This window comes from Mchenga conophoros, linkage group LG18, assembly GCF_057382185.1.
Source record: "Mchenga conophoros isolate Kocher_MC1m ecotype Shallow Benthic linkage group LG18, M_conophoros_male_GT1.1, whole genome shotgun sequence".
Classification (NCBI taxonomy): Eukaryota; Metazoa; Chordata; class Actinopteri; order Cichliformes; family Cichlidae; genus Mchenga; species Mchenga conophoros.
Window position 1 is genome coordinate 30,805,183 of NC_140543.1, and position 144,179 is coordinate 30,949,361.

At 41.6% G+C, this 144,179-nt stretch overlaps 4 protein-coding genes across 5 annotated transcripts in view; all 4 read right to left on the reverse strand.

Annotated features, from left to right (window-relative positions):
- The window catches only part of ankrd33bb (ankyrin repeat domain 33Bb), a 15,232-nt gene extending 3,505 nt beyond the window's left edge, over positions 1-11,727 (reverse strand). Inside the window, exons 1-2 of the mRNA XM_085255255.1 lie at positions 10,533-11,727; positions 4,461-4,590 (exon numbers count right to left, since the gene is read on the reverse strand). Of these exons, the coding sequence (XP_085111381.1) occupies positions 4,461-4,590; positions 10,533-11,027 (625 nt within the window). The 5' untranslated portion in view covers positions 11,028-11,727. The remainder of the gene's footprint in view (positions 1-4,460; positions 4,591-10,532) is intronic.
- Positions 11,728-15,222: 3,495 nt separating this feature from the next.
- Positions 15,223-35,482, reverse strand: LOC146554182 (E3 ubiquitin-protein ligase MARCHF6-like). The gene is made up of 26 exons (XM_085254086.1): positions 35,341-35,482; positions 34,196-34,295; positions 33,504-33,577; positions 33,244-33,387; positions 32,613-32,685; positions 31,406-31,586; positions 30,609-30,867; positions 29,612-29,673; positions 28,242-28,274; positions 27,863-27,914; positions 27,708-27,766; positions 27,535-27,615; positions 26,960-27,028; positions 26,742-26,816; positions 26,379-26,513; positions 26,171-26,290; positions 24,382-24,482; positions 23,618-23,755; positions 23,212-23,404; positions 23,057-23,126; positions 22,430-22,611; positions 22,187-22,321; positions 21,814-21,903; positions 21,514-21,646; positions 19,665-19,800; positions 15,223-18,828 (listed from the first exon to the last, which is right to left on the reverse strand). Exons 1-26 carry the CDS (start codon positions 35,357-35,359, stop codon positions 18,750-18,752), a joined length of 2,793 nt encoding a protein of 930 aa, XP_085110212.1. The 5' UTR covers positions 35,360-35,482; the 3' UTR covers positions 15,223-18,749.
- Positions 35,483-35,932: 450 nt separating this feature from the next.
- atpsckmt (fATP synthase c subunit lysine N-methyltransferase) lies at positions 35,933-37,683 on the reverse strand. Its single transcript, XM_085254089.1, has 4 exons — positions 37,152-37,683; positions 36,330-36,467; positions 36,186-36,236; positions 35,933-36,095 (listed from the first exon to the last, which is right to left on the reverse strand). The coding sequence occupies exons 1-4, from the start codon at positions 37,425-37,427 to the stop codon at positions 35,934-35,936; spliced, it is 627 nt and encodes a 208-aa protein (XP_085110215.1). The 5' UTR covers positions 37,428-37,683; the 3' UTR covers position 35,933.
- A 248-nt stretch (positions 37,684-37,931) lies between these two features.
- On the reverse strand, positions 37,932-82,278 carry LOC146554184 (neuropilin and tolloid-like protein 1). Of its 2 annotated transcripts, XM_085254088.1 has the most exons (10): positions 82,112-82,278; positions 81,782-81,847; positions 80,941-81,075; positions 80,590-80,838; positions 50,517-50,558; positions 48,693-48,820; positions 46,861-47,089; positions 46,327-46,440; positions 46,098-46,242; positions 37,932-39,299 (listed from the first exon to the last, which is right to left on the reverse strand). In XM_085254088.1, exons 1-10 carry the CDS (start codon positions 82,137-82,139, stop codon positions 38,774-38,776), a joined length of 1,662 nt encoding a protein of 553 aa, XP_085110214.1. In that variant the 5' UTR covers positions 82,140-82,278; the 3' UTR covers positions 37,932-38,773. The 2 variants fall into 2 exon arrangements, with proteins under 2 accessions (XP_085110214.1, XP_085110213.1); XM_085254087.1 differs by lacking the exons at positions 80,590-80,838; positions 80,941-81,075; positions 81,782-81,847; positions 82,112-82,278 and adding an exon at positions 52,811-54,315.
- Between the last annotated feature and the right edge of the window lie 61,901 nt (positions 82,279-144,179).

Sequence of the window (144,179 nt, forward strand, 5' to 3'; positions counted from 1 at the left end):
CATGACTGCTATGACAGGTGTGCCAACACAGGCAGGTGCTCCTGCAGGGCCTCACTTCTGCTAATTCCAGTCATTAAATCAGATCTTTTTGTGGTGCTGTTGAAGTTTGTGCTCCTGTTTTGGTGAGTAAAATTATATTTTATTTGTTTATTTATGTGTGTTGCTCCCATACAGTGTATGGATGCAACTTGTTAACCAGGGTTGCTAGCATTATCTGATAACATGATTTAATGTGAAAGCATTTTAATTAAAAAAACAACACTAAAGCTACTCATTCTAACATCTGAATCGTTTCTTTCAGGTTTATTTGAGACAGCACTTTGAAAAGTGTTGCCATGCAGAATCTAAAAATATGTCTATCACATTTGTGTTACACATATTTTTAAAAAATCTTAGTTATGATCTTATTATTTTTAAAACACTTACACACTTTCATCTTTAATGTCATTACTTTGCGTATCCTTTTCACTTGTTTTTTTTTTTGCAGGATGAAATCACACTAGTGCTACAAACCCCAAATAATGCCAAAACCCCTGTCAGATTGGTTAGCACTGAGTCATCAAGCAAAACTGTGTGCATTAAGATCAGGATGTAGTAATTATAAATTTTTTTTAAAATATATTTTCTTAGAAATCCAGAGCAATCGGCTGCAACATTCCTAAATGAGCAAAACCAGGCTAAGGATGTGAGATACAGTTTTAGCATTGGGCTGGACATAAATTCATTACTGCCTTGATTCCCAAACTAAGTCTAGAGTTTAGTCTAGAGTTTAGTAAAGGGTCAGGAAGCACTTTTGTGATGGTGCAGTGTGTGGTGGTGGTCGCCTGAGTCGTCTGAGGTGCTGCTGAAGATTTTTGTGTGAAAAAGGATCGATACTTTTTTAATGAAGCAGAAAATGAAGAGCAGCCTACAGCTATTCATCACTGGCTGCAGTGAGCCATTCATCATTGTTAGCAGATAAGAGGCCAGGGCGCCATGTCTGATACATGTGGCTGCATCACTATGAAATTACTTATGATGGTACGGATTAATGTGAGCAAATAACGGTGATTCTTGCAATGGGAACCACCAGACCCCATTATACAACACAAATCATAATTTGGATCTATTAAAATCGGTGTGACTCATTTCTATGCGGTAGATTTTCTTCCACCATATAGAGCTGTGCAAAAGTCTTGAGCCACCCCCCATTTCTTTCTGTTTTGCTTCTAAGGAACCAGACGTTCTTGTCACGTTTAAAGTGGTCTCAAGCAATAGTTCTGTCGTCTTTCTGATGAGTTTTTCTTTGGACTGAAAATCAGCAGCAACAGGTTTTATGGAGAGATGAAGTCAAACTTAAAAATTTGGGTTCAAATCATTGTCAGCATTGTGAACAGAGGAGTAACAGGGAGTGTCTGACGCTCTGTGATGGTGTGATGGGAGCATTTCAGCCAGTGCTGGTGAGGATCTTGTCAGATTTTGTTTCACTGCACAGTACTATCAGGAAAGTATCTGACTTTCAACAGCTTCATTTTGCAGTGTGACAATCATCCCAAACACGCTTCCAGGCCGTGGATTGGTCTCCCAATGAATAAGCTGCTGAAATCGGCAAGTTACCCTGGAAACAAACTTAAAAGAAACATTTTAAATAAAAGCGGCACGTGATGCCACTCATGCCTTCAGTACGTAATCACCTGCTTCGATTAGTATTTCAATTAAATATTTGGCTTTTGAGGGTTTACAGATCTCCATATTAAAAAAATAATAATAATTAAAATGTGTGGAAGGGAGTATTTACATAGTCCATCACTGCATGACTACACAGTGATGAACTGAAGTAAACAGACTTTGTGTGCCTTTATGTAGAGTTTAAGCCAAATATAGCTTCTTGTAATTTGCCTTTTGTTTTTGTGATAATGAATCAACACATACTGCATGGACAACCCAAGTTTATAAATTCACCTGATCTCATGCTTTTCATTTAGACACACAAGAAAGCTGCAAATGAAGATGTTGCAGTAAAAAAGGAAACTGAATTTAGTCATGTCCATTAGCTAACTGAAGCACATTTATGATACCTGATGATTTCCCTAATACACAGTGATGGCCTTTGCAAGTTGCAGTTTGCCCACTACATTTCAGATGCTTGTTGATGTCATGGAGAAATAAAAATGAGCTTTGAAACGTAACTTAATTACAGTCTTCATACCAACACGGATGCACAAAAGATTGTCCCTTTTCTTAATCAGCTCAGCCACTTTATTTGCTTCCTTCTGGAGGTGAGCGTCCTCTTCAAAATTTTTCAGAACGGACAAGAAGTTGTCCTTTGGCGCAGCTTGGCTGGTTTTTCATTCTTCTTTTGTCTTGCTGGCTTCTTTCGACTCTCACATTCTCTCCTGATCAGATCAGCCACCTTGAAGGCTTCGTGTTGGATGTGGGCACACAGGACTTCGTTTACCATGATGGTCCAGAAATGTTCTTCAAAAACTATCTGCTCTATCTGTGGCACAGATGATTTTTCATCCTCCCAGAATTTTGGGATCCAGTTACCCACTGTGTAAATTTCCGTCTTAAGATGGCCGTAGGTGGTCACGTCTTTCAATTTAAACCAAAAGGTTTCATTGGAAAGACTTTCCAACGTATTCTGGGATCTTTGGGCTTCACAGAGTTGCATGTTTTTCTGCATTTGTTGATGGAACATTTGCAAGGTTGGAAGAAAATCACAGTTACAGATCAACATTAGCAATCTGTAACATAACTGAAGTCGTGTTTGTGGAGAAAACACAGCTCTGGAGCTGTGACGTCATCACATTCTATAAGATGTATCAATGACATATAGAATGTGATTACCATGGAGGGCTTTTACACACACACACACACACACACACACACACACACACACACACACACACACACACACACACACACACAATCCCGTTCAGCTATCTTAGTGAGGACCTTCATTGACATAATGCTTTCCCTAGCCCCTTACCCTAAACCTAACCATTAAAAATGAATGCCTAACCCTAACACTTACCCTTACCCTAAACCTAACCATAACCTAATTGTAACCCTGACACCAAAACCACATTTTGAGCCTCAAAAAGGCCTTCAAATTTGTGAGGACCGGTGTGTGTGTCCTCACAAGTGACTGTTGGTTCTCACAAGTATAGTAGAATGCAGATTTCAGGTCTCACAAAGATAGCTTGACAGGAACACATGCGCGCGCACACACACGATGTGATTGCTTCATCTTGTATCAGAACATAGTTAATAAACAATATAAATAGAACCATTAATCCATCAGAAACCATCTATACCTTATAAACCTAATATTGGCGTTAATTAAAAATATTAATTACCTTTAATTAAGTTACCAGTATTTTTCGTTAAAAAGCTGATCAACTCAGTTTATTTGAGTTGGCTTAAATCAGGAAAATTGAGGAAGCTGGAATGTGACTAAGTACGTTTACACTATACTGTACTTAAGTAGTCTGTCTCTGTGTGTTAGCCCTGTGACAGACTGGCGACCTGTCCAGGGTGTACCACGCCTAACAAACAGTGCTTGACAGCTGGGATAGGCTTCAGCGCCCCCCGCGACCCTGAAAAAGGATAAGCGGAAGCAAATAGATGGAGTACTTAAGTAGCATATGAAGCCTGCTTGACTTTTACTTCCCTCTTATGTCCCTCTCTATTGTTCTATCACTATAGTTCAGTTGATTTCACTTTATTAAAGACACACACGAGCAAATAAAATGCATACATGCAAATTACATTCTGGAGTTCTTTACGCTACACATACAACTGTGCATCAGATTGTGAAATATAGCATGACAGGTAGGAACTCCAACACTAACAAACATTTGGCTTGCACTGCTCCACCTTTGCAACTTGAGATTCAGCCTAAATCCATCATTATATGCTTCAGTGAGTTTCTGCACACTGCTCTCTCTGTAGCTCTTCCACAAAGGAGCAGCGTACATTGGAGTGCAGAGAGAGTCCAGCCTTCACTGGAACACATACCAAACTTACAGCTCAACATATTAGCATGTGCATACATTAAGCGGCATTATGTATTTTATATTTTACTTCATTATCTGACTGTTTATGTTACTGTTGGAGTTTTGTATCTAAAACATACAAATCAGCCACACAGCTTTTTAAATAACATATAGAAGAAACTTGTTATCACATTTTTCTAAACATTGTATGATCTGAGTAACTTTGACTGTTCTTAGAAAAACAAGAACAATTTAAGATATACAAGATGAAATATCTGTTATTATTTCAAGAAAAAAATCATTTGCAAGCTGTCATAACAAGAAACATTCTGTAAAAGAATAACAAGAAAGAATTTAAACGATTAGACTGTTAAATTTCAAAAGTATACTCAGTTTCAAAACCTCTGTTTTTAAAACATGTGTGCAAGTATGGACTGTGGTGGGATTTGATTCAAAGGCCTGGGGGGGGGGGGTTTTTACCTGCTTGAGCTGCAGTTATAAGAGCGGTGTTCCCCTCGTTGTCCTGCCAGTTAACATCCAGATACGGGCATTGAGAAAGAGCGATGACCACATCCACATAGCCGTTATAGCACGCCACAATCAAGCCAGACTGAAACACAAAAACAAAACGCCTTGGCATCCAACGTTTTCTTTTTCTGTGATTTATTTCAGCTCCTAAAACACACACACACACACACACACAAAATCATTCTTATTTACAGTGAAGCTTGTTGTTATATTCTCTTTTTATGGCTCTATAAAAATGTTCACCTCCAGGACAAAAAGCAATGTGGTGATTAAAAAAATAAATCTTACTGGTCTGCCCGCTTACATGTGAATAACAAGGCGGTGTTCTGTTTTGTTTTTGTCACAGTGAGTGGGAACACACTGGTAAAGGTTTCGGGCTGGACAATCTGTTTTTGCTCTAAACAAAGTTGCTTTGAGCAGATTTGCATTTGTTTTAAAAGGTCATTGCTGTTAAATCGTTTAGTGTATCTGGTCAGCAAAGTGGCACACTGCAGGTTCAGTTTGTAGATGACATTAGTGTTAGTGTAGTCAATACTGTGTGTGCGTGCATTCATGCAATGAACATACATTAATTCAATTCAATTCAATTTTATTTATATAGCGCCAAATCACAACAAAAGTTGCCTCAAGGCGCTTCATAGATAAAGAGAAAAACCCAACAATCATATGACCCCCTATGAGCAAGCACTTTGGCGACAGTGGGAAGGAAAAACTGTGAGGAGGTAAAATTATTGTTATTGTTAAAATTATTAACAAGATAATCGACCTCTGTTGGAGTAGCGTTCAGATAGCTGCTCTGCTCTATGTTGGTACAGGTCATTGAAGATGATCACAGTGGGTGGATTATATTCTTAAACTTAGTTACAGCGCTTTCAGAAAGACATCTACTTTGATAAAGTCTACTCTCCACTTCTGTGTAATCAATTATTGTAAATGTAAATGCTATCAGGAAATGATCAGACAGGAGAGGGTTTTCAGGAAACACTGTCAAATGTTCAGTTTCTATGCCATATGTCAAAACAAGATCTAGAGTGTGATTAAAGTGGTGGGTGGGTTCTTTTACATTTTGAGAGAAGCCAATTGAGTCTAATAACAGATTAAATGCCATGTTGAGGCTGTCATTTTTAGCATCTACATGGATGTTAAAATCACCCACAATAATTATTTTATCTGAGCTGAGAACTAAATTAGATATAAAGTCTGAGAAATCAGACAGAAACTCTGTGTAAGGCCCAGGTGGACGATAGATGATAACAAGTAAGACTGGTTTCTGAGTTTTACAGCTGGGGTGGACAAGGCTAAGCATCAGGCTTTCAAATGAATTAAAAGTCTGTCTTGGTCTTTCGTTAATTAATAGGCTGGTGTGAAAAATTGCTGCCACACCGCCCCCTCGGCCTGTGCTTCGAGATTTCTGGTAGTTAGAATGTCTCGGGGGTGTTGATTCATTTAAGCTAACATAATCATCCTGCTGCAACCAGGTTTCTGTAAGGCAGAGTAGATCGATTTGTTGATCAATTATTAAGTCATGTACTAACAGAGGAGAGAGACCTAATATTTAATAATCTACATTTCACTGTTTTACTCTTTGGTTCAGATGTGGATACTGTATTGTTCTTTCTTTGTAATTGTTTATGTTTAAGTTGTTTGTTGCTGGTTTTTAGTTTGTTTTTTTGTCTTTTTGGGAGCTGACACAGTCTCTATGGAGATGGGTTTGGGGGGGGGGGGGGGGGGGGGGGGGGGGTTTAGCTGTACTGTTTCACCACATGTAATAGTAGTTTGTGTCCAGTCAAGACAACAAGACATTTTGTGCACACCAGTCTTCCCAAATCGTGTAGTACAACAATGAAAAAATATTATACATGTTTTTGCTTTAGAAGAAGCTTTTATTGCTCAACCAGAACTTGATTGCAAGGCAAGTAATGGCAGTTATTCAACTTTAAGACAATAGCAGTGCCATGAAGTTAAACTATTAAGATTGCAACTATTATTTTTGGTGTTGATTATTCACAAAACATGTCCTTGATTATTGGTCTCATTTAAATTTGTTTTTCTCTGATTAACAGTACAAAACCCAAAGAGGTTTAGATTTGCATGATTTTTTATTTAAAAATTTAAGGATCTAGAATCAGAATGAGTGATTTTTCCTTGTAAATATGTCTTACCTGTACAAAGAAAAACAAAATCCACTGGTCATTGCTTTCTTTATCCATTTGTAGTGTGCACACATTTTCAGTTTGCTTTTGTTAGAAAATGCCAAAGTTTATGAATTGGGCACGCTGCTGGTAAATGCACAAGAAGACTGAGATGGGTTTTGAGGTTTCTGCTGCAGTCTCTGGCCAGTCTGCTTCCAACACAACACATATTAAAGATGACATCCAGTTTGCAGTCATATGCCAATAATTGGGTCTTTTGTGCTTCACAAAGAGTGCAAACAGTTAGTGGGTTGACCCCACAGTGTTGTGATTCCAAGAAGAATTTCCCATAGAGACAGCAGATCTAAAGGGCATTGGGTAATCGTTTTTCAAACGGCTGGTAAAAAAGTTTTGGTAAAAAAGCAAGCTGTTGATAGAGATGATGTCAGCCAATTTGATAGCAACACCCATGACAACACATTCATAATCAAGGCGACCCTAAGGACTTCACATTAATCCAGAACTACTCTCCACTGTGTGTTCCAGCTCAACAGAACATACAGAATCTTCTACCCAGTGTGCAGAAATGTTCAGAAATAAGTTCACTTTCAAATTTATCTTCAGATTAACAATAAAACACAGCTTTCTTAACTTTGTTAAGAACAAAAACGTGCCAAAAGTGCCAAGAACTGTGCTTCCTTTAGTGGTCAACTGCAGCTGGATTCAAAGTGAGCTATCCCATTGACTACCATGTTATAAAATGTCCAACTTTAAAGCATTAATGTGCTGTAAATGTGCCTTTGTGTAACAGCCTGGTACACAAAGAGATTTTTTTTAACCAACTGGAAACTAGAGTTAGATTTTTGACTCAGACTTTGACTAAAGTTTGGCAGCAGTGTTGGCAGCTGAAATGGTTCCAGCTGCCAACAATGGCAACTGGAACCATTCCTGCCTGCTGGGCCTCACCTCCTTTGACTGAAGTCACAAAATTATGTGATAAATAACACAATAAACTTCAACACAATAAACTAAAACTGACAAGCACAAGTAGAAAGGACTGTTGAAACTCAATAATTTGAACAATTAGGCTTCTTCTTAATAGAACAAAATAAGCATTACTCTTTTATTTTCACAAGAAAGGCTATTGAAAGCACGTAAGACAAACCATATGGAAAATAAATGTAGCAGATGTTATACTTAAAATAAGTGTCACAAGTGCAGCTGGTCAAATCGCCTACTAGTACTGTAGTTTGTGCAGTAGTAGTTTGTGTCTGTGTAGTTAGGCAGGGTCTTTGCACTAATTAGCCAATATGTGTGTGCAGCTTGCTAAGCAAACAGGTGAAATTAGCACTCCACCTTTTCATCTGAATATGGAAAACAACAACATTGCGGTCTCTATGGTTCTTACCATTTAGCATGTGTTTGTGAATTAGTTGTTCTAAATTCACAGGTCTGTGCGAGCATTGGCCACTAAAACAACAAAGAAAATCAAAGAAACTGAAGTAATTGTGGTGTAAAGTGGAAGTGATTCACTGGAAGTGGGATGTCTAAAAATGACCAAGAGACAGTAACCGGGTTTAAAAAAAGATCCTCACCTCACCTGTAGGTGAGATATTGGCAAGAACTTAAACTAAAAGTCAGACATCTATCAAGAATGAAAAGGTATAAATTTCATGGTTATTTCATGGTATTTCATGACAAAATAGTGAACTTAGAAAATATACACAAATTGTGAAATTGCACCTCTTTAAAATGCAGCTCAATTAAACCTAGCTCCAAGAATAATTTTCACCGACAGTTCTGAGATAAGCTGCATGTTATTCTTGGATGCGCTTGTAGGACTGGCTTTAAAATTGCATGACAAAAATATCATACACATAAAAAAAAACCTGTATCACCAACGTAGCCTGGACAACATTTGCTAGTTAGATGAAGTCAGCTATCTCATCGTAGCATATTTATATGCATATTTATAATTATACGGTTCTTGGAGTGAGCGCACACACTCATGAAGTTTAGTAACTTCAGGTCACTGCAACAAGCCCAGGTACAGTTTACCGACGGATGGGTACAGGACCTTGAAATGCACCGTGTAGAAAGTAAAGACCATCGTACATATCATAAGTTTACCAGTCTCACAAATTGTCGTCATAAATACACATTCGTTAACCGTTTATTAATAGGACCTTTGAGCTCAATGGTAATTAATTAGCAGTGGAAATAATTTCTGGTAGCATCACAGAAATGTAGCAGTGACAATAATACTGTATGCTGTAATCGTACTGGGCAATTAGTGATACAAAAAACCTGTTTTATCCTGTGAATAAAAGTATATGTTTTTGTCAATGTACCATAATAACAGAAGCGAAACGCAATATTGTGTCAGGACAATTCACTATTTATGCACAATAAACACAATAAATAAAGGAGCATAGCGCGACAATTTCTGTTCAGCGCCAGACTTGCTTGTAACCTATATCACTAATTATGTTATGAAAATGACGTATTAACTACTACAAAACACTGACCTTCGTGTAAATGCTTGGAGCAGACTAACCTGTGAGCTGGAGTGTTCTGGGACGTTATATTTGATCTTTGAATGGCTGCAATCCAGTCGCCTTTGTTACTTCGGAAACATGGCTTGAACAATTTCTCTTCAACGACGTAATCCGATAACAACCGATCTCTTTACCCGTCGGCTTCCCGTGGCTGTCATGCGACCGGCTATTGCAGTTAATAATACAACGGCTTCTTGACATTTTTGTGTTTCTTTTTATCGCTGTATAACTGATTTTAATTGAAAGCCTGCGTGCGCTAGTACCGCTTGCCACGAGTTCCCAGAATCCTTTGCGGTTCTACCCGTGAATGACGTCACATTTTCAATCTCTATATAATATGCATGTTAAATTTTATATTTGGGGTAAAATATCAAGTCTTTTCAAGTAAACCGGTTCAAGCCCAATTCAAGTCCCAAGTCATTGGTGTAAAAGTCCAAGTCAAGTCACAAGTCTTAGAACATTTTTTCAAGTCAAGTCTAAAGTCATAAAATTAATGACTCGAGTCTGACTCGAGTCCAAGTCATGTGACTCGAGTCCACACCTCTGATAGTAAGCCTTTAAAAGGTTGGGCAAGGTTGGCAAGCTGCATTGTGACACGGTAACTGCACTGGCCCATCTGTCACTGAAGGCTTAACCAACTGCTCTGAACCTCCTTTAGGATCTGACCTTCAGTGTCTTACTGGGTTTTAAGAGCTAGACCATGCTCAGCTGACCTGACAGAAAAACCAGATATCAGTGATAGAGCAGGATGATGATAGCATTCTTTTACTCAAAGCAGGCATAAAGGGTGTCATAAGAAAATCACAGGTGTGTAATATTTTGTTTTGCACTTTCAAATTATTTAAATTTAAAATTGCTTGAGGTGTGTAATCTGACACAGTGAATGGTGTGCTTGCATAAATGTTTGTCAAAGTTCTATCATATCTGTATACAACTGAATTATGACCGTAACCTCAGTGCTGCACAGCTGTCATGAGTCATCGCATATCTTGTAAGCATATTCTTATATGTTGTTTTGAAGACTATGTGCTGATAGCCACCCAGGCACTTTTAATAGATGCTTTTTTTTGTTTTAAATCAAGCAGTCTACCTTAATATGGTTTTGTTATTGTTCGTAAAGTTAAGTCGAGACCAAGGTAAGACCTACTGACACATTACATGTACAGAAGCAAAGGTATTTATGAACACAACTGTACTAATGACGTTGAAAGACAGCAGCGCAGTTTTCCATTTGTACTGCTATTAATTTTTTCATAAAAAAACATTATTTATGAATAAAAAGGTGCGTGAGACTTTGTCAAAGACATTATTCTAATAAATGCACAGATACCAACTCTTCTGTTTCTGTCCGTCTCCTTCACTTCCTCTTCAGTCACTCCTTGTCTGATCATGATCTTGACAATGACGGCATTGTTGTTGCAGCAGGCCTTGAAGAAGGAGATGGGCTCTGGACTGTCAGAGCTAAACGAGTAGCGCATGTGAGAGGTGACTGAATTGTCGAGGGGATAGAAGGAGTCATCTGAGGCAATGCTCTGTGTGTCTGAGCGATCGGGCAAGGTCTCAAAGTCCAACTCTTCAAATTCCTGGTAGATATCATCCTCATCCTCCCAGTAATTTCGAGTGTAATCGATTTCAAGTTCCTCATTATCTGCCTCGCTTGATTCCTCGCTCTCATCGTCGTCTTTGCCAGCCTTGGTGACGGACATGACAGGAATATCCATATCCACTTTATTGGTTCTATACTCAGTCTTACTAATTCTGACTCCTCCAGCCACTCCATTCTCTTGAACCTTTGAACCTTTACCTTGTTCCTCCGTTATTAGCACCATTTAAATCCTCCTCCGTCGAAAACACTCTTCGAAAATCCTTGTGGGAGCCAGAAGAAGTCTAGGAATTCTCAATTACCTTGGAGTCCATTGGCTTTCTGAAATATGATGATTCCTTCTACCCCCCAGCAAACTCAATCCTGCCAGTTTCCCGACTTCCATCAGTTTTTTGCTGCGTTGGATTTCCCAAACGAACAAGGACAATCCTTTATCACTACTGATAAGTCTTTGTCGGTGCCAAAGAGGTTAGGATTCCCGAAGACTCCAAAACACAGTGTCCTCAAAGGCTTGATCATGTGCATGATCAGTTGCTCTGGGCTGTTAAAGTGATGAAAAAAAGAGTAAAACAGAATAAAGCATCCTAATCTTTCTCTGATGATATTGTCAAATTTCCATTTTCAAAAAAAGTCAGAGAAAATTATGAAATGCACGAAAGCCACTGCGCTTCTCCGTGTGACTCTTTGCAAAGGCACCACCAGCCCCGTTCATCAGATTGTATGATCATTGCACTGGAAATCCAACATGCAGCTTGAATTTTCCAAGTCTCGGTTAGAAGTTAAAGCTGAAGTTGTCTTTTTGAAAGCAGAAGAACCAGCGCGGTCGTATTGGTTCAAAACTGACACAACTGAGCAGTTAATCCCGTGTTTGCTCACGGGGGAACACTGGGTTTTCTTTGATGATCGCCAGCAGTGGGATCGGGAGAGAGATTCTGTTGAAGTACTGCGTGGTAATCCAATTAGATTTCTCTCTAGCTCTAGCCATTTGGTTACATTCACCTCCCCAGAAACGTCTTCTGCTTCAACACAATAAACTAAAACTGACAAGCACAAGTAGAAAGGACTGTTGAAACTCAATAATTTTAACAATTAGGCTTCTTCTTAATAGAACAAAATAAGCATTACTCTTTTATTTCCACAAGAATGGTAAATGGCCTGCATTTGTATAGCGCTTTTCTAGTCCATAGGACCCCAAAGCGCTTTACACTACATTCAGTCATTCACCCATCCACACACACATTCACACACTGGCGATGGCAAGCTACATTGTAGCCACAGCTGCCCTGGGGCGCACTGACAGAGGCGAGGCTGCCGGACACAGGCGCCACCGGCGCCACAAGAAAGGCTATTGAAAGCACGTAAGACAAACCATATGGAAAATAAATGTAGCAGATGTTATACTTGTGTCACAAGTGCAGCTGGTCAAGCTGACGCCATCTCCCCCACCTCTGCTCTCAACGTCTTCTGCACTTAACACTGCCAGCTTAAATTGGATTTCTCAGCCACATGATCTCATTTGTATACAGGGCACTTTGGAAGGACTGGAATCACTCAGGCCTAAGAGAGTTTACGAATGTCACCTTCAACAACAACTAAGCTACAGCCTAGTTTGATACAATACACTTTATTCACATCACCTTGTGATACCAGCATTCCCTGGATAAATACATTATCTCTGACAAAGGACAAAAGTGTATCAAAAATAGCATTACAGGAGGAAAATCTAAACGTCTAGAGGTGGTTGTTAAGTTATAGGCTTGGTTTTGTAAGTCATGTGATCCAAGCCATTTCTATTTTAAAAAATCAGATTTTGAATAAATGGATTTGATTAACTAGATTTTTCAACTTTAATATTTCAACTGACATCAAAAAACTCCCAAAGAGTCAATATGAACTCATTTTGGTGAGACTGCTACTTTCGGTTTTGCACCATAATGGCCGTATCATTTTACATGAATGCTAAATAACATGCTAAATAACTACAATACCATTTTGTGCACATATTTCTATGCAGTGTGTTGTAGTAACATTGACCTTCACTACTAACTGTGTTAGCATGGTAAAATTGCACATGATACACCTGTTTACTAAGCATACTGATTAGCATGCATTTTGGTATGGCTGTGAACTTTTTTTTAATTTTGTTAATCCAAAACTTTTCTCATCGGCAGTTGTAAGTGGCTGGAAATATCAACGAGTTAACGGCTGAAAAATTGCCATTTAGCTAGCTCTTGTACACTTATAGTAATCTCTTCCACAGCATGTCTTATATCCTGTCTTCCTTCTTTCTCCCCAACCAGTCGCAGCAGATGGCCCTGCCCCTCCCTGAGCCTGGTTCTGCCGGAGGTTTCTTCCTTTTAAAAGGGAGTTTTTCCTCCCCTGTTGCCAAAGTGCTTGCTCATAGGGGGTCATATAATTGTTGGGTTTTTCTCTGTATGTATTACGCTCTACCTTACAATATAAAGCGCTGTATAAATAAAATTGAATTGAACTGAACTGAATTGATAAATAAAGGAATAAACACAAAATTATACCACACAGTGAAACGTCTTTTGTTAAATTTTGTTTATTTGTTACCAGTTTGTAGATCAGTATACTTGGTTACAATCTGGACATCTGTATCAGACAGCATGGGATTAATTCCACGTAGTCCAATCTTTGCCAAGTAGGTTACAGTACCTCAGGCAGGTAACATTATTAGCTATTATTAGGATAAAGTTTAAGCAGCTGAAATTCTATCAGGCACAGGAACATTAATCTGTAGCTGTTAAATCCATCTGTTAACTGTTTTAATTTCCAATGAGCACAATACTTTTTTTCTCCAAGTCTGAAATTATTGTTATGCAAAGTAGAAATCTGTCAGAGAAACCTTACACTTGTTTTCTGCCTGAAGTCTGAAGGTTTTACAATAGAGCAGAAAAGGAAATGTTTTTTTTGACAGTGCTAATCTCTTCTGAACCACAGCCGCTTACTCTATGATTTAATCGGCATGAAAACGTTGAGCCCATTTTGCTTGTTAAAAAATGAAGCACAGGTTGGGAAAATCAGATTTAGCTTGACAGCAGAGATCAGGTTTCCACTGCATATGCTCCTAATCTGTATTTGGGCTACCTGTTAAGACTGTGCATTAGCACAAAGGTAATTGGATTTGGCAGAAATAACCCCATATCCTATTTTGTAGCCGTTTTTTTTCCTTAGACATCATTCCAGTTTGGAATTAGACTGTTCTGAACTGCTGACACTCACGTATGTGATTGATGTTGTTTTAATTATGAAATAAATTTATGTGAATAAATATTTAGAACACCTGCATGTTTCCACAAAGTAGCACCATGAAACGTGCAGGGGTACTCATATAACATGACTTAGCCACCCCTCTGATTGGAACAAGGGTTTCTTCAGGAATGAGTCTTCGTACCAAAATATGAATTCTAACATAACATTACCACATGGGAGGCCACAAGCCTGTATACTCCTAGTGCCCAGATAAATGGGGAGGGTTGTGTTAGGGAGGGCATCTGGCATAAAATCTTTGCCAAACCAAACATGCGGATGAAGAAGAATGAGATTTCCATACCAGATCGGTTGGGGCTCGGGTTAACGATCATCACTAGAGTGCCGGTGGAAACTGTTGGCCAAAGACAAAGGAAGAGGGGAGGTGAAGGTGTGTTTGGAGGCAACACGAGAGAAGGAAAAGCAGGAGTGAGGTGGTGATTGTGGGGCCTGGTTCTGCCAGAAGTTTTAACTGTTAAAGGTTTTTCCTTCCCATTGTCACCAAGTCTCATCTGATTGTTGGAGTTTTTCTCTGGATAGTTGTAAGGGTCTTTAAAATGCAATTTAAAGTGCCTTGTGAGTTGGCACTAAAAAAATCTAAATGAAATTAATTGTTTTTTCCAGTGCCTTTAACATCATCCAATCACTTTTGCTGAATGAGAAGCTCCTCGGGATCAGTGACAGCACTTCAGCTGTCTCCTGTTTCCCAAGGCTGAAACCATCATTGGTCAGAATTTGGATGCGTTCAAGTCTTTGAGGGGCAGGAGGTCACTGAACAAACTGCTCTCCATCATGGACAACCCATCTCTCCCACTCTACACTACTGAGGCAGCAGAGCTCACTGCCATAAAGAACCCTTCAGGAAATCACTCCTACTGTTCTCCAAGAAAGTGTACAGTAACTCTTCCATCTGCGACGGGTGAAGACACCTGTTAGGTATCAGATTCACCCCTTGACCCCTGTGATCTCTAGAACTCAAACACATCCCGGCCTGTCTGGGCCTGTTGGCAGTGCGACAAGTTTAACACCTATTGGAAAAAGAGGTTAAGTGTCTTTAAGGACTTCACATGTAGCTTGGGTCCCAGACTAAACATTTGTTTAAAGGAGACATTGGCCACAACTTGAACAAACAGCAATCTTGAGGAATCTTTTTCAAGCATTTATTATGTTTCATATGACTGAACCAACAATCAGAGCTTTAAGTATACATCTTTATGTTACAGTACATGCCACTGCCTTTTTCCACATATAAAAATAGAAATAATTTCTTCTAAAAATTCAACACTAAAATTCAAAGTGTCCAGCTCAGTTCAAAGACTAAAAAGGTCACTTTATAGCATCATATATTTATATAAGTTGAGCACTCCACACAGCAGTGGGACTACAGCTAAAGAAGCACTAAAGTTGATGTCATTCACAATCGACAGAAAAGCAGTTTGTACTCATTACACTAATAATTCAGTGTGTTAGGGAAAACCTATGATTTAAGTAAAAGCCACTGTATACAGCCAGTTAGATACGGACACATTTCAGTCTCATTGGGGCTAAAATAAATGGAGCTAGCATGACTGTGTTACAGTGGATTCTGAAATGATTGCAAAGTGTGGTACAAGGTGCAAAACATTAAAACATTTGCATAAAAAATTAGTTACCAAATCAAGTCGCTTAAAATAAAATTTGTTTTATGTTCTCATTAGTAACAAAAATGATTCAGAAAATAGCCGGAGCTCGTTTCACTCAGTGAAAATAAATCTTTTCTAAAACCCAATTGTCTGCTTTCATTCTGGATCTACACATAGGACACATCACAACTCTGTCATGTGAAAGGAGAAATGCTGGGCAGCATAGCAAACAATGTGGTCACACAAGTAAGACAGTGGGAGGACAAATCTCAGACAATGACTTTTCCACATGCACAGTGAGTATAGCTATTTGTAGAAAGTGAAATGTGACTCTGGGGAAACGATTCTTCACATTTAGGCCACATGTTACATGAGAATACCTCCTACAATCTTCAGACGTCACTGCACTTAGTCAACACGTATAGTGATCTAAGAAAATCCAAGGAGATTACATGGAACATGTTGGCTTTTTCATAAAAGTCATTTTGTGACTTGTTCCAGTTTGTGAAACTGAAAAATTGTACAATTAATTTATTAATCAGTCATTAACTACAGGTGCAGTGGGTGGCATCTGTTGCAATTTGACTTAAAGCTAACAGTTTCACTACTCTCTGACTTTACTGTGGTATCAATGTTCTCATGAAACCAGCCCATCAAAGAATGTTCAACTACTCCTTAAAATTGTAAAATTGCAAACTAGTTTCACAGATACAAAAATCAGCATCATGCAGGTGTCATTCAAACTTCTCATTTCTATTTAAGACAGTTTCTTTGCAGTACTTATGCTGGTTTACAGATACAGTCTGCTCATTTCATGCATGCCAATGCTAAGTATGCAGGACACAAGAACAACCACAGGTGAATGTTAGTGTTACATAATCGAGGACGAGCCACCTTCTTCCAGCTTCCTGCTATTCAAGGCTTATTTTCAATTAACAGTGAATTTCTTACATGAGAGTGCAGAGAATAATCCGTTTCTTCCTCTGAAAATCACCTTAAGGACCTGTGAGCAGGTGAAGACGTGAATGTGGGTCAGTTTCAGCTCATTTGTTCTCTCCTCTTCTGCCAGAGAAGCTAGCATATTTATCATGTTCCGGGGAAAAAAAACAAACAAAAAAAACAAAACAAAAAACAAAACCCAAACCCCTCTTTTACTTCACCACAAACTGCTCAACTTAATGTTAACTATGCAACAGTAACACCTGGAAATCCTAATAATATTTAGTAGCAGCTAAGCTAAAAACTACTTTGTTAACTCATTTTAAATCAGGGATGCAGAAAACTCTCAGCTCCATCAAAGCTCGTCTCAGTAACCTAAAAGATTTGGTACCCTACACCCTCAGTTGTGCTGTGAAGACTTTTCCGTAAACAAACGACACTGTCCTTAACCAATTGTCTCACTCCGCGGTACACTAACCAACAGGAGCACACTAACCAACAGGAGCACAATTGTAGGGACACTGCAGTGATGGGGCAAACCCCCCCCCAAAAAAAAAACCAAAAAAAAAAAAAAAACCCCTAAGAATCTATGGATACACCATCAGCAATTCCTGCTTTGCAGGTCCTGCAGTGACAGTCAGTTGGGCAAGCTGCGCCCGTCTCTCAGTGGAGACACGAAACACATCAGACAACGCAACGAGCCCATTTCCATCTACCCTACAAATATAGACAAAAGTTTAATGTGAAGCCAGCATTAGGGTGTTACTTGTAACTAAATTGATTTGATGCGCTACGTCTTGACCTGACTGAGCTTAGCAAGTCACAGCAATTACATGATTAATCAGAGCAAGTAAATCAGGAAGTAAATAAAGCACCGACACAAGCTGGCTCTGTGTGAGGGGTGCTTGAGTTTTCCAGTTCAGTTCATTAGTCATGTTTCTTATTTTATACAGCTGATTTTCAGGTTAGTGTGAGTAGCTGATTAGCAGCACTGCCAGCTCTGTCATCTCTAAGTCCCTCTAAGAGTGATGTACTAAAAACAAACAAACATTAAAAAAAACAAAACAAAAAAACAACAGTCAGTCCAAATTAAACTGGGAAGAACATTTTGCCTCCAGTTATGTCCCACTTTCTCTGCTGAAACCTTTTCCAATCAGACTGCAGGGTCTGTAAATGTAAAAAAGCCCAGTCCAGGGATTTAGCATAAAGAAATGCAGTCACGTCACTTGCAAAGCAGCCGGTGGCAGCCATAGTGTAAACAGTTTGCCTGTGTGTTATCCTCTGCTCATCGATGGAGGCATTTGCAGAAATTATCTCAACCACCTGCTGTGCTCCCGTGCTGTTTGGGTGTGAAAAACCTTTAAAATTTAATGGAGAGACCTGAAAACTCATTTGTTCTGTGCTGTGACTTTTCTATTCTCAGGTTTAGACCCTCTCCTTTGGAGATCAGTCTGGTTTTTAAAATGAAGCAAATTCACCTTCTACAAACTTACAGGCCCATGCCTCCAAAAACAAACAAACCACAGGAGCCCGTCCTTGGTGAGTGTGGCCATAAAGAAATGCAATTTTCATTTTTTCTAATTCTCAAAGGGTCATCTACCAGCTCACTCAAGAAATATACAAGACTAAAAATATATGAACGCACACATCTAATAAAAACCACTAAAAAAAGGAAAAAAAAATACAATCACATTGCTATGTCATTCATGTCTCTCCTCATCACTGACTACTTCATTCTGATAAAGGGAGGTGAGGAAAACTTGTTGACGCACACAGGAACAGAGAGGGATTCTTGTTGTGGTTATGTACAGGTCTAAACAAAGTGACCCAGACACTACTTTACAACATTCACTCAAAGGGAAGCACAGTCTGAGGTAAAAAAATCCGACTTCAACACAAAGCCTTTTAAAAACAAGTGAAATACAAATGAAAACTTCAGCTGCGTTGGACATGAACGTTTACCAGGATGGACAGTTGACGAGTTTCAGTCTGCGTTTGAAGCAGACAGCCGAGCAGGAAGAAAACAAAAGAGGTTTCATCACAATACGTTGATGGTGGCTACTGGTGATGGGCTAGTGTGAGTATGCTCCACCGATCCCACAGCACGGTTCAGTCTATGAGGAGGTGCTGTAGGAGGACATGCTCCTGCCCGCCTTACGTTCATAGTTCACCAGTCGCTGTCCAACCAGGTACCTGCAGGAGGGATGGAAACAGTTAGCTTATTTGTTAGCTCTGCAAACAATTTAAAGAGCAGCATGGAAGGGCACACCACTGACTAGCTAAGATCTTTCCTCGTATTCCCACTGCAGAGCTACAACTGCACTAACACGCTAGTAGGGACAACCCTGGAAGCCGTGCAGACATTTTACACTGTTTAATTTTATGTTGAAATATTTTAGGCAAAATAAAATAAAAAAATGAACCACTATAAAAATATATTTTTTTCATGGCGACTTTAAAGTAAAAGGTTTGACTTGAAGACCAACGGCCTCCATTTGTGGTTCGTGTAAGACTGTTTGCAGACAGGTGGCATGCAGAACAGCGGAAATCTGCTCACAACAAAAGCGATCACAGGGAGGTTTTATGTGCAGTCCTGTGAGACAGATTTCATCTAACGACAGCAAGCAATGTCCCACGACCACTTGCCAATGTTCATTTTTCTGTAGTAAACAGTGGTTGCTATGGTTACCAGTGGTAACCAGTCTCCAAGCCAATGTAACTGAGGCCTTAAAAGTTGTCTTCTTGGAAAATAAACTTCTGTGTCGCTCACACCTCCCTACTCTCTCCTTCAGAATTACTGATCAGCTTTACTGATCAGAGCGTGAATACGCATCAATGAATTCAAACATGACCCTGACCAAACCTTTTTCCTGTCAATATTTGACAAACATAAATGGAATCGTGTTTCCACACCAAGGTTCCGCTACTGGATTTTCTCTGAATCCTACTAGAACACAGAGCCCCCCCAAGTTTATATAATAAAATAAAAAATATATATATATAAAAAAAAAAGTATCACCACTACTCACTTGTCATTTTTGATGTGTTCGTAGAGGCGTTTGAACTGTCGTATCTGAAACGACAGGATGGCCAATAGGATGAAGACCATGAGCAGGAACGGATAGATTCTCCTCTCCACAAGTGTCTGCATCTCTGGCTGTACTCCTACATACAGAGAGAGAGAGAACAAGCAGTGAAACAGGAGCTGCTGTTTGGGTCGTCTTCAGGAATTGATGGGCTATAACAGAGAGGGTGAGGTAAGTGCCAGAGAGCAAGTCACTTAACATTTGTCAAGAGTAAACACTGAGGAAAGACTAAACCAATCAGCTGCTTAGAGAACAGCTAACAGTTTATTCCCAGGAGAGGACTGGGAATTCTTAATTGACAGGTTGTTTAAATGCATGTGTTGTCTGTGTGAACATCAGAAATCCCTGTTTAAACCACAGCTACCTTTTAATAGGCTTTGCATAAAAAGCAGATTTTAAATGCACCCTGTCTAAATTAGTGAGGCTCTGCCGGTACCCTGGCCTCTGTGCCTGAATTTTGATCAGTTTCTAATTTCATCAACAACCAACAACATTTATTTTCATTCTCAAAGTTGCAGAGTCTCAGTCTGCTCTAAATTTTCAGTATCAGCAAAAGTAATAGGCAGAGGCCTTAAAGAAAGAAGAGTTAGAAGGGCTCATTTAAGACTAGAGGATGAACTGAGGGGCTACACTAAAGCTGTCCCTCTGATGACCTTTAACTTCTGAGTACATCTTGAACTGTGAATCATCTAAAGCTACTCTAGCGGAGTCCAAGAATGAGTATAATAGGTCTACTTTATGGATCACTGCTATCTCAAATGCTATTATATCTAGGGAAAATGACAGTTCATTACTAATAATCATAAAATAATAATTATGTCTAAGTTACACAATTTGGCCATAAGTTCATTTTCTTGTATTACAGAGAATTATAAGAAATACCACATAATGTAAACATAAAAAAAGAAACCTGTTCATCTGTACTGCACAGACTGACTGTAAAGGTTTTGGCTATTCCCTTTAGAAGCCCCCACTCTGCTTCCATCTACCCAGCATCCTCATCTGTCACACCAACCCTCTGTAGTTAAGGAGGAATCCTTAACTACATCTATGACACTTATGAGTTCTTCTTGTATTCCTTCGTCTAGTACAGGTGTGGGGAAACTACAGGCCTCAAGGGCCGGTGTCCTTCAGGTTTTAGATGTGTCCTTGATCCAACACATCTGATTTAAATGGCTAAATGACCTCCTCAACATGTCTTGAAGTTCTCCAGAAACCAGGTAATGAACTAATCATTTGATTCAGGTGTGTTGACCCAGGGTGATATCTAAAACCTGCAGGACACCGGCTCTCGAGGCCTGGAGTTTGACACCCCCTGTTACAGCAGGTCTCCCTTTCACTCTTCCTGCCATCCTTCTGTCACAAATCAGTCGATGCAAGTGCTTTTCTCTTTCCTTAGTGTCCAGCTTGACATAACTCACTATAAGCCTTTTCCTGTGTCACCTCATTCTCAATGCAATGCTCCTGTTTACTTTCTTCAATTCACTGAGTTTCACACTTTATTCATCATGAACCACTTCCTTTGAACACATTTGTGTAGTAGATTCTCACCACACACACACCATCTTGCAGTCTCCCAACACAATTGATATTAAAATCTTAGAGAGGGGGTATAATTTCCCCCCCCCCCATTAGGCCATCTCCTATTCCAATTACAGAAGGAAAACTTTACCAGAAACATGAATACACCAGAAATCAGTCCTCTAAACACTAAAAAGTGATCTTTGTTGTGTACACTAAGGTACAAGAATATCCATACATCCCTGAAAGACAGACATTTCAAGCAACATACCTAACAGTGGTGTAACACCTTTAGAGACTGTGTAGGGCAAACAGAGACATAGCAGCAACACACAGATGACTGGGGCAGCCAGCCTACGCACAATGAAATGGAGGTCAATATTTCTGATGCCGTTAGCATACACCTGCAGGAAGGAAGGAGGGAGAGAGGGAGATTAGTTCCTTCATTCCAGTGTGGGAAAACAGGATTTTATCAGTTTGATGATACTGATATTTTTGCACATTTCTCATCTGCATTGTTTAAGTGTTTATTCGTTATTTTGACTGCAACTTTGAAGAATGCAAGACTGACCTGCTCAATAACGGTTTTAAGCCACCATTGAGGGCCCATCAGTGTTATAGCAGCGATGATTTTAGCATGAAGCACACCCAACGCCCAGTCCTGTCACACAAAGAGTCAGTACATAACCAGGACACAAAGACACCATCGCAAAATATCATCACGTGAATGCTTCTAATGTTGACATGCCAACATCCTCAAAACGGACACAAGGTGTTGATTTGTTGCTGTGATTAGATCAATTCATTTAACATCACAAGCAGCATTAACAAGAAAATAAAATGGTTGAGAAGAATAAAAATAATGCAGTAACTAAATCCAAGAAGTAACAATTTAGTTCACCATTTAGAAATTTATTCACATTTTCTTAGGTAAGTGTTCCTACCTGCCAGGGGTAGAAGAGAGGCGTCTGGACTAGTGGCACTCTGAGAGGAGCAACAATGACCAGCTCAAACAGCAGACCCAACAGCAGAGGAATTACCGCAGCTAACAGCAGGGCTACCACCACCGTCTTAAGGATCTGTTCCCATCAGGACATCACACCCAATCCATAAATCAGAATACAACTTGCCACAGAACAGCTGAGAAATGATATATTTGCAGTCGGTGGGACAGAAATCCACATTACCATGAGCGTCCACTCGTGGACTTTGAGCATGATGACTGTCCGTCCCTGTGGCATCCAAGACAGCAACACCGTGGCAGCTCGAATGGACAGCCAGCAGACGTATAGACCGCTGGCTGCTGTGTACAGCTCATGAACCATGGCGCTGCCCATCCAAAAGGACATCAACCAACGACCCACGAACACTGAGAGAGAAGGAGGAGAAGGTGGAGGGGGGGAAAAAGAAAAAAGAACAAACAAAAAAAAAAAAACGACTAGCTGAAAGCTAGGGCCAGGAGACATCATGTACACCAGCGGTCCCCAACCACCGGGCCTCGGACCGGTACGCGAGTCGTTTGGTACCGGGCCGCGAGAGTTGAGGCTCAGGTGTGAAATGTATAGTTTTCAGGGTTTTTAAATCTGTTTTCAGCGTTATTTTGTTATCGTTTACTCTGTTTTCCTGGGTCTTCTCACGTGTGTTATGAATAAACCTTTTTTTCGGTAACGGTACTAGTTTTATTTTGTTGTATTTATCCGCGACACCTTAAAGGCCGGTCCATGAAAATATTGTTGGGCATAAACTGGTCCGTGGCGTAAAAGAGGTTGGGGACCGCTGATGTACACGAGATAATTTGCCTGCTTGCATCTTACCTGGCAGTGTGAGGCAGATCAGACTTGCTAATAACAGTGTGACACACATGAAGACAACCAACAGAATGATCTGAACAAGAGGAAACACAAAACGGTTAACATTCAATATGAGCAGAGGCTTCAAAAGTGACAGGACTCTTGAGATGAGCACCCACCTTCATGGGGAAGTTGATGGGCCGGTGGTACGGCTGGAAACCAACGGGGCCACCCTGCTGCAGAATGGCCTGATGGGCAGCGTGAAGCCCTTCCCCGAGGCCCGGGATCCGGTTGTTGTTAACGCGACCAGGATGGTTATTTTGTTGGTTGTCATCTTCTTCATGGTCTCCCAGCAGGTAGGAGTGAAGATCACTGTGGGAGAGCCATTTGAGCAAATGCAGTCTTTTATTACAGTGTATGAGACTGAAGACAAAAACTAACACACACCGTGGTCTCTTTGTACGTCTCGTTGTTTCATTTCTCCAAATTACCACAGCCAAAGGTCATCATAAAAAGTCAAATTGGTGCTTAAATGCTTCAGATTTAAATTGGCAGTGTGTGCGAGTGTGTGCATCTCCAGCCTACAGCACATATCCAGCTGTGAATGTCCAGGCGTGGATGAGGCGCTTGAGCCACTGGCGAGTGTGGCCCTGCTCCAACAGTGCTGGCAGAACCACCTGAAGCAGCAGCAGCTCCAACGACAGCTCACTGACCGGGGCGTCACTGCAGAGGAAGAACACAAACCAAACTCGTTTCACGTCACAATGTACACATCACGACCTTTGAGCAGTTCATTTTCTACAGATTTCCCATTTCCACAGTTTAAGTGCTTTAAAGACAAAGATAATGTGTATTTTAAATTATGTCAAGCGCTAGATCCCAAATCATGTTCTTGAAAATGTAACTGGATTATACGGTTTCTTTAATATAGTTAATCAAAATAGGAACTGCAGTTATAACTAAACTCTACAGTTTTCATCACAGACGTCTAACATAACATGAAAACTAGACACTGCTCCTCAATTCAGACCGACTCATTATCGTATCCATTATGATTAGACTACAGTCATCACAGTACATTTTAAACGATGACCTGGATGACTGAGAACCTTCACAGACATTTAAAACAATGACATTTATCAGATCAAAAGAGTTATTGTAATAACATTTAGCTGTTAGAATATTTGGTATGCAGAACAGAACATTGTTGACTGACTGCAAGTAGCACCCAGGGGTCTTTTTACAGTGACTTAGGAAAAAAAACAAAAAAAACAAAAAAAAACCCAAACGTAAACTCTGCAGTTTGGGGTCATCAATAGTTTTCAGAATTTCAAATGTTTACTCTGTACCTATAAAGCATGACATTGTAGGGAAGAAAGTTTGGGAACAGCAGCTTGATGATTCTTATAGGAAGCCAAAGCATCAGGAGAACAATGGAGCCAAACACCACCTGAAAATGTGCACACACACAGATATACATATGTAAGTCAACAACAGCATTAAATCATCAAATTTCAGAATGGATGATGGATCATTTAACAAAAAAAAAGAAGAAAAAAGAAAAAAAAGAAAGAAAAAAGGGCATTCAAGTGTGTACAAATGTCTTATGAGAAAACATCTTATGACAGTTTGATTGCCGGGTCAGTTCAACCAAACATTAGGAGTGTTGAGATTAATGGATACAGTAAACAGATTTAAAAGTCAGGCATTCAACAGACTACACTTTAAACTCAAAAATAATGTCAAACTCTGAATCTCAGTTCCTGTGAGTCTCTTACTAATTTGTACAATTCCTACACAGAGAAAAATGTCAGGACTACCATGTACAACACTGCCTGACATGTTTACACGACATTAGCAGCTTACAAAATGTGCTCCGATAACTAAGTGCCTGCTACGCCACACACTTTCCTAATATTTTAACAAGTTGATGTGTGCTAACAGTAAAAGAAGAGCAGCTCTCTATAAATGAAGTCATGTTGTGTGTCATAACCAGGTGTATGTGTCTATACACGTTCATTAAAAGTGTCATTAGAATTAATATGATGCTGTAGTAAGCAATGCCCGGTCTGCGTCATCTCAGTAAAAAGATTATCCTCTTTGAGGTAAAGCCAAGAAGTATACCACAGCTTCATCGCTGCATTAGTTATGCTTTTCTGGAATAAACCTGTATGTGAAATAGTGGAATTAATCAACCTTGTATCGTTTTTTTTTTTTTTTTGGTTCTTTTTTGGGTTTTTTTTTTTTTTAATTGCTACACTTCCTAAACCCTGAAAGGTTTGAAAACTTTGAATGGCTGGTTTATTTGTGCAGATCAAGAGAATATTTATTTCCATAAATGCAACGGAAATAAATCCAAATTTAATTTGCTCAAAGCACTGAGAAAAGAAACAATCTGCTAACTTGAATGAATTAGTCTGACAGGAATTGGGCTGAAATTGATCTAAAGAGCTGAACTGAATGCATCTGTGTGTGCATCAGAGCTGTGGCAGTAAAGAAAAGTGAATATTCAAAAACAGATGGAGAGAGACAGAGTTGCTTCTGATAAGTACAATGTCAACTGACAGAATAGACATGGGTTAAAAATAACACCTCTGATGTTGGCTATTTTTCCATGTAATCTGTGTGTTCAGAGGGGTGATGTTAAAATAACATATTGTCCAACAAACAAGAGTCCACTCAACTTCACAGTATTAAGATGGCAGGGAGGCAGAAATCTCAAAAACTTTAAAAAAAAAAAAAATGTACAAAGCACTTTGTTTTCATTTCCCTACAGCAAATATTTATCTAGCCATTCCTATGCTTGTATATGCGCTCATACACATTTCTTCTTTTTTCAGAGACTAAATGTAAATCTGATTATTGTTCAATTCAATTTAAATAGCGCCAAATCACAACAGTCGCCTCAAGGCGCTTTATATTATAAAGCAGACCCTACAATAATACAGAGAAAAACCCAAGAATCATATGACCCGCTATAAGCAAGCACTTTGGCAACAGTGGGAAGGAAAAACTCCCTTTTAACAGGAAGAAACCTCCAGCAGAACCAGGCTCAGGAGGGGCGGGGCCATCTGCTGCGATTGGTTGGTGTTCAGTCACGCTTCAGGTTAAATGTAAACTGGAGAATGTTTGACTGACCACAGAGAGTATGAACCTCCGCAGGTGTCTATAGATGGGCAGGTGGATCATCTCTTGGACTGGGTTAAAGTCTGGATCGTTCAGGTTCCTCAAGAACCACAGCACACCTGGCCGGAGCACCTGCACACAGCATGAGGGAAATCTCTAATTTTTTCAGAAAACATTGTTTGAGAGTTTTCCATGTCACTGTCCGTAACAATCCACTTGCCTCTCTGAGCAAAAGGATGAAGGAGGCAAAGTAGAAGACGTAGACCATACCGACCAGCCAGTGGAGGAACATGGTGGTGCCAGGAGCAGAGTCAAAGCTCTGCTCCCTGTCCTTCAGAGTGGCATCAAACATCTCCTTCAATAGATGAAGACAAAGGTGTTTAAAATGTGACCAGCTATAAAGCAGTTTTTAGGAATTGTAGCATTCTGAGCATTTCACAATTTAACATTGTTTTTCCTTCTTGATCAAGTTGCTGCACATGCCGTCATTGTGATGCAATCAGTGTGTTTGGCTAGTCATTAAAAGCCAGCATACGACTGTATCAACAGGATGAGCTGAGCTAACTCTGCATGTTTGTCTTACCAGTGAACAAATGTCGAGCCACCAGCCGCAAATAAGTGGGAACAAGCCTATCTCCATGGCAACCAGTAGGGACACCTGCAACATAGAAAACACTTGCAATTTAGCTTCCGTTTACAAGTAATCATAATTTCACTAATTATTGTTTCAGCTGAAAGCTTTGCTATTTAGACAAACAGAAAACAAAAACCAACACAGAGTGCTGCAGCGCTCTATTTTACCTTGACAACAATGTAGCAGACACCCAGCAGGCGTCTGGACCTCTGGAACTTCACTAATGAAGCCAGGGCCTAAAAGAGGGGCAGTTAAGGACTCACAGAAAGTTTGACAACCTGCACTTCTTAATCAGCACTATGAAACAAAGCCTCATCTGAGATACAAACAGCTTCAAGCTAAAGATGATCAATAGTTTCTCTTAAGGTTTTTTTAGGACTGTGCTTAAAAGATGGCCTTAAGACCAAAAACCTCTCCTGATATTCACAGAAGTCCTACTGTAGCTAAATAATACCCCCCCCCCACCTCCCCATTTTGTGACATTTTAGGTCGCATATATCCAAAAATATACGACGTTCATCAGGATTTGTAGTTACCCTATAGTATGTAGAAGTTAGATTATATTCATGTTATAGGACAATACATTTGATGAGGATTTAAATAAGTGGATAAGTTAAGAACTTATAGCAAAAATATTTAATAAAAACTGGACAAATTGTCCTTGTAGCAAACATTACCAAGTGATAAATCAACTACACTCTTAGTGTGTAAGATTCAAATACTTGTATTAGGTCAAGGATACATGGCAGACAATAAGGACTCCAGCCAGGAGGATGTACCCCAGTATGGTGGTGATAAGGCCGTGAAAGTGTGAGGCTTTGAGCTACAACCAAACACAAGAAATTCCATTAGTGTAGGTCAAACTCATGGTACAGTACAGTGTTCTAAGTGTACACGTGTGTCCTAAGCACTTACATAGTCTTCAAAACCAAGTCCAACCACTGAGAAGTGACCAATGTGATATGGGCAAAATGCTAGAGAGATATACAGAGGGTGTATTAGAAGTGAACCCATGACTCTCTCATAATGTACTCATCATAATCACATTACTCAAACATACTGGGACTCACCAAAGACCAGAATGAAGAGTGTGTTGAGAGACACCACCCAAAACACATGTTCCTATAGAGGACACACAACAGAACTCCAGCTTTCACTTTATGAAAAGGTTTATTTTGAAATTCAGTTAAACTATTATTTCAAACTTTTAAAAGCAACTGCTACAGATCAAGTCAGCTCCATCATCCTGAACACCTTCCAACAAGATCAGGTGGCTACGCATTATTCTGTATTATTTTTAGTGATTTTAAAGGCTTTAAAGTGGTTTGAAAAACAAACAATGAATCAATCATCAATCTACACTGAATGACTAATTTTGGCAGAGAACATTTTAAACAGTGCATAAAATAGTGTCAGAAATGTAAATATGAAAGAAAGATGTAGAATTACCAAGAAAACTAGGGAACCATCCAGCCCCAGCATCTAGAACATAGTACAAAGTACTCGTTAGAGTCACCATTTAACACATTCAGGTAGGGGTGCAACGATACACAAAATTCACGGTTCGGTTCGATACTTTGGTGTCACGGTTCGATATTTTTTTCAATACAAAACAATGTTCATACCTTTTTAATTTGTCATTTATTAAATTTATAAATATATATTTTAACTCAAAAGTACAGTTTGTAAATTTAATCTTGCTGAAACAACAAAGTAATAAAAAATAAATCTATCAGATCGAGAAATCACTCATCTTTGGAAAAGAGAGTTTATTACAGAGAAATGGCTCTTTCCAAAATAAAAGCTATACTATAAGCTTCTTCTGGGCTATATTCTCAGCAGCATATTAAACATATCAGGTCCCCATAAGGAGAATCACGTGCTAACGGCTGTCTAAATGACTCGGGTAAAGTTTGTAGCATGCGTGCTTGTTGTTTTTGTCTGCTTCCACTTGCACTAGGATGATGTCAGCGTAAATGCGCAGTCATATTCATTGCATTCCCACTAGTGCTGTCAGCGTTAATCTCGTTAAAATGACACTAACGCCATACCGCGGCAAATCTCCATGGTGGGGGCTGGGTGGCGTCACCACGTTAACGAGCTAACTGCGCTAACGCACTAGTTCCCACCAATGTAATTGAGCATTGCGTGGCACATCCGACATACTCTTTTACTTTTGTCCATGACGCGCTTACCATCAGCATCATGCTTCACATGAAAACCAAAATAGTTCCAAACGCCGGATCTGAATGAGGGTGGGGGAGGTTCAATTTCGGGTAGCGTTGAGGCAGTTGCCATGTTGCAACGAGCTTAATTTATGTCTTGCTAGCTTGCGCTGCCCTCAGTGAATCTGTACTCGACAGTGCAGCTGAGGCGGAGTAGTCGAACACAGATCCACTGAGCGCTCAACACAGACAGCATCGTCAGAAGAAAAGTTGATAAAATAAATAAAATTTTTTGTATTGTTCGATACATATGCGTACCAAACCAAAAGCACTGTATCGAACGGTTCAATATTGATACGAGTATTGCAGCACCCCTAAACTCCGGCTAATTAAAAAAAATAAAATAAATTTAAAAAAAAATAAAAACCATATATATACACACATACGTGTGTGTGTGTGTGTGTATATATACATACACACACACACACACACACACACACACACACACACACACATATACATATATATATATAAAATAGTAACAATAATAATAACAATAATAATAACAATAATAATCTAAAACAGCCCTTAACAGGTGTAGTTTCAGTCACGTGGCTTTACGGAGCAGAAAAGAGAAGAAAAATAGATTACAACCCTCTCCCAGGTCAGCTCCTCTGCTGCACGGTCCCACTCCAGTGCATTCCAGTTCAAATCTTCTGCAAAGGAGAACACAGACCAGACAAACACTAAGAAACAACAACAGCAGCAGTGAACCCTCTTCCTTCCCTTATTACACAAGTACATAGTACTGAAGGGCTGGACTTTATCTTTAAAGTCATACCCAGACGCTTTTGGAAACCCCTCCAGTGTGCATCATCATGTGTAGTAAAGGTAGTCCAGACACATCATGTATTAAAAATATGATGAAGATAAAAAGGTGGCTACGAGGCACTCAGGATACTGAACAGAATTCAGCTGGAGAAGTAGTAAAAGTGCCGACTTGTCCTCAAAGAGCAAACATGCAGCTGAAAAAGGAAACAGCCAATCATGTTGTTTCTCTGACACACATGTGCAGTAGAGGTTGGCACATCAAGTCCCCATTGTAGTTAACATGTAAACAAATACATTTTTTAAAACTTTCCTAGTTTACTGTAACTCTAATGCAAATTAGCTTTGCATTTATTCAGTGCAGAGAGGCTGAATTTGCTGACACCCTCGATTTAGTGGTTACTGAAGCTGTGAGGATCTGTATCAGAAGTATAACCTGCAAAGAAAAAACAAAACAGAAACCCATTTTGAAGCTTTAGGGCAAAGACAAATATCTAAAGCTGGTTTTATTAGATCTAGCCTGCGGCTTTTATGTCCCTGTGACCACAAAAATCAATACTGAGGCTCTCTCCATTTATTTAGATAAGAGCTTACAAAAAACAACAACAATAAAACAAAAAAAATAACCCAAACCCAAAGGCCTTCCAAAGACTTTGTAAGACTTAGTACACGTCGTGCTGAAGGCTTTTCAAACATTACTGATTCAAAGCCACAAACGTCCAGAACCACTCATCTGTCAAGAAATAGTAACTGTGCCACAGCAGAACAGCAAGTGTTTAAAACAAACACATTAAAGATAACATTCCGAAAAATGCTCGCCTACCTTGTCCTCCATCATTGGCATCGGCAGCATCTTCATCCCTCCCTTCATCATCCTCTTCTTCCTCGTTATCATCCTCCCCTTCATCATCATCATCATCATCATCATCGTCCTCATCATCATCCAGTTCTGCCTCATCATGGTTGCCAGCTACATGCACGTTAGCAGGCGCCAGCCCATCTGGACCAAGCTCTGCAGGATTCTGGGCAGCTTCAGCATCTGCAGGATCCTGAGCATTGGCTGCAGCGTTACCGCCCACACCCTGTGAATATAATGAAAGACATGACAGTTCATTAATAAAACCTGCTAAAAGTTAATAAAGTAATTTTGTGCTTATGTAAGCTCAGTATTTGAAAAACAAAGTATTTTAATCAAACTCCTGTCTTGGGGTCACTATGGAGTTTATATTGTCCAGATGTGACCACTAATGTTTGGGATGCAAAATGTAATTCATCACTCCATCGTTATCACATTAAATATTCACAGGGAGCTTTGAACATCATTAACGGGCTACTGTGTTAGAATGAGACACATGTACAACCTGAAAACACAACACCTCTGGCCAAATCTGTCTGCTGCTGTCAGAGATTATAAAATGTATGATTTTAACTAGAAACTGTTTTGAGCGTTAACTAGCAAACTTTTACAGATATGAGTCTGTTGCTATGCCAACCATGTCAGAGTAATGGTAAACTGTAGCAGGAAGCTAACAGAATTTAGGAAGTCTTTATCAGCCCCACTCTTGCTCCGATTTAAAGAGGATGAAAAAATAAATTAAAACAAAAACAAACAAAACTCACCTGATTAGCTGGTGCAGGGCCGTTGGGCTGATTAGGAACCAGTGGGGGTTGATTTTGCTCTAACCACTGAGGAGCGCCTCCATGCACAATCTGCTCTCTGAGCCACACCAGGCTGATGAAGGCACATAGTGTGCATGTGACCACAAAACAGCCTTGGAGGCAGTCAGCAAGCAGGTTTTGCCTGTGAGAAGGAGACATGGCATCAATTTTCAAAAAACATTCAGATTATTTAAGTAACACTATTTCTGCCACTAATGAGATTTTGCAACCATTACAAAGAAACATTTGACAGTCACTGACGAGATATTGTGTTGTTGGGATTTTGGAGGACTGCAGAGCAGAATGTTTGCATTGGACAAAACCAGTTCCACATTTGCTGTCTGTTCATGGACATGTAGATGGACACATTTGGAGGATGAAAATTACACATAAGTTTGAAAACAAGCAAAGATGCAGCACTGTGAACAGAGAGGAAAAGAGCAGCACTGCACCACACAGCAGAGCTAATTAGCATGCACGCTACAAAGCAGAGAAAATGTCAGCGCCCACGAAGAGGTCATCACAAACCAAAATCCTATTTTGGCTTGTGCCAAAATCCTATTTTGGCTTGTGATGGCGCTTGGACCAACTGAGACTGATTTAGGGGATTTAGTGGAAAATATATTGGGGTTCAGAATCTGCACCTTAAAAATGTTGTTGACATCATTTAACGACTGAATCTTTGAATTTTAACAGACTGTCAGCAGCCTGCATTTAAAGAGCGACTTTATGAATGAGGAAAAGAAATAAAGTGTAAATCAGCTGGTTCTGGTGCAGTGGGAGGGAAGGAGTCTGAGATAAACTCAGAAGTAACAGTCTTTCTGGAACAGAAATTTATAGTTTCCCATGATCTCTGGGTTATTCAGAGTTGCTAGTGACAGTAGTTCAGCTTGATTGAGAGACAGAGGAGAAATAAAAGAAAAGGGTACGTTTTATGAACAACATTCAGGTCAAACTAATCCAAATGACGAAATGTGAAACATGCCATGCATTCTTCTGATAGGGCTGTGAGGAACATGAGAAGAACACAAAATAAATAAAAAGCGTTGGGACGCACTGATTTAAACAGCAACACTGTGCAAGCCATAAAGAAAGCAAAGTACACGACAGAACAAACGCAGCTTGACTTTGTGAGAGAGGAGGCACAAAACCAAAAGCAGACACTTACGTTGAAAGCATATCTAATGGCAGGGTAAGGAGAGAGCTCACAGAGCCGGTAAATAAACACTTGTAGATACGACCTGTTGGGAAACACAGAATGAAAGCAAAATTGACGGGGAAAAAAATAAATAAATTAAAAATCAAAACAAAACAAAAAAAAAGCCCCACACACAAAACCCCCAACATGGCGATCACTTCTCAACTAGTTTATAACTAAAACCAAACTGCTTCAAATTTGTACATTTATGGTGTTACATTTCACGCTGTGCTGAACTGAAACATCTAATTAGAGCACATGTGATTTTTTTATGCTAGTCAAACATTAGCCCCTTTGGGTCCACAGAACTATTTGTTTTCAAGCATCTTTTTTTTTTTTTTTTACTGGTTGTACGTTTAGTCAATTAACCAATTCAAATGTTTTACCTCCACTTAAAACATAAAATTTCCCCAAATCTTTGTTTCACATTTGATACTGTGGTTTCATATGCAAACACTGGGAAGTGTGTTAGGACATGTTCAGGTAATGGAAAGCTTAATAAATTTTTTAAATCCTCTTATGTTTAGAGTAAAATTATTATTTAAATATACTGACAAATAATGAAAGTAATCGTTAGTTGCAATTCCAAGATGTGGCTTACATGCTGTGAGCGGTACCACACCTAGCCAGGCAAAGGCCACCAGTGTGTAGTGGAACCAGTATCTGATGGCTGTTCCAATACTGGTGACCAGCCCTGCAAAGATGTCCTGCACAGGCAGGCGAGATGGCATGTCTGGAGAATAGACTGATGAGAAGAGCAATACAGAAATAAATTGTCAGATAATAACTGGGCATTTGAAGGCACTAACAACAAATGAATGCAGTCTTAAGACATTGAATGATTTGATAAAAACAACTTACTTGGTGTAAATGCAAACCTGTGTTTGCATAATTCACAGTATTCTTTTCTACTGTGTTTCAGCCACTGCAGTAAGCTGTGAAAACAAAATGAAACAGTGAATTTACCCATGTCTCACAGAGAATTGCACAAGAATCTTCCTCAGTAGTCTCTGAACATGTCCAGGGGTATCAAGGAACAAGATGTTAGCACACATCCTTAAGTCCTTAAGCAAGGTGGGTCCTCTGTGGATCACATTTGTTTTTCCAGCAAATCCTACATTAATTAACCTTGGTAAGATTGCGATCTGGGGAATTCTGAGACCGAGTCAACACACTGAAACCTTTTTTTTCCCCATACTTTTAAAGCATTCTTGAAAAACGGTTGCAGTATGGCAGGGCAAATTACCCCTTTTGAAAGAGGCAGCTCTAGATTTATTTATTTATTTTTAAATAGATGACCAAAGCAACATCCACATGAAAGGCAGATCTTACAGCATCACAGTGAGACTGCCCCCCTCCAAAAAAGACAAGGTCTGCAGGATAAATCCAACTGTTTGCAAATGTAATTGGAAATTCACATCTAGTAATTTCTGTGGACTGCACAACCACGTGCACTTCCATGTGACCAAAAACCAAAACCTGCAAGCCATGAAAAGCAAGCGAAAAGAGAAAACCATAAAGTTTTTACATGAACATCTTGCTCACTCGCATACCATTCCTGATGGATGAACTTGATGCTGCCGGTGCAAACACAAGGGTGGTAAAGGGGCTTGTCCTGGGTCCCCTCTGACCGACATACCCGGCAGATATCGGCTGTACAAAAGGCACACAGTGATAAGAATCTGCATAGCTAAAGACAGTCTGGCAGTGCTTTTTTTTTTTTTAAACAAGCAAAAACAAACAAACAAAAAAAAAAAACCACCCCACCAAACATATACTGAGCCACACTAATAAACACATGTGAGCCGTAATACAAAACTACTAATACCTTTCTACAAAACGCTAACAGTGTACATGTGTCAGGACTGAGTCTGTGCATTGGATTCGTATTTAAAGTGACTGTAACAGTATAGGTCAGACTAGGGCAAACTGTAAATCCTTGGATTATCAGTGTCACTGCATGACAAAAATAAAATGACTATAATTAGCCCAAGAAGTAGGAGCATGACACGAGTTAGGATACCACCCTTAGCTATATATATTTATGGTATATCCTTCAGATATATGCTAGTGGCTAAAAACAATTTCATTCTCGCTCAGGGAAAATATAATGGGCTTGTTTTCTGGAAGTCCAAATATACTATAAAATGCAGGCTTTTGGAGTATGTCGAGAGCATTCGTCATAATAACAATTTCTCTTTAGTTGAACTCGCAAAGTTGTGAATGAGCCTTGTCAAATGGTAGCCTAAATGCGCTAACCTGCCGACCTTACTAACGTACCGCTAGCTTATCATGTCATACTGTTCGGTACGCTCCCATAACGGTTTCAATGGCTCAACTTATTAAAGGTTAACTCATAATCAGATAATTTTGCGTGTGGCTTCACTGTGAATTGGACTCCCTCTACAATTTCTACGTTGTAACCACTATCCAGTGCCCATGTAATGCGTTCTAGGATTTCTGGTTCCACATAGACATGACAGCTTATAGGGTGTAAGCTAATGCCAGCTAGCTGGCTGGCTAACGCTAATTGGCTAGCGGTTTCTCTACTTCTGGAGAACCTTTGCTGAAGTTTAAGACAACGGAGTCGTGGTCGTTGCTACCAACAACAGTTGAGGGCCGGTTAGGTCACATGCAAAGTCAGCATGAATGACTTTACCATTTAGCGCTAAGGTAATCAAGTTTGGGCATTAGCTACCTTCCTCAGCGGTGTCCATCTTGGCTGGCTGCTAAAGCAGCCCTGCTCCACAGCAGTCTGGATTTAAGCAGTCCGTGCAGCAGCGATGACTGCCGGCTATCTAGATGTAAACATTTCTAGAAAGACTTTTTATTTCAGTGCCCTGTTAAGTTTGACGTCATCATGCGTTTCAAATTAAATTCAGCTTGTTTTACTTCATGGCTCATCAGCTAGCGGTACACAAAACAACAAGTGTTAATGTGATAGTTTCACCACTAGATGGCAGCTCCGCGCAACAAGCCAGTTTCCCAGTTGTGCAGCTTCCTCCTAGGACTCTGGTATAATCCCCGCAACTTGCACTGAAACTTATGGGCAACGTTATACAACAATAAACAGTAATACTCAATCATCATTTTTATTGTCATGGTCATTTCACATGGTCACACATTTCAAATGTACAGCACTGACCTTTCCTTTTTTCCTGTTTTTGTGGTTTTAAATGTTAAGAGATATATGCAACTATTTCCAGTTACAGTTAGTTTTATCAAAATTTTTACAAAAGTTTTTAAAATAATCTGAGAGTAGAATGGTGTTCTAGACTTGATTTTCTTATGTTACAGGTGTGATTTAAATGTCTTTGCATCATACACCCATACAGTGTCTATGCCCTCCCCCGCGGTACTTTCAGGAATCCACGTAGGGAAGGGGAAGCGACAGGTCACCACCTTGGCTGTGCTAGGCAGCTCGCTTGCCAATTTCAGCTCAAGCTTCTCCATCTGAAGATAAAAGCAGCAAACAAACATAATTAGCATGATGATTTGAACTCCACAAGTTTCTGCATTTTGGTGAGACACAGAGGTACTCACCATCTGAGGGACTCCAAAAATGACAACATTGGAGTATTGAGCAAAGCTGACCTAAGAAAGGAAAAAGGAAGTAACATGCTAAATGACTAACTTCATTACAGCAGATGTCTGTAAAACAAAGGTTTGTTTTCAGAAACCACTGACCTTCCACAAGTCTGAGATGTGAAATGAGGTGGAGCGGTAGACTCCCTCCCTCCAGGCCCTGTAGCGAGAGTACCACACCAACCAGGGGTTCAGCTCAAACCCTGACGCACGAAAACCATGTTTGGCTGCTGCAATCACCTGCAAGAAGCAAGGGGAAACAGTATAGCACACACACACACACGTTTGTAAATCATGTTAGATTGGTTGCTACTGAAACTAAATTTTCACCCTTTAAGGCTGTTTGCAAATACAGTTTCAATTTTTTTTTTAACCCTCTGGCCTTCATGCGTGGTAACCTTCAAGCCTAACACTGCACTAGCCCTGGATTTTTTTAAGCCTAGCCCAGCTATCATAAGACCAGGACTATTTCAAAACTGTATAAAGAACAGACGATATCAGGACAACAGTTATGACCTGACCTGAAGCTTAGGACAGGATGGCAAAAGGTGTAAGACACGATCCAAAGCACAAAAGTAAACCAACAACATAACAGTTGTTCAGCCACATGACATCCCAGATACTCATAAACTAAACAGTCTGTAGGGCGGAACTGGTCCCCTGTTCTCCTGAACAGCTACGGGACACACCTGCTGGAGCTTGTAGATGATAAAGCCTTAGCGATCACTAAGACATGATTGATCAGACATGATTTACGAGCTTTTTTTTGCTTTTTTTTTAAAAGTTTGATTATATTTTGTTAATCTATAACTGCGCCTTGCATAAAATCATGGTTTCTCTAAAGGCTTTCAATACCTTTTTATTTTTCTTGCAACTATAATTTTATAGTTCTTGAGGGGGCTCAGAGGGCAGAACAGTACTTACTATCCTTCCATCTCCGCTGCCTATGTCCACCAGGGTTCCCGACCTTGTCCTTAACGCCTTGAGGACGTTTTCCACCTGAGTCGTGGTGGCCGGGACAAACGGGAGGCAGACTTTCCTCAGGGCAGGGGCTACAAACGGAGCAGCCACTGCGTACAGAGCAACCAGCGACCCTCCCACTAAACCTGTTACGACGAGCCCAATGCGGCTCCTGCCCTTTCTGTCCCTGTTATCCTCATTAGGCTGTCCCGAGTCCAGCAGGAGCTCCTCTTGTGACATGACGCTAGTTTAACGCAACGTCTGCAATCGTTCACTCTACTCCATGAATGACAGCGGGGACTGTGTTTCAGCTAGCAAGCTCTTACTTATTCGACCTCAAGTTTTCATAAATGAAATTAAATATTGTTCGAACAAATTGCAAGTCTATGTTGTCCTTAGTTACGAAAAAAGAGATTATCATAGTTCAAAGTCCTGCTATTTATATGTTATTGTAACATGTAAGCATTGTAATACACGACCTGTGCAAGGCTATAATCGGCCCGAGTGGATAACAAAGAGGAACTACAAACCGTTCCTCCCCGCTTTCGTTCCCATTCAAGCTAGCTTTCATTATGTTTCGAGCGTGGTTAAAAATAAATAAATAAAAAATATATATAAAAAATAACAAATAATAATAAACACCAATTTCCAATTGCAAACTTAAAAGTAACTAGATAATGAATGGTTACATTTCACTGTGGTTATACTTGTATAACTATGCATGTGACAAATATAGAACCTTGAACATTGAATATATTATGTGAGATATTTTATGAAAATCACTGATAAACTTTGTGTGAAATGCCAGAATTCTGTGAATAATGTTCTGGTGGCTAAACTCTGACATTTTTTTCAAATGTATATTTAAATTCAAATTCATTTGAATGTTTTTCATTTGTGATGAACTGACTTTTACACACACACACACACACACACACACACACACACACACACACACACACACACACACACGCACACACACACACACACACACAGATTAATATGCTGTGCCATGGTCAAATTCAAGCAGAGGGTAAATATTTAATTCAGTAAATAAACATGAAATAAATCAGCCACAATATGACCTGACATACATGTAAATTGGATGATAAATAACACTTATAATTGCATTTTTCTTGCTTTGGTGTTGTAGGCATGTTCATCCATATAGGAAACACTTCAAACATCAAAACAATTAATGAATTATATTATTTTAAATATGATTTGATCTATGTGACATATTCTAGCCTAGAGTGAAAACATTAAACAAACAAGGAACCTAAAAAGGAAAAAATGGAACTGTGATCCAGCAAAATAGGCCTACTCATCCTTGGAACCATCTCTCATGAATTACATTGACATAGCAGTGTACCATTCAAGATAGCTCCTAAACTCTTTGGTTTTTGGGAATTACTATTAAAAAGACTTTTGGATTGCATTCTTGGAAATTACTTGGAATGTCTGAGAAAAAGGAACTCTACTGACCATATTAGGTAAAAACCTTTAAAAAAAAAAAATTGGCCACCTCTATTTGCAATATTAATTTTTACTGCAATTTCATTTGGGACCTTTTGTTGTTCTTTTAATTAGAAGTCATTAGACAGTGTACGATGGACCGTGTGGTCAAGCCCTGATGGGCCATGGTGGATTGGATGATGGTACATGTGGTGCTGACTGGTGGTGGGACCATCATCCATCATTAAATCCTCCTCCTCCTCTGCCCTGTACCCTCCTGCAGCGTCCTGTGAGTAGCTGTGCTTCATCACCACAATGTTCCGTCGACTCGTCGGCGTGTTGTGGTGAGAGAGTCGGGGCGACTGCTGGTTCACCATCACTGGCTGCAACTGGGGCACAAGAGCACCCCCATCAGGTACAATGGTGGCGTCCCTCACGCTTAAGTTGCTGCGGCTACCGTGGACACTGCCCTGGTGAGAGCCACAGTGGTGGTCACGGATGCATTTGCTTTCGGAGCGTCTCAGCTTGTGGAACTTGTCAAAGTCCTCGGCCAGGGCAGGATCGGTCAGTTCACCAGAGGGGGCACGGCGCAGAGTACAGAGTTCATAGTGAGGAGGCTCAAAACCAGGGTCGAGGAGGGCAGGATCAAAATCATCTCTGTGGATCCAAAGAGGTAAAGAGAGTACATGCACAGACATCCAGACCTACAGTTCCAGAGTACAGATACAATAAACGTTTAGGAATGTGCAACAGAAACTTTGAATGTAGCTACACAGACAATGATAAATGTGTATAAATTCCCATTAATGTGAATAAATTGTAAGATAAAAGTAGAAAGAACAAAATGCCAGCATGTGGTTTTTCAACATGCCTGGCTGCTCATGTGCAATTTGAAACTAAAGGTCTGAAATTCAAGCATTTTATACATATGCACATTTCTAAACTGCAGTCAAAAAGCAAAAAAATTGAAAACCAGACAAATCCTTTCACGGACATCATCAATATCATGATACTGTAATGATCGTAGCATATCTATATATGTTTATTAGAACTTAATGAAACGTATTGCATATAATCTGTCAAACGTATCTCTTATGAATGAAATCAAGTCACTTTGAGCCGCAAACTGCTGTTACAATTGCTGTTACAAGGTAGGTGCTGCAATCTGTTATTTATCCAGGTAAAATTGTCACTGACAATAAAAATTACTTTTTCAACAGAGATATGGCCAAGATTGCAGCAGAAATTGCAACAAATGTAACATTAGAGTTCTATTAAAAGATATTAAGTTTCCATAAAGGACTGAATTGTTTATAATGTAGCAGGCACGTGCAGATGGGGGGGGGGGGCTAGAGGGGCTTGAGCACCCGCCCCTTTCCTGATGGGTGCCCAAGGTGCCCTTTTGTTGAGGCTATATATATATATATATATATATATATATATATATATATATATATATATATATATATATATATATATATATATATATATATATATTAACGTGTGTGCGTGCGGAGTCCTGTCTGTGCCCCTCAACAATAATATTTAATAATATTTAACTATCAATCACAGTTTTGCTAAATAAAAGGATCTGGCTTGCATCAGTCACATGATCACATTTAACCAATGATCGCCCTTGACGGCAGAACGCGCTGGTTACGAGCCGGGAACGAGCTCACAAAGAGCACGCGCATTTTTAGCGGTCCGGAGCTGTAGGAGAAACACAAATTAACTCAGAGACACAGACTGATGCGACAAAACCAGTAAGTAGGTGTACAGCGTATACTGTAGTGTATAGCACCCAGGAGTATTAGCTTATTACGTACACGTTGGTAAGCTGTCTTGTTGCAACTGACGAACTGAAACAAACGAGCGTGCTGTGTGTGCAACAACGCAACAAACATTACCTGTCCTTTTATTAACTGCACAAGTAGTGCTGGTCATAGCTGCTGGCTACCTGTGTCAGGCTGTCATGGGTCTGTAGCTCTGTCCACCGTTTTAGGGAACATATTTAGTTTTAAAGCAAGTTACAGGGCTTTTCCTCCCTTTCTGGAGGGATTATATTTCACTAAAAAACGACCTAATATGCATGTCCACATAATTATGCATTATTATAATTATAATATATTAAAAACACACGCTGTATTCTAAGCACCAGCTGTCTGTTAGAATGTGATTTTTTCTCTCTCTCTGTTGGCAGAGGTATAAAAATGCGCAGGAAAATCTGACGTGCATGGCAAACTTCACTGACGATATTTAGGGAGGAATAAACTAGGGCTGCTCGATTATGGCAAAAATGATAATCACGATTATTTTCACTGAAATTGAGATCACGATTATTTGACGATATTTATTTAACCCTTTAAGATCTACCATAGAACCAAGTCCGCCAGAGCTTATAATATTTTTTTTACATGCTGTAGTGCCATTTGTGGGAGCATTTCAAGTTGCTATACATCAATACAACTGTTATAGCCCATATTTTAAAAATGTGTATGTATTAAGTCCATAGTAACTACATTAATTGCAAAAAAGTGCAATAAACTACAAAAAAATTGAAAATCGTTTTTGTTTTTTTTACATATATTTCTACTTGGAGAAATTTAAGAGGCTTATCCCTCAAAACTTTAAATACAAAAAAGTTGCAAAAAATAGTTTACAACAACAGGAAATTTATTTTGAGTGTCTTCATAGTTTTATTTTTGGAGATACAGCAATTTTTATATACACTGCAGGAAAAACAAAAAAACAATCCTATGATGCAAATTTGCAAAGAATGTGCATGTGCATCAAAATAAACTATTTCCAGCAGTGCAATTCGAGTTCTAAGGCCTACAAGTAAAAAACTAAATTTTCCGCGAAAATGACGTCACTTGCGATAGTTCGTGTTGATGTCTTTTTCAATGTGGGAAGTGTTAAGAACAGCTGATCAGATCGGCAAAGCGTGTTTCTGGAATATTATGTTTTTGTTCCTGCAAGCGCTTTTTATGCAATTTTTGCAAAGCTATATGTGGAAGGAAACCGTGACCTAGGACAAGCTGATGGCATAAGATGTAAGTACAACTCCTCTGGTTTCATATGGAAAAAAATTTATTGTGCTAGCTTAGCGGTTCAGGTTCTACAGGGATTTAAAAATAGTTATACAAAACGAGCATGCTGCTCTGACCGGCTTTAAAGGGTTAACAATAACAATGTATTGAATAATGACTTTAAAAAATAATATAAAATAGTGTGCAAATACTGATAACAGTGCAAATGTTTGCAATAAAAGAAATAAATGAAAAATGTAAACTTTGCAGTGTTGCTCTGTGGTGCAGCTACGACACCATAGCAAAGTTTACACACTGTGTCTACTTGATCCATGTCTGACTCCGCGAACCCATAATGTTTCCACACCACTGAAGTTTTTTTTTTTTTTTTACCTCTCTTTTCAACCAACGGCAGTCCACTCCTCTCCAAATAACTTCTGCTTAGCTTTCCGAGCTTCCCTCGGGTCCTCTTAATTGTTGTGATGCGTGTTCGAAATGCAGAGCAGTGCGCTTGATTTGCCACACGGAGCAGCGCGAGAGTAAAGCATGAGGAAGGGGCTAATAATCGGCTCAGTCATTTTTAATGATCATTGAAAGCCCAGATCGTAATCATGATTAAAATTCGATTAATTGAGCAGCCCTAGAATAAACAGACATCAAACATAAATGAACCATTTGCCTGTCTCCATAATTGAGAGCATTTTCTCTTCTTATGTCAACACTCTCTCTCTCTTTTTTTTTTTTTTTTTTTGCTTTTTCGGTCATGTTATGTTTACCTGTCAAAGGCTTGTTACAAACTATGAAACACATCTTGCAGACTTCTGGATGTTAGAAGAAAACTAATACTGCTCATGAAGGAGACTAAAGGCAGGAAGGTGTCCTTTAAAACTAAATATGTTAATAGGACCTCCCTATTTATATCATAGTTTATGATATAGCACGTGTATTTCAGTAATAGCCTGCTGAGGCCACTATACGTGCTGGCCTCATATCAAATGTGAAGGCAGACTGAGTCTATGTTTGACATTTTTTATATCTAATCTTCCTTTTCAAACATTTAAACAGCAGCGAGTCTGCAGCTGAGGGAATACAAACTCATATTGTCAGAACAGGTTTGCTCGTTTCTTGGATTCATTTGGTGATTTATTAAATGTATAACTGTTATTCTAATCTGCTGCTGAGTCTCTTACACTTTTCTTTATGCTGTATATTTTCACGTCTTTGGAATAGTTGGAAGTTAGATAGTCAGCTGGGAAACTTTGTGTTAACTCATGGAGCTGAGGATATCGTGGACATGCTGACCTCGCTGCGTGGTGTACAGAGCGAGGTCAGCATGATTAATATTCACAATAAAAATATTAGCCGAACATCATGAAGTCTGTATGTGTTTCATAGTGTCGAACAACCTTTGTACAGTTAAAGCCAGCAGTTACTACATGACGGAAACACTAATGTTATCTCTTCTATGTGTTTATACAGAGGTCACGCTGATTACTGAACAAAAACCCAAAGATCAGATGTTAAACAGATTTATTTGCTCTCTCTCCTCCTTAAACATGTTTTTAATGTTAGTTATAATTCAGAATTGGCGACTGAAACACGTAGGACACATAAGAACATCAGGAAATAAAACACAGATAAATATAACCTCAGTAAAAGAAGTCAGCGGGGGTTACTACAGCTGTGTACCGGGGCCTGCGCTTTGTCGGTGGGATTGCTTGCGAGGCGAGCGGGTCTATCCCACGCTTTGCCGTGAGACTGGGCAGACATCTCCGAAATCATCGAAACACTTTTGTAAAGAGGCTGTATCTTGACAAACCGACCAGACACATGAAGATTAAACCACTACATTCTCGGCTAAAAAAATATTAAAACGGTATTTGGTGACACACAAACAGGGTTTTTCAAAGCTCAGTTCTGTTAGCTTCCACAGACAATGGCCACCAGGCCAAAGCAATGGTTTTGACTCGATCAGCGTTAACCCCGCCCCCTGAGTTTGATGGGTGAGGCTGACAGATAAAATTATTTCATGATGAGAGCCAGGCGTCAGGACTGCCAAAATGAAATAAATAAATATATCATTAAATAATTAATTAAATGTGTCAATAATTAATTAAATGTGTCAATAATTAATTAAAATGTGAAATACATAAATAATTAATTAAATGTGTCAATAATTAATTAATTAAATGTGTCAATAATTAATTAATTACATGTGTCATAACTATTTATTTAATTAATTAATTCCAATTTTAATTAATTATTGACACATTTAATTAATTATTTAATGGTGTATTTAATTAATTCATTATGGCAGTCCTGGCGTTCCATACCAGAGGGGCCGATGGCGTGATATGGCAGCCTCGCTTCTGTCAGTCTGCCCCGGGGCAGCTGTGGCTACAACTGTAGCTGCCTCCACCAGTGTGTGAATGTGAGAGTGAATGAATAGTGGCATTGTAAAGCGCTTTGGGTGTCTTGAAAAGCGCTATATAAATGCAATCCATTATTATTATTTCATATTTATTACTTCCCCCTCCTCATTGCTTTATTATTGTAGCTCTAGTAATAAATAATTAAAAAAAAAAAAGATTCTGGATCAGCACCATGATGCCCATAGTATATACAGTATTCTGAAGAAGGTCTAAAATGTCATTGTGTGTGCGTGCATGTGTTTGTTTTATTTAGATGGATTTTTAAAAAACACATTACTCATGATATAACATTGTCCAGACATGGCTGGCAAGGACATGAGGAGGAAACAGTAGGAGCTGTGTGAGGCTACTAAAGGCAGGGCTATAACATTTTTCTGTCATCATTTTATTTTAGATTAAGTGCAAGAGTTGTTAGGTGTGGATAATTAGATTATAGTTTATTGCAATAGCAAGTTGTGCCTTGTACTCAGATAGACAGCAAGTGGAGAGTGATATATGAAATGATGGGATGGAAGGAAGAAGAGAAGCAAAGAGTGAATCACAGGCAGAGCCTAAATTATTTCTCACAGTTTTTGTTGCCTTATGATTCCAAGCGCTGTCACCAATCTTTGCATTTTGTTATTATCTCATGACACTTGTTTAATCAGCTACCATCTCTCCTATGGACTTTTTAATGTCTACAGTCTCAGATCAACACAGCCTTGCCCTCCAGCACTATCCACAGCAACCCCTCAACAGCAACATTGTACCCATCAGGTAAAGCATCGGCTACGTTTGTTTTGCCTTGTTGCCCATATTAGATTTTTGATAAATGTGTGTTGTTGTTATTCAGCCTGGTTCAATGTGCCCCTTTTTAACTTTGAGCACCCACCCCTTTAAACCTCTCTGCACAGCCCTGTAATGTAGGTACAATAACACAGAGTCATAGAGACAAAGCAGGTTATTTCTTCATTTTATAACCTCTGTGGGAATCCAGCTGACTACAGTTTATTTAAGAATATAGGCAAAGGTGTTATGTGTAGAAAACATATAGAAACATCAGAAATCACTTTCTGGCAGAACACAGGTTTGTGAATTTACACCTAGCACGTAAATTGAGTGTAATATTTGCAAATACATATGCACGTTACATGTACATTTTAACAGCAACCAGAAGGTTTAAGTATGAATAACTGGCAGTTTTTATTTCCTATCTGGCGCGACTTCATAATTCTACACCATTAACTAAGGATGCAAGATGGTCACAACACATGGAAAAGAGTGGGGGAGTCTTCTTTTGGACATTTGGATGCGACCTCTGAAGTACTGTGATTGACAAAAAAGTCGACAATTCCTCAGAGATAAAGTATTGGCTTAACTTTTCAGTCATTTCCAATCTTCATTTTTATGTTTACAATTAAAAGCCCCTGTTATTGATATTAATGTGAGGGTTAAAATGTCTGACCTGTAACAGAATTTTGAAAGTCGTGCCCTTTACTCTTTTATAACTATGTAAATGTGCAGTTTTAAACACTGCTCAAATCAAGCGATTTTGGCTACTGAGTAAAGATAGATCAAGATCTACAAATTGATCAAATCGATAGTTAAAGGTATATCTCAGTCCCAGCAAAGCACACATGAAGCAGCATCAGCATTTATTAGGAACTGCACACTTGCGATTTTGGGCTATATTCTGATGCACACAGGTGTTTTGTTTATTATTTAAAAATCTGTTCTTATAAAAACACATCACACATCTACCAAGACAAAATCTTTGTTTCACGTGTAAATACTTCTGAAATGTTCACTCTGAAAGGAAGTTTTGGATATGTGGAGGTCAAAAAGTACAGAGAAAGCTAATATTACCAAAAAATACCCGCGTACATGAACAGAGCCTTGATGTCTACAAAGTTCTATAGTTCTGAATGTTTTGGTTTATTTAACCACTAAAGTCTTTAATTCCCCTTGTTCTCTTTTTGACAATACTACTAAATAACAATTTACCGAGACTTTACCTGCGGATGATGTATTTCTTGCGAGGCTGTTTGACCTGGATGATGACAGAGATGATGAGCAGGATGACGACCAGACCACAGGTTACTCCAATGATAGTGAGGTTAGTGTTATCTAGCGTATCCAGGATGCTCGGTTTCCTCGTCTCTGGTTGAGGGGATGATACAGACAGAAATCACAGGCGTGTTTTGTGAAAACAGCATGTGGCTGGTGGTTGGAATTTCAACATACCTTTGCAGTGATTCTCATCCCATGGGTAAACACAGTTCTGGATGCCATTGCACACCAGAGTGTGATTTATGCACATGTTGCTATGGCAAAAGAAAGTGTCTCTCTCACACGGAGCTGAAACAAGACAGGCAGGAAAGATACGGCTGTAGCAATATGTTCTTCTTCAAAGTCAGACTTTAACTATACTCACTTTTGGCTCCATTTCTGCCTAAACAGGCAACATTAGCTATGGGCTTGCTAAGGAACAGCACCACTCCTTTCCCTAAAAGCCAACAGCCAACACAGATAGCGTTCTGCTAGCTGCTCCTCCCTGAGCCTCGTTCTGCCAGAGGTTTCTTCCTGTTAAACAGGAGTTTTTCCTTCCCACTGTTACCAAGTGCTTGCTCACTGGCAGATGATGTATAGATGTATATACTTCATAAACTGTTGCAATCCCCTGAACACTTGTTATCTAAATTCTACTCATTATTTAACATTTTCCAATAAATCTTGATCTTTAAAAGAAACAAATTTCAGGCAGACAGATTTACTCACGTTCATGGAAGGTTGTAAAGAGGATTTTGAATCTGCTCTTCCTGCTGCCCTCGTCTGCCCACAGTCTCACCACCCCCACAGAGGTAACCAGCATGACATCGTTGGCCACAGTGGAGCAGAACTTATTCTTTAAGTGCTCAACGGAACTGCTGCCGTCATAGATGCCAACAAAGTTACGCTTACACTCATTGGAGTTATGCATCTCATACTCAAGAAAACGCATGTAGATCTGTGAGGAGACAAAAGGATGAGAAGAAAGAGTGCTGTGAATGGACCAGAGTTTAATAACACTGGGACATCTTTATGTTTTTCTCCTTTCATTTTTTCATGACTTGAAGACCTTCTCTATTTATCACATAAAAATTCCTCGTTGAAATGGCTCAAATATCCAACAGTGACAAAAGAAATGTAGATGTGTAAATACTAACAGCAATATTATTTAACTGGCAAGATTTTGTTGACCTGCAGTCATTTATTGAGCTCTGAAAGGCTGACATCTTTGGACGTTTTGAAGATGGTTTTAAAAAATTCTACAGTGTTTGTCTGAAAACAACCAACTTCAACATCATTAAATGAGAACTGCTACAACAGTTTCACATCAGTCATTGCTGAGCAGAATACTGTAAAAATGTGATGTTCACATTATCAGAGATGGGCAGTAACGCGTAACGCGTTAAAAGTAATTAGATTACAGTAACGCGTAATGCGTTACTGTAATCTAATTACTTTTTTCAAGTAACGAGTAAAGTAAGGGATTACTATTGCAAAAACGGTAATTAGATTACCGTTACTTTCCCGTAGGAACGCTGCATTACTGCGTTACTAAAACCGTGATTTTTTTGCAAGAATGTCTCAAGACAGTGACGTAAGCGAGTGCGACGTGAGACAACAGCTGTCTGCAGATCAACAATGGATCATATATCGAGTGCGGGAGAGAGTATGAGCATGCAGCGTTTAAAGCGTGGAAGTACTGACCTTACTTTGAGTTTGATTCCATAAAAAGTGACAAAAACATTAGCGTCCGTTGTGCGTGGGAAGAAAACTTCTTTTTACTCCGAAAAAAACCCTAAACAAGCTCCGAGTGCGCAACGACGTAATGGGAAATTCAAAGAGAAACTCGCGGATTCTTCCACTGACTGCTGCGCCACACCTGCACCAGAGCACACCTCCGCCTACCCCACTCCTGCTTTACAGGTGAAAATAGAGCAACAGGACTGCTAGTCTTTGATTTTATTTACTTTCTGCTGTGTTTTTCTTGCATCTATTTGAAAGACTGAGTGTAAACACAAAAATATTTTATTTTATGTGCTGGAATGTGCAGAAAATAGGTTTAAATGTTAAACTAATTTCTTCAAGCCAGAGAATGGTGCATATAATTTAATTTTTGCTTGATGCATAAAGTTAAAAGATTAAAACTGATAAAACGAGTTTAAAAAAAAGAGACTTTTCCATTTGATTACATTTTGTATGATGGATTATGCAGAAAAAGTAGAATTGGGTTGACAGATCTATTGCTTTATTACCTATTCAGGTTGTAAATCGTGTTTTTAAAAGTAACTAAGTAATTAATTACTTTTGAAAATAAGTAATCAGTAAAGTAACGGGATTACTCTTTTGGGGAAGTAATCAGTAATTCGTTACTGATTACTTTTTTCAAGTAACTTGACCAACACTGCACATTATGTTACAGGTAGAACACCGGCCTACTGTCTCAACAAGCAGACAACCAATCAATTCCAGGTATCTGAAGTTTGTAGTAGAGTCAAATTCCATCTGTGATTAGCAGAGATTGTTTAAATAAGAAAGAAAGAAATGGCACACAGTATGCAGACCTTGGCTCTCGGTGGAGCCCTGATGTACCATCTGCAGTCCACGGCTTCAGTCTGCTGCGCCCGGCCTTCCTTAGCTATCTGCGTTGAATCTACGTAGCCTTCTGGACCATTCATCTCAAACTCACAAACTGTGGAGAGCAGCAGTTTTACGTAACAGTTAAAGCAATGCTGTTGTAACAATGAGGCCTGTTTCAGTTGTAGAGACAAGTTTTCTGTAGTACTTGACGCTTCATATGAAGATTTATGCAACCTCAAATGCTGCGTAAAATGTAAAATAAAATGGAATCCAGTGGTCTGCAAGCCTCATAAACTATAAATCAAATGCTTAAACTGAGAAAATACAATTTAAGAAAAAAGATCATTTTGAATTTTAATGCCAGCCACATGTCTCAAAAAAGTTGGGCATGCCATGTTTACTGTTGTGTAGCGTCCACTCTTCTTTTAACAACAGCCTGTTAACGTTGGAAACTGAGGAGACCAGAATGTTGCCTCATTCTTGTCTGATATAGGATTCTAGCTGTACTACAGTGCAGTGCCTTCTTTTTTGTGATTTTCATTCTATGATGTGCAAAATGTTTCCAACTGGTGTAAAGTCTGGACTATATGCAGGCCAGTTCAGTCCAGCAAAGTTATGCTGTTCTAATAGATGCAGTAGGTTTGGTATTGCCTTGGTAAAATGGTGTCTTTTTCCCTGAAAACACACTTTTCAACACTGATGATGCCTTTCTAGTAGATCTGCAAGCCCAGAGAAAATGGCAGTGTTTCTGGATCATATGGCTTCTTCTTTGCATCCTATAGCTCTAACCTGTGTTCATGGACGGCACACTGAACTGTGTTCATTGACAATGACTTCTGGAAGTGTTCCTGAGACCGGGCACTGATTTCCATGATAGATTCATGCTTCTTTTTTTTTTTTTTTTTTTCACGATTTCCAGCCTTGTCCCCTTGTGCACAGAGATTCTTCCAGATTCTCTGAATATTTCGATTCACCCAATTAGCTGTAAAAGGCTTCTTTTTACCACCACTTACTTTTCTAGACCTCGTATATTTTCAGATATGCTGTTGCCATCAATTTCAAAATGAACTAATATGTTTCATAACGTAAAAGGTTTGTGAGGTTTATGTTTTTATTGACATTTTACATAGCATCCCATCCTTTGTGGAGTTCAAAACTGGTTGTGATGTCACAAATTAAGTTTCCAAATTCAAATTTTAGACTCTATTTAAATTTTTACATCTTGTAGCATCGAGTATGAAGGGTTTTCTAGTACTGTTATTAACACAATTCTGAGGAAAATAACATGTATGTGTGGAGCTGTACCTAAGTCAAAAATTTAAATACACCTCATTACATTTTTAGTTTTTTTAAAACTCCAACATTGGTTCTCATGGCAGATTGGGAAACTGATACATTAAGTTGGAAAGGTTAAAACTAGCAGTTAAAACCTCCATTACTGTATGCACATTCCAGTTTCCAGTAATCACTAGTAACACTGCAGTAATGCTAACTTAGGATTTTGTCTCCATATAACATTATAATCATACTTGCTAACCTCTAGCTCACAAATTTATGTACTGTGAGCTCAGACTAATGTGTAACAAAGTCACCATGTACAAACGTCTCAGTTATTAAAACATGACACATGTAATGTACTGCAGTTTTCCAGCAACATGACATCTTTCCTGCAGTATGTAAATTTGATTTAACAACTCGTTTCCTACTTTGATGTTAACACATATCAATTTAATCAAGCACTACACTGACTTTCTGCTTTGTGTCTAATATTATGTTGTATCATGATCACACACAAGTTTAATACTCACATGGTAGAGCTGGCAGTTCCCCAAGCCCTTTAAACTCGGGATCTGAAAGCAGAACATCGGTCTTGTAAGAGGCAAATAAATCTTTATAACATGATGTACTCCACGTACTGTATGTGATAAACACATGCATTTAAAATTGTGTACACATAAGGTGTTTAAAGATGTTTGTGTGGCAGATGTTCTGTGGACAATATCCCCAGATGTTTTGTGTCAAGGTGCCAGAGCTGTCATTGCAGAACAAGAAGGCTCACACAACATTTGCAGGTGGTCTTATTGTCGTGGATGATTGGTGTATAATATTTAAATACATTTGCATGTGTTCAGTAAATGCAGTACAGTTGGAAGAAATGTCGAAACATGCAGACGCGTGACAAACTAACCAATACAGGCAATAGCCTGGGTGACTCTGTTTAATCAGTGGGTCCATTTTACTCACATGGTTTTTCGCCACTTGTTCCCTAAAGACGTAAGAGTCACTGCTAATGAATGCAAAGTTTTTCTCAGTGATAACCTTTCTCCTAAATTTCTATCCTTACTGGAGTGATTACTCACAGGATGAAAACACACCCATTCATAGGGCACAAGGGTTCACTGTATGGTGTGATTGATGCAGATGATAATGATGTGAATCATTAGCCATGTCTCAACTGAACATCTAGGGGAGATTTTTTGGCCAGACTATCCGTTAGACCCTCGACCATCATCGTCAAAAAACCAAATGCAAGAGTGCTGTATCTGTTTAACAGAGTTCCAGAGAATAGGAGAATCATTGGGTGCACATGCTGACAAAAAGGAGCAGGGTAGAACTAAGAAGAGATTAGCAATGATGTGACCATGGACCATGAAATGTTGTTTAATTATGCATCTTGCACTGATCACAGACAAAAATAATTAATAGCAACACAAAGTGGCTACATACCTAGTAAATTGACAACCAAAGGGAGGGAGGAATACCATTGGCTGACAATAGCCAGGATTAGGACAGAAATGTTCCCACCTGACCACTTCAAATTCAGCTGATTTCATTTCTTTCTATTTTTTTGAACAATAAACTTTGTCTAGTTAATGAAGGCTTACAAAATCGTTATAGAATAAACACCTTGATAGTCCAAAATACAACAGTTTGGTGCTTTTTCAATTCAATTCAATTTTATTTATATAGCGCCAAATCACAACAAAAGTCGCCTCAAGCGCTTCATAGATACAGAGAAAAACCCAACAATCATATGACCCCCTATGAGCAAGCACTTTGGCGACAGTGGGAAGGAAAAACTCCCTTTTAACAGGAAGAAACCTCTGGCAGAACCAGGCTCAGGGAGGGGCGGGGCCATCTGCTGCGACCGGTTGGGGTAAGAGAAGGAAGACAGGATAAAAGACATGCCGTGGAAGAGAGACAGAGGTTAATAACAGATATGATTCAATGCAGAGAGGTCTATTAACACATAGTGAGTGAGAAAGGTGACTGGAAAGGAAAAACTCAATGCATCATGGGAATCCCCCGGCAGCCTACGTCTATTGCAGCATAACTAAGGGAGGATTCAGGGTCACCTGGTCCAGCCCTAACTATATGCTTTAGCAAAAAGGAAAGTATTAAGCCTAATCTTAAAAGTAGAGATAGTGTCTGTCTCCTGAATCCAAACTGAAAGCTGGTTCCACAGAAGAGGGGCCTGAAAACTGAAGGCTCTCCCTCCCATTCTACTTTTAAACACTCTAGGAACAACAAGTAGTTCTGCAGAGCGAGAGCGAAGTGCTCTAATAGGGTGATATGGTACTACAAGGTTGTCAATGGAAAATTGTACTTAGTAGTCAGTATAATCTTTTAATGATATAAGTTTGCATATGGTAGAATACTGCATGTAATCACTTGTGTTTAGAAGTATATAGTTGGTGGCATATTGAAAGAATGTCTCATCCTAGGAGGTCTGTAACATTCCAGGGTGTTCTGGCGTTCACCCCCACATCCTAGGAGTATGGGAGAGGTCGTACCTTGTCTTATTGTTTTACGGTAGGATTAACGTAGCTACGTCAGTTTTAGTCTAAGTGCTTGTGGCGGAGGCGTGGCTCCGGGCGCAGCTGCCGGGGAGGAGTGGAGCAGAAGGCTCAACAGGGCGGCGCTGCGAGGCTGGTAAGAACAGCTGATGGTGTTTATGTACTAATGATGGTCTCCCTCCGCTGTGTTTATAGTGAGACGGGGAGGAGCGGCGAGAGATCAGGTGGGCTCGTGAGCTGTCAGGCTGTGCGACTGAGTCAGCTGTGTAAACAAACAAATAAATGTGGAATTTGGCAGTACATACCTGCGTGTGCGTGTGTTTGTGCCTGGTGTATTCCACAAGTGGTGCCGAAACCCAGGACAGTGCCGGTGGGGAAATGTCCGACCCACAGGCCGCGCCACCCGCCCAGCCCCTGCAATTCTTGGCGCAGATGATGGCGGCGATGAGCCGGGATCAGGCGGCCGACCAGCGTGCCCACCTGGCCGCGCTGCGGGAGCAGACGGACCGACAGACACAAGTTCTGGAGCGGCTGGTCGGGGCCGCTGCCACGCCGAAGCCCTCGCCACTGTCGGTGACGGTGCCCCGGATGGGGGACGGGGACGACCCACAGATTTTTCTGGAGACCTTCCGTGCCACGGCGGAGGCGTGCCAATGGCCGCGGGAGGAGTGGGCTCCGCGGCTGCTCCCCCTGCTGTCTGGGGAGGCACAAACAGCGGCCCTGAGTCTGCCTCCGGCGTCCAGGAGCAGCTTCCCGGATGTGAGCCGGGCGGTGGTGGACAGGCTGGGGCTCACCGCCGAAGACCATCGCTGGGGGTTCCGGGCCTGTCGGCTGGCTACATCGGACCGACCATTCGCCTGGGCCCGACAGCTGCGCGACGCGGCGGTGCGCTGGCTGCAGCCGGGAACATCGGAGGGCGAGACGAAGCTGGTGGACAAGGTGGTGCTGGAGCAGTTCACGGAGGGATTGCCAGCGGAGACGGCGAGATGGGTCCGGTGCCACCGGCCCGCAAGCTTGGAGGTAGCGGTGACGCTGGCGGAGGACCACCTTGCCGCTGGAGCAGGGGAGTCCGGGGATGCCGGACGGAGGCCGAACAAACAGGCCCCAGTGCCGGCCCTGAGGCGCCGTGTGCCGGCACCAGGGCAGGCAGAGCGGCTGCCGGCGCTGAGCCCCACTAACCCTTTCGCGGCGATGGTGCCGTCCAGGGGAACCGAGCCGAGTGGAGCCGCCCCCGAGCCACGGAGGGCAGCACAAACGCCGGGGCCGGAGTGTTGGAAGTGCGGGCAGCCGGGACACCTGAGGAGGGATTGTCCGCTTATGGAAGTGGGGCAGGTGTTCCGCGTTGCTGGCGCCCCAGCACCCTCCCCCGGTCCAGGAGGGACATACAGTATTCCGGTAAGGACTCGAGGGGGTATACGCCAAGCGTTGGTGGACACGGGCTGCACACAGACCCTCGTGCACCAAGGCTTGGTTCGCCCCGGGGCATTATTGGAGGCCGAGTGGGTGGAGGTGAGGTGTGTTCATGGTGATGTGCACCGGTACCCCATAGTGCCGCTGCTGCTAAAATACAAGGGCCATACACATAGGGTAACGGCGGCGGTTAGCCCGCGCCTGTCGCACCCCCTGATTCTGGGTACCAATTGGCCGGGGTTTCATCAGCTACTGGGGCAGTACGCGGGGGTGCGATCACGACCGGAAGCGGGGTGTAGCGTGTGCGCGGCATTCAGCGGTGACGCGGGGTCGTCCGACACCGACTCCGGGGGGGAGGAGCCGGTGGGTCCCTCACGGGACGTCCCGCCGGCCCCGGAAGTGTCCCCCATGGGTGATTTCCCACTGGAGCAGTCTCGTGACGGCACCCTACGCTCAGCCTTTGACCAAGTGATGGCTATTGATGGTCACGTGGTGCGCCCTGAGGCCGCGCAGACCTACCCGCGTTTCATCTTATTAAATGACCGATTATATCGAGTGAGTCGTGACACTCAGACTGAGGAAACACACACCCAGTTGTTGGTGCCGCAGGGCCGCCGGGAAACGCTTTTCCAGGCGGCCCACTATAACCCCATGGCAGGGCATATGGGCTACGAGAAAACTCTGGAGCGAATAACGGCCCGATTTTATTGGCCTGGCATCCGAGCGGATGTGCGCCGCTGGTGCGCGTCCTGCCCGGACTGCCAACTTGTTAACCAGCCGGCCATACCGAGAGCGCCTCTGCGCCCTCTCCCCCTCGTTGAGGTCCCGTTTGAGCGCATCGGCATGGACCTCATCGGGCCGTTTCACCGGAGTGCACGCGGTTACCGCTTTGTGTTAGTCCTGGTGGATTACGCAACGCGGTACCCGGAAGCAGTTCCGCTGCGCACCATCTCGGCTAAGAGTGTGGCGCAGGCACTGTTTCAGGTCATCTCCCGAGTCGGAATCCCGAAAGAGATACTGACTGACCAGGGCACGTCGTTTATGTCTCGTACACTGCGGGAACTGTATGAATTACTGGGCATTAAATCTATTCGGACCAGCGTCTACCACCCTCAGACTGACGGGCTGGTGGAGCGGCTGAATAAGACCTTAAAGTCCATGATTCGGAAGTTCATTAACGAGGATGAACGCAATTGGGATCACTGGCTAGACCCTCTGTTATTCGCAGTGCGGGAGGTGCCCCAGGCCTCCACGGGATTTTCTCCCTTTGAACTGCTGTTCGGCAGGAGGCCACGTGGGGTGCTCGACCTGATTAAAGAAAGCTGGGAGGATGGTCCGAGCCCCGCCAAAAATGAGATACAGTACGTGTTGGACCTGAGAGCAAAACTCCACACTTTGGGGAGGTTGTCACGGGAGAATTTGCTCCAGGCTCAGCAGCGTCAGCAACGCCTGTATAACAGAGGGGCTAGACTCAGGCAATTTTCACCGGGAGATAGAGTGCTTGTGTTACTCCCTTCTTCCAGCTCGAAGTTGCTCGCCAAGTGGCAAGGTCCCTTTGTGGTCACACGGCGTGTCGGGGACGTGGACTATGAGGTCGCTCAGTCGGACAGGGGAGGAGCCACGCAGATTTATCACCTCAATCTCCTTAAAGCGTGGAGAGAGGTTGAAACCGCATCTCTGGTGAGCCTGGTGAAGGAGAGAGATGAGTTGGGGCCTGAGGTGCCAAATTCTATCATTCCCGCCTCCCTCCCTTGTGATGGCCATCTCACACAGGCCCAGAGAGCGGACGTTGTCGCGTTGCAACAGCGCTTTGCGGACGTGTTCTCCCCCCTGCCCGGCCGGACGTCCCTCATCGAGCACCATTTCATGACGCAGCCCGGCGTGACGGTGCGTTCACGGCCCTACAGGCTCCCGGAGCATAAGCGAAAAATCGTGCAGAGGGAATTGGCGGAAATGCTGAGGATGGGAGTAATAGAAGAGTCGCACAGCGCCTGGTGTAGCCCCATCGTTCTGGTGGCGAAGAAGGATGGGTCTATACGGTTCTGTGTCGACTATCGCAGGGTGAACGAAGTGTCACGCTTTGATGCCTACCCCATGCCTCGGGTCGACGAGCTCCTGGACCGGTTAGGCACGGCCCGCTTTTTCACGACGCTGGACTTAACCAAGGGCTATTGGCAGATTCCCTTGTCTGCCGAGGCCAGGGAGAAAACGGCCTTCTCCACTCCGTACGGTTTGTACCAGTTCGTGACACTCCCGTTCGGCCTGTTCGGGCCCCCGGCCACTTTCCAGCGTCTCATGGACCGGGTACTGCGTCCGCACGCGGCGTATGCTGCCGCCTACTTGGATGACGTGATCATCCACAGCGACACCTGGGCGGAGCATGTGCCGTGGGTGGCCGCGGTCCTGGAGTCCCTGAGGGGGGCGGGGCTCACGGCCAATCCGAAGAAGTGCGCGGTTGGACGGAGGGAGGTGCAGTATCTGGGGTACCACCTGGGGGGCGGGCAGGTGCGTCCACAAGTGGGGAAGACGGCGGCTATCGCATCCTGCCCGCACCCCAGGACGAAAAAGGAGGTGAGACGGTTCTTGGGGTTGGCGGGTTACTATCGTCGCTTCGTGCCGGGGTTTGCGCAGCTAACCAGCCCCCTGACCGATCTCACTCGAAAGGGTGCCCCGGATCTGGTCCAGTGGACGGGGCCGTGCCAGGCGGCGTTTGTGTGAGTGAAAAACGCTCTCTGTGGGGAGCCGCTGCTTCACACTCCTAACTTTTCCCTCCCGTTTGTTCTGCAGACTGACGCCTCGGACAGAGGGCTGGGAGCCGTTTTGTCTCAGCAGGTGAGGGGAGCTGACCGCCCTGTCCTGTACATCAGCCGGAAGCTAGCGGAGCGTGAGCGCCGGTACAGCACCGTGGAGAAGGAGTGCCTGGCCATCCGGTGGGCGGTCGGCTCCCTGCGCTATTACCTCCTGGGACGCTCATTCACCCTCTATTCGGACCACGCCCCGCTGCAGTGGCTCCACCGCATGAAGGATGCCAACGCCCGGATCACCCGGTGGTATCTGGCATTGCAGCCCTTTAAGTTCAAGGTGATCCATAGGCCGGGGGCACAGATGGCGGTGGCCGATTTCCTCTCTCGCTCGCGAGGGGGGGAGTTGGCTCGGCCGGACGGCTCCCCGGCCTCGAACGGGCGGTGGGGGTGTGTGGCGGAGGCGGGGCTCCGGGCGCAGCTGCCGGGGAGGAGTGGAGCAGAAGGCTCAACAGGGCGGCGCTGCGAGGCCGGTAAGAACAGCTGATGGTGTTTATGTACTAATGATGGTCTCCCTCCGCTGTGTTTATAGTGAGACGGGGAGGAGCGGCGAGAGATCAGGTGGGCTCGTGAGCTGTCAGGCTTGTGCGACTGAGTCAGCTGTGTAAACAAACAAATAAATGTGGAATTTGGCAGTACATACCTGCGTGTGTTTGTGCCTGGTGTATTCCACAGTGCTTTTTTACATATAGATTAGGGCTGCTCAATTATGGCAAAAATTATAATCACGATTATTTTCACTGAAATTGAGATCTCGATTAAACTTAGTTACAGCGCTTTCAGAAAGACATCTACTGTGATAAAGTCTACTCTCCACCGCTGTGTAATCAATTATTGTAAATGTAAATATTATCAGGAAATGATCAGACAGGAGAGAGTTTTCAAGAACCACTGTTAAATGTTCAGTTTCTATGCCAAATGTTAAAACAAGATCTAGAGTGTGATTAAAGTGGTGGGTGGGTTCTTTTACATTTTGAGAGAAGCCAATTGAGTCTAATAACAGATTAAATGCTAGAGGCTGTCATTTTTAGCATCTACATGGATGTTAAAATCACCCACACTAATTATTTTATCTGAGCTGAGAACTAAATCAGATATAAAGTCTGAGAAATCAGACAGAAACTCTGTGTAAGGCCCAGGTGGACGATAGATGATAACAAGTAAGACTGGTTTCTGAGTTTTACAGCTGGGGTGGACAAGGCTAAGCATCAGGCTTTCAAATGAATTAAAAGTCTGTCTTGGTCTTTCGTTAATTAATAGGCTGGTGTAAAAAATTGCTGCCACACCGCCCCCTCGGCCTGTGCTTTGAGATTTCTGGTAGTTAGAATGTCTCGGGGGTGTTGATTCATTTAAACTAGCATAATCATCCTGCTGCAACCAGGTTTCTGTAAGGCAGAGTAAATCAATTTGTTGATCAATTATTAAGTCATGTACTAACAGAGACTTGGAGGAGAGAGACCTAATATTTAATAATTCACATTTCACTGTTTTACTCTTTGGTTCAGATGGGGATACTGTATTGTTCTTTCTTTGTAATTGTTTATGTTTAAGTTGCTTTTTAGTTTATCTAGATTTTTTCAGTGTTTCTGAGCTGTCATACCTTCATATAGGAAACAGTAAGATGAAATTTTCAAGGCTGAAAAACCGCCAAATCAATTTTACAATCAGTCTAAGTACTTTTAAGTCCCTTTCTATAACCCACTTTGAACATTAATCAACAAAACTGCACCAATTTAACACTCTGAGGTCTAAGTCATTATATGTGCTCAAACTGAACCAAATCCCTCAATCACAAATATCTGTAAAGGGGATCTAAAATAAAGCACTAAATGTGACACAGAACATTTTTAATTTTGTATAGTTTAACAGTAACTTTAACTTTAACGTAGCTTCATACCCTGGAGGACGGGGCTGTGGCTCCCCACACTCCCTAGCAGATCGTTACATGGAGAAACCTTTGGAATGCAAGCATGCTGATCCACACAGGTATGCACACAGGTGTACACATGGGTATTCACAGACGCGGACTACAGCTTTCTTGGCTGCTGCCTCAAAGCACATTGTACGCTGTCTATCTTGCGTGCTGCACAATATCGTTTATTATTTAGTATCTACTGATATCTACTGCTAGCTAGTTTATTGTGATGGTGCCGTTTTTTTTATTATGTTGCTCTTTGTTGTTTGCTTTCTCTTCTGTTTTTTTTCTCCATACAGGTGACCCAGGTGTTTTGTTTTTTTTTTGTTTGTTTTTCTTTCTTTCTTCTCCCCCTTCTCACCGTCTCTTCTCCCCTTTGGTTTTCTTTCTCTCCCTCTCTTTCTTTCATTCTCTCTCCCTGTCCTATCCCCCAGTCATGTCTGTCCCGTTTGTAGCAACTGAAAATAAAATAAATTCATAATTATAATAAAGGTCAATCAAATGGACCAATATGGCAAGGCCATGATGATCCACTTGGTAAAATAAATCCGCTTGGCATCTTTCTTGGCCTTAAGACAACAATTCTGATGGCTAAAGATCCAAACGGGACACAAAAACCCCCCCAAAAAAACCCCCCAGTAACTTTAACACGTAAATATCTGCAAAGCTTTTGAGTTATTTACGGTTAAATTAGTCCACAACATAGGCATGGTTATTTTGTCAGCTTCAATCTATTTTTATAGTGCAGAACTTATATGCACCATACTGTTAGGATTAAAAGCTGCTACATAGTTTGAATTCCATACTTTGGACACAAGTGGAGACGGAGACTTAGTGAGGCTGCAACGTGCTGGGCCGTCCGTTGGCTCCAGAGGGTTAACGTCTGTGAATCAGTGTGATGCCATATTAATTCTCAATCTACATTTCAATACAGGCTCATCTTGGCTATCCTCAATTCCTTCTGTGCCAAAATTATTTTCTACTAAAGTATTATTTTACGCTCAAAAATGTGTTAGTTACAAATGGGTTACTTAAATGTGTTTTAAAGCCCTAAGTGTCAGGATCCTGGATCTCCTGACCCAGAGTTTCTTGTGTCTCAGGGTTTTTGTATTATGATGTATGTTCTAAGTTCTCTTTGTTGCCCCAGTTTATTCTGTAGTCTAGTGTCTTGGTTTGGGTTTCTTGTATTCTGTTTAGTATTTAGTAGCTGCCCTCTGTGCCTCCTTTTTGTTGGTCTCTGTGTTTCTTAGTTGCTCTGTCTCCCCTAGTCAAGTCCGCGTCTGTGTTACATTTCCTGTTTCACTTTGAAGGTCTGTGCCCTATGTAAATGTATTGAGTTTTGCTTCCCTTGGGTCTCGTGTCAGATTTCTCACAGCTGTGTGTGCGTGTGTGTTGTTAGATTCTTCCCAGTTTAGGTTTTGTACAGTTTTCTGGTCAGCAATAAAAGCTGCCATTTTGAGTTCAGTTCTGTTTCCAGTGAGTTCATGTTTGGGTCCAATTCCTGCCTGCACACAGCTGGATCATGACACTGAGATTGTATTTTTTATTTCCTAGACTTAAGCCAACCCTTTGAGCCACTGATATTTAGGGGTCAGATTGATTGTTCATGGCTTGACCCACATATATTTTGTCAGGGCTTAAGGCTCTTCATTTTGTTTTGTTTTTTTGACAAATAAAGGTCAACCTCTATTCTGTAATACACGAGATATGTGCACCAATTTTGTCAAGAAAAACAGATTAAACAAAATCTCTGAGCTTCAGTCGTTGGATAAAGTAAGCGCAAAATAACACAGACTAAAAATGACAACGTTAAAGATATACTGCAAAATAAAATAAAAACACGGCTGGCCTAAACTTACGTAATCTATGTGCCAGTTCATTTCCTCTGCCCTTATTTAAACCCACCATCCCCCCTCTACAAAAAGAAACCCTGATGCTCCTCATCAAAAACAGAGAAACACATTTAGCACGAGGAAGGGAGCAGACAGATATTTTGTTCTAAACCTTTGTGCTGATGAATCTACTCGCTAGGTGGATTATAAATTCTGACGTACCAGCTTAGTTGTTGAGGTCAGATTAGACTCCAGCAAAAATAAAACAAACGGCTTATTTTCCAAGCATAAATTCTCACTTTTTCCATTATTTTTCCATAACCTTTGGTCAGGGGTTGTGATGTAGGAAGACCAGGTGATGGACACAACTCAGCCTCAAATACACAAGGACTCTCATTAATTCTCTCATGTTTCTAACCTATTTCCTCTCCAAGCTCAGCCAGATTAATCATGTTCATTCCTGTGTGTTTGGGTGTGTTTGTGCGTTTGTGATGCAACAATACCTTACCAGGGGTTTTACGCCTAATGTAAGATGGAAAAAAAGGGGAATACAAAGCCTGTTTTATGAAAATTACTTGTATATTCATCTCATTCAGCGAAAATGAGTGAAAACGTTTGCAGAAATATTTATGTGCATATATCTACAGGAATGGCAGAATTATTAGGCAAATGAGTATTTTGTCCACATCATCCTCTTCATGCATGTTGTCTTACTCCAAGCTGTATAGGCTCGAAAGCCTACTACCAATTAAGCATATTAGGTGATGTGCATCTCTGTAATGAGAAGGGGTGTGGTCTAATGACGTCAACACCCTATATCAGGTGTGCATAATTATTAGGCAACGTCCTTTCCTTTGGCAAAATGGGTCAAAAGAAGGACTTGACAGGCTCAGAAAAGTCAAAAATAGGGAGATATCTTGCAGAGGGATGCAGCAGTCTCAAACTTGCAAAGCTTCTGAAGCGTGATCATCGAACAATCAAGCGTTTCATTCAAGATAGCCAACAGGGTCGCCAGAAGTGTGTGGAAAAACCAAGGCGCCAAATAACTGCCCATGAACTGAGAAAAGTCAAGCGTGCAGCTGCCAAGATGCCACTTGCCACCAGTTTGGCCATATTTCAGAGCTGCAACATCACTGGAGTGCCCAAAAGCACAAGGTGTGCAATACTCAGAGACATGGCCAAGGTAAGAAAGGCTGAAAGACGACCACCACTGAACAAGACACACAAGCTGAAACGTCAAGACTGGGCCAAGAAATATCTCAAGACTGATTTTCCTAAGGTTTTATGGACTGATGAAATGAGAGTGAGTCTTGATGGGCCAGATGGATGGGCCCGTGGATGGATTGGTAAAGGGCAGAGAGCTCCAGTCCGACTCAGACGCCAGCAAGGTGGAGGTGGAGTACTGGTTTGGGCTGGTATCATCAAAGATGAGCTTGTGGGGCTTATTCGGGTTGAGGATGGAGTCAAGCTCAACTCCCAATCCTACTGCCAGTTTCTGGAAGACACCTTCTTCAAGCAGTGGTACAGGAAGAATTCAATTCAATTCAATTCAATTTTATTTATATAGCGCCAAATCACAACAAAAGTCGCCTCAAGGCGCTTCATAGATACAGAGAAAAACCCAACAATCATATGACCCCCTATGAGCAAGCACTTTGGCGACAGTGGGAAGGAAAAACTCCCTTTTAACAGGAAGAAACCTCCGGCAGAACCAGGCTCAGGGAGGGGCGGCCATCTGCTGCGACCGGTTGGGGTGAGAGAAGGAAGACAGGATAAAGACATGCTGTGGAAGAGAGACAGAGGTTAATAACAGATATGATTCAATGCAGAGAGGTCTATTAATACATAGTGAGTGAGAAAGGTGACTGGAAAGGAAAAACTCAATGCATCATGGGAATCCCCCGGCAGCCTACATCTATTGCAGCATAACAAAGGGAGGATTCAGGGTCACCTGGTCCAGCCCTAACTATATGCTTTAGAAAAAAGGAAAGTTTTAAGCCTAATCTTAAAAGTAGAGATAGTGTCTGTCTCCCGAATCCAAACTGGAAGCTGGTTCCACAGAAGAGGGGCCTGAAAACTGAAGGCTCTCCCTCCCATTCTACTTTTAAATACTCTAGGAACAACAAGTAGGCCTGCAGAGCGAGAGCGGAGCGCTCTAATAGGGTGATATGGTACTACAAGGTCATTAAGATAAGATGGGGCCTGATTATTTAAGACCTTGTATGTGAGGAGCAGGATTTTGAATTCAATTCTGGATTTAACAGGAAGCCAATGAAGGGAAGCCAAAACAGGAGAAATATGCTCTCTCTTTCTAGTCCCTGTCAGGACTCTTGCTGCAGCATTTTGGATTAGCTGAAGGCTTTTCAGTGAGTTTTTTGGACATCCTGATAATAATGAATTACAGTAGTCCAGCCTGGAAGTAATAAATGCATGAACTAGTTTTTCAGCGTCACTCTGAGACAGGATATTTCTAATTTTAGAGATGTTGCGCAAATGGAAGAAAGCAGTCTTACATATTTGTTTAATATGTGCGTTGAAGGACATGTCCTGGTCAAAAATGACTCCAAGGTTCCTCACCGCATTACTGGAGGCCAAGGTAATGCCATCCAGAGTAAGAATCTGATTAGATATCATATTTCTAAGATTTTCAGGGCCGAGTACAATAACCTCAGTTTTATCTGAATTAAGAAGCAGAAAGTTAGCGGCCATCCAGGTCTTTATGTCTTTAAGACATTCCTGCAGTTTAACTAATTGGTGTGTGTTATCTGGCTTCATGGACAGATAGAGCTGGGTGTCATCTGCATAGCAGTGAAAATGTATGCTATGTCTGCATCCTTCAAGAAAAACATGATTGTCATGCAGGACAATGCTCCATCACACGCGTCCAAGTACTCCACAGCGTGGCTGGCAAGAAAGGGAATAAAAGAAGAAAAACTAATGACATGGCCACCTTGTTCACCTGATCTGAACCCCATTGAGAACCTGTGGTCCATCATCAAATGTGAGATTTACAAGGAGGGAAAACAGTACACCTCTCTGAACAGTGTCTGGGAGGCTGTGGTTGCTGCTGCACGCAATGTTGATGGTGAACAGATCAAAACACTGACAGAATCCATGGATGGCAGGCTTTTGAGTGTCCTTGCAAAGAAAGGTGGCTATATTGGTCGCTGATTTGTTTTTGTTTTTTTGTTTTTGAATGTCAGAAACGTATATTTGTGAATGTGGAGATGTTATATTGGTGTCACTGGTAAAAATAAATAATTGAAATGGGTATATATTTGTTTTTTGTTAAGTTGCCTAATAATTATGCACAGTAATAGTCACCTGCACACACAGATATCCCCCTAAAATAGCTAAAACTAAAAACAAACTAAAAACTACTTCCAAAAACATTCAGCTTTGATATTAATGAGTTTTTTGGGTTCATTGAGAACATGGTTGTTGTTCAATAATAAAATTATTCCTCAAAAATACAACTTGCCTAATAATTCTGCACTCCCTGTATATGTGACTGTGTATATTTAGTTAGTTAAACTGTGGCACTGCTTTGTTACACAAACACATCACAGATCATAGACTGTATATTAAGATGGACACAGCCACTCTGACATCATCAATTAGTTTACAAAGACTATTGTGAAACATCAGCATTGTGCAGCATTTTTGGCCATCTCTGCTTTAGCTTTTGTTTCTTTCTTTCTTTGCTTGTTTTTGTACCACAACTGACCAGATTAAGTCATGAAGGTGAAGTGCTAAGTTATTAGCTAAAGCTTAGTTAGCAAAGCATCCACAGACTGAGTGCAAAAAACACAGAGCGACAGAGCTAATCAGCCATTAATAACATACAAATTAATTGCTATATAGTACAATATAAACATGGAAATGTACTGCATGGGCTTTTGCACTGTCCACTTCCTGCTGTGACAAAACAAATTTCCCACGTGTGGGACTAATAAAGGTTATCTTATCTTATCTTATCTTTAGTGAAGCTAACTAGTGTCCATCAATAATTTTATTAACCAAAAACTTGTGCATTATCAATAAATACTTGACCAAAAACCACCTTGTGGCCATAATATGCTTAAATAGAAATGACTCTAGAGTCAGTCTAGAGTGTGCACTCTTGTTAAATATTCTTTGCAAGCTTGGGTGCATAAGGATGAATTTATTCTCTCCTGCCAACCCCGACGGGTGGAATTAGATGGGAGATTAACATTTGGTATTAAGGACTCATTACATTTGATGTAAACACACAGAAAACAGCTTCTCCTGATCTGCTAATAATGCAAAACATCTTCTTAAAGGGACAATATATGTTAGGAGGCTGTTTGGAAAAAAAGTGCTTCAGTGTACAAAATATATATCCAAATCACCCTAATTAGCTGTAAAAACTGAAAGGGCATGTATATTATCTGAAAAATGCGGAATAGCTAATATTGCTAATGACATGCACATTTGGCAAACAAATTGTGGCAAACAATTTTGGAAAAAACAAAGAAAGAAGAAGAAGAAGCAGAAGAAGAGAGTCGAAAAGTGGAACATTCCTTTGTGGAATAAAAAGAATTATGTACTGAGACGCAATCAAATTAAAAAAGAAAAAGGAAAGATGGATAGATGACAAACAGACAAAGAGATGCAGATTAGGCTTTGCCCCGTCAGTGTAGGTGGCCTATAAAATCTGTAGTTAATAAAGCATCTGTCTCGGACTCCCTTAAGCTGCTGCTGCGGCTCAGCGCTGACAAGCTGTATTCCCCTGAAGACAAGCTTTCATTAACTGTCCTGTGGGAATGACTGCGGGAACAAGCCCTTCTCCGTGCGTGTGTGCACGAGTGCATACGCGTGCGTTTCCCTCCTCGTCTCTTGTTAGCTGCAGCTGGTGTGCCTGCACTGCAAATGGAAATGTGAGCACATTCCCAGCTGCATTCTGCCAGACTACTATTAAAATTGCAACACAATGCAACTTTTTTGACATCGTGCTGTCAATTAGCACGAGGGTGTGGTGTATATTTTTTCGCATCCTTTAATGCAATCTGGGGATATAAAAAAAAGCTTCTGATGAGTTGAACTTGCAATTTAAGTGCACTGAAAAATACAAGCATTGATTTATTTTAACTGCACTCTCAATGACCAGGCAAACAAAAAGGTGGGGGTCAGAAGGGGTAAAAGAGGTGGCTTACTATGCTTTGGGTAGACAACAATGCCAAAGTCACAGCAGTGAAGACTGAGAGCGTGCCAAGGAAAGGAGACACAGGCTTAGAGCTGTGGTGATATTCTGAACAGCCAGCAGCCGCGACAGATGGAGCTACAGCCAGTATGATGTAAGAACAGCAAGATGGCAGAACTCAGGACAAAGTCTGAAAGACACGTTCTCCACTATTTTGTCATGCTCTCCAAAGAGGGTGAGTTCTGTTATAGGTTATTTAGTGAGTCTCCTTATTCACCGTTCGATCAGCTGCATAGAAACTCGCTTCACTTCACTCATCAGTTTCTTATGCTTTTATAAGAAACACACAGAACTACAGGCAAAGGTCAACACTTAGTTTGGATAAAACCAGCCTATTAAAGTGGCTCCAGAGCTAAAAACAGCATGTCTTTTGTCCAGTCTCCCTCATCTCACCCCCAACCAATTGCAGCAGATGGCTCTCTGATAGTGGTGGGCGGATCGATCCAAATATCGATAGTATCGATCCCAAGTCGGTATCGGATCGATACTAGCCTGGTTAGATCGATTCTTTACTTTGAGTTCTGCTTGTTTGCTATGCTGTGCTTTTGGCAAAAACGAAACAGCCAGGTCGCTGGACTCGCCGCTCCTGTGTCAGCGGAGAGCAGGCACACTTTGCCCCCCTCTCTTATGTTTCGGTGTTGCGCTGACACGTCACGTGACTTAGACACTTTGAGGGCTATTAAGTTGTTTACATATTAATTATATTTATACCAATTGTTTTTATTGTTGAGAATTTTAATTGTAATTTTTGTATTATAGTTTACCAACAGTATTTGTTTTAATTTGTTTACTGGTTTGCGTGCACTTAAGATTAACAACAACAAAAAAAAGATCACCACCACGGCAGACCCGATGGCATTTTCATTTATTTATTCTTACAATAATCACACGGTTGCTGTAACAGTACATTCAACGGCTGCAGCTCTCCCGCTGGCAGCCGTACACATCACCACCACCAAACCTGCAGCGGCATCGCAGAACACGCCCTGCCACATACCCCCATCGCCCGCTTCACCCCACCCCGCGAGCAGGCGAGGGAATCGGCTGGACCATCGGTGCCCCATGCCCCAAGTGTCCACTCTGGCAGTCGCCCGCGCTTCCAGCGGAAGCCTGGGAGCTGGCCTGATTGCCACCCATATGGCAAGCAGCGGCAGCGCAGCAGGAGTGGAAGTGAGCCGGGGCTCAGAGGCAGCTGGGCAGACTGGGCAGATGGAGGTGCGCCAGGTGCTTGGGGGTCCTGCCTGTTTTAGAGAGGAGCGATGCTTCAAAGGATAGTTGCAGATTTCTGTCAGAATCTGCAGATTATACAGTACAAATAAAATGTTCACGTTGTCTTCCCAACAGTTTCACTAACATCTACACTGGATGGCCAGGAAGCGTTCACGATGTCTTCTCCGGCACTGATAATTGGCGTCTGTCTTGTGTCAGTGACGTAAAAGATGGATTTAATGCGACATGACCGTTCAAACAGCAGTCGCTTTCTAAAACATCAGATATGTATCGGATTCAGTACCACATACGAAAGTGACCCAGATCGGATTTGAAAATATCGGATTTGTGCCGTTCACACTGTCATACCATGATCGGATATGGGTCGCATAGGGTAAAAAAAAATCGGATTTGATGCGCTTTCGCCTGCAGTGTGAACATAGCCTAAGAGCCATCTTAGGCTATGTTCACACTGCTCCGCGCGGACAGAACGGCAGACCGACCCATCACTAGGTAGTACATCCTAGCGGGAGGGGCTACGAGCTCACATGGCTTGTAGCTGTGCCAGAGAGCAAGCTTGGGTGAGCTAGTCGGGAATATCTTCTTCTGCAGTGGCCTTAAAAAAAGACTATTGTTCGTTCTCCTGCCAGGTAAAAATCTGTTTCGTATGTATATCAGAATCAGAATCAGAATACGTTATTGATCCCTGGGGGAAATTATTTTTTGTTACAGTGCTCCATTTTAAACCAACATTAAGACAAGACAGACAATACGCTAACTAAGAATAGTACAATATATACATATATATACATACATACATACATACATAAGTCACTTATAAATAAATATTTGGAAAAGAAACATGTGTAGCTGTAGCAGCAAACAGTGTGTTAAGTGGATGCGATATTATAGTGATGGGATTTCCGGCTCTTTTTTAAAGAACTCTTTCGGCTCCGAACTGGCTCTTCAGGTTGTTTTGTTGCTTTAATTAATGTATTATTAACAATAATATAAAATTATGCACAAAAGGAATCGCTAGTGTAAAAAAAAGTGGTTTTATATATATTTTTATATATAAATATATGTGGTGGCCCCTAGAGACAAAGCACATACAAACTCCAAAAAGCACGTACAAACTCCAAAAAGCACGTACAAATTCCAAAACACATTAACAAAAAAAAAACCACACAGAGTTAACTGAACTTCCAAAACAGAGCTATCTACATCACTTAAATTAAACAATTGAAAGCATATGTGTATGGTTTGTGTATTTATACACAAGCACTCATATATATTCAAATAATAAAAAAAAAAAGTTCATTTACCTGTTACTACCACACACCAAATCAGGTCATTGGTACTTGCTGGCTTGTGTAGCGACTAGGTAACAAAATCTCAACACTGCACCTAGCATCCTGAAGCACTTCTGTTGTGTTTTGTACGTGTTTTGGAGTTTTTACGTCTTTTGGAGTTTTGTTTTTGTCCCTGGCTCTCTTTCTCTCTCTGTGCTACTGCCAGTGTAACTACCGCCCCTTCCCCGTCTTCCCAGCGCAAAGCACAAGGCTCGCGTGCGGAGTGAAGCGGGAAAAAAGTGCTAGAGAGAGGGTGAGAGAAAGGAAAAAAAAAAACAACCCATGGCTTGCGATAAGGAGCCGGCTCACGTCGTTCACGTCAAAGACCCGGCTCAAAGAGCCATTTCGTTCGCAACCGACCCATCACTAGTATATTATACTATTCCATGTGTTATCATCAGTGTTGGGAAGGTTACTTTTAAAATGTATTCCATTACAGAATACATGCCCCAAAATGTATTCTGTAACATATTCCGTTACGTTACTCAATGACAGTAACGTATTCTGAATACTTTGGATTACCTAATATATTATCATGCTTTTTACAACAACGTGAATGTACTATTGCTGTGTGATTTATTACTATTACTGAAGGTCCGCGACTCCGAACTGTAGTAAAGGGAACTCTGACTAATACGGCGGGGTCCCTGTCGGCTCGTAGCCGAAAAATAGCTTTACTTTGTTGTGTGGGTCAACTTTTCTTGCGAGAGACAAAGAGAGGCGTTGAAAGGCTGCTCCAACGGAACTTATTGTTTTCGGAGGAAAACACGAACACGGTGTACGGTCGAGTCTTAATAGCTTACTTACAACTGGGCTCGTCAGGCACTCGTCTTGGCTGAAGTGGTTATTATTATATTTACATGCTTCCAGCTCCCTTTTTTCCTCGATGACAACTCGTACCTTTCCACTCCCCTTTTTCTCCCTCCTCGCGCTCACAGACCCATAACGTGTATGGCAGTCCATTCTCCCTGCAACACGGACTACACTGCCCATGATGCTACATTCTTTAGAGCTATGCTTGTAGCATTCTGCCTGTTAGCTTAGCACAACAACAACAACAATAACGAAAAGGCGCTCTCTCACCCAGGAAACACACAGTCGCAGAGAGAGAGAGAGCGTCGCCCTATAACCATGGCAACCGTAACGCTGCCGCCTAGAACAACAGAACGTAGCTGTCAAACAAAACCCAAACAGTCCTGACCCGCGACAATATGAAACAGGAAAGTACCGCAGTGTAATCCATTTATTTCAACAAAGAAACTGTATTCTGAATACCACCTGTTTAAACGGTAACTGTAACGGAATACAGTTACTCATATTTTGTATTTTAAATGCGTAACGGCGGTACATGTATTCCGTTACTCCCCAACACTGGTTATCATCAGTGTTGGTCAAGTTATTTGAAAAAAGTAATCAGTAACTAATTACTGATTACTTCCCCAAAAGTAATCCCGTTACTTTACTGATTACTTATTTTCAAAAGTAATTAATTACTTAGTTACTTAGTTACTTTTTAAAAATGATTTACAACCAGAAGAGGTGACAAAGCAATAGATCTTTCAGCCCAATTCTACTTTTTCTGCATAATCCATCATACAAAATGTAATCAAATGGAAAAGTCTATTTTTTTAAAACTTGTTTTATCCGTTTTAATCTTTTAACTTTATGCATCAAGTAAAAATTAAATTATATGCACCATTCTCTGACTTGAAGAAATTAGTTTAACATTTAAACCTATTTTCTGCACATTCCAGCACATAAAATAGTAACTAATCACTAGTATTTACACTATATTTTTGTGTTTACACTCACTCTTTCAAATAGATGCAAGTAAAACACAGCAGAAAATAAATAAAGTCAAAGACTAGCGGTCCTGTTGCTCTATTTTCACCTGTAAAGCAGGAGTAGGGTAGGCGGAGGTTTACCCTGGTGCACTGGTGTCAAGCCAGCCTCCAATTCCAGCATTGCAGTCAAGCCAGCCTCCACTTTGTTTTACGTTCCCTGTGTATTCAAAGTATTATGGCAAAAGACGTGGAAACCTGATTTCAAAATAAAATATCCTGAAGCATGACTTCTAAACAAAAGCCAACTTCCAGTAAATTAAGAGCACATTCATAAATATCAATTAGTCTTGTTTGCACACTCTAATGTTGGATACAAATGACATACCCTAGTATTCTAGTAGTAACATGTCAATATTAAAGCCATCTCCTTTTGGATTTCAAAGTAAAAGCCCTCTAAATGTTTATTTTTTAACTACTTTTTCAATTAATTCAGAATGGAAAATTCACGTTTCCACAGACTAGTTGCAGTCTATATTGACAGTATACAACCCCATAGTGATACCATGTCAATCCGGTTGTTCAGTCTGACGTCACTAGCCGTATCTGGACCTAAACTCCGCTGCAGGTCCATATATCAAACGATCACTATGGCATTACTGAGAGTTGAAAAACTGTCTAAAGTCTTTCATCTTTAATAAAATGATCAGCGTTCTGCTCTACCAGGTGTAACAATTGAGTTTAACATCCAGGCATCCATGAAAACGGAATTTATGACATTTAATGGAGTTAGAAGTTAGCAGGGAGTTAGCTCGCTAGCTTCTATCTAAATACAATATAGCATGTCCTGACTGCGGGGTTTTGGAAACAAATTAAAACGTACAGCTCTGTTATCACTTCCAGCATAAATGAAGACAGAAAACTAAACAGCAGTGACGTTTGTAGGGTTACTGAAGTTGGGCTAGCTGGTATATAATGATGTGCTACGTGACCGCTAGCGACACAGCTATGTTAGCATAGTATAAACAAGCTAACTTTTTTTCCACTCGATAAAAGTTAACGTGAGTGTTCTCAGTGGTCAGGAACAAATGTAATCGCATGGCAGGATGCTGTAAAAGGACCAAACTTCAGCCAGGAGAACAACTGAGATAATCCATCCACAATACGAGGTTAGTCATTCATATACTGCTGCATGGGCTGGGCTGTAGTTACATCCTAAGGTTTTAAAAACTGAGCTTAAATAAATGATTAGCGGTAATAAAAGCCGAGGAAGGTCAACAGTGATCACTGACAGTTTTAGGAGCTTTTTGAGATTAAATAGAAGAAAATACATAAAATTAAACATGTTAACAAGACAAAAGCCATATTAAACGCAGACTACTTTAGACCCGGAAGTAGGATTCCTCACGTCATCACTTAACAATCGGATATCAATCATTCTTATTTTACCTTTCAAAATAATGACCCTTTCAAATTGACCATATATCGGTGTGCGTTTTCAATGGCTTCAGAAAGCTATAAAATGGAAAATTGCTGTTTCCACAGAATAATTACTATCTATATTGACAGTATTCCATCCCACAGTGATACCAGGTTAATCTCAAGTCACTATGATTTTGCCTTTCAAAATAAGAGCCCTTTCAAATGACACATACGGGAAATAATCTTTCAATGAATTCTGATTTCTCTAAAAAGACAAATTCTTGTTTCCACAGGAGAATTTCAATCTGGGTCAAGAGTATGCAAACCCACAATGATACCATATCAATATCAAGTCAGTCTGATTTTGCCTTCCAAATTAATGGCTTGTTGAAATTGCCCATTTAAGACCTCTTTTAACAATTTCAGAATGCTCTAAAAATGAAAATTGCTGTTTCCACAGGATAATTTTACTTTAGATCAACAGTATACAACCCCACAGTGACACCATATCAATATCAAGTCAGTCTGATTTTGCCTTTTTAAATTAATGGCCTGTTGAATTTACCCATTTAAGACCTAACTTTCAGTGGTTTCAGAATGCTCTAAAAAGGAAATTTTCTGTTTCCACAGGGTAATTCCACTTTAGATCAACAGTGTCCAACCCCACAGTGATACCATATCAATATCAAATCAGTCTAATATTGCTTTCCAAAATAAAAGGCTCTTCAAATTGCCCATATATGACCTACCCTTGGAGCGAATTCAAAATGCTCTAAAATGGAAAATTTTTGCTTCCACAGGATAATTCCACTTTAGATCAACAGTATACAACCCCACAGTGATACCATATCAATATCAAGTCATTCTGAGTTTGCCTTCCAAAATAAAAGCCGTTTCAAATTGCCCAGAAGCGCCGGGGGAAACGCGCTGGTATTAGGAACTGACTGAGACAGCAGGCGCATCGCGCACCACTGCCCAGTATCCTACTGGCCAATGTACAATCCATGGAGAACAAGCTCGATGACCTAAGAGCAAGGGTCACCTTCCAACGTGACATGAGGGACTGCAACATTCTGTGCTTCACGGAGACATGGCTGACCCCCACCGTGCCGGACCAGGCCGTAACTCCGTCTGATTCATTCTTTGTGCTCCGCGCGGACAGAACGGCAGAGTCGAACAAAACCAAAGTTGGAGGAGTGTGTTTCATGGTAAACAGAAAGTGGTGTGATGCCAGGAGCATTTCTACTCTCTCCAGCGGCTGCTCGCCACATCTGGAGTTCCTGAGCATTAAGTGCCGCCCTTTCTATCTGCCCCGTGAGTTCACCTCGGTCATCGCCACGGTGGTCTACATCCCACCCCAAGCGGACACAGGTATGGCTTTGTCCGAACTACATGATGTGCTGAGCTCGCTTCAAAACAAGGACCCGGGCGCAGCCCTCATTGTAGCAGGAGACTTTAACAAAGCGAACCTCAGACAAGTCATGCCAAACTTTTACCAGCATGTCTCGTGTCCAACGAGGGGGGATTGAATTTTGGATCACTGCTACACGCCATACAAGCAGGGTTACAAAGCTGTCTCACACCCGGCTTTTGGGAAGTCTGACCACAACGCCATCTTCCTCATTCCCCAGTATAAACAAAACATATGGAGGGAAGACGTGACCACGAGCGAGGTAAAACGGTGGACTGCCCAATCAGAAGCTACGCTACAGGACGCACTCAATGACGTCGACTGGGACATGTTCAGAGCATGCGCAGTCGACATCAACGAGTTTACGGAAGTAGCAGTATGCTTCGTCAATATGCTAGCGGAGGAGATTATCCCCACTGCGAGATTCCCCACATTCCCAAACCAGAAACCGTGGATGGACAGATCGATCCGCTCTGCAGTAAACGCCAGGACCGCCTCCTACAACACGGGTCTCGCCACTGGCGATATGAGCGCCTACAAAGCGGCCTCATACGGCGTACAGCGTGCGGTGCGCGGTGAGAGATGCCAAACGCCGATACCGGGAACGTGTGGAGTCCCGCTTCCACCAGGGTGACACACGGAGTATGTGGCACGGACTACGCACCATTACGGACTACAAAGCCAGGGACACTGCGCCGATCAATGCCAACTCTGCATTCACCAACGAGCTGAATCAGTTCTACGCCCATTTCGAGGTTAGCCAGGCGGCTAATGCTATTTACCACCTGACTACTGAGGACAGTGATGTCATCAGCGAGAGACCGGTGACCAGCATCGCGGAGCATGACGTCCGAGCGGCATTGAGGAGAGTGAACACAAGGAAAGTGGCGGGGCCAGACGGCATCACCGGCCATCTGCTGTGCTGACCAGCTAGCAAGTGTGTTCACTTACATCTTCAACGATTCCCTGGTGAAGTCTGTGGTCCCCACATGCTTCAAAAGATCCACCATCATCCCTGTGCCCAAGAACAGCAAACCCTCATGGTCAGCCCACATTCAGGTCCAGACCAAAAAGGCTAGGCAGCGCCTGTATCACCTACGACAACTGAGGAAGTTCAGGGTCTCTCCAAAGATCCTCAGGATTCTCTATACAGGCGCTGTGGAGAGCATCCTCACACAGAACATGACATCGTGGTTTGGGAACAGCTGTGTGAAGGACCAAAAAGCTCTCCAGAGAGTGATCCGTACAGCAGAATGCTGCTGCAGGATTGCTCTCCCCCCGCTTCAGGACACCTACACCAGGAGATGCCGGACTAGAGCAGCGTAGATACTGAAGGACCCGTCCCATCCTGGCAACAAACTGTTCCAACTTCTGCAATCTGGTAGAAGGTTCCGCATCTTCCGGGCAAAGACAGAGAGACTCAAGAGGAGCTTCTATCCCCAAGCCATCCGGGCCCTAAACACACACACCCGCCCTCTCACATCATCTATAATTGACTGAGACAGGACTCTCTTCCAGACACTAAACCAAGGAACAATGTACATTTCAAATTCCTTTAATTTTACATATGTTCATATTGTCTATCCTGTAAAATAGTCAGATGTCTATTCATATTAATGTACAGAATTCACCTGCTGGCTGCTACTACTGCACATTCACCTAATGTATATACTATATATATATATATATATATATATATATATATATATATATAAAATGTTCTTCCTCTACCCCCCCCCAATTTGTGCACATGTTGAGGAGCGTGTCAGGTTACATTTCACTGTGTGTTATACTTGTATAACTATGCATTTGACAAATAAAGAACCTTGAACCTTGAACCATATACAACCTACTCTTTTAATGATTTCAGAATGCTCCAAAAATGAAAATTGCTGTTTCCACAGGATAATTTCACTTTAGATCAGCAGTATACAACCCCACAGTGACACCATATCAATATAAAATCAGTCTGATTTTGCCTTCCAAAATAAAACACTTTTCAAATTCACCATATACAACCTACTCTTGGAGCGAATTCAAAATGCTCTAAAATGGAAAATTTCTATTTCCACAGCATAATTTCACTTTAGATCAACAGTATACAACCCCACAGTGACACCATATCAATATCAAATCAGTCTGATTTTGACGTCCAAAATAAAAGCCGTTTCAAATTGCCCATATACAACCTACTCTTTTAACGATTTCAAAATGCTCTAAAAATGAAAATTGCTGTTTCCACGGGATAATTTCACTCAAGATCAACAGTGTACACTATCACGGGGATATCAAGTCAATTTCGAGTCGCCTTGATTTTGCCTTTTAAAGTAATGGCCCGTTGAAATTGCCCATGTATGACCCACTCTTTCACTGACTTCAGAATCCCATTAAAAGCAAAGTTGCTGTTTCCACAAGATCATTTCACTCTACATTGACAGTATACAACCCCACAGTTTTATCATGTTAATATCGTAATTATAATTGTTTATTTGGTACTTTTAATAATTAAACGCGGATGCTGTTAACAGGACAATTACTGTTTCCACTAAGTAACTGGAGTTCATGCAAACCATACACAACCTCTACAGTGGTAACATCTCCATCTCAAATCAATCTCGTTTTGCATTTCAGAGTAAAAGCCTTTTGACTTTGTTTATAGGAGCTTGTCTTTCCATAACTTCAGAATGGCATTAAATGGAAAGTTCCAGCTTCCACGAATTAATACCAGTTCATGCCAACACATATCATTGCATATAATCTAACAGTGGAGTTGGTGACCATACTTTTCGGTGACTTCAGAATGCTGTTAAATAGGAAAATCCCTGTTCCCATGGACTAATTTTTCTCTAAATCAATAATATACTCCCTCAAAGACTGTGAAAATCAAGTCTTTCTTATTTTGGATTTAAAAATAATTGCCCTGGAAATGTTTTACAAGCTGTTTTGTAATGTCTTTATTTTCTGGGAAAACTGAGGATCAAGGATATTAAAGGGTAAAGGCACTGATATCCAATAACTAATACAATATCAGTGCCTGGAGCTCAAATGTCAGTAAAAAGGTATGACGGATGCGCAGGAATTAATAAAGATCATTACTGGGATTAAGGGGACAGGCAACCAGTCAGCAGCCTTAACATACAGTATATGAGGTGTATAAAATTCTCAAAAGGATTCAGTTTGCAGCTCTCCATTTCCTCTTCCACACCAGGCAATGGCCTCCAAACATCACTAAGCCTTTGATTATTTAATCATGTGTTGATCCTTTTCCTTGACTGTATTTTGTGGCTTTAAACCTGACAAACACCCCCAACTTGACTATGACTTCTGGCCTGGTTATGCTACATACAACTTGAGAAACTAGACCAGGGCAATTCAAAGGAGCTTGCAAAGAAAAGCGTCTGGACTTCTTTAAGTTGCTTGAAGGCGTTTCACCTCTCTTTGCAAGCTCCTTTGACTATGATGACCTGGATGACTGAGAACCTTCACAGACAGGGCAAGGAAGGTTACAGGTTGTGGTATCAGCCAGTGTTCTCAGGACTAGCCCAGTAAAATCCACAATCTGTTTCTGAAGCCAGACAAGATACTTGTGTTATGGAACTTATTTTGTCTGGCTCCTGTATTGATGAAGTCAACACCATCACGGTTTAAGAACTATCAGCCAAATGCCATCATGCGAGATGAAAGTGCCAGGGAGCCAAATTCTCATTTATCTGAGACTGCAATTTAAAACATCTACTGACCCACACCAGGGCCAAGTATCTGGTTAGACACCATGTTTCGAAGGCCTTTGGTAATTGTGTTATGTTTGAATTTTGAAGCCGAATATTACAGGTCACCATGGCATTATGATTTTAGTTTAGCTAATTGATTCGTGTGATCTAGCATCATAGATAAATATATAGATAAAAGATATACAGCAATAGCAATGAACTGGAACAAAATCTGTAGTGTTTCCAAACAATACTGCTTCATGGAAACATGCATAAAATGAAAATGTTGAAAAGGTCCTTAAAAAGAAGTCTAATATTAATTTCTGCAACTGAAGACTTTTACAAATACTGTAGAATCAGTTAGCTTCATCCATCCATTCTCTTCCACTTATACTATCCAGGGTCGTGGGGGGTGCTGGAGCATATCCCAGGGAGACGCAGGGTACATATAGCGAGAGGCAAGGTACACCCTTTACAGGTCAATATCGTAATTATAATTGTTTATTTGGTACTTTTAATAATTAAACGCGGATGCTGTTAACAGGACAATTACTGTTGCAGGGGTAACACACAGAGACAGACAATCATTTGCACTCACATTCACATTCACACCTATGGGCAGTTTGGATTAATCAATTAACCTATCCCCACAAACTGCATGTCTTTGGACTGAGGAAAATGAAAACCAACGCAAACACGGGGAAAACATGCAAACTTCACACAGAAAGACCCCAGCCTGGTGGAATTGAACTGCTGTGAGGCAACAGTGCTAACCAAGCACACGGTAAAGTAAAATTTTTAGCTATTACATCAGCTCTAGTGCATATGATTACAAAGTTAAAATTTGAATATAGAGAAAACAGAGCTGGTTCGACAGAAACAACACAACTTTGTCAGGTTGGGGAACAGCATTTCTGGAACATTACTGAGCAGCATGGGGGCTCTAGAGGGATTGTCCTGGCTCCACTTTTTTTATATTGTATACAGCAGACTTCAAATATATATCTTTAGTCTTGCCAAATCCAGAAATACTCAGATGACACTGCAATTATAACGTGTCTCAGGAATGGGCAGGAATCTAAAGACTGGGACCTTTTCTTGCCTTGAGCAACTGGATTCAGATAATTATCTGCAGGCTTTTCATACAAATAGCAGATGAGCTAGGAATTTTTCTCTGTGATCAGAAAAATTATTGTAATTATTGTTTTTGTACGTAAGGCATTGTCTGGCACCTCTGTTTTGGTTTTTTTATAAAAACTGTTCCCGACTCCACTGTTAGATTATATGCAGTGATATGTGTTGGCATGAACTAGTATTAATTTGTGGTTTCTCTGTGAATTTCCCATTACGTCGTAGCGCACTCAGTGCTTGCTTGGAAGTTTAGGGGTTTTTTTCGCTGTAAAAAGAAGTTTTCTTCCCACGCACAACAGACGCTAACGTTTTTGTCACTTTTTATGGAATCAAACTCAAAATAAGGTCAGTACTTCCACGCTTTAAACGCTCATACTCTCTCCCGCACTCGATATATTATCCATTGTTGATCTGCACACAGCTGTTGTCACGAATGTCGCACTTGCTTACATCACTGTCATGAGACATTCTTGCAAAATAATCACGGTTTTAGTAACGCAGTAACGCAGCGTTCCTACGGGAAAGTAACAGTAATCTAATTACCGTTTTTGCAACAGTAATCCCTTATTTTACTCATTACTTGAAAAAAGTAATCGGATTACAGTAACACATTACTGCACATCTCTGGTTATCATGTGTTTGCTATGATGTGATGTGTAGTAATGGTTATTAAGGTGCTAATCGCTAATTGGGGATAAGCTAGCAAGCTCGACAATTAGCTGCCATGCTAAGCAGACGTTGGTAGCCAAGTTCATATGTCACACTGTGGGGTTACGAGCTCACATGGCTTGTAGCTGTGCCAGAGAGCAAGCTTGGGTGAGCTAGCCTTAAAAAAAGACTATCGTTCGTTCTCCTGCCAGACGCCTCGCTGCTGTGCTGCTTCGCTGCTGTGCTGCCTTACTGCCTTACTACTGTGCTGTCTCGCTGGTGCCATTAAAGGACCGGCGGCTGCCATCCATTCATCCATCCGGACCTCGATTATTTGGACCGAAGTACTCACACACACACACCCGCACTCAGTGCCATACACTCTCTTTATTTTGCTGGCCAGCTAACACCATTGTTTTTTTTTGGGGGGGGGGGTTGCATTCACAAAGACTATCCAAAGACATTTTGGTTATTGTCAAATAGACACTCTCTGATTACGGACTGAGGAGGTTGTGGTGTTACAACCCCAGGACTGAGAAAAAAAAGACTCTTTACACCAATATATTCACTTGTATATTCACTGAGAAAAAAAAGACTCTTTACACCAATATATTCACTTGTCTCCTGGTTAGGAGAAGTGGCTATTGATGGAAATATTTTTTTTCTTTTTTCTTCTTCTTGTCTTTGTTTACATTGTATCCCAGAGAAGTTTTAAGTTGTTCAGGTTGAAACATTTGCACTTAGAGTCGGTTAAGTTTCCTTTGATGTATCAGCGTCAAGCTGATGTTTAAGAGGGTAGGTTAAGGACGTATGTGCTCCAGTCCATCAATCCTTTAAAGTGCTGGACACAGATGGTAAATTGCCATCAGACCCTAAATAAATTGTCCTCTGCTGTTATCCATATTGCTTCACTCATTCTTTGGTGAGTAGATGTATTGGTTACATAGGTCTATTAGGTTATGTTGTGGTGATCCTCGGGTTGGGGAATGGGTGTTCCTACTGGAATGCAAAATTAAAACCAAGATGGACAAGAAAAGTTCAAAGCCATTAGGTGCTCAGCTTAGAAAAAAGAGAAAAGAAGAGGAGGAGAAACAAGTAAAAGATACAGGTAAGCAGATGTGTCATTGGATAATGGCAGGTCATGTATCCTGAAACTATCAGAATCAGAATACTTTATTAACCCCTAAAGAAATGATGTGGGCTACAGTTGCTCCAAGAAGAAATGGTAAAAATAGTAACAGTAACAGACTAAACTCCAAACAATACATTATGTTACAGATTATGTTTTAATATTAATTAGTCATTGTCAATTGTTGACTTGTCCTGTTTTCATTGTATGACAATTATGATGGCTGTCTGGTAGCTGTTTGAATACTATGCATACTCACTCTCTCTCTCTTCATATGTGTGTGTATGTTTCTCTGGTGAAATTCAGTATGGTTCTGACAACAGTCTTATGTTTGTTATGTTTTATGTACAATCCTTAATATTTATACACACATTTATACACACACATACACATAAAGTTTAATGTGTGTGTGTGTGTGTGTGTGTGTGTGTGTGTGTGTGTGTGTGTGTGTGTGTGGAGAGAGGGGGTGGGATGTTCGCCCAGGGCGCCAAACAGGCTAGGACCGCCACTGTAAATGATTAATAAAATACATGCAATAAATGATTAATACACTCATGAGTCATCAGACATTATACTCGCAAATTATCTCTGATTTGATTGATTACCTTCCTCAATAAATTAGATTATACAGAACAATCTGCATTTTTCTTTTATTTTTCCTTCCTTTTTTCCAACCATGTTAGCATTCAGTCCCATTTCTATTTAAACATACAAGTAAATGCAATCATATCTGTTTTGTCGATGTCAAGCAACGTTTTAGTCTGTGCTGAACCATTTGCATTTGGCAAACAGTGTCTGTTTGCCAAATGCTGAGTTATATTCTCCACCTAGCTATGCCTTTGACTCCGGGGAAGGTAATGTGCTTCAAATTTATTTAAACATTTTAATGCTTTGTTGATGGAGAACACTTGAGTACATCCTGACCTTAAAACTGAAAGAATGTGCAAGGCAATGCTCAAACTGAAGAGAACTTGTTGGGCTACAGTTTTACAAGGGTTTGTCTCTTTGAGTGACTGATTTAAAAATGATGCTTAATATTAACAATAATTGTTTGGTGTAAAATACAGCTTTTATGAAGACGAAACTTGCTCACGGCTTCATTCACTCACCTTTTGTGAAGTTATACCGTGCTGAGAAACCAATGGCCTCGAGTTCACTATCAGCCACAAATTTGATGTACAAGTACCTCCCACTGGAGCGGACATATGACGGGCTTTCCTGCCCGCAGTAGCGACCAATTATGGGAGAGAAACCAAAGGGACCATCGCGGACTTCAATGTGGTCGAACTTACACTCCCAGGAGGGCTCGATGGAATACTTCTCATCAAAGAACAGGTCGATGCACTGCCGAGGAGAGGCTACAACAGGCCAAGAGGTTGAGAGAAGGTGAAGTTAACAGCAGGAGGAGTGGGAAGTGGTACTGTAAGGATGCTAAAAAACAAAACAAGATAAGGTCTCACCTTCTATAATATAGATGCATTCCCTCTCAGGTGGGTATTTCTCAGGGTAATTCGGTGATGTGAAATACCCTCCATCAGGCTTCTTTACCCAGGTCCCACACTCCCCAGCTGGTGTCACACCCGAGTTGTTCTTTACTAGAAGCGGGTACACAGGCAATATAAAGTACACAGTTTACCAAAAGTAGATCACATCCTTGTATCTTTAGTTTTAAAACATCCATATTTTTGTAGCACAAATTGGATTTGTCAAACTTTTCCATCTTTTGAGAAGATACTGCCAGAAACAATGGAAAAAGGTTAAAATAGAAGACTTTCAGCATTACAGGTTAGCTAATTATTTACTATACTGTGCTACAGTACTTTTTGGCACTATATTGATATTTTATTAGTTTAATATTATCACTGCACTTTTCTCATGAGATCATTATCACAAAATCTAATCTATCCATTCGCTTCCACTTATCAGGGTCGCTGGAGCCTATCCCAGCTGTTATAGGGCGAGAGGTGGGGTACACCCTGGACAATTTGGATTATCCGGAGGAAGCCGGAGTACCCGGAGGGAACCCACGCAAACACGGGGAGAACATGCAAACTCCACACAGAAAGACCCCAGCCTGATGGTGGAATTGAACTCAGGACCTTCTTGCTGTACAGCAACAGTACTAACCACCATGCCACCGTGCTGCCACTCAATCTAATAATTAGTTTTATTATTTCTCATGATAGATTAATATTCATACATTTCACTACATTTTAGGTTAAAACCCAGAGTAGTATTCGAGTATCAGGCCACCTGCCCTCTGCAGCTACATGAATGATATGGCAAGATGTGATAGATTACCTTGAGCTTTTGTTTTAGTAGCTGTGGCACTTGACAGCTCAGGTGAGAGGAGGCTTGCTGCTAAAGCTGACAGGACACAAAAAAGAAGACGTTAAAGATGACGTTGTTCGTAGGGAGTTGCTTGTATTTACTTTGAAAAAGCAACAACAGATAACTAAACCAGCATAAACACCGGTTAGACTAGGAGACTGTAAATCGGTGGCTGCTGTTTTTACTTTCTTATAGATAAAAGCTATTTGATATATTTATTTTTTGAATCACATGCACGAACAACAAGGGTCGCTTACTTACTGAACTATGTTCAATAAGTGAACGTTTCAGGGAACTTACCGATTTGCAGCACAAGTTTGTGCAGCATGTCTGTTCCCCGAGGATGTGTAGTTCAGTTTGCTGTTGGTTAAAGAGTGTCCATCAACCCACCAATTCCTCAGAGAATTCGCCAAATCCGAGAGCTGGCTTGTCCATCTCTCCCGCCGTGCGTCCCCGTCGGCTCAAAAGATTACACTCTCGTCCGCCACCAACCTTCACAATTTTTGCTCCACCTTTAGGCTGCCTTAATCCTCTGAAAAGATACAGCCTCCAGTCATTCACAAGGCTGCGCTGTCCCGAGGCTTGGTGCCTTAATCCAGCCTCCAGTAACGCAGTCAGCGCAGTTATCAATACAGTTCACTGGAATCAATTCAAAAATATTAATAATAGTAAAAAAAATTTACTATAACAAAAATGCAGTTGTACCCATTAAATGGTTTCATGTTTAATTGGATGAAATAAAATGTTCAGCACTTATCAAACAGGCAAATTTATGTCTGTTTTCATGAAATCTGAAGCAAAACCCGAAGATATATCCAGTGGCGGTCCTAGCCTGTTTGGTGCCCTGAGCGACCCCCCCCCCACACACACACACACACATATAAACTTTATGTGTATGTGTGTGTATAAATGTGTGTATAAATATTAAGGATTGTACATAAAACATAACAAACATAAAACTGTTGTCGGAACCATACTGAATTTCACCAGAGAAACATACACACACGCACACATATGAAGAGAGAGAGAGTGAGTATGCAAACAGCTACCAGACAGCCTTCATTATTTGTCATACAATGACAACAGGACAAGTCAACAATTGACAATGACTAATTAATATTAAAACATAATCTGTAACAGAATGTCGAAAAAAACATTGGTGCAAATTATGTCTGTATCATAATGTCTGGTGTTTTCGTGTTTGTTGGTTTGTTTTTATTTTGTTTTATTTTGCGAGTTGGTTATTAGATGCTGCTCCAGCCAGAGAATCCCCCGCAGCCCCGCCCTCTCCTCCCTGTGCTGCAAGCACCAGGCGCACCTTGCAAACGGAGGGCGCCCTTACTCCCAGCAAATGGGCGATAGAAAACCGATCGGTGCCTATGCCATCCCCAGTATGCGCTGGCATGACGTCGGGGCAGCATGAGTACGAGCAAAATTTTTTTTTTTCGATGCCCGTGATGCGGTCCCCCACCATGATGCCGCACCAGGCAACCACCTGTGTCGCCCATATCAATAACCGCTACTGTATCTGAGTCTTCTATCAAAAGTTAGAAGACTCTGACTATTACATGTATTTGAATGGAGTTCTCGCCCGAAACAAAGTATAGGTTTTCATTTTGTGAATAACTTGAAAATCTTAGCTCAAACAGCTGCAAAACCTGTTTGCCCAGCACGGGGATATTGAATTCTATAAGATAAAGCCATAAAGATGTGAGTCTGAGTCTTCTATCAAAAGTTACAGCTATGAAGTTGTACAAAAACGCTTTATTTCGTCAAGCCAGTGCGTTTCTTTTTTTTTCCCCCAGATATTTTTATTAAAGTTTCTGCATCCATTTTTACAAAAGACAAATTGAACAATATGCCGTTTTCTTTTTGAAGAACATAAAACAATATGAAACATACACTCCCACCTCATAATTATAGGAGTACTAGTGGGTGTACAAAAAGAAAAAAGAAAGGGTCCAGTCTAATATACGAGTAGCAAACCCTGGAGTACAAGATAACAGTTCCTGAGTGCACAAGAGAGATCTGGAGAGTTTCAAAGCCCACACCCCCGCACAGACACAGAAAAAACAAAACACACAAACCAAGAAAAAAACAAAACAAAAAAACAAAAACAAAACACAAACATAATGAGTGGTCAGCTTAGTTGTAGAGATAAGTCAATTTTGTAAGAGAAAAGAAATATGTATAAAGTAGGTAAGTAAATGCCATCATAAGGCGCAGGCACAATATTCAATTCAATTCAATTTTATTTATATAGCGCCAAATCACAACAAAAGTCGCCTCAAGGCGCTTCATAGATACAGAGAAAAACCCAACAATCATATGACCCCCTATGAGCAAGCACTTTGGCGACAGTGGGAAGGAAAAACTCCCTTTTAACAGGAAGAAACCTCCGGCAGAACCAGGCTCAGGGAGGGGCGGCCATCTGCTGCGACCGGTTGGGGTGAGAGAAGGAAGACAGGATAAAGACATGCTGTGGAAGAGAGACAGAGGTTAATAACAGATATGATTCAATGCAGAGAGGTCTATTAATACATAGTGAGTGAGAAAGGTGACTGGAAAGGAAAAACTCAATGCATCATGGGAATCCCCCGGCAGCCTACATCTATTGCAGCATAACAAAGGGAGGATTCAGGGTCACCTGGTCCAGCCCTAACTATATGCTTTAGAAAAAAGGAAAGTTTTAAGCCTAATCTTAAAAGTAGAGATAGTGTCTGTCTCCCGAATCCAAACTGGAAGCTGGTTCCACAGAAGAGGGGCCTGAAAACTGAAGGCTCTCCCTCCCATTCTACTTTTAAATACTCTAGGAACAACAAGTAGGCCTGCAGAGCGAGAGCGGAGCGCTCTAATAGGGTGATATGGTACTACAAGGTCATTAAGATAAGATGGGGCCTGATTATTTAAGACCTTGTATGTGAGGAGCAGGATTTTGAATTCAATTCTGGATTTAACAGGAAGCCAATGAAGGGAAGCCAAAACAGGAGAAATATGCTCTCTCTTTCTAGTCCCTGTCAGGACTCTTGCTGCAGCATTTTGGATTAGCTGAAGGCTTTTCAGTGAGTTTTTTGGACATCCTGATAATAATGAATTACAGTAGTCCAGCCTGGAAGTAATAAATGCATGAACTAGTTTTTCAGCGTCACTCTGAGACAGGATATTTCTAATTTTAGAGATGTTGCGCAAATGGAAGAAAGCAGTCTTACATATTTGTTTAATATGTGCGTTGAAGGACATGTCCTGGTCAAAAATGACTCCAAGGTTCCTCACAGCGTTACTGGAGGCCAAGGTAATGCCATCCAGAGTAAGAATCTGATTAGATACCATATTTCTAAGATTTTCAGGGCCGAGTACAATAACCTCAGTTTTATCTGAATTAAGAAGCAGAAAGTTAGCGGCCATCCAGGTCTTTATGTCTTTAAGACATTCCTGCAGTTTAACTAATTGGTGTGTGTTATCTGGCTTCATGGACAGATAGAGCTGGGTGTCATCTGCATAGCAGTGAAAATGTATGCTATGTCTTCTAATGATGCTGCCTAAGGGAAGCATGTATAATGTAAACAGAATTGGTCCTAGCACTGAACCCTGTGGAACTCCATAATTAACCTCAGTGTGTGAAGAGGACTCTCCATTTACATGCACGAATTGGAGTCTATTAGATAGATATGATACAAACCACTGCAGTGCAGTACCTGTAATACCTACAGCATGTTCTAATCGCTCTAATAGGATATTATGATCAACAGTATCGAACGCTGCACTGAGGTCTAGCAGGACAAGCACAGAGATGAGTCCACTGTCAGAGGCCATAAGAAGATCATTTGTAACCTTCACTAAAGCTGTTTCTGTGCTGTGCTGAGCTCTGAAACCTGACTGAAACTCTTCAAATAAACCATTCCTCTGCAGATGATCTGTTAGCTGTTTGACAACTACTCTTTCAAGGATTTTTGATATGAAAGGAAGGTTGGAGATTGGCCTATAATTAGCTAAGACTGCTGGGTCTAGAGATGGCTTTTTGAGTAAAGGTTTAACTACAGCCAGCTTGAAGGCCTGTGGTACAATAGAGTCCATATACTTAAACTTAAACATCTTACTTAAACATAAGATAAAATAAAATATAATAAAGTCTGAGCTGGCTAATTGGGAGCGTTGCAAGACCGCAAAGTGTGAACATGGTCAAAAAAGGGTTGCCAGGTCTTAAAAAATTTGGCCATAGACCCACGCAGGGTGAATTTAATCTTTTCGAGTTTGCTAAAATGCCAAGTGTCTCTGATCCAGATTTCCTTGGGATGGGGGAGAAGGGGACTTCCAAAATAACAATATTCTGCGTCTTGCCAATAAGGTGAGAAATGCTACCAGATTCGCTTGGGGCGTCGGCAAGGCAACTGTATCAGGAAGAACCCCAAACAAAGCAGTTAAGGGCACAGGTTGGAGGGTTAGCTGGATGATCTTTAATAAAGTCAGAAAAATATTAATCCAGTATTGTTTGAGGGATGGACATGACCAAAACATATGTATTAGAGAGGCAGGTGTTTGATGACAACGGTCGCAATCAGGGCTAAGGTTGGGGTATATTTGAGCTAGTCTGGCTTTAGTCCAGTGTACACGGTGCAAAATCTTACATTGAATCAGCCCGTGTTTGGCACATAATGAGGAGCCATGGACCCGGTAAAGAATTTTATCCCAAGAGTCATCCTGAATCACACACCCCAAATCCTGCTCCCATGCCATTTTAATAGCCGAGGTTGAGGAGTTGCCAAAGGAACATATTCTCCTGGCCTGTGATGAAGGGGGAGGCGATAGAAGGTTATCAAAGTCATGATAAGGAGGTCTAGATGGGAACAGTGCGTTTCTGACTATTACATGCATTTGAATGGGGAACTCGCCCAAAACAAAGTATAGGTTTTCATTATGTGAATAACTTGGAAATCTTAGCTCACACAGCTGCAAAACCTGTTTGCCCAGCACGGGGATATTGAATTCTATAAGCTAAAGCCATAAATATGTATTTCTGAGTCTTCTATCAAAAGTTACAGCTAACTTCATGAAGCTGTACAAAAACACTTTATTTCGCCGAGACAGTGCGTTTCTGACTATTACATGCATTTGAATTGGGAACTCGCCCGAAACAAAGTATAAGTTTTCATTATGTGAATAACTTGAAAATCTTAGCTCAAACAGCTGCAAAACCTGTTTTCCCAGCACGGGGATATTTAATTCTATAAGATAAAGCCATAAATATGTATTTCTGAGTCTTCTATCAAAAGTTACAGCTAACTTCATGAAGCTGTACAAAAACACTTTATTTCGCCGAGACAGTGCGTTTCTGACTATTACATGCATTTGAATGGGGAACTCGCCCGAAACAAAGTACAAGTTTTCATTATGTGAATAACTTGAAAATCTTAGCTCAAACAGCTGCAAAACCTGTTTGCCAGGCACGAGGATATTGAATTCTATAAGATAAAGCCATAAATGTGTGTGTCTGAGCCTTCTATCAAAATTTACAGCTAACTTTATGAAGTTGTACAAAAACACTTTATTTCGCCGAGACAGTGCGTTTCTGACTATTACATGCATTTGAATGGAGTTCTCGCCCAAAACAAAGTATAGGTTTTCATTATGTGAATAACTGAAAAATCTTAGCTCAAACAGCTGCAAAACCTGTTTGCCCAGCACGGGGATATTGAATTCTATAAGATAAAGCCATAAATATGTGTGTCTGAGCCGTGTAGAATAAAAAGGGGATGTTTTTTTCTTCTTCTAGTTTCATTATTTTAATATGGCACTATTAGTTCATTAGAATCATATAACCAGCTTTGCATTAAACATGTATTGAAATTTTTGACCTTACATTACCCTTTGTATTACAGTGATTGTTATGACCTTAGTTTGATCTTTTACTTACAGGTACCAGAATAATAATATGATTTTTCATTGCAGATCTAACCATGATCAACTTATACATATTTCAGTTTGTTGCTTATTCTAGAGTTGTGCTCAAGTTAATTAAGGGTTAGAAGCTACAGTCAGCGCGATGTCTGGCTGATCTATGGAGGGGAAAAGGCTTCGAGCTTAGAAGGCCGCACGCGCTTACACAGCACTTATACGATGTTATTCTTGGTGATCTTGTGCTCAGTTATGTTTTCTGTTATGTTTTAAGTAGTGGTAGCTTATCAAGCAATATTCATTTAATATTATACACTTGTTTCAGAGCAGTACACACTGATCATCTTAATCAATGTGGAAGTCCTTGTAGCTGCAATGTTATGTCTCAACAGGGGACAGATGGTTCCAGGAGACGGGGGGCAGTCAGCGTCTGCCCTCGGGAAGGAGACAATGTTATTTTCTGTGTTAAATAAAACTGTCAACATTGATTGTTTTACACCACCAGGGCCTGTGCTGCTGGGTGATACATCCTCATTTCACCAGGGCCTGTGATACTGGCTGATGCCATCCACATTACACCAGGGCCAGTGGTGTTGGCTGAGGACAGTCACATTACACCAGGGCCTGTGCTGCTGGCCAATACCATCCACATTTCAACAGGGCAAGTGTTGTTGGCTAAGGCCATTCACATTACACCAGGGTGTGTGGTGCTGACCAATACCATCCATGTTTCACCAGGGACAGTGTTGTTAGATGAGGCCATCCACATTACAACAGGGCCTGTGCTACTGGCTGAGGACATTTACATTTCACCAGGGCCTGTGGTCATGGCTGAGGCCAACTACATTTCACCAGGGCCTGTGGTCATGGCTGAGGCCATCCACATTACACCAGGGCCAGTGGTGCTGGCCAATATAAACCACATTTCACCAGGGCCACTGTTGTTGGCTGAGGCCATTCACATTACATCACGGTCTTTGATGCCGGCTTCTACCATTCACATTACACCAGGGACAGTGCTTCCTGTGAGGCCATCTTCACCCCACCAGGGCCTCTGCTGCTCGTTGATGCCATCCACATTACACCTGGGCCTGGGGTGCTGACAGATATCATGCACATTTTACCAGGGCCAGTGGTGTTGGCTAAGGCCATTCACATTACACCAAGATGTGTGGTGCTGACCAATACCATCCACATTTCACCAGGGACAGTGTTGTTAGATGAGGCCATCCACATTACAACAGGGCCTGTGCTACTGGCTGAGGACATTTACATTTCACCAGGGCCTGTGATACTGGCTGATGCCATCCACATTACACCAGGGCCAGTGGTGTTGGCTGAGGACATTCACATTACACCAGGGACTGTGCTGCTGGCCAATACCATCCACATTTCACCAGCGCAAGTGTTGTTGGCTAAGGCCATTCACATTACACCAGGGTGTGTGGTGCTGACCAATACCATCCATATTTCACCAGGGACAGTGTTGTTAGATGAGGCCATCCACATTACAACAGTGCCTGTGCTACTGGCTGAGGACATTTACATTTCACCAGGGCCTGTGGTCATGGCTGAGGCCAACTACATTTCACCAGGGCCTGTGGTCATGGCTGATGCCATCCACATTACACCAGGGCCAGTGGTGCTGGCCAATATCAACCACATTTCACCAGGGCCACTGTTGTTGGCTGAGGCCATTCACATTACATCACGGTCTTTGATGCCGGCTTCTACCATCCACATTACACCAGGGACAGTGCTTCCTGTGAGGCCATCTTCACCCCACCAGGGCCTCTGCTGCTCGTTGATAACATCCACATTACACCTGGGCCTGGGGTGCTGACAGATATCATGCACATTTCACCAGGGCCAGTGGTGTTGGCTAAGGCCATTCACATTACGCCAGGGTGTGTGGTGCTGACCAATACCATCCATATTTCACCAGGGACAGTGTTGTTAGATGAGGCCATCCACATTACAACAGGGCCTGTGCTACTGGCTGAGGACATTTACATTTAACCAGGTCCTGTGGTCATGGCTGATGCCATCCACATTACACCAGGGCCAGTGGTGTTGGCTGAGGACATTCACATTTCACCAGGGCCTGTGGTGCTGGCCAATACCATCCACATTACACCAGGGCCAGTGGTGTTGGCTGGGGACATTCACATTACGCCAGGGCCTGTGGTGCTGGCCAATACCATCCACATTTCACCAGAAAAAGTGTTGTTGGCTGAGGCCATCCACATTACACCAGGGACAGTGCTCCCTGTGAGGCCATATTGACCACACCAGGGCCTGTGCTGCTGGGTGATACATCCTCATTTCACCAGGGCCTGTGATACTGGCTGATGCCATCCACATTACACCAGGGCCAGTGGTGTTGGCTGAGGACAGTCACATTACACCAGGGCCTGTGCTGCTGGCCAATACCATCCACATTTCAACAGGGCAAGTGTTGTTGGCTAAGGCCATTCACATTACACCAGCTTGTGTGGTGCTGACCAATACCATCCATGTTTCACCAGGGACAGTGTTGTTAGATGAGGCCATCCACATTACAACAGGGCCTGTGCTACTGGCTGAGGACATTTACATTTCACCAGGGCCTGTGGTATTGGCTGAGGCCAACTACATTTCACCAGGGCCTGTGGTCATGGCTGATGCCATCCACATTACACCAGGGCCAGTGCTGCTGGCCAATACCATCCACATTTCACCAGGGCCAGTGTTATTGGATGAGGCCATCCACATTACACCAGGGACAGTGCTTCCTGTGAGGCCATCATCACCACACCAGGGCATGTGGTGCTGGATGAGGACATCTTCACCACACCAACGCCCGTACTGTTTGATGAGGCCATCAAAATTACACCAAGGACAGTTCTTCCTAAGAGGCCATCATCACCACACCAGGGCCTGTGGTGATGGATAAGGCCATCCACACTACACCAGGGCCTGTGCTACTCGATGATACCATCCACATTTCACCAGGGCTTGTGTTGCTGGCTGATGACATCCACAATTCGCAAGGGCCTGTGCTACTGGCTTAGGACATTCACATTACACCAGGGCCAGTGGTGCTGGCCAATATCAGCCACATTTCACCAGGGCCACTGTTGATGGCTGAGGCCATTCACATTACATCACGGTCTTTGATGCCGGCTTCTACCATTCACATTACACCAGGGACAGTGCTTCCTGTGAGGCCATCTTCACCCCACCAGGGCCTCTGCTGCTCGTTGATGCCATCCACATTACACCTGGGCCTGGGGTGCTGACAGGTATCATGCACATTTCACCAGGGCCAGTGGTGTTGGCTAAGGCCATTCACATTACACCAAGGTGTGTGGTGCTGACCAATACCATCCATATTTCACCAGGGACAGTGTTTTTAGATGAGGCCATCCACATTACACCAGGGCCTGTGCTACTGGCTGAGGACATTTACATTTGACCAGGGCCTGTGGTCATGGCCGAGGCCAACTACATTTCACCAGGGCTTGTGGTCATGGCTGATGCCATCCACATTACACCAGGGCCAGTGGTGTTGGCTGAGGACATTCACATTTCACCAGGGCCTGTGGTGCTGGCCAATACCATCCACATTACACCAGGGCCTGTGGTGTTGGCTGGGGACATGCACATTACGCCAGGGCCTGTGGTGCTGGCCAATACCATCCACATTTCACCAGAAAAAGTGTTGTTGGCTGAGGCCATTCACATTACACCAGGGTGTGTGGTGCTGACCAATACCATCCATATTTCACCAGGGACAGTGTTTTTAGATGAGGCCATCCACATTACAACAGGGCCTGTGCTACTGGCTGAGGCCATCCACATTTAACCAGGGACAGTGCTCCCTGTGAGGCCATATTGACCACGCCAGGGCCTGTGCTGCTGTGTGATACATCCTCATTTCACCAGGGCCTGTGATACTGGCTGATGCCATCCACATTACACCAGGGCCAGTGGTGTTGGCTGAGGACATTCACATTTCACCTGGGCCTGTGGTGCTGGCCAATACCATCCACATTTCACCAGGGACAGTGGTGTTGGCTGAGGACATTCACATTTCACCTGGGCCTGTGGTGCTGGCCAATACCATCCACATTACACCAGGGCCAGTGGTGTTGGCTGGGGACATGCACATTACGACAATGCCTGTGGTGCTGGCCAATACCATCCACATTTCAACAAGGCAAGTGTTGTTGGTTAAGACCATTCACATTACACCAGGGACAGTGTTCCCTGTGAGGCCATATTGACCACACCAGGGCCTGTGCTGCTGGGTGATACATCCTCATTTCACCAGGGCCTGTGATACTGGCTGATGCCATCCACATTACACCAGGGCCAGTGGTGTTGGCTGAGGACAGTCACATTACACCAGGGCCTCTGGTGCTGGCCAATACCATCCACATTACACCAGGGCCAGTGGTGTTGGCTGAGGACAGTCACATTACACCAGGGCCTGTGGTGCTGGCCAATACCATCCACATTTCAACAAGGCAAGTGTTGTTGGTTAAGACCATTCACATTACACCAGGGTGTGTGGTCCTGACCAATACCATCCATGTTTCACCAGGGACAGTGTTGTTAGATGAGGCCATCCACATTACAACAGGGCCTGTGCTACTGGCTGAGGACATTTACATTTCACCAGGGCCTGTGGTCATGGCTGAGGCCAACTACATTTCACCAGGGCCTGTGGTCATGGCTGAGGCCATCCACATTACACCAGGGCCAGTGGTGCTGGCCAATATCAACCACATTTCACCAGGGCCACTGTTGTTGGCTTCTACCATTCACATTACACCAGGGCCTGTGGTGCTGGCCAATACCATCCACATTACACCAGGGCCAGTGGGCTTTGGCGGGGGATATGCACATTATGCCAGGACCTGTGGTGCTGGCCAATACCATCCACATTTCACCAGAAAAAGTGTTGTTGGCTGAGGCCATCCACATTACACCAGGGCCAGTGGTGTTGGCTGAGGACATTCATATTACACCAGGGCCTGTGCTGCTGGCCAATACCGTCCACATTTCACCAGGGACAGTGTTGTTAGATGAGGCCATCCACATTACAACAGGGCCTTTGCTACTGGCTGAGGACATTTACATTTCACCAGGGACTGTGGTCATGGCTGAGGCCAACTACATTTCACCAGGGCCTGTGGTCATGGCTGAGGCCATCCACATTACACCAGGTGCAGTGGTGTTGGCTGAGGACATTCACATTTCATCAGGGCCTTTGGTGCTGGCCAATACCATCCACATTTCACCAGAAAAAGTGTTGTTGGCTGAGGCCATCCACATTACACCAGGGCCAGTGGTGTTGGATGAGGACATTCACATTACACCAGGGCCTGTGCTGCTGGCCAATACCATCCACATTTCACCAGGGCAAGTGTTGTTGGCTAAGGCCATTCACATTACACCAGGGTGTGTGGTGCTGACCAATACCATCCATATTTCACCAGGGACAGTGTTGTTAGATGAGGCCATCCACATTACAACAGGGCCTGTGCTACTGGCTGAGGCCATCCACATTACACCAGGGACAGTGCTCCCTGTGAGGCCATATTGACCACGCCAGGGCCTGTGATGCTGTGTGATACATCCTTATTTCACCAGGGCCTGTGATACTGGCTGATGCCATCCACATTACACCAGGGCCAGTGGTGTTGGCTGAGGACATTCACACTACACTAGGGCCTGTGCTGCTGGCCAATACCATCCACATTTCACCAGGGACAGTGTTGTTAGATCAGGCCATCCACATTTCACCAGGGCCTGTGGTCATGGCTGATGCCATCCACATTACACCAGGGCCTGTGGTGCTGGCCAATATCAACCACATTTCACCAGGGCCACTGTTGTTGGCTGAGGCCATTCACATTACATCACGGTCTTTGATGCCGGCTTCTACCATTCACATTACACCAGGGACAGTGCTTCCTGTGAGGCCATCTTCACCCCATCAGGGCCTCTGCTGCTCGTTGATGCCATCGACATTACACCTGGGCCTCGGGTGCTGACAGATATCATGCACATTTCACCAGGGCCAGTGGTGTTGGCTAAGGCCATTCACATTACACCAAGATGTGTGGTGCTGACCAATACCATCCATATTTCACCAGGGACAGTGTTGTTAGATGAGGCCATCCACATTACAACAGGGCCTGTGCTACTGGCTGAGGACATTTACATTTCACCAGGGCCTGTGGTCATGGCTGAGGCCAACTACATTTCACCAGGGCCTGTGGTCATAGCTGATGCCATCCACATTACACCAGGGCCAGTGGTATTGGCTGAGGACATTCACATTTCACCAGGGCCTGTGGTGCTGGCCAATACCATCCACATTACACCAGGGCCAGTGGTGTTGGCTGGGGATATGCACATTACGCCAGGGCCTGTGGTGCTGGCCAATACCATCCACATTTCACCAGAAAAAAGTGTTGTTGGCTGAGGCCATCCACATTACACCAGGGACAGTGCTCCCTGTGAGGCCATATTGACCACACCAGGGCCTGTGCTGCTGGGTGATACATCCTCATTTCACCAGGGCCTGTGATACTGGCTGATGCCATCCACATTACACCAGGGCCAGTGGTGTTGGCTGAGGACAGTCACATTACACCAGGGCCTGTTCTGCTGGCCAATACCATCCACATTTCACCAGGGCAAGTGGTGTTGGCTAAGGCCATTCACATTACACCAAGGTGTGTGGTGCTGACCAATACCATCCATATTTCACCAGGGACAGTGTTGTTAGATGAGGCCATCCACATTACAACAGGGCCTGTGTTACTGGCTGAGGACATTTACATTTCACCAGGGCCTGTGGTCATGGCTGAGGCCAACTACATTTCACCAGGGCCTGTGGTCATGGCTGATGCCATCCACATTACACCAGGGCCTGTGGTGCTGGCCAATATCAACCACATTTCACCAGGGCCACTGTTGTTGGCTGAGGCCATTCACATTACATCACGGTCTTTGATGCCGGCTTCTACCATTCACATTACACCAGGGACAGTGCTTCCTGTGAGGCCATCTTCACCCCACCAGGGCCTCTGCTGCTCGTTGATGCCATCCACATTACACCTGGGCCTGGGGTGCTGACAGATATCATGCACATTTCACCAGGGCCAGTGGTGTTGGCTAAGGCCATTCACATTACACCAAGGTGTGTGGTGCTGACCAATACCATCCATATTTCACCAGGGACAGTGTTGTTAGATGAGGCCATACACATTACAACAGGGCCTGTGCTACTGGCTGAGGACATTTAAATTTCACCACGGCCTGTGGTCATGGGTGAGGCCAACTACATTTCACCAGGGCCTGTGGTCATGGCTGATGCCATCCACATTACACCAGGGCCAGTGGTGTTGGCTGAGGACATTCACATTTCAAGAGGGCCTTTGGTGCTGGCCAATACCATCCACATTACACCAGGGCCAGTGGTGTTGGCTGGGGATATGCACATTACGCCAGGGCCTGTGGTGCTGGCCAATACCATCCACATTTCACCAGAGAAAGTGTTGTTGGCTTAGGCCATCCACATTACAACAGGGCCTGTGCTACTGGCTTAGGACATTCACATTACACCAGGGCCAGTGGTGCTGGCCAATATAAACCACATTTCACCAGGGCCACTGTTGTTGGCTGAGGCCATTCACATTACATCACGGTCTTTGATGCCGGCTTCTACCATTCACATTACACCAGGGCCTGTGGTGCTGGCCAATACCATCCACATTACACCAGGGCCAGTGGTGTTGGCGGGGGATATGCACATTACGCCAGGGCCTGTGGTGCTGGCCAATACCATCCACATTTCACCAGAAAAAGTGTTGTTTGCTGAGGCCATCCACATTACACCAGGGCCAGTGGTGTTGGCTGAGGACATTCATATTACACCAGGGCCTGTGCTGCTGGCCAATACCATCCACATTTCACCAGGGACAGTGTTGTTAGATGAGGCCATCCACATTACAACAGGGCCTTTGCTACTGGCTGAGGACATTTACATTTCACCAGGGCCAGTGGTGTTGGCTGAGGACATTCACATTTCACCAGGGCCTGTGGTCATGGCTGAGGCCATCCACATTACACCAGGTTCAGTGGTGTTGGCTGAGGACATTCACATTTCATCAGGGCCTTTGGTGCTGGCCAATACCATCCACATTTCACCAGAAAAAGTGTTGTTGGCTAAGGCCATTCACATTACACCAGGGTTTGTGGTGCTGACCAATACCATCCATATTTCACCAGGGACAGTGTTGTTAGATGAGGCCATCCACATTACAACAGGGCCTGTGCTACTGGCTGAGGCCATCCACATTACACCAGGGACAGTGCTCCCTGTGAGGCCATATTGACCACGCCAGGGCCTGTGATGCTGTGTGATACATCCTTATTTCACCAGGGCCTGTGATACTGGCTGATGCCATCCACATTACACCAGGGCCAGTGGTGTTGGCTGAGGACATTTACACTACACCAGGGCCTGTGCTGCTGGCCAATACCATCCATATTTCACCAGGGACAGTGTTGTTAGATGAGGCCATCCACATTACAACAGGGCCTGTGCTACTGGCTGAGGACATTTACATTTCACCAGGGCCTGTGGTCATGGCTGAGGCCAACTACATTTCACCAGGGCCTGTGGTCATGGCTGAGGCCAACTACATTTCACCAGGGCCTGTGGTCATGGCTGATGCCATCCACATTACACCAGGGCCTGTGGTGCTGGCCAATATCAACCACATTTCACCAGGGCCACTGTTGTTGGCTGAGGCCATTCACATTACATCACGGTCTTTGATGCCGGCTTCTACCATTCACATTACACCAGGGACAGTGCTTCCTGTGAGGCCATCTTCACCCCACCAGGGCCTCTGCTGCTCGTTGATGCCATCGACATTACACCTGGGCCTCGGGTGCTGACAGATATCATGCACATTTCACCAGGGCCAGTGGTGTTGGCTGAGGACATTCACATTTCACCAGGGCCTGTGGTGCTGGCCAATACCATCCACATTACACCAGGGCCAGTGGTGTTGGCTGGGGACATTCACATTACGCCAGGGCCTGTGGTGCTGGCCAATACCATCCACATTTCACCAGAAAAAAGTGTTGTTGGCTGAGGCCATCCACATTACACCAGGGACAGTGCTCCCTGTGAGGCCATATTGACCACGCCAGGGCCTGTGCTGCTGGGTGATACATCCTCATTTCACCAGGGCCTGTGATACTGGCTGATTCCATCCACATTACACCAGGGCCAGTGGTGTTGGCTGAGGACATTCACATTACACCAGGGCCTGTGCTGCTGGCCAATACCATCCACATTTCACCAGGGCAAGTGTTGTTGGCTAAGGCCATTCGCATTACATCATGGTCTTTGATGCCGGCTTCTACCATTCACATTACACCAGGGCCTGTGGTGCTGGCCAATACAATCCACATTACACCAGGGCCAGTGGTGTTGGCGGGGGATATGCACATTACGCCAGGGCCTGTGGTGCTGGCCAATACCATCCACATTTCACCAGAAAAAGTGTTGTTGGCTGAGGCCATCCACATTACACCAGGGACAGTGCTCCCTGTGAGGCCATATTGACCACATCAGGGCCTGTGCTGCTGGGTGATACATCCTCATTTCACCAGGGCCTGTGGTGTTGGCTGAGGACATTCACATTACACCAGGGCCTGTGCTGCTGGCTGAGGACATTTACATTTCACCAGGGCCTGTGGTCATGGCTGAGGCCAAGTACATTTCAACAGGGCCTGTGGTCATGGCTGATGCCATCCACATTACACCAGGGCCAGTGGTGTTGGCTGGGGATATGCACATTAGGACAGGGCCTGTGGTGCTGGCCAATACCATCCACATTTCACCAGAAAAAGTGTTGTTGGCTGAGGCCATCCACATTACACCAGGGACAGTGCTCCCTGTGAGGCCATATTGACCACACCAGGGTCTGTGCTGCTGGGTGATACATCCTCATTTCACCAGGGCCTGTGGTCATGGCTGATGCCATCCACATTAAACCAGTTTCAGTGGTGTTGGCTGAGGACATTCACATTTCATCAGGGGCTTTGGTGCTGGCCAATACCATTCACATTTCACCAGAAAAAGTGTTGTTGGCTGAGGCCATCCACATTACACCAGGGACATTGCTCCCTGTGAGGCCATATTGACCACACCAGGGCCTGTGCTGCTGGGTGATACATCCTCATTTCACCAGGGCCTGTGATACTGGCTGATGCCATCCACATTACACCAGGGCCTGTGCTGCTGGCCAATACCATCCACATTTCACCAGGGCAAGTGTTGTTGGCAAAGGCCATTCACATTAGACCAGGGTGTGTGGTGCTGACCAATACCATCCATATTTCACCAGGGACAGTGTTGTTAGATGAGGCCATCCACATTGCAACAGGGCCTGTGCTACTGGCTGAGGCCATCCACATTTCACCAGGGACAGTGCTCCCTGTGAGGCCATATTGACCACGCCAGGGCCTGTGCTGCTATGTGATACATCCTCATTTCACCAGGGCTGATGCCATCCACATTACACCAGGGCCAGTGGTGTTGGCTGAGGACATTCACACTACACCAGGGCCTGTGCTGCTGGCCAATACCATCCATATTTCACCAGGGACAGTGTTGTTAGATGAGGCCATCCACATTACAACAGGGCCTGTGCTACTGGCTGAGGACATTTACATTTCACCAGGGCCTGTGGTCATGGCTGAGGCCAACTACATTTCACCAGGGCCTGTGGTCATGGCTGATGCCATCCACATTACACCAGGTTCAGTGGTGTTGGCTGAGGCCATTCACATTTCATCAGGGCTTTTGGTGCTGGCCAATACCATCCACATTTCACCAGAAAAAGTGTTTTTGGCTGAGGCCATCCACATTACACCAGGGACAATGCTCCCTGTGAGGCCATATTGACCACACCAGGGCCTGTGCACCTGGGTGATACATCCTCATTTCACCAGGGCCTGTGATACTGGCTGATGCCATCCACATTACACCAGGGCCAGTGGTGTTGGCTGAGGACATTCACATTACACCAGGGCCTGTGCTTCTGGCGAATACCATCCACATTTCACCAGGGCAAGTGTTGTTGGCTAAGGCCATTCACATTACACCAGGGTGTGTGGTGTTGACCAATACCATCCATATTTCACCAGGGACAGTGTTGTTAGATGAGGCCATCCACATTACAACAGGGCCTGTGCTACTGGCTGAGGCCATCCACATTTAACCAGGGACAGTGCTCCCTGTGAGGCCATATTGACCACGCCAGGGCCTGTGCTACTGGCTGAGGAAATTTACATTTCACCAGGGCCTGTGGTCATGGCTGAGGCCAACTACATTTCACCAGGGCCTGTGGTCATGGCTGATGCCATCCACATTACACCAGGGCCAGTGGTGCTGGCCAATATCAACCACATTTCACCATGGCCACTGTTGTTGGCTGAGGCCATTAACATTACATCACCGTCTGTGATGCCGGCTCCTACCATCCACATTACACCAGGGACAGTGCTTCCTGTGAGGCCATCTTCACCCCACCAGGGCCTCTGCTGGTCGTGGATGCCATCCACATTACACCTGGGCCTGGGGTGTTGGCTGAGGACAGTCACATTACACCAGGGCCTGTGGTGCTGGCCAATACCATCCACATTTCACCAGGGCAAGTGTTGTTGGTTAAGGCCATTCACATTACACCAGGGTGTGTGGTGCTGACCAATACCATCCATATTTCACCAGGGACAGTGTTGTTAGTTGAGGCCATCCACATTACAACAGGGCCTGTGCTACTGGCTGAGGACATTTACATTTCACCAGGGCCTGTGGTCATGGCTGTGGCCAACTACATTTCACCAGGGCCTGTGGTCATGGCTGATGCCATCCACATTACACCAGGTTCAGTGGTGTTGGCTGAGGACATTCACATTTCATCAGGGCCTTTGGTGCTGGCCAATACCATCCACATTTCACCAGAAAAAGTGTTGTTGGCTGAGGCCATCCACATTACACCAGGGACAATGCTCCCTGTGAGGGCATGTTGACCACACCAGGGACTGTGCTGCTGGGTGATACATCCTCATTTCACCAGGGCCTGTGATACTGGCTGATGCCATCCACATTACACCAGGGCCAGTGGTGTTGGCTGAGGACATTCACATTACACCAGGGCCTGTGCTGCTGGCCAATACCATCCACATTTCACCAGGGCAAGTGTTGTTGGCTAAGGCCATTCACATTACACCAGGGTGTGTGGTGCTGACCAATACCATCCATATTTCACCAGGGACAGTGTTGTTAGATGAGGCCATCCACATTACAACAGGGCCTGTGCTACTGGCCGAGGCCATCCACATTACACCAGGGACAGTGCTCCCTGTGAGGCCATATTGACCACGCCAGGGCCTGTGATGCTGTGTGATACATCCACATTACACCAGGGCCAGTGGTGTTGGCTGAGGACATTCACACTACACCACGGCCTGTGCTGCTGGCCAATACCATCCACATTACACCAGGGCCAGTGGTGTTGGCTGGGGACATGCACATTACGACAATGCCTGTGGTGCTGGCCAATACCATCCACATTTCACCAGAAAAAGTGTTGTTGGCTGAGGCCATCCACATTACACCAGGGACAGTGTTCCCTGTGAGGCCATATTGACCACACCAGGGCCTGTGCTGCTTGGTGATACATCCTCATTTCACCAGGGCCTGTGATACTGGCTGATGCCATCCACATTACACCAGGGCCAGTGGTGTTGGCTGAGGACAGTGACATTACACCAGGGCCTGTGGTGTTGGCCAATACCATCCACATTTCAACAAGGCAAGTGTTGTTGGTTAAGACCATTCACATTACACCAGGGTGTGTGGTCCTGACCAATACCATCCATGTTTCACCAGGGACAGTGTTTTTAGATGAGGCCATCCACATTACAACAGGGCCTGTGCTACTGGCTGAGGACATTTACATTTCACCAGGGCCTGTGGTCATGGCTGAGGCCAACTACATTTCACCAGGGCCTGTGGTCATGGCTGAGGCCATCCACATTACACCAGGGCCAGTGGTGCTGGCCAATATCAACCACATTTCACCAGGGCCACTGTTGTTGGCTGAGGCCATTCGCATTACATCATGGTCTTTGATGCCGGCTTCTACCATTCACATTACACCAGGGCCTGTGGTGCTGGCCAATACCATCCACATTACACCAGGGCCAGTGGTGTTGGCGGGGGATATGCACATTACGCCAGGGCCTGTGGTACTGGCCAATACCATCCACATTTCACCAGAAAAAGTGTTGTTGGCTGAGGCCATCCACATTACACCAGGGCCAGTGGTGTTGGCTGAGGACATTCATATTACACCAGGGCCTGTGCTGCTGGCCAGTACCATCCACATTTCACCAGGGACAGTGTTGTTAGATGAGGCCATTGAAGGATATAAAAAAAAACAACAACAGCAATAGAATAATATTAAACACAAAGTGAACCCGTCTTCCTTCATTAAATAGGTTCTTTTAGATGTTAAGGAGGAATTGACTTAACCAGGCTGGCGGAGAATGAAGACAACCGGACACCTGCAGCAGATGGGGAATCAGTGAACTTTTATTAAGACAGAGACAAACTCTCAACGCAGCTCACATCAAGAGATTCCAAAGATTTGCTGTGAGGATGAGTATATATTCTCTAAAACTTACAGGAGGGGGTTGTGAGGAAAGTGCTGCATTAGCAGAAAAACAACTCCATAAAAGGAAATCGGCCTTGGGTGTTCTAGTCTGTTCGCTTGCAGATATCTTGCACCTGCAGGCTGAGGCGATCGCTTCTTATCGCTCTCAAGGCCAAAGTCGTGAGCACATTTTTATTACACAGTTGCACAGTAACTTTAAAGCTGAACAATATTTAAAGCTGAACAATATTTAAAGCTGAATAATGTTTGATCAGATTATATTTTCTTCAAATCCCCCTTTTGACCCATCTTAAATGGGTCAACACACAAAAATAAGTAACAATCAAAGGAACACAGAGACGTGTCGAAGCCTGGCTCGAAAAACTCCTCGGGTCTTATCATTTGTCTTTATCTGTCATTGCAGATGAGGAGAAAAGAGTCCAGGCACCACCCTGCCCAGGGGTCGGCTGCAAGCAGTCTCGGTTCCCGATGAAAACAGTAACAGCTGTCCTGCACACAAGGGTACAACGAGTTAGTGCAACCAGGGTAGTGACACAAAATTAACAGTTCCTGTAACTCAGCAACCAAAAAGCATAAGTAATGATAAAAATGTGGAGAGTGCAGAGTATACTATAATAATGAGAGATATAAACGTGAAAATGTGAAAGAATAAATCAACCGTAAAATAAACTCAGAACGGTAACTGCTAAGGACATTCAAAAGTGAATATGGTAAAACGTGAGGAAGGGGTGTGGGGTTATGCCAATGGGAATGAGACCCAGGGCCAGGAAGCAAACAAAGACGCAACATCTCTGCCTGCCTGTCATTTCAGGGGGAAAGGGCCAAGACATGTTTACTTAGCTTGGATGTCGTCTAATAGAGGATGATGGGGCAGAGAAAGGCGGTCCAGTTCCCTCCACCTCGCCAAGGGCGTGTTCTAGGAGTTAAAGAGCAACAACCTGCAATCTGTACCAAAAAATCTTCATAGTCCCACCGGAAAATCATAAGAGTAATAAACGATTCAGCTCAACAGACAAGTATCATGTTCAGGTTTCTCCAATCATTAAATCACTATTATTGCCACAATTTGCTTTATTCACCCTTTGGGCAATGTTATTCCAAGAGAGAGAGAGAGAGAGAGAGAGAGAGAGAGCGAGAGAGAGAGAGAGAGAGAGAGAGCGAGAGAGAGAGAGAGAGAGAGAGAGAGAGCCCCTAATGGCCAGTTAGTGGGCTCTAGGTCAAACTGTCCCCAAATTTGTTATTTGTTATTATTACTTGTTTTCATGTCACTTGTCTGTTTTCTACTGCACCCCTCTCACCAAAGCAAAGCAAACATTAGCAGCACATTGACCGTAGTCAGGCATCCTCATTCCATAGGTGCTATAAAACATTTCCTGTAAAAGAATCACAGTTTTCAAGACAGGGTGTGTCTCCCCCAACACTCTCACCAGAATACAGTGTAATAGCATCCCCAACTCCTAACCCATAAACACCGTTTCTTCACACATCCGCCCAGAAATCCTGTAATAGAAAAACATTAAAACTGTAACCCTGTAGGGAAGAAAATGTAAATGGTAACGCTGCGCAGTTACCTCTGTAAGCAACACAAGACACAAAAATGGCATTTACAGGTTCACTCATCCTCGAATATTTTGTCATCCTTCTACTCCTGTAAAAGAAACCCACATAAATTCATCCACCCTTTTATCCTATCTAGGTGGAGGTGGTTAACCTTGAGTCATGGTCAAGTCTTGTCATCTTTTACCAGTCAGTCCGTTTGTTTTTATTCCCAGTCTTTCATCCATTCATCCGTTCTTTGCTGATAGTGAAACCTGTCGTCGCATCTAGTTTCCACACTCAGCAAAATGACGTCATCTCAAAAAGAAACAAGAACTTGAGTTTGGATTACCTCGCTGAATCCTTTTTTAAACAGGGACTCTCGTTTCTAATTGTCCCCACAAGTGTTTCCTCCAGGACCCATTTCAATGCGGAGAAACTCACTTACAACAATTTTCTCGCCGACGTGTAATGCTTGTAATTTCCGATGTGCAGATCTGCTTAAAGAAAAGATTCACAAACAAAAATCAGTAAATATAAAACAAAATAAAATGAAAAATAACAAAAACAAAATGCAGACGCCCGGGTCTTAGGACTTGTCACTGAATATTCTTCCCATCAATAAAAATACCAACCTAAACCTACACAGAGTCAAATCAACACCACCTCAACCTTTTCATATTCATAAACCTATATGTTTTGCGTTCGTGAAACAAAATTGAACCATTAAGTAAGTTGAGCTCTTGAAATGTTTTAATTCTCTTAATTCTGCCAGTTTATTTCAACACTTATTCAATGACTTTTATTCAACTGCTACTTGGTCACTCGACTTTTACCTGTTCAAATTGCCTAGGGTTCAACAAAGTCTAGATCCCCGTTATCATGAAACTTGAACGGTGTACGATGATTTACTTACAGTAATTTAGAATCATCACTCAACCTAGCTCTACTACTGGCACTGCGTGACTTTTCTCACACTGGAAACCAGAATTTAGTACAGAACTTTAATGCCTCAGGCAATCGCGTTCAAGGGCTGCCCCCCTTCTCTTCTTCTTTGTCCGTGTGTTCCTCCTTTATTAAATCTCCATCACAATGACGTGGCGCTCTGAAATAAAACTCACACTGTTAATTCCTCGTTTTCACTCTGCACCACTGCTCAGAGTGTTTTCTTTTCTTTTTAGTGTAGAGTAAACAATTAAGTCGAGGCCTTAAGCCCCAGATATCTCGCACGGGCATCATTTTCATAACCAAACCGCTCCGGACTCTGCTCCCCAGACCACACAAATGCCCTCTGGGCTTATTATTATAGCAAATTCTGTATTTGACTTTGTTGTGTGCAGCATTGAGCCTTTGTCAGTAAAGCATTCTTCATTGCAGCAGCTGGAGCATTGTGTGTCACTTCTTAGTAAATTAAATCAACATTTTGATTTTAGTGCATGGGTATGTATCAGTTTTTACTCCCTCAACAAGTGCATAAGTGTTTATGTGTGTGTTTCCCTTCATTCTAAGTAGGCGCATGCAGAAGTGTGTGTTCGTGTGTTGGTATATGTTTGTGTTCATCACCTTCCTGTTCTGTAGTTTAGGTAAACCAGCGGCCTGACGCATGGCCTAGGGTCCTCCCCTCCTCTTTGGGTCTGTTTTCATCCGTTGTTGCAGCTGCCTGCATCTTCTCCTTGTACCTTGACCCTTTTGCTTCTGCCTTCTGCAGCTCTGCTGTTCGGCTCTTCTCAGAGGTCAGCATCCTTCTGCTCACCGTCCCTTTTCCTCCGGGCTTAATGCGCGTCTCGTCACAGCTCTGTCAGCTGACGCAGCCTGGGAATTTCCCCCGTGTAGTGAAACGGGCTTTAGGTTTAGTGCTCTCCGTCTCTGCTGCATGAGATCACTCTTTTGCAGCACTGTTGACATCCTCAAGTTGTTGTTGTGAGTCCAGCTGCTGTGGCCTTCAGGGGTCAAAGGGTCAAAGATGGTCGCGGAGAGGGCAACGATGGTAGAGGGGAGGGTAGGAGTCCAGGTCAGCTTCGGCTCTCAGAAAAAACAAAAACAAAACAAAACAGGCGAACAGGAAAATGATGTTGTGTTGGCTGTGCTGTGTTGGCTGTGTTATCCCGAGAGGGGAGAAACAACGAGATCTCGTCTCCCCCCTTTTTTTGTTTTTGTTTTTTTTTTTTTTTTTTTTTCACCATATAATCAACTCATAACCCCTCAAGTTGACAGGACAACACAGGTACGTGTTAAAATTCTTAAGATCCTGTTTAGAAACCTAAAAAGGAATTTCCTATCATTCAGTAGTCATTTGTCTTAAACGATCAACAAAAACATGTCCCAAGTCGACCCTTTTAACCACTAAATTTGTCGTGTCCTCACTTAATCCTCAGACCAGTGTCTTTGTCTTTTGACGTTACGTTGTTGTCCTGCAACCCAAAGCGTTTAATTGTCAGTAATGTATAAACTATATCATTTAAAAACAGGTGTATGTTAAGTGTCGCTACTTTAACCTTGCATGTACGTGCACATGTATGTAAGCTGTTTCTTCATTGCATGTATGGGTGCGTCTGTATATGGGTTACTTTAACTTTTTCTCAAACGAGGCATTTCTCTAACACGCACATGTGTCTGTTCCTCACCCTTCTCATATCTTTCTCTGGTTGTGTGTGGTTTTATTTGTTTCAGTGATTTACCAGGAACATCTTTTCCTTTTCTCCATGTCTTCCGCCAGAGGTTAACACTGGTGAGATTCAGGGACACAGCACCCAGAGCAGTTCAGCGAGAAAAACCCGCCTCAAACTACATTCTCTCTTTTTTGTTTTACCGGGAGGGGTGAGGACAACTCTGGTGTCCAGCCGTGAATTTTAGCCAAAGCTTGGCCTGTCTTCTGCTGCCGTACTCAGGCTTCCAGGTTAAGAAAAAACACCTGTATGAAGACACTAAACATACATTTAGTATTTGTATAAACATAACTGCCTAAATCATTGAACTCTTGAGGAGGGTGTATTTCAGAATCAGAATCAAAATCAAAAACTTTATTGTCATTGTCATGAGACCGACGACATTAAGAATGGTCCCCGATCATTGCATCATCCCTAGTAATATCAAATATAAAAAAACAATAAAATTCAATCAATAAAATAGATAGAATACTTAAAATACTAAGTATTCTCACCGTCATGCTTCAGACCGTGCATAGATTAACACAAGAGTGGCATGGTGGACATTTTTGTAGTATTCAGATGTGTTATTGCAGTTGGATAACAGCTGTGTTTGAGTCTATTAGTCCTTGCTCTGATTGCCCTGTACCGTCTGCCTTAGGGCAACAGTTCGAACAGGGAGTGGCCAGGATGTGAGGTGTCTTTTATGATGTTTTGGGCCTTTTTAAAACAGTGGGCGTTGTTTGACTCTTTACTAACTTTAAAACCCCACCATAACAATTTCTCACTGACAAACTTCTATGCATCCATTTAAACATGCGAAGCCAGCACAAAATCACACACATACCCCTACAGCAAAGCTTTAACATAACCACAATGCAACTCCTCCCTTAAACGGGAGAAATCACCCTGAATCAACCAACTCTATATAAAACGTCAAACAAAGATAAACCACAAACATTTCTACACTTCTGTGTCTTCCACGCAGCACAATAGGCAGAAAAACACCGATTACTCACAGTCTACAACAAAAGAAAAACCTGCTCTTTTCACAACTCTCACAGCTAAAGTCAAAACTCTTACCCAGTGCCTCTGAAATAATAAAAAATCACCAAATACTCGATTACTCTTTTCACTCGCTCCCTCTCACTCCCTTCTTCCTCATACAGCATACACGCTCGCTCCCGCGGACCCGCTCGGCCCCGCGGGCTCACTCGGCCCCCACCTTTTTCCTCTCACAGAGACAGAGAGAGAGACCCTTTTCCTTTTTTTTTTTTTTTTTTTTTTACTTCGGTCTATCTGCACAGAGTTTACCTCATCTCTTTCCTTCTATGGGCATGCACACTTCCTGTCTCACACACACAGCCCCTCTCTCAGAGAGAGAGCAGAAAAGAGTTTTTCCTTTTTTCAACACTCAGGAGAAATTCAACAGACAGTTTATACCACTATTTTACACTTTATTTACACACACCGGTAATTTATGTTCTATTTACACACGGGCCCGCATAGACATATGCCAGAAGAGGTTACCCCTAACTTTTTGACTAATTTAAAAGCACCTATAGCCCAGGCCTAGCCTTGCTGATCAATACACACCTCGGGAACGCCCTCCCGATAGCGCTCGAATTCCTAAGAAAACACCATATGCCAGAACAACTTTATCTCACTTCTCTATTTCTCTGCTGGTGTTGCTAAATTTTTGACTAATTTAAAAGCATCTTTCAGCTGTTTTCCTCAATGACTCTTTCTGCTTTCTGCTTCTTTAGGCTGGTGTGTGGAGTTGATGACTGTCTCAACACATGTTAATTGTTCTCCCAATGTGCTAAGCATAACACCGGGACCCCAACCATCATCATTAGTTTCTCGATCTAATTCTCCATCCATTTTACTGTCAATGGAGGAGTGTTCTTTTATTGCTTTTAAAGGAGAATTTGGGCCAGCTGGGTTTCTGCCTCTGTTAGGCACTAATCAGCTGGGGCGCTGCTTTAAAGGTGAGTCAGCACTGAAATATCCCTTCAGGTGTTACCAAGCTTCTACCAAACCGGAGTCTGGCGGGTAACCTTGCCTAGAGCTTCCTGATAGGGGTGCTAGTTGGTTGTCACCTTGTTCACACGTCTCATTCACACTTCATACATTACCTGCAGTCACTCATTACCCTCCTTATGTATGTAATAAATGTGTAAAAAAAATTCTATGTGTGGTGTATTATTTTAACCAAAAGAGGAACCTAGTTCCTTTAATTGTGTAATCTGTGAACAACGGAGAACCAAACTGTCCTGCCCAGTGTTCCACAGCAAGCATTCAGCGTGTATTTATGTGTGTCCAATATCAAACAGAACATCAAAACATTTAAAACACTAAAATCATCGGGGTTTTAAGAAGAGATCCGTTTTCTCCTATTGATCAAAGGGACCCCTCCTATGGACTCCAACCAGTACTTCTCTTTTTTAAGTTTTAGAGGATCTTTTCTAATAAAGTCCTCTGGGCCTTCCTAACCCTTCTGTAGTTTAGAGAATATTACTAAAAAATATTCTCAAGGCCTTTAACCTTTTAATTTGTTTAGAAAGGCGTTACTAATAAACCCTTTCAAGGTCCCAGACCTGCTGAGGTATTTATCCGACACCGGAGAGCGACCCGTCGGCCGCAACCGTGGTCAGACCTCAGTTCACTCTTATCTTTATTCACTTATTCACTTATTTCTTATTCACTTATCTCTTATTCACTTGTCTGATTCTCAACAAGCCTTAAGTAAGCCAGACAATTTTGGTTATGAATTACTAGGAGTTTGGACACTAAGTATTTTTATAATGTTCAATATAGCAGAAATAAAAGGTCTGCTTACCTTGTTTTTGTGTGTACACAGCTTTTGTCCAAACTCCGTTCACTCAGACCACGGCTGATGTCCTCCCCCCCGTTCCAGTTTGGCCTGGAGCGGATCCTGTTCCGTGACGCCAATTGAAGGATATAAAAAAAAACAACAACAGCAATAGAATAATATTAAACACAAAGTGAACCCGTCTTCCTTCATTAAATAGGTTCTTTTAGATGTTAAGGAGGAATTGACTTAACCAGGCTGGCGGAGAATGAAGACAACCGGACACCTGCAGCAGATGGGGAATCAGTGAACTTTTATTAAGACAGAGACAAACTCTCAACGCAGCTCACATCAAGAGATTCCAAAGATTTGCTGTGAGGATGAGTATATATTCTCTAAAACTTACAGGAGGGGGTTGTGAGGAAAGTGCTGCATTAGCAGAAAAACAACTCCATAAAAGGAAATCGGCCTTGGGTGTTCTAGTCTGTTCGCTTGCAGATATCTTGCACCTGCAGGCTGAGGCGATCGCTTCTTATCGCTCTCAAGGCCAAAGTCGTGAGCACATTTTTATTACACAGTTGCACAGTAACTTTAAAGCTGAACAATATTTAAAGCTGAACAATATTTAAAGCTGAATAATGTTTGATCAGATTATATTTTCTTCACCATCCACATTACAACAGGGCCTTTGCTACTGGCTGAGGACATTTACATTTCACCAGGGACTGTGGTCATGGCTGAGGCCAACTACATTTCACCAGGGCCTATGGTCATGGCTGAGGCCATCCACATTACACCAGGTTCAGTGGTGTTGGCTGAGGACATTCACATTTCATCAGGGCCTTTGGTGCTGGCCAATACCATCCACATTTCACCAGAAAAAGTGTTGTTGGCTGAGGCCATCCACATTACACCAGGGACAATGCTCCCTGTGAGGGCATATTGACCACACCAGGGCCTGTGCTGCTGGGTGATACATCCTCATTTCACCAGGGCCTGTGATACTGGCTGATGCCATCCACATTACACCAGGGCCAGTGGTGTTGGCTGAGGACATTCACATTACACCAGGGCCTGTGCTGCTGGCCAATACCATCCACATTTCACCAGGGCAAGTGTTGTTGGCTAAGGCCATTCACATTACACCAGGGTGTGTGGTGCTGACCAATACCATCCATATTTCACCAGGGAAAGTGTTGTTAGATGAGGCCATCCACATTACAACAGGGCCTGTGCTACTGGCTGAGGCCATCCACATTACACCAGGGACAGTGCTCCCTGTGAGGCCATATTGACCACGCCAGGGCCTGTGATGCTGTGTGATACATCCTTATTTCACCAGGGCCTGTGATACTGGCTGATGCCATCCACATTACACCAGGGCCAGTGGTGTTGGCTGAGGACATTCACACTACACCAGGGCCTGTGCTGCTGGCCAATACCATCCACATTTCACCAGGGACAGTGTTGTTAGATGAGGCCATCCACATTACAACAGGGCCTGTGCTACTGGCTGAGGACATTTACATTTCACCAGGGCCTGTGGTCATGGCTGAGGCCAACTACATTTCACCAGGGCCTGTGGTCATGGCTGATGCCATCCACATTACACCAGTTTCAGTGGTGTTGGCTGAGGACATTCACATTTCATCAGGGCCTGTGGTGCTGGCCAATACCATCCACATTTCACCAGAAAAAGTGTTGTTGGCTGAGGCCATCCACATTACACCAGGGACAGTGCTCCCTGTGAGGCCATATTGACCACACCAGGGCCTGTGCTGCTGGGTGATACATCCTCATTTCACCAGGGCCTGTGATACTGGCTGATGCCATCCACATTACACCAGGGCCAGTGGTGTTGGCTGAGGACAGTCACATTACACCAGGGCCTGTGCTGCTGGGTGATACATCCACATTACACCAGGGCCTGTGCTACTCGTTGATACCATCCACATTTCTCCAGGGTTTGTGTTGCTGGCTGATGCGATCCACAGTATACAAGGGACGGTGCTACTGGCTGAGGACATTCACATTACAACATGGCCTGTTGTGCTTGCCAATACCATCCACATTTCACCAGGGCCACTGTTGTTGGCTGAGGCCATACACTTTACATCAGGGACAGTGCTTCCTGTGAGGCCATCTTCACCACAACAGGGCCTGTGCTACTGGCTGAGGAAGACTACATTTCACCAGAGCGCATGTTGCCGCCTGAGGCCATCCACATTACACCATGGCCTGTGCTTCCTGTGAGGCCATCTTCACCACACCAGGGTCTGTACTGTTGGATGAGGCCATCCACATTACACCAGGTACAGTTCTTCCTGTGTGGCAATCATCACCAAACCAGGGCCTGTGGTGCTGGATGAGGCCATCCACATTTCACCAGCGATTGTGTTGCTGGCTGATGCGTTCCACAAAACACAAGGGCCTTTACTACTGGCTGAGGATATTCAGGGCACCAGGGCCTGTGGTGCTGGCCAATATAATCCACATTTCACCAGGGACAGTGTTGTTAGATGAGGCCATCCACATTACAACAGGGCCTGTGCTACTGGCCTAGGACATTTACATTTCACCAGGGCCTGTGGTCATGGCTGAGGCCAACTACATTTCACCAGGGCCTGTGGTCATGGCTGAGGCCATCCACATTACACCAGTTTCAGTGGTGTTGGCTGAGGACATTCACATTTCATCAGGGGCTTTGGTGCTGGCCAATACCATCCACATTTCACCAGAAAAAGTGTTGTTGGCTGAGGCCATCCACATTACACCAGGGACAATGCTCCCCGTGAGGCTATATTGACCACACCAGGGCCTGTGCTGCTGTGTGATACATCCTCATTTCACCAGGGCCTGTGGTCATGGTTGATGCCATCCACATTACACCAGGGCCAGTGGTGCTGGCCAATACCATCCACATTTCACCAGAAAAAGTGTTGTTGGCTGAGGCCATCCACATTACACCAGGGACAATGCTCACTGTGAGGCCATATTGACCACACCAGGGCCTGTGCTGCTGGGTGATACATCCTCATTTCACCAGGGCCTGTGATACTGGCTGATGCCATCCACATTACACCAGGGCCAGTGGTGTTGGCTGAGGACATTCACACTACTCCAGGGCCGGTGCTGCTGGCCAATACCATCCACATTTCACCAGGGACAGTGTTGTTGGCTGAGGCCATTCACATTACATCACGGTCTTTGATGCCGGCTTCTACCATTCACATTACAACAGGGACAGTGCTTCCTGTGAGGCCATCTTCACCCCACCAGGGCCTCTGCTGCTCGTTGATGCCATCCACATTACACCTGGGCCTGGGGTGCTGACAGATATCATGCACATTTCACCAGGGCCAGTGGTGTTGGCTAAGGCCATTCACATTACACCAAGGTGTGTGGTGCTGACAAATACCATCCATATTTCACCAGGGACAGTGTTGTTGGATGAGGCCATCCACATTACAACAGGGCCTGTGCTACTGGCTGAGGACATTTACATTTCACCAGGGCCTGTGGTCATGGCTGAGGCCATCCACATTACACCAGGGCCTGTGGTGCTGGCCAATACCATCCACATTTCACCAGAAAAAGTGTTGTTGGCTGAGGCCATCCACATTACACCAGGGACAATGCTCACTGTGAGGCCATATTGACCACACCAGGGCCTGTGCTGCTGGGTGATACATCCTCATTTCACCAGGGCCTGTGATACTGGCTGATGCCATCCACATTACACCAGGGCCAGTGGTGTTGGCTGAGGACAGTCACATTACACCAGGGCCTGTGCTGCTGGCCAATACCATCCACATTTCAACAGGGCAAGTGTTGTTGGCTAAGGCCATTCACATTACACCAGGGTGTGTGGTGCTGACCAATACCATCCATATTTCACCAGGGACAGTGTTGTTAGATGAGGCCATCCACATTACAACAGGGCCTGTGGTGTTGGCTGAGGACATTCACATTTCACCAGGGCCTGTGGTGCTGGCCAGTACCATCCACATTTCACCATGGCCTGTGGTGCTGTCCGAAAACATCCACATTTCTCCAGGGCCTGCGATACTGGCTGATGCCATCCACATTACACCAGGGCCAGTGGTGTTGGCTTGGGACATGCACATTACGCCAGGGCCTGTGGTGCTGGCCGATGCCATCCACATTTCACCAGGAAAAGTGTTGTTGGCTGAGGCCATTCACATTTCACCAGGAAAAGTGTTGTTGGCTGAGGCCATCCACATTACACCAGGGCCAGTGCTCCCTGTGAGGCCATATTGACCACACCAGGGCCTGTGATACTGGCTGATGCCATTCACATTACACCAGGGCCAGTGGTGTTGGCTGAGGACATTCACATTACACCAGGGCCTGTGCTGCTGGCCAATACCATCCACATTTCACCAGGGCAAGTGTTGTTGGCAAAGGCCATTCACATTACACCAGGGTGTGTGTTGCTGACCAATACCATCCATATTTCACCAGGGACAGTGTTGTTAGATGAGGCAATCCACATTACAACAGGGCCTGTGCTACTGGCTGAGGACATTTACATTTCACCGGGGCCTGTGGTCATGGCTGAGGCCAACTACATTTTACCAGGGCCTGTGGTCATGGCTGATGCCATCCACATTACACCAGGGCCAGTGGTGTTGGTTGATGACATTCACATTTCTCCAGGGCCTGTGGTGCTGGCCACTACCATCTACATTTCACCAGGGCCGGTGGTGCTGTCCGAAAACATCCACATTTCACCAGGGCCTTTGATACTGGCTGATGCCTTCCACATTACACCAGGGCCAGTGGTGCTGGATAAGGCCATCCACATTACACCAGGGCCTGTGCTTTTGGCTGAGGCCATCTACATTACATCACGGCCTGTGACGCCGACTTCTACCATCCACATTACACCAGGGACAGTGCTTCCTGTGAGGCCATCTTCACCCCACCAGGGCCTCTGCTGTTTTCCCAGCACGGAGACCTTGAGTTCTATAAGATAAGGCCATAAACATGTGTATCCGAGTCTTCTATCAAAAGTTACAGCTATTCATATGAAGTTGTACAAAAACGCTTTCTTTCGCCAAGACAGTGCGTTTCTCACTGTTACATGCATTTGAATGGGGAACTCGACCGAAACAAAGTATAGGTTTTCATTATGTGAATAACTTGGAAATCTTAGCTCAAACAGCTGCAAAACCTGTTTTCCCAGCACGGAGACCTTGAGTTCTATAATATAAAGCCATAAACATGTTTGTCTGAGTCTTCTATCAAAGGTTACAGCTATTTATATGAAGTTGTACAAAAACGCTTTGTTTCGCCAAGACAGTGCGTTTCTCACTGTTACATGCATTTGAATGGGGAACTCGCACGAAACAAAGTATAGGTTTTCATTATGTGAATAACTTGGAAATCTTAGCTCAAACAGCTGCAAAACCTGTTTTCCCAGCACGGGAACCTTGAGTTCTATAAGATAAAGCCATAAACATGTGTATCCGAGTCTTCTATCAAAAGTTACAGCTATTCATATGAAGTTGTACAAAATAGCTTTCTTTCGCCAAGACAGTGCGTTTCTCACTGTTACATGCATTTGAATGGGGAACTCGACCGAAACAAAGTATAAGTTTTCATTATGTGAATAACTTGGAAATCTTAGCTCAAACAGCTGCAAAACCTGTTTTCCCAGCACGGGAACCTTGAGTTCTATAAGATAAAGCCATAAACATGTTTGTCTGAGTCTTCTTTCAAAAGTTACAGCTATTTATATGAAGTTGTACAAAAACGCTTTCTTTCGCCAAGACAGTGCGTTTCTCACTGTTACATGCATTTGAATGGGGAACTCGACCGAAACAAAGTATAGGTTTCCATTATGTGAATAACTTGGAAATCTTAGCTCAAACAGCTGCAAAACCTGTTTTCCCAGCACGGAGACCTTGAGTTCTATAATATAAAGCCATAAACATGTTTGTCTGAGTTTTCAATCAAAAGTTACAGCTATTTATATGAAGTTGTACAAAAACGCTTTCTTTCGCCAAGACAGTGCGTTTCTCACTGTTACATGCATTTGAATGGGGAACTCGACCGAAACAAAGTATAGGTTTTCATTATGTGAATAACTTGGAAATCTTAGCTCAAACAGCTGCAAAACCTGTTTTCCCAGCACGGAGACCTTGAGTTCTATAATATAAAGCCATAAACATGTTTGTCTGAGTCTTCTATCAAAAGTTACAGCTATTCATATGAAGTTGTACAAAATAGCTTTCTTTCGCCAAGACAGTGCGTTTCTCACTGTTACATGCATTTGGATGGGGAACTCGACCGAAACAAAGTATAGGTTTTCATTATGTGAATAACTTGGAAATCTTAGCTCAAACAGCTGCAAAACCTGTTTTCCCAGCACGGGGATATTGAGTTCTATAAAATAAAGCCATAAACATGTGTATCCGAGTCTTCTATCAAAAGTTACAGCTATTCATATGAAGTTGTACAAAATAGCTTTCTTTCGCCAAGACAGTGCGTTTCTCACTGTTACATGCATTTGAATGGGGAACTCGACCGAAACAAAGTATAGGTTTTCATTATGTGAATAACTTGGAAATCTTAGCTCAAACAGCTGCAAAACCTGTTTTCCCAGCACGGAGACCTTGAGTTCTATAAAATAAAGCCATAAATCTGTGTATCCGAGTCTTCTATCAAAAGTTACAGCTATTTATATGAAGTTGTACAAAAACGCTTTCTTTCGCCAAGACAGTGCGTTTCTCACTGTTACATGCATTTGAATGGGGAACTCGACCGAAACAAAGTATAGGTTTTCATTATGTGAATAACTTGGAAATCTTAGCTCAAACAGCTGCAAAACCTGTTTTCCCAGCACGGGAACCTTGAGTTCTATAAGATAAAGCCATAAACATGTGTATCCGAGTCTTCTATCAAAAGTTACAGCTATTCATATGAAGTTGTACAAAAACGCTTTCTTTCGCCAAGACAGTGCGTTTCTCACTGTTACATGCATTTGAATGGGGAAGTCGACCGAAACAAAGTATAGGTTTTCATTATGTGAATAACTTGGAAATCTTAGCTCAAACAGCTGCAAAACCTGTTTTCCCAGCACGGGAACCTTGAGTTCTATAAGATAAAGCCATAAACATGTTTATCCGAGTCTTCTATCAAAAGTTACAGCTATTCATATGAAGTTGTACAAAAACGCTTTCTTTCGCCAAGACAGTGCGTTTCTCACTGTTACATGCATTTGAATGGGGAACTCGCACGAAACAAAGTATAAGTTTTCATTCAGTGAATAACTTGGAAATCTTAGCTCAAACAGCTGCAAAACCTGTTTTCACAGCACGGGAACCTTGAGTTCTATAAGATAAAGCCATAAACATGTTTGTCTGAGTCTTCTTTCAAAAGTTACAGCTATTTATATGAAGTTGTACAAAAACGCTTTCTTTCACCAAGACAGTGCGTTTCTCACTGTTACATGCATTTGAATGGAGAAGTCGACCGAAATAAAGTATAGGTTTTCATTATGTGAATAACTTGGAAATCTTAGCTCAAACAGCTGCAAAACCTGTTTTCCCAGAACGTGAAACTTGAGTTCTATAAAATAAAGCCATAAATCTGTGTATCCGAGTCTTCTATCAAAAGTTACAGCTATTTATATGAAGTTGTACAAAAACGCTTTCTTTCGCCAAGACAGTGCGTTTCTCACTGTTACATGCATTTGAATGGGGAACTCGACCGAAACAAAGTATAGGTTTTCATTATGTGAATAACTTGGAAATCTTAGCTCAAACAGCTGCAAAACCTGTTTTCCCAGCACGGAGACCTTGAGTTCTATAATATAAAGCCATAAACATGTTTGTCTGAGTCTTCTATCAAAAGTTACAGCTATTTATATGAAGTTGTAAAAAAACGCTTTCTTTCGCCAAGACAGTGCGTTTCTCACTGTTACATGCATTTGAATGGGGAACTCGCACGAAACAAAGTATAAGTTTTCATTCAGTGAATAACTTGGAAATCTTAGCTCAAACAGCTGCAAAACCTGTTTTCCCAGCACAGGAACCTTGAGTTCTATAAGATAAAGCCATAAACATGTGTATCCGAGTCTTCTATCAAAAGTTACAGCTATTCATATGAAGTTGTACAAAATAGCTTTCTTTCGCCAAGACAGTGCGTTTCTCACTGTTACATGCATTTGAATGGGGAACTCGACCGAAACAAAGTATAAGTTTTCATTATGTGAATAACTTGGAAATCTTAGCTCAAACAGCTGCAAAACCTGTTTTCCCAGCACGGGAACCTTGAGTTCTATAAGATAAAGCCATAAACATGTTTGTCTGAGTCTTCTTTCAAAAGTTACAGCTATTTATATGAAGTTGTACAAAAACGCTTTCTTTCGCCAAGACAGTGCGTTTCTCACTGTTACATGCATTTGAATGGAGAAGTCGACCGAAATAAAGTATAGGTTTTCATTATGTGAATAACTTGGAAATCTTAGCTCAAACAGCTGCAAAACCTGTTTTCCCAGAACGTGAAACTTGAGTTCTATAAAATAAAGCCATAAATCTGTGTATCCGAGTCTTCTATCAAAAGTTACAGATATTTATATGAAGTTGTACAAAAACGCTTTCTTTCGCCAAGACAGTGCGTTTCTCACTGTTACATGCATTTGAATGGGGAACTCGCACGAAACAAAGTATAAGTTTTCATTATGTGAATAACTTGGAAATCTTAGCTCAAACAGCTGCAAAACCTGTTTTCCCAGCACGGAGACCTTGAGTTCTATAATATAAAGCCATAAACATGTTTGTCTGAGTCTTCTATCAAAAGTTACAGCTATTTATATGAAGTTGTAAAAAAACGCTTTCTTTCGCCAAGACAGTGCGTTTCTCACTGTTACATGCATTTGAATGGGGAACTCGACCGAAACAAAGTATAGGTTTTCATTATGTGAATAACTTGGAAATCTTAGCTCAAACAGCTGCAAAACCTGTTTTCCCAGCACGGGAACCTCGAGTTCTATAAGATAAAGCCATAAACATGTGTATCCGAGTCTTCTATCAAAAGTTACAGCTATTCATATGAAGTTGTACAAAAACGCTTTCTTTCGCCAAGACAGTGCGTTTCTCACTGTTACATGCATTTGAATGGGGAACTCGCACGAAACAAAGTATAGGTTTTCATTATGTGAATAACTTGGAAATCTTAGCTCAAACAGCTGCAAAACCCGTTTTCACAGCACGGGAACCTTGAGTTCTATAAGATAAAGCCATAAACATGTTTGTCTGAGTCTTCTTTCAAAAGTTACAGCTATTTATATGAAGTTGTACAAAAACGCTTTCTTCCGCCAAGACAGTGCGTTTCTCACTGTTACATGCATTTGAATGGGGAACTCGACCGAAACAAAGTATAGGTTTCCATTATGTGAATAACTTGGAAATCTTAGCTCAAACAGCTGCAAAACCTGTTTTCCCAGCACGGAGACCTTGAGTTCTATAATATAAAGCCATAAACATGTTTGTCTGAGTCTTCTATCAAAAGTTACAGCTATTTATATGAAGTTGTACAAAAACGCTTTCTTTCGCCAAGACAGTGCGTTTCTCACTGTTACATGCATTTGAATGGGGAAGTCGACCGAAACAAAGTATAGGTTTTCATTATGTGAATAACTTAGAAATCTTAGCTCAAACAGCTGCAAAACCTGTTTTCCCAGCACGGAGACCTTGAGTTCTATAATATAAAGCCATAAACATGTTTGTCTGAGTCATCTATCAAAAGTTACAGCTATTTATATGAAGTTGTACAAAAACGCTTTCTTTCGCCAAGACAGTGCGTTTCTCACTGTTACATGCATTTGAATGGGGAACTCGCACGAAACAAAGTATAAGTTTTCATTATGTGAATAACTTGGAAATCTTAGCTCAAACAGCTGCAAAACCCGTTTTCCCAGCACGGGAACCTTGAGTTCTATAAGATAAAGCCATAAACATGTTTGTCTGAGTCTTCTTTCAAAAGTTACAGCTATTTATATGAAGTTGTACAAAAACGCTTTCTTCCGCCAAGACAGTGCGTTTCTCACTGTTACATGCATTTGAATGGGGAACTCGACCGAAACAAAGTATAGGTTTTCATTATGTGAATAACTTGGAAATCTTAGCTCAAACAGCTGCAAAACCTGTTTTCCCAGCACGGAGACCTTGAGTTCTATAATATAAAGCCATAAACATGTTTGTCTGAGTCTTCTATCAAAAGTTACAGCTATTTATATGAAGTTGTACAAAAACGCTTTCTTTCGCCAAGACAGTGCGTTTCTCACTGTTACATGCATTTGAATGGGGAACTCGACCGAAACAAAGTATAAGTTTTCATTATGTGAATAACTTGGAAATCTTAGCTCAAACAGCTGCAAAACCTGTTTTCCCAGCACGGGAACCTTGAGTTCTATAAGATAAAGCCATAAACATGTGTATCCGAGTCTTCTATCAAAAGTTACAGCTATTCATATGAAGTTGTACAAAATAGCTTTCTTTCGCCAAGACAGTGCGTTTCTCACTGTTACATGCATTTGAATGGGGAACTCGACCGAAACAAAGTATAAGTTTTCATTATGTGAATAACTTGGAAATCTTAGCTCAAACAGCTGCAAAACCTGTTTTCCCAGCACGGGAACCTTGAGTTCTATAAGATAAAGCCATAAACATGTTTGTCTGAGTCTTCTTTCAAAAGTTACAGCTATTTATATGAAGTTGTACAAAAACGCTTTCTTCCGCCAAGACAGTGCGTTTCTCACTGTTACATGCATTTGAATGGAGAAGTCGACCGAAACAAAGTATAGGCTTTCATTATGTGAATAACTTGGAAATCTTAGCTCAAACAGCTGCAAAACCTGTTTTCCCAGAACGTGAACCTTGAGTTCTATAAAATAAAGCCATAAATCGGGGTATCCGAGTCTTCTATCAAAAGTTACAGATATTTATATGAAGTTGTACAAAAACGCTTTCTTTCGCCAAGACAGTGCGTTTCTCACTGTTACATGCATTTGAATGGGGAAGTCGACCGAAACAAAGTATAGGTTTTCATTATGTGAATAACTTGGAAATCTTAGCTCAAACAGCTGCAAAACCTGTTTTCCCAGCACGGGAACCTTGAGTTCTATAAGATAAAGCCATAAACATGTTTATCCGAGTCTTCTATCAAAAGTTACAGCTATTCATATGAAGTTGTACAAAAACGCTTTCTTTCGCCAAGACAGTGCGTTTCTCACTGTTACATGCATTTGAATGGGGAACTCGCACGAAACAAAGTATAAGTTTTCATTCAGTGAATAACTTGGAAATCTTAGCTCAAACAGCTGCAAAACCTGTTTTCCCAGCACGGGAACCTTGAGTTCTATAAGATAAAGCCATAAACATGTTTGTCTGAGTCTTCTTTCAAAAGTTACAGCTATTTATATGAAGTTGTACAAAAACGCTTTCTTTCGCCAAGACAGTGCGTTTCTCACTGTTACATGCATTTGAATGGGGAACTCGACCGAAACAAAGTATAGGTTTTCATTATGTGAATAACTTGGAAATCTTAGCTCAAACAGCTGCAAAACCTGTTTTCCCAGCACGGAGACCTTGAGTTCTATAATATAAAGCCATAAACATGTTTGTCTGAGTCTTCTATCAAAAGTTACAGCTATTTATATGAAGTTGTAAAAAAACGCTTTCTTTCGCCAAGACAGTGCGTGTCTCACTGTTACATGCATTTGAATGGGGAACTCGCACGAAACAAAGTATAAGTTTTCATTCAGTGAATAACTTGGAAATCTTAGCTCAAACAGCTGCAAAACCTGTTTTCCCAGCACAGGAACCTTGAGTTCTATAAGATAAAGCCATAAACATGTGTATCCGAGTCTTCTATCAAAAGTTACAGCTATTCATATGAAGTTGTACAAAATAGCTTTCTTTCGCCAAGACAGTGCGTTTCTCACTGTTACATGCATTTGAATGGGGAACTCGACCGAAACAAAGTATAAGTTTTCATTATGTGAATAACTTGGAAATCTTAGCTCAAACAGCTGCAAAACCTGTTTTCCCAGCACGGGAACCTTGAGTTCTATAAGATAAAGCCATAAACATGTTTGTCTGAGTCTTCTTTCAAAAGTTACAGCTATTTATATGAAGTTGTACAAAAACGCTTTCTTTCGCCAAGACAGTGCGTTTCTCACTGTTACATGCATTTGAATGGAGAAGTCGACCGAAATAAAGTATAGGTTTTCATTATGTGAATAACTTGGAAATCTTAGCTCAAACAGCTGCAAAACCTGTTTTCCCAGAACGTGAAACTTGAGTTCTATAAAATAAAGCCATAAATCTGTGTATCCGAGTCTTCTATCAAAAGTTACAGATATTTATATGAAGTTGTACAAAAACGCTTTCTTTCGCCAAGACAGTGCGTTTCTCACTGTTACATGCATTTGAATGGGGAACTCGCACGAAACAAAGTATAAGTTTTCATTATGTGAATAACTTGGAAATCTTAGCTCAAACAGCTGCAAAACCTGTTTTCCCAGCACGGAGACCTTGAGTTCTATAATATAAAGCCATAAACATGTTTGTCTGAGTCTTCTATCAAAAGTTACAGCTATTTATATGAAGTTGTAAAAAAACGCTTTCTTTCGCCAAGACAGTGCGTTTCTCACTGTTACATGCATTTGAATGGGGAACTCGACCGAAACAAAGTATAGGTTTTCATTATGTGAATAACTTGGAAATCTTAGCTCAAACAGCTGCAAAACCTGTTTTCCCAGCACGGGAACCTCGAGTTCTATAAGATAAAGCCATAAACATGTGTATCCGAGTCTTCTATCAAAAGTTACAGCTATTCATATGAAGTTGTACAAAAACGCTTTCTTTCGCCAAGACAGTGCGTTTCTCACTGTTACATGCATTTGAATGGGGAACTCGCACGAAACAAAGTATAGGTTTTCATTATGTGAATAACTTGGAAATCTTAGCTCAAACAGCTGCAAAACCCGTTTTCACAGCACGGGAACCTTGAGTTCTATAAGATAAAGCCATAAACATGTTTGTCTGAGTCTTCTTTCAAAAGTTACAGCTATTTATATGAAGTTGTACAAAAACGCTTTCTTCCGCCAAGACAGTGCGTTTCTCACTGTTACATGCATTTGAATGGGGAACTCGACCGAAACAAAGTATAGGTTTTCATTATGTGAATAACTTGGAAATCTTAGCTCAAACAGCTGCAAAACCTGTTTTCCCAGCACGGAGACCTTGAGTTCTATAATATAAAGCCATAAACATGTTTGTCTGAGTCTTCTATCAAAAGTTACAGCTATTTATATGAAGTTGTACAAAAACGCTTTCTTTCGCCAAGACAGTGCGTTTCTCACTGTTACATGCATTTGAATGGGGAAGTCGACCGAAACAAAGTATAGGTTTTCATTATGTGAATAACTTAGAAATCTTAGCTCAAACAGCTGCAAAACCTGTTTTCCCAGCACGGAGACCTTGAGTTCTATAATATAAAGCCATAAACATGTTTGTCTGAGTCTTCTATCAAAAGTTACAGCTATTTATATGAAGTTGTACAAAAACGCTTTCTTTCGCCAAGACAGTGCGTTTCTCACTGTTACATGCATTTGAATGGGGAACTCGACCGAAACAAAGTATAAGTTTTCATTATGTGAATAACTTGGAAATCTTAGCTCAAACAGCTGCAAAACCTGTTTTCCCAGCACGGGAACCTTGAGTTCTATAAGATAAAGCCATAAACATGTGTATCCGAGTCTTCTATCAAAAGTTACAGCTATTCATATGAAGTTGTACAAAATAGCTTTCTTTCGCCAAGACAGTGCGTTTCTCACTGTTACATGCATTTGAATGGGGAACTCGCACGAAACAAAGTATAAGTTTTCATTATGTGAATAACTTGGAAATCTTAGCTCAAACAGCTGCAAAACCCGTTTTCCCAGCACGGGAACCTTGAGTTCTATAAGATAAAGCCATAAACATGTTTGTCTGAGTCTTCTTTCAAAAGTTACAGCTATTTATATGAAGTTGTACAAAAACGCTTTCTTCCGCCAAGACAGTGCGTTTCTCACTGTTACATGCATTTGAATGGGGAACTCGACCGAAACAAAGTATAGGTTTTCATTATGTGAATAACTTGGAAATCTTAGCTCAAACAGCTGCAAAACCTGTTTTCCCAGCACGGAGACCTTGAGTTCTATAATATAAAGCCATAAACATGTTTGTCTGAGTCTTCTATCAAAAGTTACAGCTATTTATATGAAGTTGTACAAAAACGCTTTCTTTCGCCAAGACAGTGCGTTTCTCACTGTTACATGCATTTGAATGGGGAACTCGACCGAAACAAAGTATAAGTTTTCATTATGTGAATAACTTGGAAATCTTAGCTCAAACAGCTGCAAAACCTGTTTTCCCAGCACGGGAACCTTGAGTTCTATAAGATAAAGCCATAAACATGTTTGTCTGAGTCTTCTTTCAAAAGTTACAGCTATTTATATGAAGTTGTACAAAAACGCTTTCTTCCGCCAAGACAGTGCGTTTCTCACTGTTACATGCATTTGAATGGAGAAGTCGACCGAAACAAAGTATAGGCTTTCATTATGTGAATAACTTGGAAATCTTAGCTCAAACAGCTGCAAAACCTGTTTTCCCAGAACGTGAACCTTGAGTTCTATAAAATAAAGCCATAAATCGGGGTATCCGAGTCTTCTATCAAAAGTTACAGATATTTATATGAAGTTGTACAAAAACGCTTTCTTTCGCCAAGACAGTGCGTTTCTCACTGTTACATGCATTTGAATGGGGAACTCGACCGAAACAAAGTACAGGTTTTCATTATGTGAATAACTTGGAAATCTTAGCTCAAACAGCTGCAAAACCTGTTTTCCCAGCACGGGAACCTTGAGTTCTATAAGATAAAGCCATAAACATGTGTATCCGAGTCTTCTATCAAAAGTTACAGCTATTCATATGAAGTTGTACAAAATAGCTTTCTTTCGCCAAGACAGTGCGTTTCTCACTGTTACATGCATTTGAATGAGGAAGTCGACCGAAACAAAGTATAAGTTTTCATTATGTGAATAACTTGGAAATCTTAGCTCAAACAGCTGCAAAACCTTTTTTCCCAGCACGGGAACCTTGAGTTCTATAAGATAAAGCCATGAACATGTGTATCCGAGTCTTCTATCAAAAGTTACAGCTATTCATATGAAGTTGTACAAAAACGCTTTCTTTCGCCAAGACAGTGCGTTTCTCACTGTTACATGCATTTGAATGGGGAACTCGACCGAAACAAAGTATAGGTTTTCATTATGTGAATAACTTGGAAATCTTAGCTCAAACAGCTGCAAAACCTGTTTTCCCAGCACGGAGACCTTGAGTTCTATAATATAAAGCCATAAACATGTTTGTCTGAGTCTTCTATCAAAAGTTACAGCTATTCATATGAAGTTGTACAAAAACGCTTTCTTTCGCCAAGACAGTGCGTTTCTCACTGTTACATGCATTTGAATGGGGAACTCGACCGAAACAAAGTATAAGTTTTCATTATGTGAATAACTTGGAAATCTTAGCTCAAACAGCTGCAAAACCTGTTTTCCCAGCACGGGAACCTTGAGTTCTATAAGATAAAGCCATAAACATGTGTATCCGAGTCTTCTATCAAAAGTTACAGCTATTCATATGAAGTTGTACAAAATAGCTTTCTTTCGCCAAGACAGTGCGTTTCTCACTGTTACATGCATTTGAATGGGGAACTCGCACGAAACAAAGTATAAGTTTTCATTATGTGAATAACTTGGAAATCTTAGCTCAAACAGCTGCAAAACCCGTTTTCCCAGCACGGGAACCTTGAGTTCTATAAGATAAAGCCATAAACATGTTTGTCTGAGTCTTCTTTCAAAAGTTACAGCTATTTATATGAAGTTGTACAAAAACGCTTTCTTTCGCCAAGACAGTGCGTTTCTCACTGTTACATGCATTTGAATGGGGAACTCGACCGAAACAAAGTATAGGTTTTCATTATGTGAATAACTTGGAAATCTTAGCTCAAACAGCTGCAAAACCTGTTTTCCCAGCACGGAGACCTTGAGTTCTATAATATAAAGCCATAAACATGTTTGTCTGAGTCTTCTATCAAAAGTTACAGCTATTTATATGAAGTTGTACAAAAACGCTTTCTTTCGCCAAGACAGTGCGTTTCTCACTGTTACATGCATTTGAATGGGGAAGTGGACCGAAACAAAGTATAGGTTTTCATTATGTGAATAACTTAGAAATCTTAGCTCAAACAGCTGCAAAACCTGTTTTCCCAGCACGGAGACCTTGAGTTCTATAAGATAAAGCCATAAACATGTTTGTCTGAGTCTTCTATCAAAAGTTACAGCTATTCATATGAAGTTGTACAAAATAGCTTTCTTTCGCCAAGACAGTGCGTTTCTCACTGTTACATGCATTTGAATGGGGAACTCGACCGAAACAAAGTATAAGTTTTCATTATGTGAATAACTTGGAAATCTTAGCTCAAACAGCTGCAAAACCTGTTTTCCCAGCACGGGAACCTTGAGTTCTATAAGATAAAGCCATAAACATGTTTGTCTGAGTCTTCTATCAAAAGTTACAGCTATTTATATGAAGTTGTACAAAAACGCTTTCTTCCGCCAAGACAGTGCGTTTCTCACTGTTACATGCATTTGAATGGAGAAGTCGACCGAAACAAAGTATAGGTTTTCATTATGTGAATAACTTGGAAATCTTAGCTCAAACAGCTGCAAAACCTGTTTTCCCAGAACGGGAACCTTGAGTTCTATAAAATAAATCCATAAATCTGTGTATCCGAGTCTTCTATCAAAAGTTACAGCTATTCATATGAAGTTGTACAAAATAGCTTTCTTTCGCCAAGACAGTGCGTTTCTCACTGTTACATGCATTTGAATGGGGAACTCGACCGAAACAAAGTATAAGTTTTCATTATGTGAATAACTTGGAAATCTTAGCTCAAACAGCTGCAAAACCCGTTTTCCCAGCACGGGAACCTTGAGTTCTATAAGATAAAGCCATAAACATGTGTATCCGAGTCTTCTATCGAAAGTTACAGCTATTCATATGAAGTTGTACAAAAACGCTTTTTTCCGCCAAGACAGTGCGTTTCTCACTGTTACATGCATTTGAATGGGGAACTCGACCGAAACAAAGTATAGGTTTTCATTATGTGAATAACTTGGAAATCTTAGCTCAAACAGCTGCAAAACCTGTTTTCCCAGCACGGGAACCTTGAGTTCTATAAGATAAAGCCATAAACATGTGTATCCGAGTCTTCTATCAAAAGTTACAGCTATTCATATGAAGTTGTACAAAATAGCTTTCTTTCGCCAAGACAGTGCATTTCTCACTGTTACATGCATTTGAATGGGGAAGTCGACCGAAACAAAGTATAGGTTTTCATTATGTGAATAACTTAGAAATCTTAGCTCAAACAGCTGCAAAACCTGTTTTCCCAGCACGGAGACCTTGAGTTCTATAATATAAAGCCATAAACATGTTTGTCTGAGTCTTCTATCAAAAGTTACAGCTATTTATATGAAGTTGTACAAAAACGCTTTCTTTCGCCAAGACAGTGCGTTTCTCACTGTTACATGCATTTGAATGGGGAAGTCGACCGAAACAAAGTATAGGTTTTCATTATGTGAATAACTTGGAAATCTTAGCTCAAACAGCTGCAAAACCTGTTTGCCCAGCACGGGAACCTTGAGTTCTATAAGATAAAGCCATAAAAATGTGTATCCGAGACTTCTATCAAAAGTTACAGCTATTTATATGAAGTTGTACAAAAACGCTTTCTTTCGCCAAGACAGTGCGTTTCTCACTGTTACATGCATTTGAATGGGGAACTCGACCGAAACAAAGTATAGGTTTTCATTATGTGAATAACTTAGAAATCTTAGCTCAAACAGCTGCAAAACCTGTTTTCCCAGCACGGAGACCTTGAGTTCTATAATATAAAGCCATAAACATGTTTGTCTGAGTCTTCTATCAAAAGTTACAGCTATTTATATGAAGTTGTACAAAAACGCTTTCTTTCGCCAAGACAGTGCGTTTCTCACTGTTACATGCATTTGAATGGGGAACTCGACCGAAACAAAGTATAAGTTTTCATTATGTGAATAACTTGGAAATCTTAGCTCAAACAGCTGCAAAACCTGTTTTCCCAGCACGGGAACCTTGAGTTCTATAAGATAAAGCCATAAACATGTGTATCCGAGTCTTCTATCAAAAGTTACAGCTATTCATATGAAGTTGTACAAAATAGCTTTCTTTCGCCAAGACAGTGCGTTTCTCACTGTTACATGCATTTGAATGGGGAACTCGACCGAAACAAAGTATAAGTTTTCATTATGTGAATAACTTGGAAATCTTAGCTCAAACAGCTGCAAAACCTGTTTTCCCAGCACGGAGACCTTGAGTTCTATAATATAAAGCCATAAACATGTTTGTCTGAGTCTTCTATCAAAAGTTACAGCTATTTATATGAAGTTGTACAAAAACGCTTTCTTTCGCCAAGACAGTGCGTTTCTCACTGTTACATGCATTTGAATGGGGAAGTCGACCGAAACAAAGTATAGGTTTTCATTATGTGAATAACTTGGAAATCTTAGCTCAAACAGCTGCAAAACCTGTTTTCCCAGCACGGAGACCTTGAGTTCTATAATATAAAGCCATAAACATGTTTGTCTGAGTCTTCTATCAAAAGTTACAGCTATTTATATGAAGTTGTACAAAAACGCTTTATTTCGCCAAGACAGTGCGTTTCTCACTGTTACATGCATTTGAATGGGGAACTCGACCGAAACAAAGTATAGGTTTTCATTATGTGAATAACTTGGAAATCTTAGCTCAAACAGCTGCAAAACCTGTTTTCCCAGCACGGGAACCTTGAGTTCTATAAGATAAAGCCATAAACATGTGTATCCGAGTCTTCTATCAAAAGTTACAGCTATTCATATGAAGTTGTACAAAATAGCTTTCTTTCGCCAAGACAGTGCATTTCTCACTGTTACATGCATTTGAATGGGGAAGTCGACCGAAACAAAGTATAGGTTTTCATTATGTGAATAACTTAGAAATCTTAGCTCAAACAGCTGCAAAACCTGTTTTCCCAGCACGGAGACCTTGAGTTCTATAATATAAAGCCATAAACATGTTTGTCTGAGTCTTCTATCAAAAGTTACAGCTATTTATATGAAGTTGTACAAAAACGCTTTCTTTCGCCAAGACAGTGCGTTTCTCACTGTTACATGCATTTGAATGGGGAACTCGACCGAAACAAAGTATAAGTTTTCATTATGTGAATAACTTGGAAATCTTAGCTCAAACAGCTGCAAAACCTGTTTTCCCAGCACGGGAACCTTGAGTTCTATAAGATAAAGCCATAAACATGTGTATCCGAGTCTTCTATCAAAAGTTACAGCTATTCATATGAAGTTGTACAAAATAGCTTTCTTTCGCCAAGACAGTGCGTTTCTCACTGTTACATGCATTTGAATGGGGAAGTCGACCGAAACAAAGTATAGGTTTTCATTATGTGAATAACTTGGAAATCTTAGCTCAAACAGCTGCAAAACCTGTTTGCCCAGCACGGGAACCTTGAGTTCTATAAGATAAAGCCATAAAAATGTGTATCCGAGTCTTCTATCAAAAGTTACAGCTATTTATATGAAGTTGTACAAAAACGCTTTCTTTCGCCAAGACAGTGCGTTTCTCACTGTTACATGCATTTGAATGGGGAAGTCGACCGAAACAAAGTATAGGTTTTCATTATGTGAATAACTTGGAAATCTTAGCTCAAACAGCTGCAAAACCTGTTTTCCCAGCACGGAGACCTTGAGTTCTATAATATAAAGCCATAAACATGTTTGTCTGAGTCTTCTATCAAAAGTTACAGCTATTTATATGAAGTTGTACAAAAACGCTTTCTTTCGCCAAGACAGTGCGTTTCTCACTGTTACATGCATTTGAATGGGGAAGTGGACCGAAACAAAGTATAGGTTTTCATTATGTGAATAACTTAGAAATCTTAGCTCAAACAGCTGCAAAACCTGTTTTCCCAGCACGGAGACCTTGAGTTCTATAATATAAAGCCATAAACATGTTTGTCTGAGTCTTCTATCAAAAGTTACAGCTATTTATATGAAGTTGTACAAAAACGCTTTCTTTCGCCAAGACAGTGCGTTTCTCACTGTTACATGCATTTGAATGGGGAAGTCGACCGAAACAAAGTATAGGTTTTCATTATGTGAATAACTTGGAAATCTTAGCTCAAACAGCTGCAAAACCTGTTTGCCCAGCACGGGAACCTTGAGTTCTATAAGATAAAGCCATAAAAATGTGTATCCGAGACTTCTATCAAAAGTTACAGCTATTTATATGAAGTTGTACAAAAACGCTTTCTTTCGCCAAGACAGTGCGTTTCTCACTGTTACATGCATTTGAATGGGGAACTCGACCGAAACAAAGTATAGGTTTTCATTATGTGAATAACTTAGAAATCTTAGCTCAAACAGCTGCAAAACCTGTTTTCCCAGCACGGAGACCTTGAGTTCTATAATATAAAGCCATAAACATGTTTGTCTGAGTCTTCTATCAAAAGTTACAGCTATTTATATGAAGTTGTACAAAAACGCTTTCTTTCGCCAAGACAGTGCGTTTCTCACTGTTACATGCATTTGAATGGGGAACTCGACCGAAACAAAGTATAAGTTTTCATTATGTGAATAACTTGGAAATCTTAGCTCAAACAGCTGCAAAACCTGTTTTCCCAGCACGGGAACCTTGAGTTCTATAAGATAAAGCCATAAACATGTTTGTCTGAGTCTTCTATCAAAAGTTACAGCTATTTATATGAAGTTGTACAAAAACGCTTTCTTTCGCCAAGACAGTGCGTTTCTCACTGTTACATGCATTTGAATGGGGAACTCGACCGAAACAAAGTATAAGTTTTCATTATGTGAATAACTTGGAAATCTTAGCTCAAACAGCTGCAAAACCTGTTTTCCCAGCACGGGAACCTTGAGTTCTATAAGATAAAGCCATAAACATGTGTATCCGAGTCTTCTATCAAAAGTTACAGCTATTCATATGAAGTTGTACAAAATAGCTTTCTTTCGCCAAGACAGTGCGTTTCTCACTGTTACATGCATTTGAATGGGGAACTCGACCGAAACAAAGTATAAGTTTTCATTATGTGAATAACTTGGAAATCTTAGCTCAAACAGCTGCAAAACCTGTTTTCCCAGCACGGAGACCTTGAGTTCTATAATATAAAGCCATAAACATGTTTGTCTGAGTCTTCTATCAAAAGTTACAGCTATTTATATGAAGTTGTACAAAAACGCTTTCTTTCGCCAAGACAGTGCGTTTCTCACTGTTACATGCATTTGAATGGGGAAGTCGACCGAAACAAAGTATAGGTTTTCATTATGTGAATAACTTGGAAATCTTAGCTCAAACAGCTGCAAAACCTGTTTTCCCAGCACGGAGACCTTGAGTTCTATAATATAAAGCCATAAACATGTTTGTCTGAGTCTTCTATCAAAAGTTACAGCTATTTATATGAAGTTGTACAAAAACGCTTTCTTTCGCCAAGACAGTGCGTTTCTCACTGTTACATGCATTTGAATGGGGAACTCGACCGAAACAAAGTATAGGTTTTCATTATGTGAATAACTTGGAAATCTTAGCTCAAACAGCTGCAAAACCTGTTTTCCCAGCACGGGAACCTTGAGTTCTATAAGATAAAGCCATAAACATGTGTATCCGAGTCTTCTATCAAAAGTTACAGCTATTCATATGAAGTTGTACAAAATAGCTTTCTTTCGCCAAGACAGTGCATTTCTCACTGTTACATGCATTTGAATGGGGAAGTCGACCGAAACAAAGTATAGGTTTTCATTATGTGAATAACTTAGAAATCTTAGCTCAAACAGCTGCAAAACCTGTTTTCCCAGCACGGAGACCTTGAGTTCTATAATATAAAGCCATAAACATGTTTGTCTGAGTCTTCTATCAAAAGTTACAGCTATTTATATGAAGTTGTACAAAAACGCTTTCTTTCGCCAAGACAGTGCGTTTCTCACTGTTACATGCATTTGAATGGGGAACTCGACCGAAACAAAGTATAAGTTTTCATTATGTGAATAACTTGGAAATCTTAGCTCAAACAGCTGCAAAACCTGTTTTCCCAGCACGGGAACCTTGAGTTCTATAAGATAAAGCCATAAACATGTGTATCCGAGTCTTCTATCAAAAGTTACAGCTATTCATATGAAGTTGTACAAAATAGCTTTCTTTCGCCAAGACAGTGCGTTTCTCACTGTTACATGCATTTGAATGGGGAAGTCGACCGAAACAAAGTATAGGTTTTCATTATGTGAATAACTTGGAAATCTTAGCTCAAACAGCTGCAAAACCTGTTTGCCCAGCACGGGAACCTTGAGTTCTATAAGATAAAGCCATAAAAATGTGTATCCGAGTCTTCTATCAAAAGTTACAGCTATTTATATGAAGTTGTACAAAAACGCTTTCTTTCGCCAAGACAGTGCGTTTCTCACTGTTACATGCATTTGAATGGGGAAGTCGACCGAAACAAAGTATAGGTTTTCATTATGTGAATAACTTGGAAATCTTAGCTCAAACAGCTGCAAAACCTGTTTTCCCAGCACGGAGACCTTGAGTTCTATAATATAAAGCCATAAACATGTTTGTCTGAGTCTTCTATCAAAAGTTACAGCTATTTATATGAAGTTGTACAAAAACGCTTTCTTTCGCCAAGACAGTGCGTTTCTCACTGTTACATGCATTTGAATGGGGAAGTCGACCGAAACAAAGTATAGGTTTTCATTATGTGAATAACTTGGAAATCTTAGCTCAAACAGCTGCAAAACCTGTTTTCCCAGCACGGAGACCTTGAGTTCTATAATATAAAGCCATAAACATGTTTGTCTGAGTCTTCTATCAAAAGTTACAGCTATTTATATGAAGTTGTACAAAAACGCTTTCTTTCGCCAAGACAGTGCGTTTCTCACTGTTACATGCATTTGAATGGGGAACTCGACCGAAACAAAGTATAGGTTTTCATTATGTGAATAACTTGGAAATCTTAGCTCAAACAGCTGCAAAACCTGTTTTCCCAGCACGGGAACCTTGAGTTCTATAAGATAAAGCCATAAACATGTGTATCCGAGTCTTCTATCAAAAGTTACAGCTATTAATATGAAGTTGTACAAAATAGCTTTCTTTCACCAAGACAGTGCGTTTCTCACTGTTACATGCATTTGAATGGGGAAGTCGACCGAAACAAAGTATAAGTTTTCATTATGTGAATAACTTGGAAATCTTAGCTCAAACAGCTGCAAAACCTGTTTTCCCAGCACGGAGACCTTGAGTTCTATAATATAAAGCCATAAACATGTTTGTCTGAGTCTTCTATCAAAAGTTAAAGCTATTTATATGAAGTTGTACAAAAACGCTTTCTTTCGCCAAGACAGTGCGTTTCTCACTGTTACATGCATTTGAATGGGGAAGTCGACCGAAACAAAGTATAGGTTTTCATTATGTGAATAACTTGGAAATCTTAGCTCAAACAGCTGCAAAACCTGTTTGCCCAGCACGGGAACCTTGAGTTCTATAAGATAAAGCCATAAAAATGTGTATCCGAGTCTTCTATCAAAAGTTACAGCTATTTATATGAAGTTGTACAAAAACGCTTTCTTTCGCCAAGACAGTGCGTTTCTCACTGTTACATGCATTTGAATGGGGAACTCGACCGAAACAAAGTATAGGTTTTCATTATGTGAATAACTTGGAAATCTTAGCTCAAACAGCTGCAAAACCTGTTTTCCCAGCACGGAGACCTTGAGTTCTATAATATAAAGCCATAAACATGTTTGTCTGAGTCTTCTATCAAAAGTTACAGCTATTTATATGAAGTTGTACAAAAACGCTTTCTTTCGCCAAGACAGTGCGTTTCTCACTGTTACATGCATTTGAATGGGGAACTCGACCGAAACAAAGTATAGGTTTTCATTATGGGAATAACTTGGAAATCTTAGCTCAAACAGCTGCAAAACCTGTTTTCCCAGCACGGAGACCTTGAGTTCTATAATATAAAGCCATAAACATGTTTGTCTGAGTCTTCTATCAAAAGTTACAGCTATTTATATGAAGTTGTACAAAAACGCTTTCTTTCGCCAAGACAGTGCGTTTCTCACTGTTACATGCATTTGAATGGGGAACTCGACCGAAACAAAGTATAGGTTTTCATTATGTGAATAACTTGGAAATCTTAGCTCAAACAGCTGCAAAACCTGTTTTCCCAGCACGGGAACCTTGAGTTCTATAAGATAAAGCCATAAACATGTGTATCCGAGTCTTCTATCAAAAGTTACAGCTATTAATATGAAGTTGTACAAAATAGCTTTCTTTCACCAAGACAGTGCGTTTCTCACTGTTACATGCATTTGAATGGGGAAGTCGACCGAAACAAAGTATAAGTTTTCATTATGTGAATAACTTGGAAATCTTAGCTCAAACAGCTGCAAAACCTGTTTTCCCAGCACGGAGACCTTGAGTTCTATAATATAAAGCCATAAACATGTTTGTCTGAGTCTTCTATCAAAAGTTACAGCTATTTATATGAAGTTGTACAAAAACGCTTTCTTTCGCCAAGACAGTGCGTTTCTCACTGTTACATGCATTTGAATGGGGAAGTCGACCGAAACAAAGTATAGGTTTTCATTATGTGAATAACTTGGAAATCTTAGCTCAAACAGCTGCAAAACCTGTTTTCCCAGCACGGGAATCTTGAGTTCTATAAGATAAAGCCATAAACATGTTTATCCGAGTCTTCTATCAAAAGTTACAGCTATTCATATGAAGTTGTACAAAATAGCTTTCTTTCGCCAAGACAGTGCGTTTCTCACTGTTACATGCATTTGAATGGGGAACTCGACCGAAACAAAGTATAGGTTTTCATTATGTGAATAACTTGGAAATCTTAGCTCAAACAGCTGCAAAACCTGTTTTCCCAGCACGGGAACCTTGAGTTCTATAAGATAAAGCCATAAACATGTGTATCCGAGTCTTCTATCAAAAGTTACAGCTATTCATATGAAGTTGTACAAAAACGCTTTCTTTCGCCAAGACAGTGCGTTTCTCACTGTTACATGCATTTGAATGGGGAACTCGACCGAAACAAAGTATAGGTTTTCATTATGTGAATAACTTGGAAATCTTAGCTCAAACAGCTGCAAAACCTGTTTTCCCAGCACGGGAACCTTGAGTTCTATAAGATAAAGCCATAAACATGTGTATCCGAGTCTTCTATCAAAAGTTACAGCTATTCATATGAAGTTGTACAAAAACGCTTTCTTTCGCCAAGACAGTGCGTTTCTCACTGTTACATGCATTTGAATGGGGAACTCGACCGAAACAAAGTATAGGTTTTCATTATGTGAATAACTTGGAAATCTTAGCTCAAACAGCTGCAAAACCTGTTTTCCCAGCACGGGAACCTTGAGTTCTATAAGATAAAGCCATAAACATGTTTGTCTGAGTCTTCTATCAAAAGTTACACCGATTTATATGAAGTTGTACAAAAACGCTTTATTTCGCCAAGACAATGCGTTTCTCACTGTTACATGCATTTGAATGGGAAACTCGCCTGAAACAAAGTATAGGTTTTCATTATGTGAATAATTTTAAAATCTTAGCTCAAACGGCTGCAAAACCTGTTTGCCCAGCACGGGGATATTGAGTTCTATAAGATAAAGCCATAAACATGTTTGTCTGAGTCTTCTATCAAAAGTTACAGCTATTTGTATGAAGTTGTACAAAAACGCTTTATTTCGCCAAGACAATGCGTTTCTCACTGTTACATGCATTTGAATGGGGAACTCGACCGAAACAAAGTATAGGTTTTCATTATGTGAATAACTTGGAAATCTTAGCTCAAACAGCTGCAAAACCTGTTTGCCCAGCACAGGGATATTGAGTTCTATAAGATAAAGCCATAAACATGTTTGTCTGAGTCTTCTATCAAAAGTTACAGCTATTTATATGAAGTTGTACAAAAACGCTTTATTTCGCCAAGACTGTGTGTTTCTCACTGTTACATGCATTTGAATGGGAAACTCGCCTGAGACACAAAGTATAGGTTTTCATTATGTGAATAATTTTAAAATCTTAGCTCAAACGGCTGCAAAACCTGTTTTCCCAGCACGGGAACCTTGAGTTCTATAAGATAAAGCCATAAACATGTGTATCCGAGTCTTCTATCAAAAGTTATAGCTATTCATATGAAGTTGTACAAAAACGCTTTCTTTCGCCAAGACAGTGCGTTTCTCACTGTTACATGCATTTGAATGGGGAACTCGACCGAAACAAAGTATAGGTTTTCATTATGTGAATAACTTGGAAATCTTAGCTCAAACAGCTGCAAAACCTGTTTTCCCAGCACGGGAACCTTGAGTTCTATAAGATAAAGCCATAAACATGTGTATCCGAGTCTTCTATCAAAAGTTACAGCTATTCATATGAAGTTGTACAAAAACGCTTTCTTTCGCCAAGACAGTGCGTTTCTCACTGTTACATGCATTTGAATGGGGAACTCGACCGAAACAAAGTATAGGTTTTCATTATGTGAATAACTTGGAAATCTTAGCTCAAACAGCTGCAAAACCTGTTTTCCCAGCACGGGAACCTTGAGTTCTATAAGATAAAGCCATAAACATGTGTATCCGAGTCTTCTATCAAAAGTTACAGCTATTCATATGAAGTTGTACAAAAACGCTTTCTTTCGCCAAGACAGTGCGTTTCTCACTGTTACATGCATTTGAATGGGGAACTCGACCGAAACAAAGTATAGGTTTTCATTATGTGAATAACTTGGAAATCTTAGCTCAAACAGCTGCAAAACCTGTTTTCCCAGCACGGAGACCTTGAGTTCTATAAGATAAAGCCATAAACATGTGTATCCGAGTCTTCTATCAAAAGTTACAGCTATTCATATGAAGTTGTACAAAAACGCTTTCTTTCGCCAAGACAGTGCGTTTCTCACTGTTACATGCATTTGAATGGGGAACTCGACCGAAACAAAGTATAGGTTTTCATTATGTGAATAACTTGGAAATCTTAGCTCAAACAGCTGCAAAACCTGTTTTCCCAGCACGGAGACCTTGAGTTCTATAATATAAGGCCATAAACATGTTTGTCTGAGTCTTCTATCAAAAGTTACAGCTATTTCTATGAAGTTGTACAAAAACGCTTTCTTTCGCCAAGACAGTGCGTTTCTCACTGTTACATGCATTTGAATGGGGAACTCGACCGAAACAAAGTATAGGTTTTCATTATGTGAATAACTTGGAAGTCTTAGCTCAAACAGCTGCAAAACCTGTTTTCCCAGCACGGGAACCTTGAGTTCTATAAGATAAAGCCATAAACATGTGTATCCGAGTCTTCTATCAAAAGTTACAGCTATTCATATGAAGTTGTTCAAAAACGCTTTATTTCGCCAAGACAATGCGTTTCTCACTGTTACACGCATTTGAATGGGAAACTCGCCTGAAACAAAGTATAGGTTTTCATTATGTGAATAATTTTAAAATCTTAGCTCAAACGGCTGCAAAACCTGTTCTGTTCGCCCAGCACGGGGATATTGAGTTCTATAAGATAAAGCCATAAACATGTTTGTCTGAGTCTTCTATCAAAGGTTACAGCGATTTATATGAAGTTGTACAAAAACGCTTTATTTAGCCAAGACTGTGTGTTTCTCACTGTAACATGCATTTGAATGGGAAACTCGCCTGAAACAAAGTATAGGTTTTCATTATGTGAATAATTTAGAAATCTTAGCTCAAACGGCTGCAAAACCTGTTTGCCCAGCACGGGGATATTGAGTTCTATAAGATAAAGCCATAAACATGTTTGTCTGAGTCTTCTATCAAAAGTTACAGCGATTTATATGAAGTTGTTCAAAAACGCTTTATTTCGCCAAGACAATGCGTTTCTCACTGTTACATGCATTTGAATGGGGAACTCGCCTGAAACAAAGTATAGGTTTTCATTATGTGAATAATTTTAAAATCTTAGCTCAAACGGCTGCAGAACCTGTTCTGTTTGCCCAGCACGGGGATATTGAGTTCTATAAGATAAAGCCATAAACATGTTTGTCTGAGTCTTCTATCAAAAGTTACAGCGATTTATATGAAGTTGTACAAAAACGCTTTATTTCGCCAAGACAGTGCGTTTCTCACTGTTACATGCATTTGAATGGGAAACTCGCCTGAAACAAAGTATAGGTTTTCATTATGTGAATAATTTTAAAATCTTAGCTCAAACGGCTGCAAAACCTGTTTTCCTAGCACGGGGATATTGAGTTCTATAAGATAAAGCCATAAACATGTTTGTCTGAGTCTTCTATCAAAAGTTACAGCGATTTATATGAAGTTGTTCAAAAACGCTTTATTTCGCCAAGACAATGCGTTTCTCACTGTTACACGCATTTGAATGGGAAACTCGCCTGAAACAAAGTATAGGTTTTCATTATGTGAATAATTTTAAAATCTTAGCTCAAACGGCTGCAAAACCTGTTCTGTTTGCCCAGCACGGGGATATTGAGTTCTATAAGATAAAGCCATAAACATGTTTGTCTGAGTCTTCTATCAAAAGTTACAGCGATTTATATGAAGTTGTTCAAAAACGCTTTATTTCGCCAAGACAATGCGTTTCTCACTGTTACACGCATTTGAATGGGAAACTCGCCTGAAACAAAGTATAGGTTTTCATTATGTGAATAATTTTAAAATCTTAGCTCAAACGGCTGCAAAACCTGTTTTCCTAGCACGGGGATATTGAGTTCTATAAGATAAAGCCATAAACATGTTTGTCTGAGTCTTCTATCAAAAGTTACAGCGATTTATATGAAGATGTTCAAAAACGCTTTATTTCGCCAAGACAATGCGTTTCTCACTGTTACACGCATTTGAATGGGAAACTCGCCTGAAACAAAGTATAGGTTTTCATTATGTGAATAATTTTAAAATCTTAGCTCAAACGGCTGCAAAACCTGTTCTGTTTGCCCAGCACGGGGATATTGAGTTCTATAAGATAAAGCCATAAACATGTTTGTCTGAGTCTTCTATCAAAAGTTACAGCGATTTATATGAAGTTGTTCAAAAACGCTTTATTTCGCCAAGACAATGCGTTTCTCACTGTTACATGCATTTGAATGGGAAACTCGCCTGAAACAAAGTATAGGTTTTCATTATGTGAATAATTTTAAAATCTTAGCTCAAACGGCTGCAAAACCTGTTCTGTTTGCCCAGCACGGGGATATTGAGTTCTATAAGATAAAGCCATAAACATGTTTGTCTGAGTCTTCTATCAAAGGTTACAGCGATTTATATGAAGTTGTACAAAAACGCTTTATTTAGCCAAGACTGTGTGTTTCTCACTGTAACATGCATTTGAATGGGAAACTCGCCTGAAACAAAGTATAGGTTTTCATTATGTGAATAATTTTAAAATCTTAGCTCAAACGGCTGCAAAACCTGTTTGCCCAGCACGGGGATATTGAGTTCTATAAGATAAAGCCATAAACATGTTTGTCTGAGTCTTCTATCAAAAGTTACAGCGATTTATATGAAGTTGTTCAAAAACGCTTTATTTCGCCAAGACAATGCGTTTCTCACTGTTACATGCATTTGAATGGGAAACTCGCCTGAAACAAAGTATAGGTTTTCATTATGTGAATAATTTTAAAATCTTAGCTCAAACGGCTGCAAAACCTGTTCTGTTTGCCCAGCACGGGGATATTGAGTTCTATAAGATAAAGCCATAAACATGTTTGTCTGAGTCTTCTATCAAAAGTTACAGCGATTTATATGAAGTTGTTCAAAAACGCTTTATTTCGCCAAGACAATGCGTTTCTCACTGTTACATGCATTCGAATGGGAAACTCGCCTGAAACAAAGTATAGGTTTTCATTATGTGAATAATTTTAAAATCTTAGCTCAAACGGCTGCAAAACCTGTTCTGTTTGCCCAGCACGGGGATATTGAGTTCTATAAGATAAAACCATAAACATGTTTGTCTGAGTCTTCTATCAAAAGTTACAGCGATTTATATGAAGTTGTACAAAAACGCTTTATTTCGCCAAGACAGTGCGTTTCTCACTGTTACATGCATTTGAATGGGAAACTCGCCTGAGACACAAAGTATAGGTTTTCATTATGTGAATAATTTTAAAATCTTAGCTCAAACGGCTGCAAAACCTGTTCTGTTTGCCCAGCACGGGGATATTGAGTTCTATAAGATAAAGCCATAAACATGTTTGTCTGAGTCTTCTATCAAAAGTTACAGCGATTTATATGAAGTTGTACAAAAACGCTTTATTTCGCCAAGACAGTGCGTTTCTCACTGTTACATGCATTTGAATGGGAAACTCGCCTGAAACAAAGTATAGGTTTTCATTATGTGAATAATTTTAAAATCTTAGCTCAAACGGCTGCAGAACCTGTTTGCCCAGCACGGGGATATTGAGTTCTATAAGATAAAGCCATAAACATGTTTGTCTGAGTCCTCTATCAAAAGTTACAGCGATTTATATGAAGTTGTACAAAAACGCTTTATTTCGCCAAGACAGTGCGTTTCTCACTGTTACATGCATTTGAATGGGAAACTCGCCTGAAACAAAGTATAGGTTTTCATTATGTGAATAATTTTAAAATCTTAGCTCAAACGGCTGCAAAACCTGTTTGCCCAGCACGGGGATATTGAGTTCTATAAGATAAAGCCATAAACATGTTTGTCTGAGTCTTCTATCAAAAGTTACAGCGATTTATATGAAGTTGTTCAAAAACGCTTTATTTCGCCAAGACAATGCGTTTCTCACTGTTACACGCATTTGAATGGGAAACTCGCCTGAAACAAAGTATAGGTTTTCATTATGTGAATAATTTTAAAATCTTAGCTCAAACGGCTGCAAAACCTGTTCTGTTTGCCCAGCACGGGGATATTGAGTTCTATAAGATAAAGCCATAAACATGTTTGTCTGAGTCCTCTATCAAAAGTTACAGCGATTTATATGAAGTTGTACAAAAACGCTTTATTTCGCCAAGACAGTGCGTTTCTCACTGTTACATGCATTTGAATGGGAAACTCGCCTGAAACAAAGTATAGGTTTTCATTATGTGAATAATTTTAAAATCTTAGCTCAAACGGCTGCAAAACCTGTTCTGTTTGCCCAGCACGGGGATATTGAGTTCTATAAGATAAAGCCATAAACATGTTTGTCTGAGTCTTCTATCAAAAGTTACAGCGATTTATATGAAGTTGTTCAAAAACGCTTTATTTCGCCAAGACAATGCGTTTCTCACTGTTACACGCATTTGAATGGGAAACTCGCCTGAAACAAAGTATAGGTTTTCATTATGTGAATAATTTTAAAATCTTAGCTCAAACGGCTGCAAAACCTGTTCTGTTTGCCCAGCACGGGGATATTGAGTTCTATAAGATAAAGCCATAAACATGTTTGTCTGAGTCCTCTATCAAAAGTTACAGCGATTTATATGAAGTTGTACAAAAACGCTTTATTTCGCCAAGACAGTGCGTTTCTCACTGTTACATGCATTTGAATGGGAAACTCGCCTGAAACAAAGTATAGGTTTTCATTATGTGAATAATTTTAAAATCTTAGCTCAAACGGCTGCAAAACCTGTTTGCCCAGCACGGGGATATTGAGTTCTATAAGATAAAGCCATAAACATGTTTGTCTGAGTCTTCTATCAAAAGTTACAGCGATTTATATGAAGTTGTTCAAAAACGCTTTATTTCGCCAAGACAATGCGTTTCTCACTGTTACACGCATTTGAATGGGAAACTCGCCTGAAACAAAGTATAGGTTTTCATTATGTGAATAATTTTAAAATCTTAGCTCAAACGGCTGCAAAACCTGTTCTGTTTGCCCAGCACGGGGATATTGAGTTCTATAAGATAAAGCCATAAACATGTTTGTCTGAGTCTTCTATCAAAAGTTACAGCGATTTATATGAAGTTGTTCAAAAACGCTTTATTTCGCCAAGACAATGCGTTTCTCACTGTTACATGCATTTGAATGGGAAACTCGCCTGAAACAAAGTATAGGTTTTCATTATGTGAATAATTTTAAAATCTTAGCTCAAACGGCTGCAAAACCTGTTCTGTTTGCCCAGCACGGGGATATTGAGTTCTATAAGATAAAGCCATAAACATGTTTGTCTGAGTCTTCTATCAAAGGTTACAGCGATTTATATGAAGTTGTACAAAAACGCTTTATTTAGCCAAGACAATGCGTTTCTCACTGTAACATGCATTTGAATGGGAAACTCGCCTGAAACAAAGTATAGGTTTTCATTATGTGAATAATTTTAAAATCTTAGCTCAAACGGCTGCAAAACCTGTTTGCCCAGCACGGGGATATTGAGTTCTATAAGATAAAGCCATAAACATGTTTGTCTGAGTCTTCTATCAAAAGTTACAGCGATTTATATGAAGTTGTACAAAAACGCTTTATTTCGCCAAGACAATGCGTTTCTCACTGTTACATGCATTTGAATGGGAAACTCGCCTGAGACACAAAGTATAGGTTTTCATTATGTGAATAATTTTAAAATCTTAGCTCAAACGGCTGCAAAACCTGTTCTGTTTGCCCAGCACGGGGATATTGAGTTCTATAAGATAAAGCCATAAACATGTTTGTCTGAGTCTTCTATCAAAAGTTACAGCGATTTATATGAAGTTGTTCAAAAACGCTTTATTTCGCCAAGACAATGCGTTTCTCACTGTTACATGCATTTGAATGGGAAACTCGCCTGAAACAAAGTATAGGTTTTCATTATGTGAATAATTTTAAAAACTTAGATCAAACGGCTGCAAAACCTGTTCTGTTTGCCCAGCACAGGGATATTGAGTTCTATAAGATAAAGCCATAAACATGTTTGTCTGAGTCTTCTATCAAAAGTTACAGCGATTTATATGAAGTTGTTCAAAAACGCTTTATTTCGCCAAGACAATGCGTTTCTCACTGTTACATGCATTTGAATGGGGAACTCGCCTGAAACAAAGTATAGGTTTTCATTATGTGAATAATTTTAAAATCTTAGCTCAAACGGCTGCAAAACCTGTTTTCCTAGCACGGGGATATTGAGTTCTATAAGATAAAGCCATAAACATGTTTGTCTGAGTCTTCTATCAAAGGTTACAGCGATTTATATGAAGTTGTACAAAAACGCTTTATTTCGCCAAGACAGTGTGTTTCTCACTGTTACATGCATTTGAATTGGAAACTCGCCTGAAACAAAGTATAGGTTTTCATTATGTGCATAATTTTAAAATCTTAGCTCAAACGGCTGCAAAACCTGTTTGCCCAGCACGGGGATATTGAGTTCTATAAGATAAAGCCATAAACATGTTTGTCTGAGTCTTCTATCAAAAGTTACAGCGATTTATATGAAGTTGTTCAAAAACGCTTTATTTCGCCAAGACAATGCGTTTCTCACTGTTACATGCATTTGAATGGGAAACTCGCCTGAGACACAAAGTATAGGTTTTCATTATGTGAATAATTTTAAAATCTTAGCTCAAACGGCTGCAAAACCTGTTCTGTTTGCCCAGCACGGGGATATTGAGTTCTATAAGATAAAGCCATAAACATGTTTGTCTGAGTCTTCTATCAAAAGTTACAGCGATTTATATGAAGTTGTTCAAAAACGCTTTATTTCGCCAAGACAATGCGTTTCTCACTGTTACATGCATTTGAATGGGGAACTCGCCTGAAACAAAGTATAGGTTTTCATTATGTGAATAATTTTAAAATCTTAGCTCAAACGGCTGCAAAACCTGTTTGCCCAGCACGGGGATATTGAGTTCTATAAGATAAAGCCATAAACATGTTTGTCTGAGTCTTCTATCAAAAGTTACAGCGATTTATATGAAGTTGTTCAAAAACGCTTTATTTCGCCAAGACAGTGTGTTTCTCACTGTTACATGCATTTGAATGGGAAACTCGCTTGAAACAAAGTATAGGTTTTCATTATGTGAATAATTTTAAAATCTTAGCTCAAACGGCTGCAAAACCTGTTCTGTTTGCCCAGCACGGGGATATTGAGTTCTATAAGATAAAGCCATAAACATGTTTGTCTGAGTCTTCTATCAAAAGTTACAGCGATTTATATGAAGTTGTTCAAAAACGCTTTATTTCGCCAAGACAATGCGTTTCTCACTGTTACACGCATTTGAATGGGAAACTCGCCTGAAACAAAGTATAGGTTTTCATTATGTGAATAATTTTAAAATCTTAGCTCAAACGGCTGCAAAACCTGTTTTCCTAGCACGGGGATATTGAGTTCTATAAGATAAAGTCATAAACATGTTTGTCTGAGTCTTCTATCAAAGGTTACAGCGATTTATATGAAGTTGTACAAAAACGCTTTATTTCGCCAAAACAGTGTGTTTCTCACTGTTACATGCATTTGAATGGGAAACTCGCCTGAAACAAAGTATAGGTTTTCATTATGTGAATAATTTTAAAATCTTAGCTCAAACGGCTGCAAAACCTGTTCTGTTTGCCCAGCACGGGGATATTGAGTTCTATAAGATAAAGCCATAAACATGTTTGTCTGAGTCTTCTATCAAAAGTTACAGCGATTTATATGAAGTTGTTCAAAAACGCTTTATTTCGCCAAGACAATGCGTTTCTCACTGTTACACGCATTTGAATGGGAAACTCGCCTGAAACAAAGTATAGGTTTTCATTATGTGAATAATTTTAAAATCTTAGCTCAAACGGCTGCAAAACCTGTTCTGTTTGCCCAGCACGGGGATATTGAGTTCTATAAGATAAAGCCATAAACATGTTTGTCTGAGTCTTCTATCAAAAGTTACAGCGATTTATATGAAGTTGTTCAAAAACGCTTTATTTCGCCAAGACAATGCGTTTCTCACTGTTACACGCATTTGAATGGGAAACTCGCCTGAAACAAAGTATAGGTTTTCATTATGTGAATAATTTTAAAATCTTAGCTCAAACGGCTGCAAAACCTGTTTTCCTAGCACGGGGATATTGAGTTCTATAAGATAAAGTCATAAACATGTTTGTCTGAGTCTTCTATCAAAGGTTACAGCGATTTATATGAAGTTGTACAAAAACGCTTTATTTCGCCAAAACAGTGTGTTTCTCACTGTTACATGCATTTGAATGGGAAACTCGCCTGAAACAAAGTATAGGTTTTCATTATGTGAATAATTTTAAAATCTTAGCTCAAACGGCTGCAAAACCTGTTCTGTTTGCCCAGCACGGGGATATTGAGTTCTATAAGATAAAGCCATAAACATGTTTGTCTGAGTCTTCTATCAAAAGTTACAGCGATTTATATGAAGTTGTTCAAAAACGCTTTATTTCGCCAAGACAATGCGTTTCTCACTGTTACACGCATTTGAATGGGAAACTCGCCTGAAACAAAGTATAGGTTTTCATTATGTGAATAATTTTAAAATCTTAGCTCAAACGGCTGCAAAACCTGTTCTGTTTGCCCAGCACGGGGATATTGAGTTCTATAAGATAAAGCCATAAACATGTTTGTCTGAGTCTTCTATCAA

Bases quoted from the DNA above. Each gene is read 5' to 3' on its own strand.
- LOC146554182 (XM_085254086.1), bottom strand. The intron at 33,388-33,503 runs GTAAGTTGTTTT...TCTTCTCATCAG, and splicing joins CAGGTTTGCATTTACACCAA to TCTATTCTCCAGACATGCCA. The intron at 31,587-32,612 runs GTAAGTGTCTGC...TCCTTCTCACAG, and splicing joins CCATTAGATATGCTTTCAAC to GCAAAACCTGCTTGCTGACT.
- atpsckmt (XM_085254089.1), bottom strand. From the start codon at position 37,427: ATGTCACAAGAGGAGCTCCTGCTGGACTCGGGACAGCCTAATGAGGAT. The intron at 36,468-37,151 runs GTAAGTACTGTT...TGCTTCTTGCAG, and splicing joins GCAGCGGAGATGGAAGGATA to GTGATTGCAGCAGCCAAACA. The intron at 36,237-36,329 runs GTCAGTGGTTTC...TTCCTTTCTTAG, and splicing joins ACATCTCAGACTTGTGGAAG to GTCAGCTTTGCTCAATACTC.
- LOC146554184 (XM_085254087.1), bottom strand. From the start codon at position 53,312: ATGGTCTTCGGCGGTGAGCCCCAGCCTGTCCACCACCGCCCGGCTCAC. The intron at 48,821-50,516 runs GTGAGTATTAAA...TGCTCTCCACAG, and splicing joins GGAACTGCCAGCTCTACCAT to TTTGTGAGTTTGAGATGAAT. The intron at 47,090-48,692 runs GTCTGCATACTG...GTCTCCTCACAG, and splicing joins GGGCTCCACCGAGAGCCAAG to ATCTACATGCGTTTTCTTGA.